Source organism: Crotalus tigris, unplaced genomic scaffold, assembly GCF_016545835.1.
Source record: "Crotalus tigris isolate CLP2741 ecotype Arizona unplaced genomic scaffold, ASM1654583v1 scf7180000017641.3106099, whole genome shotgun sequence".
Lineage (NCBI taxonomy): Eukaryota > Metazoa > Chordata > Lepidosauria > Squamata > Viperidae > Crotalus > Crotalus tigris.
In genome coordinates, this window is record NW_024096535.1 from 289,438 (window position 1) to 433,616 (window position 144,179).

The 144,179-nt window shown below is 40.1% G+C and overlaps 3 protein-coding genes and 2 long non-coding RNA genes across 7 annotated transcripts; 2 read left to right on the plus strand and 3 right to left on the minus strand.

The window, feature by feature from the left end:
- Positions 1-19,671: 19,671 nt before the first annotated feature.
- Positions 19,672-36,009, plus strand: LOC120304607 (cytohesin 1 interacting protein). Its single transcript, XM_039335393.1, has 8 exons — positions 19,672-19,910; positions 25,172-25,221; positions 26,306-26,360; positions 28,592-28,679; positions 28,790-28,883; positions 30,010-30,079; positions 32,468-32,534; positions 33,912-36,009. The coding sequence occupies exons 1-8, from the start codon at positions 19,740-19,742 to the stop codon at positions 34,373-34,375; spliced, it is 1,059 nt and encodes a 352-aa protein (XP_039191327.1). The 5' UTR covers positions 19,672-19,739; the 3' UTR covers positions 34,376-36,009.
- Positions 34,216-48,557, minus strand: LOC120304608. 3 transcript variants are annotated; one of them, XR_005555771.1, is made up of 6 exons: positions 48,407-48,557; positions 45,796-45,918; positions 44,685-44,791; positions 44,194-44,299; positions 37,084-37,182; positions 35,317-35,992 (listed from the first exon to the last, which is right to left on the minus strand). It is a non-coding gene; the product is annotated as an uncharacterized LOC120304608 (long non-coding RNA). The 3 variants fall into 3 exon arrangements; XR_005555770.1 differs by lacking the exons at positions 35,317-35,992; positions 44,685-44,791 and adding an exon at positions 34,216-34,346; XR_005555769.1 differs by lacking the exon at positions 44,685-44,791.
- Positions 48,558-53,106: 4,549 nt separating this feature from the next.
- On the plus strand, positions 53,107-60,365 carry ERMN (ermin). Its single transcript, XM_039335395.1, has 3 exons — positions 53,107-53,686; positions 54,253-54,333; positions 59,411-60,365. The coding sequence occupies exons 1-3, from the start codon at positions 53,443-53,445 to the stop codon at positions 59,875-59,877; spliced, it is 792 nt and encodes a 263-aa protein (XP_039191329.1). The 5' UTR covers positions 53,107-53,442; the 3' UTR covers positions 59,878-60,365.
- A 2,597-nt stretch (positions 60,366-62,962) lies between these two features.
- LOC120304597 lies at positions 62,963-64,953 on the minus strand. The gene is made up of 2 exons (XR_005555764.1): positions 64,769-64,953; positions 62,963-63,059 (listed from the first exon to the last, which is right to left on the minus strand). It is a non-coding gene; the product is annotated as an uncharacterized LOC120304597 (long non-coding RNA).
- Positions 64,954-67,587: 2,634 nt separating this feature from the next.
- Positions 67,588-117,995, minus strand: GALNT5 (polypeptide N-acetylgalactosaminyltransferase 5). The gene is made up of 10 exons (XM_039335396.1): positions 116,197-117,995; positions 105,176-105,342; positions 103,767-103,886; positions 100,428-100,563; positions 98,981-99,100; positions 96,581-96,698; positions 88,865-89,188; positions 80,555-80,635; positions 78,053-78,214; positions 67,588-73,121 (listed from the first exon to the last, which is right to left on the minus strand). Exons 1-10 carry the CDS (start codon positions 117,591-117,593, stop codon positions 72,981-72,983), a joined length of 2,766 nt encoding a protein of 921 aa, XP_039191330.1. The 5' UTR covers positions 117,594-117,995; the 3' UTR covers positions 67,588-72,980.
- Positions 117,996-144,179: the final 26,184 nt, after the last annotated feature.

A 144,179-nucleotide genomic window follows, 5' to 3' on the forward strand; every position in this document is an offset into this window, starting at 1 on the left:
CTTGGATTCCAAGGGCCTCGAACCAATCAAGTCCAATAAGACTCGTGCGTTCACCCCCAACTACTACCACATCTAGGGGGCCCTCAAAAGCCTTACGCTGCACTTTAAGTGTAGCTTCACCTTTCACACTGACTCTGGACTTCTGGAAGTCAGTGAGGATTAAATTCAATGGCCTGAGTTTGACTCGAAGGCCACTACTGCTGCAAATCCTTTTGAAGGTGTCAACTGAAATGATTGATAGAGCGGACCCTGTGTCCAACTCCATCGATAAGGGAACCCCTTGCAACTTCACGTCAATGCGAAGTTTTTTCTTAAGGGGCTTGTGTGTCCCTGTCCTCAGAATACTCCTGTGCGATGCGCAGAAACCCACCCTGTGTTGGCTGGGGACCCTGATACCTTTCTGAAGCAATTCTTCCCAAGATTGGACCTTCTGGTGACCCAAACAGATGGAGGCAATGTGGCCTTGCCTGCCACATGCCTGGCAAATGGCAGAGCGGAATCTGCAGTCAGCTCGCTTGTGGCCTCCTCCACATCCGAAGCACTGAGGAGCTGCTGGGGTATTGTCTGGACCCCCCTTCGGCCTTCTTTCTGCTGGCTGGTGAAGTCTGTCCACCTCCTCTTCAGGATCCGATTCTGGATCTTCTCGAGCGTCCTCTTGATGGATGGTCACGGTGGCTGGAGGGTTCCTAGTGAGCCGCAAAGCCTTCACAGCACCGCTTGCTGCTTCTTCAGCTGCAACCTCTCTTAAGGCATCTTGAAACGATACTTCTTCTTTTGCAAAAATCTTTTGTTGCAATTCTCTACCTTGTAGGCCACACACAAAACGATCTCGCAGCCTCTCTTCCAGGTCCTTGAACTCACAAGGCCTGGCCGCTTGTCTTAAGGCAGCGATGAAGTCCGCAGCAAATTCACCCGGCCTCTGGTCTCTCTGCTCGAACGCGTGCCTCCAAGCGATGACAGACAATTTAGGCTGGAAATGTTCCTTCAGCATCTTCTTCAAGTCAGCGTACGTTACTGACTCCAGAAGTGCAGGGACCACCAGATTTTCACCAATGTCGAATGCTTCCTGGCCACAGGCACACAGAAGAGTTGCCACTTTTAGGCCATCTTCCCTGATTTGATTCACTCTAAAGTAGTTCTCTACCCTTGCTATGTACAAATTCCATCTCTCTGGGTGGGAGACATCAAAGTCCGTCAAGCGGCCAATTTTCAACATCGTAAACTTTTACTGCCTTCGCAAATTGCCTCCTCTGCAAGCTAGTATTTGGGGAAGGGGTCCTTTTGCTGAGCTCACTTCCAGTGATGCTGTACTGGCAGGCTGAGTCGTGAATGCAGGATGCCATCTTCCCAGTCTTCAGGACTTACTCGGTGAGTTTTATTTGTTTCTCTTGCTTGCAGGGATCCCACCTTCATCTCCAGTTTTATGTATTTGGTTCTCAGGCATTAGACGAAGACACATGATGAACAAGCAATCTCTTTATTGATCTTCTCCTTACAACCAAGCAATAGCTAAAAGGCAGGCAGGCCTTTTATAGAGTCCTGAACCCGGACAATGTCAGCCAATAGGAAGCTGGCTGTTTTTGCACCTTGCACATGAGCACAAGGCTGGCAACAGCCAGTCTGGTCCCGGGCAGCTTTTGGTTTGCCCGGGACCATTTGCAACATTTCTGAGTCTGCTCTCTACTTCAGCAGGCTCAGGACACAACAGCTGCATTAACAGAGGGATAGAATCAAGATCACGCAAAGTATTAATACCACTCTACAATGCCTTGGTAAGGCCACACTTGGAATACCGCATCCAGTTTTGGTCACCACGATGTAAAAAAGATGTTGAGACTCTAGAAAGAGTACAGAGAAGAGCAACAAAGATGATCAGGGGACTGGAGGCTAAAGCATATAAGGAGCGGCTGCTGGAATTAGTTATGTCTAGTTTAAGGAAGAGAAGGACGAGGGGGGACATGATAGCAGTGTTCCAATATCTCAGGGGCTGCCACAAAGAAGAGGGAGTGAAGCTATTCTCCAAACCGCCTGAAGGCAGGACAAGAAGCAATGGGTGGAAACTAATCAAGGAGAGAAGCAACCTAGAACTAAGGAGAAACTTCCTGACAGTTAGAACAATTAACCAGTGGAACAACCTGCCTCCAGAAGCGGTGAATGCTCCAACACTGGAAGTTTTTAAGAAGAAAACTGGACAGCCATTTGTCCGAAATGGTATAAGGTTTCCTGCCTGAGCAGGGGGTTGGACTAGATGACCTCCAAGGTCCCTTCCAACTTTATTATTATTATTATTATTATTATTATTATTATTATTATTATTATTATCATCGCACAGTCAGCCAGATGTTCAGACTGGATTTGGCATTTTGTCTACCTATCGAGTCCTTACCCAGGACCTGGGATAGGCAGATGTGGATGTTTGATGGTATTACAGGTATCGTCGCAGGATGGAAGCAGTTCCTAATAAGGCCGCCTTTTGCAATTGACTAATAGCGAATTTGTCAATGCCAATGGTGTTCAAGTGGTGCTCCAGTTGTTTTGGGATTGCACCCAAGGAGCCTATGACTATTGGTACTACCCTTGCTTGCTTTTGCCACAGTCTTTCTATTTCTATTTGTAGGTCTTTGTATTTTGTTATCTTCTCCAGTTCTTTCTCTTCTATTCTGCTGTCTCCAGGCACTGCCACGTCCACTATCCAGACTTTTTTGTCTTTCTTATCGACAATTGTTAAGTCTGGGGTGTTATGTTGCAGGTGCTTGTCTGTTTGAATTCTGAAGTCCCAGAGCAGTTTAATTTTATCATTTTCTATGACTTTCTCTATTTTATGATCCCACCAGTTTTTGCTTACAGGCAAATGATATTTTTTGCAGATCTTCCAATGCACCATTGTTGCTACTTTGTCATGCCGCTGCTTGTAATCAGTCTGTGCAATCTTCTTGCAACAGCTTACCAAGTGGTCCACTGTTTCTTCAGCTTCTTTGCATAGGCGGCACTTACTGTCTGTTGCTGTCTTCTCAATTTTGACTTTGTATGCATTTGTCCTTAAGGCTTGGTCTTGTGCAGCCAGAATTAGTCCCTCGGTCTCTTTCTTCAATTTTCCTGCTCTTAGCCATTGCCAGGTTTTATTATTATCTGCTTTCCCAGCTATTTTTTTCATGTATTGGCCATGTAGTGCTTTGTCTTCCCATGCCTCTATTCTGTTCTTCATTTGGTCTTTCTTGTAGGCCAGTTTGGTCTCTCCAGTAGTTAGTAAGCCTTCCTGATATACTAATTTCAGTGCATCTTCATCATTGTTCTTCAGATATTCTTCCAAAGCCATTTTTTCTTCTTCAACCATCTGATGTACTTGTAGCATTCCACGCCCACCTATTTGCCTTGGTAGATAAAGTCTATCAATGTCACTGCGTGTATGAAGGGCGTGATTCATTGTCATTATTTTTCTGGTCTGCCTATCCATTGCTTTTAGTTCTGCTTGAGTCCAGTCCACTATTCCAGCTGTGTACCTAATGACTGGGATTGCCCAGGTGTTGATTGCCTTTATGGTATTTCCTCCATTGAGTTTGGATTTAAGATCTTCTTCACTCTCTTGATGTATTCACCTCTAATCTTTTTCTTGACTTCAGTGTGCTTGATGTTGTCAGCTTGAAGGATACCCAAGTATTTGTAGTATCTTCCTCATCCAGACTCTTAATGTTATTTTCGTGGGGCATCTTGATTCCTTCAGTTTTCACTATTTTTCCTTGTTTGATAGTAAGTGTGGCACATTTGTCCAAGCCAAACTCCATTACAATATCTTGGCTATATATACGGACAGTGTTGAGCAGCGATTCTATTTCAGATGATGTTTTTCCATACAGCTTCAGATCATCCATGTAAAGGAGGTGGGATAGTCTAGCAGATGTTTTTGATGTTTGATAGCCATGTCCTGAGTTATTCAGTATTGTTGACAGAGGAAACAGTGCAATAACAAATAGTAATGGTGATAATGAATCTCCTTGAAATATTCCTCTCTTGATATTAACCTCTCCCAGCTTTTCACCATTGATCTGCAACTGTGTCTTCCATTGTGCCATCGATTTTTGCACAAATTTTCTGATGTTTCTACTTACTCCTGTTATTTCTAGGCACTTGATTATCCAATCATGTGGCAGAGAGTCAAATGCCTTTTTGTAGTCAATCCATGCCACATTCAGGTTGGTCTTCCTTCTCTTGCAGTTTTCCAAGATCATTTTGTCTATTAGGAGTTGATCTTTTGTTCCTCTGCTATTGGGGCGGTTTCCTTTCTGCTCAGGTGGAAAGAGATTGTTTTCAACTAGATGCTGTTGTACTGCATCAGCTACCACACCAGTTAGTAATTTGAATGTTGTTGGTAAGCAGGTAATTGGCCTGTAGTTACCTGGTGTTGCCCCTTTTGCTGGATTTTTCATTATTAGGTAGGTTTTCCCAGTTGTTAGCCACTTTTCAATTTCTCCTCCTTGTAGTATATTGTTGAACTGCTTGGCAATGAGTGGGTGTATAACAGTTAGATGTTTCAACCAAAACCCATGCAGTTCATCTTCACCTGGTGCTGACCAATTTTTGATTTTCTTTGCTCTTTTTTCTACCATTTTTGTTGTTATTACTAGTTCTTTCATTTCAACTTCTGTTTTATTTGCATCCACCTCTTTTAACCAAGCCGCATCCTTGTTGTATTTCTTTGGGTTATCCCATATCTGCTTCCAGAACTGCACTGTTTCTTCCTTGTCAGGTACTGACTGATTCCTTGCAGTTTCTCCATTGATGGATTGGTAGAAACGTTTCTGATTGGATTGAAATTGGAGGTTCTGCCTATAGTTTGCAATTCGAGCTTCATATCTACTGATTTTCCTGGCTATAGCTGTTATTTGTTGCTTTATTATTTCCAGTGCTTCCTTGATCTTCCTTGTTTCTAAGTGGTATTTCTTGATTAGGTATTCTTTGGTCTTCTTGTTCTTCAGCTTCTTTTCTTTCATCTGTTCTAGCTTGCTTGCATGTGATCTTAACTTGCTGATCTTATTTTCTAGTCTAACCTTCCATTTTTCTGGTGCACTGTTTGTTTGTTTTTCTTCTTTGTTGATTTTGCATCCCAGGTATTCTGTTATAACTGCAGCTGTGCTGTACATTAGTTGGTTTGTTTCTTGCAGTGAATTGGTGCTTATACTTGATATTGCAGTATTTGCATCTTTTAATGCTTGTGCTAGCTGTTTCTTTGGAACAAGCTTCAATGCAGGCAGCCTTATTCTGTTGTTTTTGTGCTGTTCTAGATGCTCAGTTATTCTTTGTTTCAATTCTTTTATTTCTTTAGTTAGAGGGTTTTGTTCTTCCTGAGGAAGAGGTGCCTGGTTTCCAAATGAGAACAGTTGTATATCTCTACTGGATTCTTTCACTGCCAACTCCCCCTGGTTTGCCTCTACATTCTGAATTACTTCTTGTAAGGCTTTGATTTCTTTGCCCTGGGTAAACCTTTGCAGTTCGTCCAATTCTGTTTCTGTAAATACTTTATTTCGTGTTATAAATCGGCGTTGATCTGCTAGTCTCTGTTCTGTTATTTCTGGTTCTGGATGTTGTTCTTTCCAGAATTCGTGCATTCGTTTTAGATATCCTCGTCTTGTTGGACTTGATCTGTAGTAACAGATCATTATTTCTTTGTTTTCCATCACTGTGTATCTGCGACGGGTAAACACCTTTTCTTCCAGTAGTTCTGCAGCTGCTGGCCCTGGTTGCTCAGCCAACAGTCCTGAGTCCTGTAACCCATTTTTCACCAGATATCCAGGAACTCCAATATCTAGTGCGGACCTTGTTAACCCGGGCGACGTCCGAGCCGGTATGGCATTCTGAAATTTACGTCTCACCATATTTTTTATGGGAGAGACACTCTTTGTCTGACTCCTCTGATGAGACCTGTCCAGTATGGTTGAACCTCTGGCATAGCTCTCATCTTCCTCAGAGTACACAAGCCCCACAACCACGTCAAGGTAGTGCCTCACTGGGGGTTATTATTATTATTATTATTATTATTATTATTATTATTATTATGGATCATCGCACAGTCAGCCAGATGTTCAGACTGGATTTGGCATTTTGTCTACCTATCGAGTCCTTACCCAGGACCTGGGATAGGCAGATGTGGATGTTTGATGGTATTATAGGTATCATCGCAGGATGGAAGCAGTTCCTAATAAGGCCGCCTTTTGCAATTGACTAACAGCGAATTTGTCAATGCCAATGGTGTTCAAGTGGTGCTCCAGTTGTTTTGGGATTGCACCCAAGGAGCCTATGACTATTGGTACTACCCTTGCTTGCTTTTGCCACAGTCTTTCTATTTCTATTTGTAGGTCTTTGTATTTTGTTATCTTCTCCAGTTCTTTCTCTTCTATTCTGCTATCTCCAGGCACTGCCACGTCCACTATCCAGACTTTTTTGTCTTTCTTATCGACAATTGTTAAGTCTGGGGTGTTATGTTGCAGGTGCTTGTCTGTTTGAATTCTGAAGTCCCAGAGCAGTTTAATTTTATCATTTTCTATGACTTTCTCTATTTTATGATCCCACCAGTTTTTGCTTACAGGCAAATGATATTTTTTGCAGATCTTCCAATGCACCATTGTTGCTACTTTGTCATGCCGCTGCTTGTAATCAGTCTGTGCAATCTTCTTGCAACAGCTTACCAAGTGGTCCACTGTTTCTTCAGCTTCTTTGCATAGGCGGCACTTACTGTCTGTTGCTGTCTTCTCAATTTTGACTTTGTATGCATTTGTCCTTAAGGCTTGGTCTTGTGCAGCCAGAATTAGTCCCTCGGTCTCTTTCTTCAATTTTCCTGCTCTTAGCCATTGCCAGGTTTTATTATTATCTGCTTTCCCAGCTATTTTTTTCATGTATTGGCCATGTAGTGCTTTGTCTTCCCATGCCTCTATTCTGTTCTTCATTTGGTCTTTCTTGTAGGCCAGTTTGGTCTCTCCAGTAGTTAGTAAGCCTTCCTGATATACTAATTTCAGTGCATCTTCATCATTGTTCTTCAGATATTCTTCCAAAGCCATTTTTTCTTCTTCAACCATCTGATGTACTTGTAGCATTCCACGCCCACCTATTTGCCTTGGTAGATAAAGTCTATCAATGTCACTGCGTGGATGAAGGGCATGATTCATTGTCATTATTTTTCTGGTCTGCTTATCCATTGCTTTTAGTTCTGCTTAAGTCCAGTCCACTATTCCAGCTGTGTACCTAATGACTGGGATTGCCCAGGTGTTGATTGCCTTTATGGTATTTCCTCCATTGAGTTTGGACTTTAAGATCTTCTTCACTCTCTTGATGTATTCACCTCTAATCTTTTTCTTGACTTCAGTGTGCTTGATGTTGTCAGCTTGAAGGATACCCAAGTATTTGTAGTACTCTTCCTCATCCAGACTCTTAATGTTATTTTTGTGGGGCATCTTGATTCCTTCAGTTTTCACTATTTTTCCTTGTTTGATAGTAAGTGTGGCACATTTGTCCAAGCCAAACTCCATTACAATATCTTGGCTATATATACGGACAGTGTTGAGCAGCGATCTATTTCAGATGATGTTTTTCCATACAGCTTCAGATCATCCATATAAGGAGGTGGGATAGTCTGGCAGATGTTTTTGATGTTTGATAGCCATGTCCTGAGTTATTCAGTATTGTTGACAGAGGAAACAGTGCAATAACAAATAGTAATGGTGATAATGAATCTCCTTGAAATATTCCTCTCTTGATATTAACCTCTCCCAGCCTCTCACCATTGATCTGCAACTGTGTCTTCCATTGTGCCATCGATCTTTGCACAAATTTTCTGATGTTTCTACTGACTCCTGTTATTTCAAGGCACTTGATTATCCAATCATGTGGCAGAGAGTCAAATGCCTTTTTGTAGTCAATCCATGCCACATTCAGGTTGGTCTTCCTTCTCTTGCAGTTTTCCAAGATCATTTTGTCTATTAGGAGTTGATCTTTTGTTCCTCTGCTATTGGGGCGGTTTCCTTTCTGCTCAGGTGGAAAGAGATTGTTTTCAACTAGATGCTGTTGTACTGCATCAGCTACCACACCAGTTAGTAATTTGAAAGTTGTTGGTAAGCAGGTAATTGGCCTGTAGTTACCTGGTGTTGCCCCTTTTGCTGGATTTTTCATTATTAGGTAGGTTTTCCCAGTTGTTAGCCACTTTTCAATTTCTCCCCCTTGTAGTATATTGTTGAATTGCTTGGCAATGAGTGGGTGTATAACAGTTAGATGTTTCAACCAAAACCCATGCAGTTCATCTTCACCTGGTGCTGACCAATTTTTGATTTTCTTTGCTCTTTTTTCTACCATTTTTGTTGTTATTACTAGTTCTTTCATTTCAACTTCTGTTTTATTTGCATCCACCTCTTTTAACCAAGCCGCATCCTTGTTGTATTTCTTTGGTTTATCCCATATCTGCTTCCAGAACTGCACTGTTTCTTCCTTGTCAGGTACTGACTGATTCCTTGCAGTTTCTCCATTGATGGATTGGTAGAAACGTTTCTGATTGGATTGAAATTGGAGGTTCTGCCTATAGTTTGCAATTCGAGCTTCATATCTACTGATTTTCCTGGCTATAGCTGTTATTTGTTGCTTTATTATTTCCAGTGCTTCCTTGATCTTCCTTGTTTCTAAAATAATAATAATAATAATAATAATAATAATAATAATAATAATAATAATAATAATAATTATTATTATTATTATTATTATTATTATTATTATTAACCCTTCTGCCAAAGGGCCATCCAAAGGCTGCTACTTTGAGGGATAGTTTCTAGTTTCAGCCATAAGGAAGGTGGAAGAATTGGATGATATTCTTCCACTTTGAGCAAAATCCTCTCCCCCTGTTGACTTTTCACTGAGTGAGAGACTTCATGGTATTCTTCTTTGATCATGTTCATACTACCTTCGACTCTGTCTAAATTTTGGTTGATCAAGTCACAATATGCTAAAGAAGAAACTAGCCTTCCAAGGCCACATATTGAGTTAAACCAATGCTGCCTTTAGTTTGAAATGGTCTCCTCTATGTCCAGTGGTTGCCTTTTTAACTGACCAGGCCAGGTGTCACAACCAGACTTGCCTCCTGCATGTACAAGCAGAGTTGTAGCCCCTTCCTCAAACAAAAATGTGATTGATTTTCACATATCACATTCTTGTTTGAATGACTGACAGCTAAACTAATAGAAGATACTTATGGTCCATGAAGGTTTTAAGTAATGGAACATGTGCCTTATTAAACAAGATATGATATTCCTCCATGGATAAGCGAATCTAGATGAGTTGGCTGAAGGAATAGCTTTTTTCCCCCTCAATATTCTTTGGCTTGTCACGCTCCCCTCCCCCATCATTAATCACTCACGCTACTGCTGATCCATGCCTACTCTATTTCTTCATGGCCTCCTCCCTCCCCTTCCAACAGCTTATCCTGCAGTGAACTTGCACTTCCTTGTCACTCTGGCGCTGAGTCAGGATGGTTCCAGATGTACGTCAGCTTACTGTCGCTTGTCTGCAGACTTTCACAAGAAAAAAGCCCATGTATTGAGAAACGTATTGAGGCGTTGAGTCACAAGCCACAAAACAGCTAGCCAGGAGAGCTTACCTTTCCTCCAGGGAGTCTATATTAAGCATCAACTTGGCTGCTTACCAACTCACTGAAATCTGGTTATGGAATTTCTGAAGCTGGCTTGTGGATCAGCTTGGGATATGAACTTAGCAAGGCTTCTGGAATTATTGCTCCTTAGAGTTAGAATTCAGGAAGGAAATTAATTTATTTGTTTGACTTATACCATATGACTGCCCATCTCAAATAAAGGATGTTTGGGTGGCCAACAATGTTAAGAGTAAATAAAAACAAATCCATTTCAGGAAAAAAATTAAAGCACCCAGAAAAAAAAAATGCAACAGCTATTAAGCCAACATGCATCAGGGGATGAGACTTGAGCATAGAACTAGGTCTTTAAGGGCTTAGGAAAAGCCAGCAGAGTTGAGGCCAATCTGATCCCCAAAGGGATGATGTTCCAAAGAATGGGTGTCATGGCCCTGCCAACCAACACTTTTTCTTAGCCAATGATACTCGGAGCATGCCCCTCCTACTGAATTGGTTAGGACGGATAGAAATATCTGGGGAGAGATAATCCCATAAGTAACCCAACCTCAAGCCATGAAGGGCTTTAAAGGTGATTAGCACCTTGAATTGCACCTGGAAACATACTGGAAACCAATGAGCACTTTTAGCACCAATGGAAGAGAATATTTAGAACAGTGGTCTTCAAACTTGGCCCTTTTATGACTTGTGGACTTCAACTCCCAGAATTCCTCAGCCAGCGTACCTGGCTGAGGAATTCTGGGAGTTGAAGTCCACAAGTCATAAAAGGGCCAAGTTTGAAGACCCCTGATTTAGAACATAGAACATGGAGTTTAAAGCTCAGGGTTGAACTGTGTCTTCCTTAGTCCTCTCTGAACTTGACAGTTTTCTTGCAGACATTTTTGCAGACATTTTTTTGCATTACCCAACTAGGGCACTGGTGATATTACCTAGTTGGGTAATGAAGCATCTGCAAAAACAAACAAACAATCGACCTCAGAGAGCACCTAGGACCGTATAGTTCTGCTAGCTTTTGATCTACCTAGCAGTGTAGTTGACCTTAAATAGTTAATGCATCACACGTTGGCAGAGAACCACACACTGCATTAGAAATAACTCCAAATGCCCTACTTTGCAGGCTTTCCCTGGTGCATTTTTAAGTCAGAATTGGCCTATGATTTCCTATGGCTTGGTATTCCATTTTTTGTCTTTACGGTTCATTTTTTTTTTACCTTTTCAGAGCCTTGACAGTTTATCTTCTGGTTGTTTGGAACTGGTGTTTTGGTAGTTCTTCCAGAAAACCTCTACAATGGGTGACTAAACTAAAGGTCCAGGGCTGTAATCCACCCATCCCTTGTTCACAACTCCCAGTGCAACTTTAAAAAGACCACTGCAACATCATTTTATGTGACACGGGGGGGGGGGGGGAAATTGTGCAATACATGGGCTGTATTCAGTGAATTGGAAATTTGTATCATATTTAATCTATTTTTTGTAGTTCTGCCATTTTTTTTCCTGCCCCTGCCTACTATTTGAAATGTAATGAAATGCCTACTCTTTAAAACCCAGAAATCCTGCCATTCAAAAACCAAGAATGAGCTTCTACCTGAAAAAAAGGTAGTGCTCCAGTATTATCCTTGCTCCAAGTATCTTTTTTAAATAGTCAGATGAATGCATTATCAGTGTTAATACATCTTTCTAAAGAAAGTTATGGGCTGGCAATGAAGCTGATGGAGGCTCTTTCCTTTTTTTTCCGGCATCTGAAAAGAGAAAATAAGAATGTTTTATAATATTTAAGGGGCAGAAATGGGCACTGGCTGTTTTCTGCAACAAAACAATGGAAAAAAGAAGAGAAGGAAGGGCCAAGAAGAAGAGGAAGCAAATTTAAACCAGTGGGTGCTAATACATGAGTCACTCAAGCAAGAGAAGTGATGATATCCTCCCTGGAGGAACTACCTAGTTTGTATTTTGGAAAACAAAACAAAACCAGGAGGAAGGTGATTTAGTTTTAACCCAGAAAACCAGCTGTGGTTTTCCTCCTCACACTTTGAATTCCATCGCCACAAAAAAAAAAAAAAAAAAAGCAAAATGCAATCAGAATTTAAGAACTGGGTGGGAATCTTTGGCTTGGCTTGGCTCACAGACCACCTGTCCAACCTATTCAAAAAATTGGGGTTTGCCTTGAGCTGGATTTTTTTTTTTGGTCTCAAAGGATGCCTTTAAAGTGAAGCTGGATTGGATTGTGGCAACCCATATTAATCAATGGAAGGGCTTGCTTCCAGAAGTTGTGGGTGCTCCAATACTGGAAATTTTTACTAAGAGATTGGACATTGATTTGTCTGAAATGGCATAGGATCTCCTGCTTGAGCAAGGGGCTGGACTAGAAGACCTCCAGGATCCCGTCCAACTCTGTTATTCTGCTGGTTATCTCTGTCTGTTTCCCACGAAGCTTCTCCATTTTGTCTGCACTGCACAGAATCTGCTTCTCAATGCAGACTGGCTGCCAAAGGATAGCTCACTTTTCTGCCTGTTCTCTCCGTTCCTTGATTTTTTTTTTGCTTTGTTAGGGCTGGCAGCTGGGCTGACTATAACAAGGATTGATCTGCCTGGATATAAGACAGGTCTTTAGCGTGAGCTATAAATAAAATCACAGGATGAAAAGAAAGTAAAAGGGAATGGAATCGCACAAGGGGAGGAAAGGGAAGAAAATGGAACAGAAGGGAGAAATGGATGGAGAGCAAGCAGATGATGAGGGTGATAAGGGAAATAGATACACCAGTGGCACAGAGTTAGCATGCTCTGTTAGATCAAAGCTGGGATGGACACTGCTGTGGAATAATAACAATAAAGAAAGCAAAAAGGTAGTACCAATAGTAACAGGCACCTTGGGTGCAGTTCCAAAACAACGGGAGCATCACTTGAACACAATCAGCACTGACAAATACATTACCATCGGCATTCACCAAATTCACCAATTCATTGAATGGAGTAGTTAATTGCAAAAGCTTTACTAGGAACAGCTTACATCCTGTGATGATATTTGTAACACCATCAAACATCCACATTTGCCTATCTCAGGTCTTTGGAAAGGAGTCGATGGGTAGACAAAAATGCCAAATACGGTCTGAACATCTGGAACACTGGGTGACAAACCACATTAACATAAATGAGTCCAACAATTAAAACATCAGACTATCAAGGGTAACCAGTAAAATACAAAGCTGAACACCATAACTTTGTAAAAACATGAAAGCCAGTATGGCTGTCTCTGCTATTCAGCCTGCCTCATCTCACCAGGAGAGCTCGGGACAATAGAGCCATATGTTGCCTTCAGCTGATATTTGGTTTTTCCTTCCTTTTTTGATTCCATGATAGGAGCAAAGCCAAAAGTAGGGAAACCGCTTTCTCCGTTCTGCTATTTAAGCAATACAGGGGCAGCCTGGGCTGCGGTGGTTGTCTGTGTGGGGACACCTAGACGTTCAAGGCATGTTACAGTTCCCAAAGGCCCAAGCTGAGATCAAAAGTAATTTTAAGATCCGTATGTTTCTGGTGGCAACTGAACAGGGGCCCAGGAGGCAGCTTAGAAGCATAAGAAGAAGAAGGAGGGTTGTGATGAATCAGGTTCTGCCTGAATAAATGTACTCTGAGTCCTCCAGGATGTCAAATAGCCTAATATAAATTTTAAAGATTCAGTGTCATGGTTCTGACAGATAGAGACAAATAAAGCAGAACTTTGAGGCTTGAAAATTCCTGAAAGAACATGTTTATTAGTTACAAGGTATCAGCACGGTCAAGAGTGAAACCAAGCCTGGATATACACGTAACAATTCCCCATTACAAAGTTAAAAATCCCACCCATAAAGCTATGCAAGCTTTTTCCACAACGCCCAGCCTGCAGTCTCGGGAGCAGCCGATGACCTTGGTTCCCACGGGATAAAAGATTATTATGACTAGTGAAGCACCTGGGCAACCCCCTCCTCCCTCTGTTCTATGTGGCAACTCAGAATGAGCAGGAAAATGGTGGTAGCCGTGCTCCGTCACAGCGCTGACATCCAGTTTTTACAGATACTGAAAATTTGCCCAGGAGGCTGGGAGATTCGTTCCTACATCTCTCAAATGATCTTTGCTTCTCAGGGCTGATTGTATCTAATAAGTGGGGGAGGTCCCACCGCAGTTAAAAAGCCGTAACATCTTCCTTATGAAAAAACATGATCCCATGTTTTTAAAATGCTTCTCTAAAAGCTTTCTTATAGAATAAATAATTAAAAAAGAAAGAAAGAATAGTAACAGATGTGCATGGTCATTAGTGCTTGATAGTGCTTTGCAGTTCATATCCCAGGGCTAGGAAACCTGATGGCCTCCAGATGTTTTGGACTACAAGCACCAGGATTCATCATATTGACTGGAACTGCTGGAAGCTGAAGTTCTCAGATCTGACCAACTTCAGCCTTTCTATTCCTGCCTTATCCAATACTAACCCCATGTCCCCAGGGGTAATGGTAATAGGCAGCAATCTATATGGAAGGAAAAAGCAGTAGAGGAGAGACATTTTTGATTGCAGAGAACATATTCAATTCTTTTGGGTTACTTCTAGCCCCTGATGAATCAAAGGCAAGACCTTTTGGATCAGAGAAAATGGAAAAGAAATATAAATACAGATGGAAACTAATCAAGGAGAGAAGCAACCTAGAACTAAGGAGAAATTTCCTGACAGTTAGAACAATTAATCAGTGGAACAACTTGCCTCCAGAAGCGGTGAATGCTCCAACACTGGAGGTTTTTAAGAAGAGACTGGACAGCCATTGGTCCGAAATGGTATAGGGTTTCCTGCCTGAGCATGACCTCCAAGGTTCCTTCCAACTTTATTATTATTATTATTAGTCCTCAGTTTACAACATTTTTTTTAGTGCCCGTTCAAAGTTACAACAGCACTGAAAACAAGTGACTTATTATCATTTTTCACACTCATGACCATTGCAGCATCCCCGTAGTCACATGGTTTACATTCGGATGCTTGAAAAATGGTTCATATTTATGACGGTTACAGTGTCCCAGGGTCATGGGATCACCTTTTTGTAACCTTCTGACAAGTAAAGTCAATGGGGAAGCCAAATTTACTTAGCAACCATGTTATTAGATACAATCAGTCCCAAGAAGCAAAGATCATTTGAGAGACACAGGAACGAATCTCCCGGCCTCCTGGGCAAATTTTCAGTGTTTACAAAAACTGGATCTTTAAAATTCATATTAGGCTATTTGACATCCTGGAGGACTCAGAGTACATTGATTCAGGCAGGACTTGCTTTTTCATCGCAACTCCCCTTTTCCCTCTTCTTCTTAGGCTTGTAAGCTGCCTCCTGGATCCCTGTTCAGTGGTTCACTTAACAAACGTGGGAGGAAAAGTTTTAAAATGGGGCAAAACTCACTTAACAAAATTTTCACTGAGCAACATTAGGTTTGGGCTCAGTTGGGGTCTTATCTTGAAGACTACCTGTAAGTGAGGGCATCTTAGTCAAGACCAGCTCTATCCTACAACCTACAATTTTCTGAAAAGGTGGAACTTTGAGAAGCTGTATCTGTGCATAGTTGAAACTTAGTGGGAAAACCTAAGCACCTGTCAAATATCATGTAGGACCTAAAAAAAAACCATTTGCCTAAAGATGGTTTGTGCAGTTATGTCAGAAGAGCGATTTGAAAGCTGTCTAACCACATTCAGCCTAAGCATACGCACTACAGGAAATGAGAAAGCAAATGAAGCACAATTTTCATGCACAAAGGTAGATACAGGAAATTTTGGGGAACAGGACATTTTAGAAAATACCGCTGCTGATGAAAAAATTATTCAGAAGAAAAGAAGAAATTAAAGCTAGAAGAGTTTTTCAATATTTTGTGGGTCTTTCCCCGTGATGGCTATTGAGGCATCATTTCATGTGGGAAATGCTAATGTCTTCTTCAAAATTGATCTCGCGAGGAATCCCATGTTGCTGATGCTCGAGGGGAAATTATTGACCATTTGAAAACGTGACTGTGGCTGATAACCGCTGGAAGTCATTGACATCTACAGATTTGTATTCCTAGAAATCTCCAGGAATCTCCAGCGATGCCATTAATGGACTTTTCTGCCCATTCTGACGTGCTGAGCTTCTCTGCAGCCTTTCGAAAGTCAGGAAATTGAAATAGAGGAAATTCAAGGTAGACATGACTTGTTTATCAATTTAATATAGCCCGCTATCTCACGAAGGCGACTCTGGCTAGCACACAAAAAAACTGATAAAAACCACATGTAAAAATAACAACATAAAATACATAAAATCACTTTAAAAATTAAATATTATTTAAAAAAAAATAGAGATATAAACCCTGGGTCAGGGGTAGGCAACCCTGGTTCTTTTATGACTCGTGGACTTCAACTCCCAGAATTCCTGAGCCAGCAGTTTAGTAGAGCTAAAGATCCCAAGGGGAAAAAATACACGTCTAATACTTCTTTCCTATCGTGCATCACCCCGGTGATAACATGCATTTTTATATTACTTAGTGAGAACTGTTATTCCTAGCCCAATCCATGTTGGAAGGAGCCTTTGAAATTTACCCTAACTTGTTAAAATAAACACATGTGAGAACATAAAGGTTTGAACGTGGGCAGCAACCACATCAAGTATTTGGAAGTAGCAAAACAAGGGGGGACATGATAGCAGTATTCCAATATCTCAGGGGCTGCCATAAAGAAGAGGAAATTAAGCTATTTTCCAAAGCACCTGAAGGCAGGACAAGAAGCAACGGGTGGAAACTAATCAAGGAGAGAAGCAACCTAGAACTAAGGAGAAACTTCCTGACAGTGAGAACAATTAATCAGTGGAACAGCCTGCCTCCAGAAGCAGTAAATGCTCCAACACTGGAAGTTTTTAAGAAGAGACTGGACGGCCATTTGTCCGAAATGGTGTAGGGTTTCCTGCCTGAGCAGGGGGTTGGACTAGATGACCTCCAAGGTCCCTTCCAATTTTACTACTATTACTAAAAGATTGCTTTATTATGATTCATAGCACCCATCAAGACTTCTAATGAAAGCAATGGTTTAATATGTTTTAAAATGTGTATCTCATTACAAAACAAATGGATAAATATTTCATATAGCTTTACTGCAATCACACGCATTCCAGAAAATAATATTTAAAAACCCTTACCTTAAGCATATATCTAACTGTAACGTTAGCCTATTAAAACCATGCACACACAAAAGAGTGGTTTCCCTATTTGCACTTATCCAATATTGCTAATATGACACTAATTTTGTCTGTGGTTTGTTATCTGGTGCCCCGTTTAGGAAGACCAAGTTTCTGAGTCTGAAGATCATATGAAAAGCTACTGTGAGGACTATTCAATGCAGAATTATGTGAACATGGTTTGATCGTTCTGAATCATTTCCAACAAAATGTGTTTTAATATATTTTGTTTTGTCGACTGATATTTGTTGCTTTTAATTTTGCACAGTCCCGAGTCATATGTTGAACAGCTGCCCATATACTTTGAAGAACTGGGGGAGGGGAGAAAATTACATTAAACCGGTATCTTGAATTGCACCTGGGATCAACTGGCAGCCAACACAGCTCCCATAGTAGTGATGTTGAGTGATAAATGGATGACAAGGGAACAAGTTACCATTATTATGTTACTGACCTATACACCCAAAGAAAAGAATATAATAGAAGAAGCATTGTTATAAGGATTTCAACATACTTTAAAAGTGTTAGAATGTGAACCCCCTGCCCACAGCTGAACTAAAATGTTTTCCATTCATTCCTGAGTCTAGACAAAACAGCACCAGCCTTGTAATCCTCACTGCTAATCACTATCCCACCTCTACTTCTGTTAAGTCACTGAAGCCAACCAACTTCCTTCCAAGATAATGGATGACAAAAGCCTTTTCTACATGACTTGCTAACTGCCAGCAGGCAATCCTTTCATAATTATATGGACCTCAAGACCATGTTTAATATGCTTTCCTGCTATGATGGATTGCAGAATGTCCAGCAAGTCCTGGGACCATGGTTAAAAAAAACAGGGACATGGCAAAAGAGACCCCTGAGTCTACAGGAGGGGGAGAAAGCTCCAGAAGGAGAGTTTTCTTACACCAGGTGTGACCAGGTTCTGCAGACATGATTTTGGCAGGCTTTCAAGATTTTGTAAGTAGCTCTCCTAGAAATAAAGATCTTTCCAGAAACCCAGGTGGTTCTTATTTCTTGAGTCTGTCTGCCTGGCAGGCCTTGATATCTGATGTACTTCAAAAGTGGGGCTTTCTGACTTGTACAAACATGAGCCTGGGATGTGGTTTTGCTACCATGCATTCTCTTCATGTGCTGCTGGAAACTTCCTGTACTTTGTGCTGCAGTTCTTGGGCATATCATGGATTCTTTCTTTATCTCTAATAAGCAGTCCTCTGAAGCACTAGTTCTCCATTCGGACCTACAACCAGTGTTCCAATGTGGAAGGCAACAATAGTGTCAGAGAGGACCAGTGAATTACTGGACTCCTCCCCTCCCATTTCCAAGGGTGGGCTGATGAATTAGTGGACTATTTTTGTTTTACTGCATGCATTCATTCATTCATTCATTCATTCATTCATTCATTCATTCATTCATTCATTCAGCTATCTATCAATCATATATCCAGCTTTTATTATTTTTACAAGTAGTTCAAGGCAGTGAACATATCTAACACACCTTCCTCTTTTTATTTTCCCAACAACAACCCTACCAGTTGGGCCGAGAGAGTGTGATTGCCCCAAGGTCACCCAGCTGGCTTTCATGGCTAAGGCAGGACCACAACTCCTGATCTCCCATATTCTAGCCTTATGCCTTAACCACTAGACCAGACTAGCTCTCGAATGAGTGAAATTGACATGGGTTTGGCCAATTTCCCCTAGTATCCCAACTATTAAATGGTGGTGTTTCCTTTCCCTGCCCAACAGTCTACTAGTTGATGTACCACACAGATAACGTTGAGTACATGGGGAGAATCAATGGAGGGGGGCTCATGCAAAAGGTCTCTCAATGGAAACCACATGTTGTCAAAACCCACCCTTGGAACAGAAAGTTATTGGCACTTGTATTCCCAGCATAGGTGGGAGGAATTTAGAAACAGAGGAATTCACCAATTAGGAGTCTTAGTTACCAAAAACCTGACAGAACAACTAGTTGGCATGACTGTCAAAGCTTAAGAAGTGAAATCTGTACAATCCTAAACTGCTTAAATTCAGTAGGGGAGACCACAAGCTTGCTAGGAGGAAGAGCCCAAAGCTTGATGAAATATACTTTGAAGGTGGCATTGGGCAGAGTTGGAATAAGAGGAAATGCTATTTTAATACTGAGACAACCAAATATGGTAGACTGGGCATGAAATGAAAACATCATGAGTGGATGATGGTAGACCAAATAAGTTGCTGGGGGCATGTTTGTGCTGTGGCTAGGTGCAACCTGGAAAAGTCTGTATAGAGCACTGAAAATAAAACATAATTTCCAACTTTTCATCTCTACCTTGCCAGAGTCAGGGAGGGAGGGAGAGCCCTGTCTCATTCAAAAATGAGTAATAGTCCCCTACTGATATATTTGAAAAATGGTTGCTTTACTTTTAAGTAACAGTTTTAATCTCTCTCTTTTTCTCTCTCCCTCCCTCCCTGCTCCTCATCTCTCTCTGATTTCTGCCATGCTGTTTCAAATAGTGGGTTCCTTAATAAAAAAAAATAAAGTCATTTATAAAATAAATCAAATCATCAGATCTGGAGAGATTGACAGATGGTGTTTTGGACACAGATTATCAAGGGGCAGAAAAATAGCATGTTAAGAGTCCCTTCGATCTGCCATAGCTGAAGGAGGCGGGGGAAGAATAAGCAGATTGTTCAGTCTCATAAGCAAAAAAAAAAAAAAAAACCACTACATGCCCTGAGTAACACTGAGGGATCTGAGAAAACAGATTTATGTAACCTGCACCTAAACCACAAGTCACATGGGTTCCCCTATGGTTTTTTTTTTTTTTTTTTGGTATATTTTGGGCTAGAGTGGTTATGCTTTTAGCCGGCTTCCTCACTCGTGCAATACTCTTCAGTGCTGAATGAGTTCAGCTTGAATGCAAGATGTCCTTGAAAAGGCTGATTCAACAGAGCGGCAATGCCAACTGTGTGGGCTACTGTCTCAGCTCAAATTACAGCCCATCTTTGGAGCCATTCGCCTTTCCACCTTTGGACAACCAGAGAAGACAAGGGTCCCTAGACCCAACTGGGACATTGTCCAAGGACTGCAAACAGGTATTGCTTACTTCAGAACTTTGCAGGATATTGTTTGTGTTGACTATAAAAGACATATTTCTTTCTTTCTTTTTTTTTTTTTGGCTAACCAGAAATACAAATGTAGAAGATGGGTATTGGCAACTCAGAAGACTCAAGGCTAAACTAGTTTTGTACCAGGAGCGTTGCTTGAATTACAGAAATTTAGTAGGAATTTAGATGGTGATTTTTTTTTGTCTTCTCCTTTTTTTCTTGTTACTCGGTGTATATACACACACATATAATTGGTTTTATATCGATATACATGTGTACGTATTTATGAACCCTTTCTTCTTTCCTCCCTCTTCTGGAATATATTTTTATTTCACGTGCCTAAATAATTCATAGGAATTTCAGCACTATGAAAGTTGCTGGAGTGCAGGGTGCCCTTTGCTCTTCTTTGTCAGACAGAAAATGCTTTGGGCAGTCTCTAGGTAGTGGAATGGTGTTGATAAAGGGATTGTAATCCCAACTGATTTTAATGCAATCCAAAGATGCATCTTGTTCCCATAACATTAGCCTCCTGGGTCAACTTGACTAAAGTCAATTCTTGGAATCGCAGTCCTGACACAACTGAAGGGTGCCAGCATAGAGAAGGCGCTTTAAAACTGCCGGTCACGGTTCTGTGCTTAAGATCAGGCCAATAGTCCAAGCCACCTTTGACATAAAATCCTGTTGCTTTTTCTTAACTGTCTATTTGTGCCAAATGGGGATTCTGCTGCATTTAACAATATGTTGAGAAGATCATATGGTGGTAGTTAAACCAGGAGCATCTCTTACTCTCTATTTTAGGGAGATGAGTTTTGTTCTCACAGATGAACTCAATAGAAGTTATTTCTGAATAACCACACATTATTAATTCTGTTTTTGACAAAAAAAATCCCTACAATCTCTAATTAGTCACTTGGGCTTTGTTAATTTATTTATTGTATTACTTGAGACAGTGTAAGGGAGGGGGCTTAAAAACTCAAAATGTTGGGTGCGATTGTCCAATCAAAATTCTACCTCCTTTTTAACGTGCATGGGACACACTTCATACAGATAAAAGGGGTGGGGCTTTTATTGACCAGTCTCACCTGCCATTTTGGAATCATTAACTTCTTGAAGATGCCCCTGCAGAGTTTGAATCTGTGTGACAATAATTTCTTTACCTGAGAGAATATCTGAGATCATCTTGTTTCCTAACCATCAGTCATTATACTCAAATGCCCAAAGTGGCCCCAGAAAAACATTGAGGAAAAAAAGGGCAGAAAACAACACATTTTTAGAGATCATTTTAAAGAGAACAAAAACTTAGCTGTTAGTTAATATAAAGACAACTCCTGAGAAACCACTGTCTTTCTGTGATTGCCTTAGACCAGGGCTTTTCAACCTTTTCACCCATTGTACCACTTTTAGGATATGGCAGTATCCAAGTATCACCAGTCGCCTAGCAAGGTGTCAAAAACTTGATGACCAAAAAAAAAAAAAGGAAAAAAGTGATAAAGTACAGGTAGTCCTCGACTTACAACAGTTTGCTTAGTGACTGTTGGAAGTTACAATTGCACTGAAAAAAGTGCCCCCCAAGGCACAGCCGAACAAGACACCTGCCTGCCCGCCCAGCGGCGCTCTCATTCCCCTCCCCCACTACCATTTTTCTAGGATGGTCGTGTACCACCTGCCACGTGCCAATGTACCACAGGTGGTACCCGTACCACTTGTTGAAAAGCCCTGCCTTAGACAAGTCCTATTTTGTAGCTGTCAACTCCCCCCAACTTAGAATAATAGAATTAACATCATAATTAAAAAAAACAAGAAGCCCTCTGAAACTCCTCTCTCAAATATATCCCCATCTACATATGCAAGCTAGCCCATCTATTTTACAGCTCTCCCTAATGTTAAGGGCAGCCTTTCACCACCAAAATATTTACCATCTCTGCAGCAGATTTCACTCAATGTGCAACACAAGATATAAGCCCTCAAGAAACCAGTTCTGATTCCATTAACTGTGGAAACCTCAAAGACTTGACACGGCTAAACAAGCTACTTACTACAGATGAGAAAGAAGTCACGCACACTTGCAAGAAGATCTCTATACAGGGGGTCACAGGAATGAAGGTCTCTATGTCATTCCCCAAGGTTTAAATCCTAGGGCTTTTCCTCAGCATCTTTTTGAGTCAATGGTCTTGAGGGTTGGAGATATTTGTTCCATGTTTCTGTCTAGCCTCAGAATTATTGGTCCTCATCTTTCCAGATTTGGTCCTTCTACCTTGTTATATAGCACTGGGTATCCTGGTAATTTTGGTGTTGGAGTGATGTTCCATCAACTGGAAATAAATTTCTTTTCCACAGGTGGTTTCATAAAGGAGCATTGCACATAATGTTCATTTATATCCCATTAATTGTTCATTATCACAGCAGGTGGCACACATTACCTGGGCTAAGAAACTAAATAGGGATAGAGCTAGTTAGTTCATATATAGAAAATCTCAGGAAATCCCTTTTTAAAAATAAACAAATAAATAAATGAATCTCTGAAGAAAGCAATAGAAAATTATAGTTGTATCATTATCAGGAAAACTACAGAGATGTGTAAATGAGCTACCGAGAATATATTTTAATATTAGGTTCAGAGCTCAGTAAATAGTGTCGTATGACTAAATTTAACTCAAGGCAACAATATTAAGTGCTTTTAACTATTTTTATATTTTCCCTAGTTTATGTGCCATCCAGAGATCATTGGAGTTGGGTGGCCAATATATTTAAACAAACAAACAAACAAATAATAAAAGGGTCCAACTCATAAAGTGTCCTGCTTCATTGGGGCTTCTGCTTTTCCAGTGAAGAAGGCCCACAGCATGCTCTCAATTTATGAGCATCAGGTGTATGACTAAAGATGCTTGAACCAAGTCCTCCTATAGTCTTTTAAGTAGCGCCGAATTTATCAGAATTAGTAAATTCCAGTTAAAAATTCTGTACAACTAGAATGGGCCCTAATAATAGAATCAAAATCTAAAAAAAAATATAGTCTCAGGTTGTTGTTGCTGCTGCTGCTGTTCTTTTCTGCTGTTGTTCTTTTTGCATAATTCCTTGATATTCTTGAATGAGGAATCTATGGCATTTTGTTCAGGAAGATAGGAGAGGCTGCCTTCTAAAAGTTTAGGTAGAATAAATAAACTGGAATTTGCATATTGTCACAAAAGGGGATATTCAAAATCAAATAGAATTAAAAAGGCGCATATATATTTGAACAATTGGCAAATTAGCATGTGGTATGTGAATGTTACCAAAAACAAATTTATGGCAAAATAAAGGATTTCCCTCACCCATTCGAAATCACTATGATAAGAACTTAATAGATCTGATGAGAACTTTAGAGGACTTTATGGAGAAGAAGCTGTCCATGATAACTGAATGAGATGCCCACATTGAGAAGAAAGGTATCTCTTATTCAGGGAGGCTTTTTGACAGCCAAAGATGGACCTGTCAGTAGCTACTAGACATAATAACTAGTCAGATGAATATATTTCTAAAATAATAATAATAATAATAATAATAGTAACAACAACAACAATAATAATAAAGTTGCAAGGGATCTTGGAGCTCATCTAGTCCAACCCCCTGCTCAGGCAGGAAACCCTATACCATTTCGGACAAATGGCTGTCCAGTCTCTTCTTAAAAACTTCCAGTGTTGGAGCATTCACCGCTTCTGGAGGCAAGTTGTTCCACTGGCTAATTGTTCTATATCTGTCAGGAAGTTTCTCCTTAGTTCTAGGTTGCTTCTCTCCTTGATTAGTTTCCATCCCTTGTTTCTCCTGCCTTTAGGCGCTTTGGAGAATAGCTTGACTCCCTCTTCTTTGTGGCAGCCCCTGAGATATTGGAACACTGCTATCATGTCCCCCTTTGTCCTTCTCTTCAATAAACTAGACATACCCAATTCCAGCAGCCTTTCCTTATATGTTCCCTAATTATCTTTGTTGCTCTTCTCTGTACTCTTTCTAGAGTCTCAACATCTTTTTTACATCGTGACCAAAACTGGATGCAGTATTCCAAGTGCGGCCTTACCAAGGCATTGTAAAGTGGTATTAATACTTTGCGTGATCTTGATTCTATCCCTCTGTTAATGTAGCCTAGCACTGTGTTGGCTTTTTTGGCAGCTGCAGCACACTGCTGGCTCATATTTAAGTGATTGTCCACTAGGACTCCAAGATCCCTCTCACAGTTATTACTATTGAGCAGGATACCCCCTATACTATACCTGTATATTTCTATGAGACCTGGGTTAAAAACAGTAACTGTGAGAGGGACCTTGGAGTCCTAGTGGATGATCACTTGACCATGAGCCAGCAGTGTGCAGCAGCAGCCAAAAAAGCTAATACAATCCTGGGTTGTATAAACAGAGGCATAGAATCAAGATCACGTGATGTATTAGTACCGCTTTATAAAACCCTAGTAAGATCACACCTGGAATACTGCAGCCAATTTTGGTCACCGTATCACAAAAAAGATGTTGAGAGTTGGAAAAAATTCAGAGAAGAGCAACTAAGATGAGACTAAAACATATGAAGAATGGCTGCAGGACTTGAGTTTGGCTAGTCTAAAGAAAAGAAGAAATAGGGGTGACATGATAGCAGTATTCCAGTATCTGAGGGGCTGCCACAAGGAAGAGGGGGTCACGTTGTTCACCAGAGCACCAGAGGGAAGGACAAGAAACAATGGTTGGAAACTGAACAAAAAGAGAAGCAACCTAGAATTAAGGAGAAACTTCCTGACAGTGAGGACACTTAACCAGTGGAACAGCTTGCCTCCAGAAATCATGGGCACTCCATCACTGGAGATTTTTAAGAAGAGGCTAAACAATCACTTATCTGAGATGGTATAGATTCTCCTGTTTAAGCGGGGGGCTTGACTAGAAAATCTCCAAGATCCCCTTCCAGCTCTATTCTATTCTACTAGTAGATGAAGATGGAAGATAGCTATTGTGGTTATGATCTGTATGTGGCTTTCTACTCTGAACAAATTGGTTATGAACAAAATTGGGGTCAATCAAAACAAGATTTCTAACAGTTATTATGGCTGTCTTCTCCTGATGAAGTATTTGGAAAAGCAATTTTCTTGTTTATTTCATTATTAAGGATTTCTATTGGGCTGCATGTAATATTTTCATCATGCTAGTGATTTTATTTGATAGAAAAAAAAGACATGTCTGTGTGTTTATGTGATGAACTAATTTCCTGGTTTCTATTTCTATTTCTATTTCCAGCTTGCTTTAAATAGAACGAGTTCCATAGGCAGAACTTTTGGCCCACACAGGTAATAAATATATTACTTTGCTCTTTTCTTTTATTTGTTTGTTTGTTATCTTCCAGCCTGTAAAGCAACAAATGTGTAGGAAGATAGAGGAACATAATGAATGGTGAAGATGTAAGCATGAGATTACTGCAGTGAAATACGTGGGCTGTACAGAGGTGAAAAGATTAAATAATTCATAAATGCAATCTCTCTGTGAAACCAGTAACAATATGGTTATTATGCCACATTGTGGCAAAATTAGAGAGGTTAAGTAGGTATGTATATTAGATTAAAAAAAATATCTTGAAAGATATTGCATGCAATATCATTTCCACAGTAAACAAACCGCTGATTGATCTGGTAGCAAATGCACAATGAAGCGACCCACCATTTTATGTTCTGTTAACTTCACCATCTGATTTATCCAACCAAATCAGAAAGCCAAGTGTGTAACCCACATGGATTGATGCAGAAAATAAATATGCTGAATAGACATATTTTAACTGTGTGCCAGTTATCCCCAAAATTATGCCAGGGAGATAAATATAAACATGAATTGTGAGCCGGAGGAGATGTGAGATAACAGCAAAACTGTTACCCACCTTGCTCTACCTTGATTTCTCAGCTATGTCCGTTGTTAATTTTTTTCACATGTTGAAATGATCTAGCATTCCCCTCTGCCTTTTCTGTCTCCTTATCATGACTGAAGCCCATTTTGAATACAGTAGAATCTCTCAAGTCTATTTTTTTTTACAATTTTTGAGTTCCGGCTTGGAGATCCTTGCCTTGCATTGCATTTTCTCTAATTTGTGTCAATGATTTATTTCATTTATTTCACCGTTATTCTAGAGCCACCTTCTCCAATGTGGTCTCTGGGTATTTTAGGATTTTGTCCTACTTAAAAACTGCTGGACGACACAAAGCTGGAGAACTGTTTGATTTCCTCAGTGTAGGAGGTTTCCGTATTACTTTTGTTATCACTAAAGTTGAAGATTATTTCACAAGAAAAGCCCGTTCATAAGTTAATCGTTCATAATCGCTACTGGTAGTAATGTTAGATGGCATAGCTTAACAAGTTCTTCCTACATTATTTTTTTTTATACAGAAAGACATTTAAAATCTTCAAGGAAGACAATGAAACATTTGGATTTGAAATCCAGGTAAGGCTTTATATGTGGGATAGCAAATAGTAATTCTAGATAAAAGACTGACTTCAACAAAGGCATCCATTGATACTGGCTCATTCCACAATGTCAGCAGGGCTTGAACGTTTCCTCTTGAATTTGTACAGTGCTCTGCATCAAGCATTCTGGGGCATTGTGGAAAATTGAAGTACAGTGGCTCCCTACTGTACTATCCTTGGAGCACTGCTTCTATTGAGTGTGGCACGAATGACACCGAAGACCCATCAGAGTCATTTTGCTTGAGGAACTTACAATTACATACTGGCTGCTGAAGGAAGAGACTTCAAATCTAGCCTCCTTTATGAAGCTGATGGAGCAATTTTGGGCCACTTGCTTTTTTTGTTGTTGTTTACTATATCTTATGTTGCAAGTCTTTAAGAAGAAACCATAACATTGAAGAGGCATATCCATGAAATCACAAGAGTTAACTCACCATGAAAGAAGCTGTCCTTTCTTAGAAGGGGAACAGTGATATGTGGTCATCTTAATTCTTTGAAGGAAACATTCAAAGGGATTATGTGGCACACACAGGCTGAAAATACAAACAAAAAAAGAGGGAATGCTGATCTTCTTCTTAAACATCTTAGCTATTCCTACGTGGAGAATATGTGTATGGGTGTGAATGTGTGTATTTTTTTCCTTACCACTGAAACATATGCAAAGTTCACTTCATAGAATTGTTGACCATACATTTTCACACAATTCTGTAGAATTAAAGAGGAGGACCACAGTGGTGTCCTCAGCTAGTGGTGCTGGTGCCCAAATGACAACAACTGTATGATTTCTGATTCAAGTCATGGCATATTGACATCACATGTGTCATGCTTTGTCACCCTGCCTACCACCCAGTTGCCTGTGGAAGGCAATTACGGGGCGATGGTCTTTCAGCTTAGAGACCATTGCCCAATAATCGCCAAGACAGAATGAAAGGGGATTATGTGTTCTTCACAGGGCCAGCCCTACCAGGGGTCAAAATGAGTCATTTACCCTCTGTATCAAATCCCAGGATGTTTCTACACTGTGCTATGGAGAGAGTTGTGTGTCGGGTAATTGGAACTGCTTCTTTAAGTTAGCTTATTCCCTTCAGATGCAGGGAAAGAAGAAACATTCAACTGCCCGTCCAATCAGATTTTGTACAGTATGTGGAACAGTAGGGGATGCTACCTTGTCCTCTGTCACAAGCAGCAAAATGTTTGGACCTGGGTCCTGGTCCTTGCTCCCTCTCTTTCAGGGGTGTCCGTGAAGGGCCTGGGGTCAAACAACTCAAGAGAACAGCCACCAATCTGTGCAGTGCACCTTTTTAAAAGTGGGATTTCTGTTGCCCTGTTGATTTTTCAACACCCCCCTATCCCTTTTTCTTCCCTTTACATTATGGCATGTCTAAAAGTTGAATCTCACACTGGGGAATAGTGCAGGGGATCTTCTGTGGCGCAAGGGCTAAGCTTCCTCCTAATCATATTGCTGCAGTCATATGCAATGCAAGAACAGGACAGCCCAGTTGTTGGGTGGGCAGACCTATTTTTTTCCTCTGATTGTTCTTGTTATTTTTCTTTAAAGGATAAAAAGAGGAAATGTTTATTTTTGCACTTGACAAGTGAAGCTTTCCATGGGCGTAGGCAGTTTGGTAGAGATTTAAGGCACCATGTTAGAAGCTCAGGATCGCTGCTTACACACTGCCAAGAAGAAACACACCACCCAAAAAATGAAGAGACTAAGACATCATTTTATAGATGTTATCAATGGAAATTTAAATAATTTAAATTGAAATAAAATACACCAGCCCTCAGTGAGAAAATAGGGGTTGGTAGGAGCCATCAGCTTGCTGAGTCTTCTAATTGTTGCCCAATGTCCAACTATGATGAGTAACTTCAAGGGCTTGGACTGGACAATCCTATCAATGGAGGACATTTTCTAGCAGCCTTAATTCACATGACATGCTTATCCCTGATTGATTTACTCCCCTTCCTCTGTTGGATTTGTGTGATAAACCAGTCAACTGACCATCATCCAGGCTACAATGTAGTTGGCTTCTCAATAAGTCATGTGAATCCATCCAAAATAACAGGCTATTCTTTGAAAAAGGGGACAGATAGCCGCCCTAATGGTAGCTAGGAATTGAGGCCAAAACCTGCAAGGTAGAGTTTCTCTTCTAACAATAATTCTTTTGTTTCATTCTTTACTTTAATTCTTTAATTCTTCCATTTTAGTGCCAAAGTAATCGTTTCATGGAAATTTGCACTTATATTTGCAACGTGAAAAAAGGAAGCCCAGCATTTCTTACTGGACTCCAACATGGTAACTTGTCTTAGCATTCCTATGGTTTAAGGGATCACATATCTGAGGATGTAGAAAGATTGATGAACATCAAAATACACTTAACATATTTCATTTTGTAATTGTCCCAGGTTACATCTTGATCAACATCAATGGAGTGAGCACCGAAGGGCTAAGTCACAAAGAACAGGTGGACATGATTAAATCATCTAGGAATCTTTTAAGGTAACCAAGAAATCTTGGGTGGCTGTCTGAACTTATTTTTGTAATAATAATGATAATGATAATAATAATAATAATAATAATAATAATGATGATGATGATGACGATGATGTTGGAAGGGACCTTGGAGGTCATCTAGTCCAACCCCCTGCTCAGCCAGGAAACAGACAAATGGCTGTCCAGTCTCTTCTAAAAACTTCCAGTATTGGTGCATTCACAGCTTCTGGAGGCAGGTTATTCCACTGATTAATTGTTCTGTCAGAAAATTTCTCCTTAGTTTTAGGTTGGAGAAATTTTCTGACAGTTAGAACAATTAATCAGAGTGGAACAACCTGCCTCCAGGTTGTTATGTATTTGTTATTGATTGTGGTGATCATTGCATTAATTTTTCACATGCTAAGGAAGGGATATGGCTGCTCTCCTTAGATTGGAAAGCCACTACAAATGGGAACAAACACATCTTTGTACTATACCACGGTGGAGAGATGGCCAGGATGACTTTCTGATGGATGAATGAGATATATTGTGACAAATGGATGAGGATTGAATGATAGCACTCTGCCACTTAAAGTTACAGTTTTCCCAAAATTCAGAAATAGTGGACAGTCCAGCTGCTTATTCTTTTCTTGAGATACAACTAGAGATGGACCATCTTTCTCATTGTTTTTTTTTCCCTTTGACTATTTGGAGGCCTGTTTAAGTGGCATTCTTTTGCAACTACTTTAATTTCTTAAGTACTGGCACTTATTTCTTTTAACTATTAGTCAAAAGAACTAAAAGTTTAACTTTTAGTTAAACTATCTCCCAGTTCAGATAGAGGGGAGCTCTAACTCTCTCCCCTCCCCACTGGTATCATTCTTAGAAGGCCTCTGAAGGCCTTTGTGGCTGGCTATGAGGGAAAAATCTTTTCTTGGCCCCCTAAATGATATTTCTTTCTATAAGCTATCTTTCTGAAATGGACTGATCTGAAACAACTCTTGCTTGCATTCTTAGGGTTGTATTGTCATAAAATTATATAAAAATGATGATGATGATGGTGGTGGTGGTGGTGGGAGTGGTGATGATGATGATATTAGTAATGCAATTATTGATTGGACACTGATGATGATATCAGTAATTGAATTTATAGGTTAGATACTGTGAATGAAGCCCTGATTATGAAAAGAATGGAACTGGAAACCAAGTTGCATTGCATGAAGGTACGATTTCTATGTAAAATGGAAAGCAAGTACGTGTATTGGCTTCAATCAGATTCTAAGATGAAGGGAACCCCTTGGACTGCCCAGTGAGGCAAAGCTGGATCCCAGCAAAAGCAGCCCCATTGAATCAGGACTATTGTGAAACTTTGTGAGCAATTCAGAGAAAGAGTCTACAAACAAAATACATATCCAGGTTAATTCCTCCATAAATGAAAACACTTGATGTCAAAGTCAATTCCTTCACTTATCTACTTGGTGTTTTTGCCAGGATTTCTCTCCCTGCTTTATAGCTACAGATATAAGCTTAACCTATTAACAAGTAATGAATTTATAGGCACATACCTATTTATTATTATTTGTTTAAAGTGCAATATTCACTGAAGCTAGCTCAAAAAATCTGTGGTCTGTTTCTATAAAATCGGACATGCTTCTTGCCAAAGGAGAACCATTTTGAGCTGGGCAACTTTCTCAGAGTTTGCACTCCGATACTGTACATGGAGGATTCAAATGTGCTATGATAATTAAGATAATGTGACCAAGACCAGGAAGACCCAGATTCAAATCCACCATCCACTATGAAAACTCACTGAGCGAAGTTGAACGCCTCATTCTCTTTCAACCCAATCTACCATACAGGGCTTTTGTTATGGAAAAGAAAACAGAAGAAGAAAGTATAAGCTACTGCCTTTTTCTCCCGTAAAAAAAATAAATAAATCAGGCTATAAATCCAATAAATAACAAAGTGAAACAAGGTTGTCCACTTCTGCTCTATTCCTAGCCCTCAAAGTTCAAGAAAAAGTTAGGGGAACAAAGGGCCCAAAATAGAGAAGTCAAAGTGATCCATTTTTATCTGCACCATATTACTGGAAGTCCAAGTCAGCTCTTTTGTATTTCTTTTGATCCTCTCCACTTACTGTGATGCTTTGGCTCACTGAAATAGAGAGGCCAGGTATCAATTTTATCCAAGCCACAAAGGTTCCACAACTGAACTGTTCCAACATTTGTAAGAAAAGCCCAATCTATGGAAGCAGCATATGGGATCTGCTTCTACCTTTGCTATCCCTCTATTGGGATAACCAGTTTGAATGAGATGCCACACCCACCTGACCATCAGTAGTTCCCCAATGCAGATTTAAACCTTGCAATTAACTGCATCCTAAGATATTTCTGGACTGTGCTACAACGGTTTGCTTACCTGCTGATGGCTTTCCTACTCCAAGTTGTGATCTTTAATAGGACCAAAGAGGCAAATTAGTGTTTAACCAAAATCTTTCCAATTTTTTGGGAGGGCAGCAACCGGCCCACTACTCAAAGGGCAGCTGTGGCCCTGAGTCTCCAAGAAACTGCACATCTAAATAATGCTTGAAATGCAGCCTCTACTGTGACTTTCTCAATACAAGTAGTCCCCCACTTATAACCATTCATTTAATGACCATTCAAATTTACAGTGGCACTGAAAAAAGGGACTTATAACCAGTTTTTACATATATGACCATTGCAACCTTCCCACAGTTACGTGATCAAACTTTGGGTGTTTGGCAACCGGCGTGTATTTAGCTTCTCAGGGTTTGGGGACTGTCATTTGCAACCGTCCTAGAGATTTTCTGACAAGCAAAGTCAATGGGGAAAGCCGGATTCGCTTAATAATGGCACAATTCACTTAACAACTTCAGGGATTTGCTTAACATCCGTGGCAAAAAAGATCGTAAATTGGGACATGACTCACCTAACATCTGCTTGGCAACAGAAATTCTGGACTCAACTGTGGTTATCAGCCGAGGACTACCTGAACATTGAGTCATTTACTGATATGATAGAAAACTATTAGGTTCCATTGAAGTAATTTAGAACTGGAGTTACACAAAAGAAAAATTCATATACAGGTAGTCCTCGAGTTACAATTGAACCCAAAATTTATGTTGCTAAGTGAAACATTTGTTAAGTGAGTTTTGCCCCGTTTTACGGCTTTTCTTGCCACAGTTGTTAAGTTAATCATTGCCTTTGTTAAGTCAGTAACATGGTTGTTAAGTGAATCTGGCTTCACAAAAGCTGATCACAGGACCCCAGGACATGGCAACCATCATAAATATGAATCAGTCACTAAGCATCTGAATTTTGATCAGGTGACCCTGGGGATGCTGCAACGGTTGTTAAGTGTGAAAAACAGTCATAAGTCACTTTTTCCAGGGCTGTTGTAACTTTGAACGGACACTAAATGAACTGTTTGTAAGTTGAGGATTATCTGTATTATTGTATCCAGTCCTGAGATATCCTCAGGAGAGATTTTTCACAATGAGAAATAACTGAAGCCTGGAGTCGCTGCCTGATAAAGACTGTGTTACATTACAGTAGTTTCCAAATGACAATGTGCCATTTCCCCTTTGACAGAAAACTCTGCAAGATAAGTTGACCGAGCTCCAGGCCCTGTGCTTACGAGAAAAGCACCTTGCTCGCGGTAAGTCTGACTATCCTGTTGCAGAAGTGAGAAGCAGTAACACCCAATTTCTGCATGGACATGATGCAAACTAGGTTAATAGTTGTAAAGTTGCTTAGTTTCAGTTTTGTTTGAAGGAAGTTCTGAAGAAGAACAAGAGCTTCTTTTATAAAACGTACATTTATGGTAGTCTTTGTGGTGGGTGTGCCACATCGAGAAAGTTGTAAAATTAGATATTAAAGTGATTATTTTTTTTAAATCTTGCCATTCTGATGGTTATTGACAGTTATCAATTGCTTAGTTTTATTATAGTTCCTTGTCATTTCCCCACTAAACCTTTGTGTAGGCTAATATAAAGATACATCACATGCATTAAATAAACCAGCGCTAATTTTTCGATCTGACTCTCATCACTTTTTCTGGCTGATTTGGAAAAAAATCTCTATTTTTCATGTCAGGGTGCATGGAGTGCTCTAGAGGCTTAAAAATCATGCTGCAGAAGACTTTTTTAAAATATTTTTTTTATTTCATTCAAAAGATTAAAATAATAAATCCAAAGGAGAAAAAAAATTAACAAAGACAAACCAAAACTAATTTTAGTTTGTCTTCGTTAATTTTTCCCCCTGTGGACTCTGCTGAGTTCTGATTGACACTTAGGGCTTCCAATAGGTGTGTGATTTATTTATTTGTTTGTTTATTAAATTTATATGCTGCCTCTACAAGGTGACCCTGGACTTTTTTTATTTGTTTAGCTTGGTCAAGCTCATGGAAGGGGATAGTGGCAGAAAAAAGGTTGGAATCTGGACTTTTTAAACTATAGTTTACAATCCAGAGACTGAAGATAATCTAAACTACAATTCCCAGTATTCTTCACCATTGACTTTGCTGGCTCTGTATCATAGCAATTTATTGTCTCTTCTAAAGTTAACCAAGTAGGGTTTAGCCCAATGTTTCTCAACCTTGGCCATTAAAAGATGTGTGAACTTCAACTCCCAGAATTCCCCAGTCAGCATAGCTGGGAGTTGAAGTCCACACATCTTCAAGTGGTCAGGGTTGAGAAACACTGATTTAGGCCAAAATGACACCAATGAGAAGAGGCCTTAACAGGGCTGAGTGATACTAGGAAAACTTTACCAGTAGTTACCAAGGAAACAGCCTTAAAGGTTGCTGGGGATTGTAACTCAGCAACATGGGGAGGCTTTCAGGTCACCCTCTTGTCTGTTCAACATTCACACTCCTATAGAAGAAGTCTCACAGAACTCTGGAAACTAACCTTTTGCTGCACATGTAAAGGCTTCCAGTATCTTCACAGTAATCAAATGGTACTTTTGGTATTCTTCTGGTACAAAGAAACATTTCTGAGAATATAATACTTGTTTTCTTCCATTTGCTCTTTAGGAGAAGTGTGCTCACTACCAGATTCTGCAGGATTAGAAGGACCTAATATATTTGGTGATCATGCTGGATTAGAGTCTCCATTGGGCTGTAAGCCCCGATTTTCCAGTGAAAGCAGCTGCTTAAGCCATCTTAGCTCAATGACCCTGGATAGTGAGGACAGTTTTTACCAATCCAGTGTTTTCGAAGACCCCGCTAAGGAGGTTTTTAGCCGACAATCAAGCACGGAAGACGACTGCTTTCTTCCAACTGGTAGTAATCAAGTGAAGAAGACGTCACTGAGAAGGCATCGGAGTATCAGTGTGACTAGCAATATCTGTAGATCTCCTTCAAAGAATGGAGATAACGTCTCAAAGATCTTTGGGACTCTCCCACGGAAAAGCAGAAAGGGAAGTATTCAAAAGAAGCTGCTGACTTTCATTCCTGGCCTTCACCGAGCTGTGGAAGAGGATGAAAGTCGGGTCTGACAATGGAACAAGTTGAGAATGACATAGTTCACAGAAACCTTGGATGGTAATTTGCATTTTTGAAATCAAACCAGGCCTGCATTTCATATTCTCAATCAGTAAAACAATGGAAGTAAAATAAATAGTTTGGATTGATAGTTTTGAGGGTTTTTTCTGATATAGCTTCTAGACAATTGGATTGATAACATACATTTGGGTGTTATTTGTGGATTTTTGGCGGGAAGCAGGAAAGATGGTGACTAGAGTTGTTGCCTAGTAACACTACAATATAGGCCTGAAACAATGAGAAAGCAGCAATTTGTAGGAACTAAGACTTCATGTACACCTATAAGTGTTCAATTGCTAGCAAGACAATTTAAAAATATATATTTTTTAATAACAATATATATTGTCTTGGTTCTCCAACATCTGACTCACACCTTGTAAATCTAGTTGATGTCACTAGTTTGTGTCACTCTAATGTTTGAGGTAAGCAAATGGTCTTTGCCCAAGGACCCATACTGGTAAAAAAATACCCAGTCTCTCACATCAAAGGTGGCATTCTAACTACTGTCTAGCATGTGAGGGCAACATTAGGAAAAAGGATTTATGGGAAGCTGGAGAAGTACCAGGACCTATACGGAGGAGCTAGAGAGGATGTGGAAAGTAGAGGCCAAAGTGATCCCAGTAGTGACATGAGCACTGGGGGCTTTGACTCCTAAGCAGGGGGGGGGGGAGAGAGATTCCAACTAATACCAGGAACGGCGTCAATATCCAGAAGAGGGCAGTGCTAGGAACAGCCAAGATCCCTCAAACTCCCAGGCCCCGGGCAGGATCCAAGATTGAGAAAGACACAGACCACCCATAGGGGTAAAAAGGATTTTTTTTAAAAAAAATATTGTGATCAACTGATATATTTGAAATTATGATCACATGGAAGAAGTACCAGAAATCTGAGTATGTTCAGAGAAATGCAATGACTTTTATAATTGGAATAGTTTGGAAGAATATAAACACCACAAAGCCAATTGCAATAAGGATGAGCATTAAAACAGCTTGACAAGCTACTATACTCATCTAGCTATAGTCCACACAGTGCTGGGATTCAGCTGGTTCGCACCACTTCAGCAGAACCAGTAGCTAATTTTTTTGTTGCTCAGGCCCAGAATGGACTTCTGGAAGCAGCATCCACACAGAGAACCGGTTGTTCACATATTTGAATCCTACCACTGAGTCCACACCTTACTTCTTGTGGAGGAACTGAAGCTGGCGTAGGCCCAAAGGAAATGTTGTTAGCATACTGAATTACAATAATAGCTACTGCTTTTAGATTTTTATATACTGATATTTCCTGTTCTGTGAACTCCCCGGCTTATTACAGACGAACTCAGCATTGAAAGAGGAAGTGCTTTAGTACAAAGATTCTACCTCTTCTTCTTCTTTTTCTCTTTGTAAATATAGTCTGAATAATAACTAAACCCATGGGTTAGAATATCGGTCTTTTAAGCATTCAAACTTTGTATTTATTGGCCACTGCTTTGTGTTTGAGTTAGTTGAGAACTGTGTTGCCTTAATATGGATGCTGAAATTCCAGTGAACTCTTGAAAAATGGAAACACTGGAGATTTGTCATTGAAGGCTGGAAAAAAAAAAAAAGAACAGGTCAAGTGGACTGAAAAATAAAATGTCAAATATCAATAGCCAACTTAAAAAATAAAATAAAATAAAATAGGTAACATTTGGATTTGTATTGCTTAAAGGTGTTTGTATAGTTCCATCTTTGAGGTAAAATGGTTGAACTGGCAAACTTCCTGAGAGTCCAGTGTTTGGAGAGTGGATGTTTTGGAATAATTTTTTCTTTCCAGGCAAAATGTTCCCTTTCATAAATCAACAAAATAAACACTGCTATGCTAATACCACTTAGAAAATTTCTTATGGTTCTTATTTCCTTACTCGTCATGGAAGGTCCTGTTAGGGGACTGATTCTGAACGGACATACAGTTTGCATTTCCAACACAGTATCTGAAGCAAACTTTAATTTAACGAAGCATGCTTCTCAACTGATATAAATGCAAACAAGTCAATCAGCTAAAGTAATTCTTTATCACAATCTCCAGAGGAACCTTGTGGGGCAGTTGCAGCCAGTATATTATTACCTTGAGAGCAGCTGAGACTTTCACTTCCAGTGAAAATGCTTCACACTTGAATTTTTCTGCAGTACAGCCTGAAGCTGCTTGATTCCTGTGCGTAAAATGTCTAGAAATGAAGCCAGCTTATGAAACCCCTTTCTGGATTTTGGATTTCAGTACCTTTCTCTACTTTGATCACAGTCCTGGCCCTTTATTCTCTTTGGCCAGTGGCTACTTAGTCCTCTAATGAATGGATCTTACTGGGTTTTTTTACCCCTCCCATCCTGGCTGTGAAACAAGCTATAATCACTTTCCTTTCTTTGAGCAGGAAAGAAAGAAAAAAAGAAAGAAAGAGAGAGGGAGGGAGGGAGGGAGGAAAGAAGGAAGGAAGGAAGGAAGGAAGGAAGGAAGGAAGGAAGGAAGGAAGGAAGGAAGGAAGGAAGGAAAAGAAAGGGAGGGAGGGAGACCACCATATCCTTCTTCCATTCACTTGCGCTAGAAGGGGAAATTCATGTGTGTGTGTGTGTGTGTGTGTGTGCGCGTGCGCACGCATGCACATGTATTTTAAAGGGAAGAAAAAATGGTTCGTAGGTTGAAGTACCTTTAGAAAGGGACAGCTAGGAGCCCAGGACAACGTGATCAGACAGGACAGGGAACCCCGGAAGGAAACATACCTGACACCCTGCAAGTAGCCAGTTGTCTGTAATGAAATGAAAAATAGCAAGCAAATTGGACAGTAAGAAAACACTAAGGTGTTATTGGAAATAAAAATGATATTAAAGACACTACTTTTCCATATTTTAAAACATTAGGTCTGGAGGAGTGTGTGTTTGTGTGTGTGTGTTTGGGGGGGGGGGAGAGTTAAATGTTGAAATCAAGTAGGACAGGTACTATGGTAGGTGAGCCCTTTAGCATCTAGATCCTGAATTGGAGATACCTCCCCAACAGCATTTAAAAATAAAGCTAGCTAAAACTAATATAATAATATAAGCATCTGAGATAACCATGGTCATAAATAGTACATCAGTAGCAGCATAAATAGCCCCAGAGTATGATCAGAACCAATCAGTTATCCCAAAGGTGCTTTTTCAAGAGGCAACTGGACTTTTTTGTTTTTCTTTGAAGACATTTCACTTCTCATCCAAAAAACTTATTCAGCTCTGACTGGATGGTGGGGAATGGAAGGATTTATATTCCTTGCAGACAGCTGGTCATTTGCATTCTTTTAGAGAGTCATTGAGGCCACTTGGAGGTTTATCTATGTGAGGGTGAAGATTTGTTCTCCGAGCTTGTGGGCTGGTTTCTGAACCTTTCATTACCAGGCTAGGTAACATCTTTAGTAGAGTTTAGGGGAGTTTATCTGTATCATCAGGGACACCTAAGTTGTGCAAATGGGTTTGGAGCCTTCTTGGAACTGCAGAAAGAACTGTGCTGTAGACAGGAGATAGATGATGTCATATCCCTCCCCCTCTGTTGAGAGAGGGCTGTGCAATTTTGATATAATGGCTTCTTTGGCCCCTCTTTCAAACTAGCGGCCCTGTCTGTTCAAAATGTGGACTTTGCTGCCTTCAGAAGAATGGCCTTTGTCTTTTAAATGCAGATGGCACTCTTGTCCTGATGGGTTTGTTCTCCTATGTTGTGCCATGAGAACAAACCCATCAGGACAAGATTCAGCAGTGTATCTGCATTTAAAAGACAAAGGCCATAGGTGACACTGAGGACATAGATATCCATGATCTGGATGACTGAGAATCTCCACAGACATTTAGGCCAATCAGTTACTGAGGTAATTTTTTTTTTTAAAGCATTCAACTTTTATTGGTGGATGTGGGTGGGAAACCTCATAAGAGGCCTTCTACATGTACTGATGCCAAGACCATGATTGAAAATGTTACTTCTAGATTATTCTTTACCAAACACATTCCAGGTTTGAGTTAGACACTGACATATGAAAAGGAGACAGAATTACTGGCAATGAAGAGCAGAGAAACCTAATATGCAAATACCTGAGGGAATTAAAGACATTTTATTTGTGCTTAAATAAGAGGGAAACCTCCACAAGAAGCAAATTTTAGTGATGGTTCGTGTTAGAGTGTGTGAAGAAGAGGTGGGAAACTTGTCAAGAAGAGGACAAGAGAGTGTTGGGGAGCAGTCCCACCGTATCTCTTCTTGCTTCTTTGTGACAACATTAGGGTGTGCAGAGCTTCTGGGATTTGCAATATTTTTGTCGTGCGGTTGACATGTGAAACAGTTCTCAAGCACAATCCACCCTCGCAACATGAATCTGAAGCTGATCTGCAGGCCCTGCTTGTTTACAATGCTAACATTACTTAGGTGGGTAATTTGCCTGTTTCTCTGCATAGCAGGAGAGAGAGGAAGTGGTTTTCTCTGGTGTTGCTATACACCAGCCATTGCCACAGTAACTTTGGCTTTGCAGTTTTCACGCTGATGACGTGAAAACTTTAAACTGCCAGAAGTTCTTTCTGAAAAAAAGTCCCTGAATAAATAAAGACCCATGCTACTTGTATGGCTTCCAGCCTGACAGAAATACAGGTTGAAAAAGAAGAGCAGCATGACCACCCTTTCCCTGAAAATTTACCCCTCCCTCCCAATTATTTAAGCATTAGGTATCCTGATTTATTTTCTCTGAGCAATGTGGAAAAAAAAGAAAGGTGAGACTTCCTAGCCTGATGGCCTAACAAGCAATTATATGCATGTTATATATTTAGCTAACTCATAAGGTCTGTTATAAAAACGGTTAACTGGTTGTTGAATTATAGACTGTTTGTCTGTATAACTTTAAGCCTTTGTTTTAGGTGGGAATGAGTACTTTAAACTGATTGGCCGCCGCCTAGTGGCGGTCCATATAAATATGAGTCAAGCAGCTGCTAGAGCAGTGGTTCTCAACCTTTTTAATGCCGCGACCCCCAACCGGTCGTAAGTCGAGGACTACTCAACCGGTCGTAAGTCGAGGACTACTCAACTGGTGCAGCCCCATTTGCAGAATGGGACTTTTGGCGGGCTCAGCAGGGCAGAGACAGGCTGGACAATTCCTATTGGCTTTTGAAAGCCAATAGAATTAGACCCTATTCAAGAGAGTCTATTCTATTGGCTTTCCAAAGCCAATAGAATAAAAGGGAGTAGCACAGCTAAGGAAAAGGGGGGAAAAATGGCAGACTGCGTTGCTTGGCGACCCCCGTGAAATGGTCATTCGACCCAAATGGGGTCCCGACCCACAGGTTGAGAACTGCTGTGCTAGAGTTTGCTTCTGTGAGAACTAAATAAAGAGCTATTATTTCAACTCCGTGTCTTCAATGCCTCGCTGTTCCCACTACACTACAATGCAACTGAACAATTTCATTCCCTTTTAAGTGGCAGTTCCAGTCTTTGTTTAGGAGGCAATGGTAGTTGCTCTTTTGTGGGGTTCTGCAAAGTCCCTTCCCCCCTGCTGTTTATTATCTACATGAAGCCACTACAGAGGTCATCTGTTGGTTTGAGGCATAATATCTTCACCAATATTAATAGCTATCAGGCCAGAGTGGAGCTGTCATCAAAATCCTGGCCTAGTTTAGTGTGGGTGACGGACCCCTTGTATGGTGTTTTGGTCTATTAAACCAAAGTTGTTGGACTTTTTTTTTCCTTTTTAAATGTTTTGTCCTATCCTGTAGGTTGCCCAAAGTCTCAAGGAGGATGGTAAAAAATCCCTAAATACATATTCAAGAGCCAAGATAGCGCAGTGATTAGAATGTAGTTTTGCAGGCAAACTCTGCTTACAGCCAGGAGCTTGATCCTGACAGGCTAAAGATTGACTCAGCCTTCCATCCTTCTGAGGTCGGTAAAATGAGGACCCAGATTGTTGGGGGCAATAGGCTGACTCTGTAAACCACTCAGAGAGTACTGTAAAGCATTGTGAAGCGATATATAAGTCTAAGTGCTATTGCTATTCCAGAGTTTACCTCCTAAACGCACTTTTTTTCATACTTCATGTAGGAAGAGCCATCCATCGTTGCTGAGCGATGGATTGAGAGCTATGGAGCAGTATATAAGTCTAAGTGCTATTGCTATTCTATTTTAGCAAATATTTTGTTATTTCATACTCCTATTTGTAAACAGATTCTACAATATCTTTGCCTTTTTCTTTAGCTTCATTTGCCTCTGTTAGATCCTTTCTATGGTTATTTTGAAAAGAGATATGCAAAATATATAAAGCAATGTGAGACATTACAAAGTTGGCTTAGCTTCAAACCTCTTCTGATTTGGAGAATTTATTGCAAAAAAGCACCAAATTGCCCCATCCTCCAATTATATATTTTTTATTTATTTATATTTCCTATTTTTAAATTGCCCATCTCCCTCAGATATGGTTTGGGAGCAAATTTGACATGACCTGGAGAAAAATTGAACATTCTGGAGTTCTCTAGAACATTCCATTCCTGGATTGATGAATTTTGCACATTCCTTTTCTTAAATATGCCTACTTAATGATCCAGTAATTTCTCTGATCTTCTTAAAAACAGTACCCATTTCTTTTTTTTATTCATAGACGTTATTGATTAATACTCTTGACTGAGATCCTTTTTCTTAGTTTCCTTGCTTGAAAAAATAAATAAATCTGAGTTTAATTACTGACTGTACATCTTAGTTGTTTTTTTTTCTTTTGGCATAGGTTTTGTCCTCCATGTTTCTCTGACTATCATATTAACTTATTCTGAAAGCCTCTTGAATCTGTTTTCTTTGGAATTTTAAAAGCATAATTCTTCTACTTTAGTTTTCACAATGCCTTTGATCTGTAATCTGGCATTGATCCTACATTATGACTGTATATTCTCAATGGCACACAATTGTCATCAATTTTCTTTCTTTAAAGTCTGACTTTTTCACAATGTGCACCTGGCACTATCTTGGCTAAGTAGTGATTCAGCGCTGCAGTTTTGGTGGGTTTATTTTAATACAGAAGAAAGAAAAAGACAAAAGACAAAACTTCAGAAATTAAAACAAAAAAGAAATAGAAAGCAGCAGCTTCTAGTTTCCTTTGCAGCAAATATAAGCATGATTACAAAGTTATCTCTTACCCTACGGCTATAAAAACAGCTTGCTTTATCTATTTTTTCCCCTAATCATCCATCCACAAGTTATAAGTGCATTGTTTTTGTTTCATGCAAAGAGTAAGAGGTTTCCAGTCAGCCATAAATGTAGATATTATCTTTTCTCTAATCAAGGGAGTCAGTTTAGCCATCTGCAAATTCTTCACCAAGCATTCTTCTGTGGTTGGTAAGGTCAAATCTTTCCACTTTTGAGCATCTAGTAATCTTCCTGCACTTGTCAAAAATATAAAAGATGGCTTTTTTTCTAACTATCTGTCTATTAATCTCAAAAGAAAAGTCTTTGGTTTCAATTCTACATTAATCTTTAAAATATTCTGGAATAGTGTATTAATCTGTATACATTTTTCTACTTTTTAATATATCCACCGTACATGATAAAATATCCTTTCTTGTTGTTAGATGACAGTGTTTCAAGCACTGGACCTGGAACATGCTTAATCTACTCAATCTTTCAGGATTGGCAAATTCTTTCTTAGATAACCAGGCTCTATGCTGGTTTTAATTACATTTGATTTCTCTTTTTAGCTATATTGACAAAGTAATTCCTGCCTGAGTTCGCTACCTCTATCTCAACAAATAATTATTTTTAAAAATAGAAATATTGAATACAGATGTTTAGGATTTCGTATTTCTCCTTATGTTTACACATATACTAATGCTTACTCCAAAATTTTTTGTTTTTAAAAATATTTGCTGTTGTGTAGTTTCTATTTTTGTTTGGTTTTTTTTAATTTCAGTTTTTTGCTTTTCCATGTTTTGCTCATCTTTTTTAAAAAAACAAATGAAAAAGCAAATAAAGAACATAGGAATTGTACATTTAATGTTTTTGAAAAGTAAATTCTGAATTTAGGACCACATGTATATATCGAAAAAAAAAACCATTTTAATTTCATTTAATACAAAGTTCACAGAAAAAAAAGGGAAAGAACAAAGTAAATGATATTTGGCTTGATCTGTCAGTCTATTCCTGTCCAGAATAGATGTTTTGCATCAAACTGAGTTAATGTTGGCAAGGAAATTAGATTTCATTCTTCTCACATCATAGCATGACTTGTAAATCAAGATATTCAGAGCTTTCTGACGTGCTCAATAACACAAACAGGAAGTGGCTGCTGGAGTGATAAGGGAGGGCTGTCTCACTTGAAATCAAGTTTAACCACAATATGAGGGTTATCTATAAATGCCCTCAGGACAGAGGTAAATATTTGGATATCCTCACTGACCCATGTTAAATTTTATGATATGCATCTTCGCACATATTGGGAGACATTCATTCCACTTAAGCTTTGTTGAATGGGATTTTTAGTCTTTTGTGGTGCTAAAGAAAGATGCAAAAATTGGGCTAACAAGAGAACCTTCTTCACAACTGAGTGTGTATTGTAAGCAGCAGTGCCTCTTTGATACCATCCTCAGCTTTCTTAAAAACACTTGGCCCTTTCCACCCCCTTGTCCCGAATAATTTTTATTAGGAGATTTATTTCTCAATAGACACAAAAAGGATTTCAATAAATCTGGAAAAAACAATGGACTTTTATTCCTAAGAGTTTTCAGATTGGTTGCTCCATTGTTTCTTTGCACCTATAAGCTATTTTGTCCACAGGGGCAAATGGGGTCACACAGATAAGGTCTTCCCATACTGCCCTATGTCCGTTTCTCACTTGATCTAATTGTTAGTCAGAGGAAAATGTGTTTAAGAAGCAAAAGAGAATTCTGTGCATGTTGTATATCTCTTCGAGGTAGAAGTGAGGTTCTTGTATCCTCATGTATTTTCTAATACAGGAGTCCCCAACCCCCAATCTGTTGGCCAACAACCGGTCCACACAAACAAGGAAAGCCCCACCCACAGGATGCAGGCAGGACACAAAACCATGCCCCTTCTGGTCCGCGGAAAAATCTCTCTCCACGGAACCGGTCCCTGGTGCCCAAAAGGTTCGGGACCTCTGTTCTAATAAATCTCTTTTTACTTAAAAATGCTGCGAATATCCATTAGCAATTCTTGATAGCTAAGCTCACATTTTTCCTCCAGGACAGCTTGATCCCGAGTAGTTCACTTTTGCAATGGGATCAAATTACTATGTACTTTTCAGGCTCTGCTTACATTCAGGAGCATTTCGCCTAACAAGGCTTCTGCTGAATTCAAATGTCCAATGCGTCCCGAATCGTGCAATGGTGGCGGGGGGGGGAGTAGATGGTTTCATGTGCAAACCTGCCGCTTGCACAAATGGAGCTTTGCGCACTTGCCACCACTTGCGCAGCCCAGTTCACAATGAGCCATGGACCGGACCATCCGTGGACCAAGGGTTGGGACCCCTGCAATAAGGGCTTTCAGTGTTACGTAATGTATGAGCACAATTGGGACCGGAATTTCCAATGCTAAGCAAGGCAATAATTCACTGAGCTTCACTTGATTTTTTTTAACATTTTTGCCATTGTTGTTGAGTAAATCATGTGGTTGTTAAGTGAATTTGGCTTTCCCCATCGACTGCTTGTCAGAAATTGGTTGGGAAGGATGCAAAAAGACCGGTTTTAAGTCACTTTTCTCAGTGCAACAGTAACTTTGACTGTTCACTAAATGAATGGTTGAAGTCAAAGACTATCTGCGTTACCTAAGTTAATGCTGATGGTTTTTCCCTCATAGAGGATGTTGCAATAAGGTTCTCGAGCGCTTTGCTAGACATGTGGTCTGTTTGCAGTGAGGATATGGGAAGTAGTCTGCAATGAGAAAAACAGTGATTGAATGAACGCAAGAGGACGTAAGAGGAAATTATTAAATTCTGTGGCCCTTTGGACTTAGGCCTGCCAGATGTTGACTTGGGTGAGCTTAGGAAGAAACAAAGAAATGGATGAAGCGGGCAATAGGAGGGCTGCCTCTGCCACTGACATCCTTTGTCTGTTCAAAGGCCAGATAAAGTGGGAAGTTAGGGGTCAATAACAACAGCAGTGGAAGATGGGAACTGTTGAAAGAAGAACTTAGTGCTTGTCTCCTGTTGGAAATACCGCCCTCCCTGATTTATGACTAACAAAATTGAACAAAACCAGTTAGTATTTTAAGAGTAGGGCCAAAGCATTTGAGTCATATCATTTGAGGGATGTTTACCTAAAATTGGAACAGGTGGGTCAGGTCACGTTCATGATATGGAGGAAACGGCTGGCAAAATCTTCAGGTGTGTTCTGCATTATAGTAGGAAAGAGTTTCTCTACTGCCTTCATGGAAATAAATCAGATTTTTAATGTATTTGTTCAGATAAAATTCCTTCATTGAAATCATTCCTCATCATGAAACTTTGGGACAAATGGCTGACGTTTTAATTAAGTGGAATTTTTGATTAGATGAAATCTGTTATGCTGGCCTGCAGGTGGCAATAATAAGCCCTGGGCCTGCCTTGTTCCATTGAAAAGTTCACGCACAAGATTGTTGCACTTTTAGGCAATTGCTAAGTGATTCTGAGAGATGATTCAGTTTTAGTCCTAAGAAGTCAGAGAGATGGGGAAACACCTATCCTCATCCTGATTTGGTTTTATAAATTGGCCTGGGATTCTTTGTTAAAGAGTAACTTAATTTATTTGTATTGGATGGTGACAATTTACTGTGACTTGGAGCTGGCTTGGGCTTTGAAGACCAAGCAGGAATTACTGCTGGTACAAAAGGCAGCTATCCAGGTACTTGCAGGACACTCCCAATATTGTCATGTGACAACATTGTTGTTACGGGAGATGCACTGACTGTCTTTTTGTTTCCCAGGGTAAATGTGGTTCAGGGCTTGGAAACCATCTCCGATGCTTAGACACCATCCAAATGCTGAAGCTATGATGAGAACGTGTATAGAGACAGGCATTCTTGGGGGCTGCTCCTGTCAGCTGCCACCTTATGCTTGCTTGTGCTTTGCTGCAATGCAATACATACTGCCATGAACTGGGAGGGAGGGGGAACGGTGGGGGGGAAAATGCTTGGGGAAACGAAACTAAGTGCTGTATCCCCTCGAGATGCTGCTTCAAGGTTACTCAGCTGGAAGGAGGAGGGAGCTGCATACCAAACTAGGCTTGGACTGACTTATGAAAATATCTTGCCTCAACCTGATGGGTTACACGCGGGTGGGCAATGAGAGACAGCAAAGAGAGGGAAAAGTTGAACTTAGGGATTTTGGCACATAGTTCTCAGTTCTGGCTTTGCATTACTGCAATACACTTGACTTCTAATAAAACCATACCTTTCTCAGCTGATGGAGCCAAGGGTCATTTCTATTTAGAGGTTTAAGTTGTGGCAGGTCTGACAGCTCCCCTCCTTTGAAGTAGCAGGAATGGTTTCCTCTCATCCAGAAGTCCCAATTTTTCTAGAAAGCATTTAGAGATCAATACAGGAATTTAAGCTGCATCACCACAGTTCTTGTTTCCGTCTTGCAATGTATCTGATGGCATTATTTTCTTCTGACTTTATTGCTTTGAGGCTCTGGAATGGCACAACCATTACAAACCAACAAACTATTCTGCAATAACTAAGTGTATAAAATTAGTTCTTTATCTGCTTTTCTTATTAAAGCGTTGGCTGCTTCGGTACTTTAGTCATTCTTCCCTATACTCTGGAGCATTGGCTCTTTTTATATTTATCATTTAGGATCACATTCTGTAGCATCCTCCTCCATCCTCCTTTGGATAAGGTATTGACTTTCCCCTCTCCTAATTAACTAATTAAGATAAACACACTTCTGAAATAGCTACTATCACAATTATGAATTCACATTATTGGGGGCATCACTATTTTTCCCCATTGTTCACTGAAATAGATTTATACCAGCTTGCGTATCTGGGCTATAAAAATACTGCATGGACAACTAAACCACTAGAGAGGAGCAAAGTGACAGTGAAGACTCTTTACTGCCATCTGCTGGTCATCAGAGGTTTTGCAAACCAAACATGATTCACACACATACATGCACAAGCAGAAATCCTGGTTGATAACTATTATCAAAGCCATTTTTGTCTATCTGGAGCTCATTGGAGAAGAAAGATAGCACGGTAGATGAGTAAAATGAAATGATTCTACTTGTTGGGCCATTTGTTAAACAGGCAAATAACCTCTTTCATAGATTTCACTCTTCACAAGATTCATTCTTCCATTATATTCATAAGGTTTCACTCTTTGAGAAAGAAACAAGACTGAAAGTAATTATGCACTGAGAAAATGAGAGAAAATCAAAGGGGAACGACAAGTGAACAGCAGTTTAAACTTCTTTGTATAAAGAAATATACAAAAGCATATGAAATCTAATTTTATTTGTTTGCTGCCCATCTCACTATCAAATGACTCTGGACAGCTATTATCCTACATCATTAACTTCCTTGCTATACATTTCAGTGGTTGCACTGATATTTAATTTGCCTTAATTTGCCATGATGCCAAACATTTTTTTGTAACATTATTGATCATAAAACATCTCCCAGGATCTAATATCTGGAAAGCGATGTGATTTGAGGCAAAAAAAAAAAAAAAAAAAAACGCCTTGGATTGATAGGCTGAAGTTTTGCTGAGGTTCAATTTCTAAGACTGAAAAGGAACATGTTCACAGAAAAAAATGCTTAATTTGTACATTTCTAATTGATAACCATATTTATTAGATAGCTATCTCACAAAGCACCACAAAGCACACTCAACAACCTCCAGGCCAACACAACACAAATGCACATTAATAAAAAACACAGTGAAATCATTGCAAAAATAGAACATGAAACATTTATACAAGCTAAAAACTGTCCCCAAATTTACTTCAAAACCTAAATGAAAGAAGTGCTTCTTGATACCCTTCCTAAAATCAGAGAGAAGGGGACCAGTTACAATGAACTGCACTTCAGGAGCAACACAGTTGTGAATGCAAACCACAATCCTTTGGCTCCACCGCTGACCGGAGAGAACTCTTTGACACACCTGTGTTTTCTTTGTTGTAGGAAGCAGATACGTGAGGAATAAGTGGTGCTGAAAAAGCAGGATCTGACTGAGTAAAACATCACTGAAGGCAATATATACACAAACATTAATTTTAAGTGGAGATGCATCCTTCTAGCACGCGGCACACTGGTTACCACATGATAAGCCATTTGCTGAACTGCATGATTAATTGGTAGACAAGCTGAACAGGGTATTTATGTACATTTCCATATGGCATGCAGCAATTAATCAATGACATGCCACAGGATTTGGAGAATGGATCACAGCCTAGTTCCCTTCAGTCTGCCACCCCCCCCCCCAAAAAAACCCTACCTCCTTCCAAGCAGCATATCAATGAGATACAAATTGGCACAGAAAAGAAAAGGGAGGATATTCTGAATAATAATCATAAAAAAACCCTTTTGGGTTCCAGCTGGTTTTAATTATCTTCAGTATCGAAGAGATTATTTCCAGTTGTTCTATGATGTTACATGCACAATTATTAATGATAAAACAGCCAAAGGCCTTTGTATACTAAAAAATATCTCCAAGTTAGAGATGGGATGCATTCCGTTTGACTGAAATAGGAACAGGTGAGGAAAAACAGTTTCCTTCAAGTTCTTTAATCTATAGCAGGGGCCTTCAAACTTGGCTGTTTTTATGACTTGTGGACTTCAACTCCCAGAATTCCTCAGCCAGGCACACTGGCTGAGGAATTCTGGGAGTTGAAGTCCACAAGTTATAAAAGGGCCAAGTTTGAAGACCCCTGATCTATAGGTTGTCTTCCCAAATGCTTCTCTCTGAAGGTACTCTGAAGAGACACCAAATCCATAAGGTTGGTAGATAAAACAACAACCCTCTGTTCATTTTGTCATCTAGATTTTCACAAGCAAGCTGACCTTTATCCTGAGGTTAGGTTTTCTTGATGTGCTGGAAAACAGGATTTTTTTTTCTTCTTCTTCTGTTTGATCTCTGGATAAAAAAGGCAACTGTAGGAATCAGCTGCTATTGATAGGCATCTATTTGAATGTGGCCTGTGAATGGTTGCAAAGATGTTTTGATCAATCATTAACATTCAATAATTTGCCTGTTTGTCTTATTAATCAGTGATGAAAGCTGGGTCTTAATGGATGATCCCAGATTGGCAGGAACATCAGAATATTCAACGTAGTTATGCTTTGTGGATTTGCGTCAGATGTATGTTCTGCTTGCTTAGAAGTCAATTAAGGCAATCATTTGAGTCAAACTTGCCTCCAAGTGACTCCATGGACATGTCCTTATAATTTTCTTGGCAACAGTATGGAAGTTGGTTGACAGTGCTTTCTTCCTACTTGGTGGTGACTTCTTGGACTAGTCTACACAGCCCTGGGATTTCCCATCAAGTCTAACTCTGTTTAGCTTCTTGATATCAGCTAACACAGTGTTTCTCAACCTTGACAATTTTAAGGCATGTGGACTTCAATTCTCAGAATTCCACAGCCAGCAATGCTGGCTGTGGAATTCTGGGAGTTGAAGTCCACATGCCTTAAAATTGTCAAGGTTGAGAAACACTGAGCTAACATAAGCTAAGTGCTGCCATCTGCTGCATCACTGAAAATGTGCATTGTTTTCACCAGCAGGTGCTGCTGCTAATAGCAGAACTATCTAGAAACCAGACTGTCAGAGAAGGACATTTAATGGCTAACAGATTATTTCCTTAGCTTCCAGCTGGATAATACCATTTTAATTTCAGAACAAAAGACCAAAAGAGCAGTGTTGCTGCAACACAGTCCTAGAAAACCTGGAAATGCTCGCTTTTTAAAATTAAAATATTAATTATTCCTTAATTTCTTATCTCTCTCTATTTGCAGCTCAGATAAATATGCTGGTTCTTTCTTAATGTGCTTCTACAAGGATAGGTTTTTGCTATTCCAGAGTTTGCCTCCTAAAAGCACTTCTTTTCATACTTCATGTAGGAGAAGCCTTCCATCGTTTTGCTGAGTGGTAGACTGAGGGCTGGCTACAAGCAGAGGCCTGATCTGCAGTCTCAAGAAGCGTCTTTGATAATGTCCTAAGTCTGGATCCAATGGGACTTAGTCAGATATTTAATATACTATATAATACTCCAGGAAAAAAATACCGTATATGCCGGCGTATAAGACGACTTCCAGAAGCGCTAAACTCGGCGCCAAAGACGGGGGTTGTCTTATACGCCGAATCGTCTTATACGCCGAGTCGTCTTATACGCCGGAAATACTGATAGTTTCCTGCGTATAAGACGACGTTCTAGGAATGCGGCTCAGCGACAAAGACGGGGTCGTCTTATACGCCAGGTCGCCTAATACGCCGGCATATACGGTAGTATGATGGTAAAAGTAAATGCCCTCTGGGTTGAACTAAGTTTTTGGTAATATCATACAGTTTTCTTAGAAACTAAGAGGCCTTGAATTTTAGTCTTGTCTTGCTCATTGATTTTTAGCAAATCATTCAATTTAAAAATATATAGCAAACTACTTCTGGAAAACTGCATAAATTTGTCCCCCTGGTCAACAGGAGTCAAGGTAGACTTAATGGGCCATTACTTATACTTAAAACTAATTCACTCTAATGTCTAGAGTACGGGTGTAAAACTTGCTGTGTCACGTGACATGTTGTGACGTATCACAATTTTTTTCGCATTTCTGGAGCTGGGGTGGGTGCAGCCTCCACATGATGCGACCGGCCCACGGGATGGTAGTTTGACTCCTGGTCTAGAGAAAATTACCCACTTCCCCTGCATTTATGTATACACTGATTTCCCTGCTAGCAAGTCTTGTACCTGTTTCAGCACCAAAGAAAGAACATGTCCCAAATGGCTTGAAGACAGAGAGAACTGTGCCCTTAGGCAGAGTAAGGCAATAATTTCAAGCAGTAGATGCTGAAGACTCCCAACTGATCCTCCTGAACATTGTTGTTCTGATCTGTCCATCATATCCATATTTACCCATTTGCTTAATTGCACACAGCCCAGAGTCACTCTGTGAGTGAGATGGGTGGTCTTCCAAGTTGATATATAAACAAGTATCTACCTTGTCCCACGACTCTAAGCTAACCTGTTATCTCAAATCCAGAGGAGGATACCATCCCATCATCCAGGTTGAAAGAAGATTCAATTGCTGTCCAGTTCTGTACAGTGGCTGAAAAAGAAGCACTATCTAGTCTAGGGGTAGGCAACCTTGGCTCTTTTATGACTCATGGACTTCAACTCCTAGAATTCCTGAGCCAGCATGGCTGGCTCAAGCATTATGGGAGTGGAAGTCCAGGAGTCATAAAAGATCTGAGGTTGCCTACCCCCGATCTAATATTTCACCTGAAATAGCAAAATAACTAGAAAACAATTAGGATCCAATAAGAAGAGTCTTAGGCTTCAGGTACAAAGGATGCCAGATGTAGAAAATGTCCTCTTTCTTGGAAGTTGGATTTATTGGGACCAATAACAGACAAGTATAGTTGGCAACCAAAATCTTATATTTGGTCATCACCATTTGAATCTGATGCAATAGTGTCCGATGTAATAGCTTGAGCTTAGTATGTTGTATAAACCCAGTGGAGGTATTGATAAATCATGGCTCGCTATGTGTAAATCCCAACTGTGGTTTTACTTAGCAAATCATGACCAATAAACACAACATGAAAACCTTGTCACAGATTGCAAGCTGAGCATGGATATGTAAAGAGGAAGGCAATGCCACATGTAAGACTTTCAGGCAATGCCATTTCCTTACAACAGACAAAAAGATCTCCTGCATGAAAGTTGTTGGGCGCAAGGTCTATCACATTTTATTTGCACACACAGCTAAAGCATTCATTAACTACCTCCACTTTGTTTCTCAGTGATGACTGACCATCAGAGATCAGATATTCAGTTATTAGAAGAATCTCAGTGACCACTTAAAGCTTCTGGGCTTTTCTTCCATTTCCCAGTGTTGGAACTGAGCCCATCAGGTTGACTGTGGAAAAGGGGGGAAAAATATAACACATACATCTTCAATGGGGATATCATTCAACTTAAATTGTTTTTTTTCTACAGAAGTAGATCAATGTTTCCCTTTGCTGAATTTTATAAAATATGTACTTCTAACATTCCATACTGTCACTAAAGCTCATGAACTAGATGGCAGAAATGAGAATATTCCACTTTTGATGGGAAGCAAGAAAAAAGAAAAAAAAAAGGTAAAGGCTGCTCTTCTGATGGACTGGGGCAAGATGACAATGTTGGATGCTCACATCCTTGACAGATTGCTAGTGGGAATTTTTGCATCTGGACAGGACAAGCGAGGCGTGCAGTTGTAATGCCTTAGAAATACATAATAATATCCACCAGAAAAGTGTCTTGTAGCATATCATTGGAGTTTATCTGGAGAACTGCCATACACATACACCTTGCAAATGTTACCGGTTGTTGTATAAGATACCTATGCCAAATAGTCTTTAGAACAGTGGTTCTCAACCTGTGGGTCAGGACCCCATTTGGGGGTCGAACGACCATTTCATGGGAGTTGCCAAACAACGCAGTCCGCCATTTTTTTCCCCTTTTCCTTAGCTGTGCTACTCCCTTTTATTCTATTGGCTTTTGAAAGCCAATAGAATAGACTCTCTTGAATAGAGTCTAATTCTATTGGCTTTCAAAAGCCAATAGGAATTGTCCAGGCTGTCTCTGCCCTGCTGAGCCCGCCAAAAGTCCCATTCTACAAACGGTGCTGCACCAGTTGAGTAGTCCGCGACTTACGACCGGTTGAGTCGTCCTCGACTTACAACTGGTTGGGGGTCACAGCATTAAAAAGGTTGAGAACCACTGCTTTAGAATCTGGATGAGGAAAGGTAGAGTGTTAAGAGTCTGATCTGAGGTTTTGTGGTGCAGCAATGCTGTAAATCAATCTCTGATATTAACTACTAGGTCCTGGGATGGAGGAAAGACACTTGAGTGGCATCCTTGATCTGTAATGACAGAAATGTTCAGACAACTCACTGAAACATTTAAGAGTATAGAGAAATAGAACTGAAGACAGATCTTCAAGATCTACTTGACAGTTGCGTCGCTAAATGGTAAACTCCATTTTGCTACCTTGACTCAACAATCCTAGAAATGTCTCCTTTACATCATCAATAACAAAATTTTACGTTGTGGCTACTTTTTTCAATACATTGATTTTTAAAAAGCATTATTACCTTATGTAAGACTTTATTTTAATTTAATTTTTAAAATGCCAGGTTAAAAATGGGGGAGAGGGCAGGAGAGAAAAGTATACTGTACCCAGAATAATACGTCTTGAAAACAAAAAGTGATGCAGTCACAAGCAAGATTATCCAGTGCCCACTTTTATTCTTTCACAAATGTCAAATGAATTCTTTGTCTGATCCAGGAGGATATCAAGGTTTAACCAGAACATTTAACCTATTGGGGAATGTTAATCTGTTTATACTTCAGTACTGTGCCTTAAGGTGGTCACTTGGTGTAGATTAAAAGGTTGGGACAATCACACTCTTGTTTTAAGGCGAATGGACAAAGAAGCTTTATAGTGGATGGACAAAATCTCTGCTTATTTCAGTGGGGCTGATATGCGGAAAGCTCAGCTTTGCATGCCAGCACAAAAAGCTCTGTTGCTTGTAGATTGTTTGTTTATGTAAATTGAAAATAGTGCATTTATTATGCAACAGAAAGGCTAAGTGACAGGAGAGCTACTGATTGGCTGGCTTCTTGTGAGAGCTCGGACAAATCCAGATCACATCTATTCTCTATTTTGGTTGCGACAACGTGAAGGGAAGGGAAGCTTGTTGATACTTCAACCATTCTTTATTCAGCACACAAACACACCTACACAGAACAATTGGCTTGAATATTGCAATAATTATAGGATTTTTTTTAATTGCCACTGGATACAGATCTGCTAGGAAGCATCTGGACACGACTTTAATCATGACAGAAGATATCCAAGCTCCGGCCAATATGTCTGAATTTAATCGGAACATGTCTTCTGAAAAACCTCAGCTCCAGGTTATTGATATTATTGATCAGCTAGCTAATTCTTCTGAGATACTTCCATGTGAAATTACAGCGATCAATCCCAGCTCTTCCTTTGTAGAAGAAAATCAAGAAGGTGCCAAACATTTGGCAGAGTCTTTGGTACACCAAATTTCAGATGCTGCAAAAGAACTTCAAGGTAAAATTATATTGGCAAAATTGTTCTTTCTAGTAGCTTTAGAAAAAAAAATGATAATGAATTTGCGTTTTGTTTTAATTTTTCAAATTAAATTATTTTTTTTAAAAAAGAATGTTTCATTTTTTTAAGAATGAAAAATAGTAACCCAAGGTGGCAAAGGCCATGCAATAATAATAATAATAATAAAAATAAATCTGGGCTTTTAAAAATGATGTAAACAACATTCTAAAATACATTCCATTATTTTAGATAAGGTCTCAGTAAAACTAACTACTTTTAATTCTAAGTTATTTCAAATTCAAGAAATGTAATCATGTGTACCACATGTTCTTTTGAAAGCAGCCTGATTTAAAAGAGTTGTATTTTGGCTGAATTTTGCCGTTAAAATTAATTTTAATTGACTTTACTTACAAGACCTCAGTCTTAAAAAAAACAGTTTAATTGTAATTTCAGTTCCCTTAGAATTCCAGCTGAACTGTATAATGAAGGAATTAATAACTGGAAGTTATAATCACTAACCTCTGTTTTTAGGGAAATATCACTTTTATACTTTATATCTTTTCAAGGAAAGCCAGAAGGAAAAAATGAAGAAAAAAATTGCCTCATTTGCCAGGAGTCAACAGTCTGTGAAGAAGAATCCAGAGATGGTGAGAAGTATACTTAGTTTTTGGAATTAAGAAACATCATGGATATTGTGAATTGCAGCATGATCTAACCTGATTTAAAGACAGTGGGTTCAAGTTTATTTTAATAGGTTACTTAACATGTTTACCCTGCCTCAGATTTAAATTAATTACAGCTATGCTCCATTGAAGTATGAAGATTTCACCTTAAGCCAAATTTTGCTATCTAACAGCATCTCTCAAGCCAATACTATTTCAAGGACTCTTTGCAATGGCCATGCTCGGCTGGAGATATGGGGTTAGTAATTCAACACAACTGAATGGATCCAGGTTGAGAAAGACTTCTTACAGGAATAGACTAATAGTGTACATTTTTGTTTTCTCCTGGGCTGGAGGCTAGACCTAAACTTAGTGGAAATAGCTGTGATAGATATGTGAGAATGGGGGAATCAAAACAGTCATGAGAACGGTTAAACCTTGTCTGTTGTTGCAGTTTTGGTTAAGATGATCTACTAAAGCCATGATTAAACTTGGATGGGAATATTTCTCCAGCCCCTACATGGGAATCTTTATTGTGGGGATTAAGCAGTCTCTGTGATGGGAAAATGCTTATAAGGAGAATGTTGGAGAAGAGATAGTTAGCCTTTGGGTGATTGACCTCTTGTGTTTTGAAACACATGCCCATTGCTTTCCTGAAATTAAGGAATGTATAGTTTGGTTCATTTACATAGAAATGAACATACTGAAGGAAACAGGAGAGATTCATTTATTTTATCAATTTCTATCCTGCCCCAAATGAACCAATAAATGTTGGTTGGAAAATTCTAGCTAGCTTGTATCAGCTGACTTATATTGAGCTGATTCACTATAAGCATGAATGACAAGAAGCCATATATCTAGTCCACATTTAAGTCTGGCAATTTTTTTGGATTAGAGACATATTTGTAATTTTTAAAACATATTATAAGTACTTTCATAAAATGGATGTTATGGAAAAAGGGCTTGCTTATTCACAAAATGGCTGCCATGATCATTCATAAAACAACACCCAGGACCCCCAAATTCTCTTTTCTTCCCAGTTTATCTTTGGTATGGCTTCCTTTCAAGCAAATGGGTATGAGGGTTTTTTTAAAACAATTTTCTAAGAATGCCTGAAAGACATGTTCCTTACCAGAAATTTGTAGTATTACAAGATAATCTTATAGAAGCAGATGTTTTATTTTGCATATTGCCACCATGTTTCCTACTGATATTTGGTAAGAAACAAACAAATAATGTGTATTAAACTCATGGATGAGCAAAGAGGAAAAAGTCATCCTCACTATATTTGTGCAATCCCTAGATTCTAGATCTGTTCTATCTGAATTGTTACCTCAATATATAGTCAATGATGTTCTAATCAAGAGGCCAATTACCACCCATTATCCCTACCCCACCACCTAAGGACCAGAAAAGCAAAACCTGCTTAAGAGTCAAGGCTATCCTATTTCTTGAAGGCAGGGAGGGCCATTGTTCCATAAGGCAGGCAGCACAACTAAGAAGGCCTGACTTCTAAGTCCCACGTGATATTTCCTAATAAAAGGGACCTAGAGAATGCCAATCCTGCAGATTTTGGTGGGGAAACCATAATGACCAGCTACAGATGCGCTCATGAGTATTTTGGTCCCATATCATATAGGGCTTTATAAGGGTCAGCAAGCACTTTGAATTGCATCTGAAAGCCAACTGGGAGCCAGTACAGCTCACAGAGTTGAATGAAGGCTAATCCCATGTAGAGCACATAGCAATAATCCAGCTGAGAGATGACTAAGGCATGAGATATCATGTGTTGGGCCTCTTGATCTGGCAACAGGAACAATTGGCACACAAGATGAATTGTTACAAATGTCTTCTAAACTAAGGCTGCCACCTGTTTTTCAACTATAAACAATGAGCCTAGATTTTTCACCAGCTCTGATTGGAAGAGTGTTATTGCATTCAGAGATAGAACATTGGTGAAGCTCCCACACTGCAGAAGCCATGGCTTGTTTAATTTGCTAAATAAAGCACACTCACTGTCTTACCAAAAGAGGCTAACCCAAATTCAACACTTTCTGAGTTAGCATTATGGATGAACCCAATGCCTATCTTGAGAGCTCTGCAGATTGGTACATTTTCCCCATTTATGTCATTCATCTCTATGCATTTTTATGTAGGCATAAAGTAAGGGTCAAGCCCCTTAGAGGAAGGCACAATCAAGGAAGTAAGAATCATACAGACTTTGACAATACATGTTAATGCAAGAATTATGAGCTGAGTATAAAATCTTGGCAATTGTGATAGGACTCTCCAGCTCTCAAGGATTTATGTGAGATCCTGAAGGTGGAATCTCTTTGAAAAGCCAATTCTTTTCTTCCTGCGTTTTCTGTAACCTGGACTGAGATTCCATTTATTAGATAAGCCACTAACAAACTCTGCCATCTATTGATTGTTTATGTCTAGAGGTAATCCTGGTTTATTTTCAGGCTTTTCACAATCTTTCCATTAAGGAAAGTGAGGATTACCACATCAAACACATAGCTGAAACTAGCAGGATACTGGCATTAAGTATCTTTACTGTTCTGTTTATCCCAAAATGATTACACTTCTTTCTAAACATAGATTTCCTCAAATTTATCAGGTGTATGGTACATCCTGGCATAAAGATGATCTCCAACTGAATGAAAAGACTTTTAATGCCACTTCTTCCCCATGGGCTTTAATGCACGAGGCTTGTGCAACTCCCATTTTACAAATCAGGTTGAGTTAGATTTGCTCAGTGAAGGCTTGTGCTTCCACAGTTCAAGTGGCTTTAAATGATTGGAATGATTTGCCAAGCTTAGTGATGTGAAATGTGAATCATAGGCACTAATGCAGTGTCTGATTTCACAGCCTTCACACTGCATTAGTGCCCAGGATTCACATTTCACATCACTAAGCTTGGCAAATCATTCCAATCATTTAGAGCCACTTTAACTGCGTGTCAAAAACCATAGTCATCCAGTGACACAAAGGGGCACAAGTAGATGCAAATTTCTGTCTCTCTTGCAGTGCTGACATTCATAGACTGAACTTTTATGAAGTGACTTTGAATGAACACCCCCAGAAAAGACTTCAATGTATTTATCTTCAAAATTATATTTTTGTGGGAATCACACCTAGATGTTAGTGTTTGCTGGCTTGGTAATCAGGGAATAAAACACAAAATCTTTTTCTGGTTCCTGAGAAAATCTCCTATTGATTCCTTTCCTCATCACTTATAAAGAATCAAACAAAAAATAATGAGAAAGTGGAGATAAAAGGGTTAGATAACTATGCATGGATTACTATATTGTCAGAACAAGAAGATATAGATATTTATGTAACATTTCACATTGACTGACCAATTATATGTACAAGCTACAAAACCCCCCAAAATTATGAGGCCCACTTTTGAAGACACACATATGCACTATTAAAGATTTTCTATGTTGCTTGATAAATTAGTCAGGGAGGCTGAGAAAATGAGATTGATTTATGTTACTGATAAGGTACCTATTATAGTAGATGTCCTTAATTGCTTCTGAGAAATCATTGTCCATATCATGGCCCACTTGGTTTTTTAGGCAAGTTTGTTAATATTTCTTTGGTGTTAATATTTCTTTGGTGACAATGGTGGCTGCCAGTTTTCTCTAGAATATACACACAGATAAAACCAAAAGTGTAGTGTTGGAAATTAGCTGTTATTTTAGAGATCCATGTTTACAACTATTGAGTATGTCATTCCAACTTGGGAGACCTTCAGAAGTATTAGATTTCAGTACTCATCATCCAGATGATGAGTACAGATCCAACTTGGGAGACCTTCAGAAGTATTAGATTTCAGTACTCATCATCTCCACTGACATGAGTACATGTGTTACAATGTAACTATTTGAAAATAATAAGAGGAAGATTTAGAAAACTGCTGCCAGGGTGATAATGTAAGGCAGACAGAGGCAGATTAACACAACACATTAAAGCAGTGTTTCTCAACCTTGACAATTTTAAGGCATGTGGACTTCAACTCCTAGAATTCCACAGCCAGCATTGCTGGGTGTGGAATTCTGGGAGTTGAAGTCCACATGCCTTAAAATTGTCAAGGTTGAGAAACACTGCATTAAAGCAAAGGTTGAAAAAAGCTTGTCAAAATGTGTCCAAAGAGCAAGGCAAACAGTTTGAGAAAGAAGTCTATCTCTAATTCAGAGGTATCATCATGAAGGAATGAAAGGAATCCCTGAATGGGATGTTAGATATGAACTCTTAATATAGAACCCATAGACCAAGGGTGTCAAACTGCCGGCCCGCAGGCCAGATGCATCACATAGAAGCTGTGCCCGCTCCATTGCCGGCAATGGCAAAACAGTCCCGATACGTTGCACGATGTCACATGACGTCGTGAGTTTGACGTGTCTGCCATAGACAATGACTAATCAAAAAAACCACAAAACTTTAGTGGACGTGCTAGGCATAAAACTAATCAAGAATGAGATTGACTCCAACAGACATGGGAAACATAAGGCTACTTTTTCCAGCAATTCAGTAGTACAGTCAGTACAGCCATTTTTGGTGTGATGATTAAGGTGCTGGAACAAGAATGGAGAAACTATGTTCTAATTCAGCCTTAGGCATGAAAGCTGGTTTGTGTGTAGGGGGTGATTTTGGGCCAATCATTCTTTCTCAGACCAAGAAAGAAGACATGCTGCCTAGATCAAAGATCCCCAACCTTTTGGGCACCAGGGACCGGTTCCATGGAGAGAGCCTTTGCTTGTTTGTGCGAACCGGTTGCTGGCATGCTGCAGCCTGGTATTGGTCCACGGACTGAGGGCTGGGGACCTCTGGCCTAGATAAACCACATGAACTTGTCCAAGCATTTGCCAGAAGTCAAAGCTGACTGAAAGTTAAAAAAAAAAGCTACACCAAAAGTTAATAATATGAATAAGTGATGATCCTGAAGTCCCTTACTAAGAGGGCATCTTAGTTAACTTATGCGTTGAGACAGACAAGCTTGCACTGTCGGCTTGTTAGCATACTGCTATATTGTGAATGTTGTTATTTGTTACAGGGCTCCATGAGAAAATTGCCACTTTAAATACTAAAGAATTTCAGGGGGAAGAAAGTGTCCCATCCAAGCTTCCGGATGAAAATATTGATAGCCCTACAGAAACAGAGGAGGAACAAGGAAAGATACAGCTGAACGAGACCAGTGAGCCAATTGAAGAAGAAACGCTGTTAGAAGACAATGAGAGCATAACAGAAGAAGATTGGGAAGGTCCAGTTGATGAATCTCAACAGGAAAACAGTGTGGCTTCTCATAAAAAAGGGCAAGAAAACAATAATATCCAATGCCTTCCTACCAGTCCCAGCTGTGCCTCCCAGACTGAGGAATATGATGACCAACCAGGTGCCTTGAAAAAAAATGATATCTCTCGGCACAGTTATTCTCGTTACAACACAATATCTTATCGGAAGATCCGGAAGGGAAACACTAAACAGAGAATTGATGAATTTGAGTCCATGATGCATTCATAAACTGAGGCAGAGAACCAAATAGGCTTGCTAGGATTCTTCTCTTCCATATATCTCCACTCCAGATGTTTCTCCATCTACAATATCATGTTATTGTAAAGTCTTTGGTGGCTTCGATCCAACTAAATATAGTAGTCCTGACTAATGGTGTAACAAGAGGCTCCCTTGCCACTTGGGAGTTAGCCGCATTGACTGCATGAAGGTTTATTTCTAAATGAATATATACATAAGGACAAGCTGCATGATTGCAATCTTATACCGTATACACTTAACTGGAAGAAGTCCTACTCAATGTAATGTAACTTACTATGGCAAGTACATACCTACATATCTTGCAACAAGCTTGTGATCTGACTTGTGGCCTGCTGATTTCAGTGGACTTAGGTGCAACTGATTGTAGCTGGATTGGGGCAACGAAATTTCATTTTAATGTATGCCGATTAGTGTACATTCAAAGTGACAATAAAGTTATTCTATTCTATTCTATTCTATTCTATTCTATTCTATTCTATTCTATTCTATTCTATTCTTGATTGGTTATAGACTTAAACAGTGTAACTACTTCTATTTTAAAATGACAGTTTTAGGGTTTAAGTCAGTAGTATGATCAATTTACCCTAATTTGATTTTAAAGATGCATTTCAAACAAAATGTTTCTGTCTATTTTTGGTATATCATGATTCTTTCTTCTGTTTTAACAAGGGGTTTTTTTGCCAGTTTTTCTATAGTGCTATCCTATCACATCAGTATTTCATGTCAGTCTTAATAAATTACATATACTGACTAATTCAGTCCAGTAGCATCTTTCTAAGAGAGCAATCCAGTTAATTCTTATTTGGCAGCCAGAATATAGAAAAACAGGCTGCTTTGAAAATATGACTCATCGGGGTTCTATCAACTCCAGTCCTACCGGAATACACATGTACCATCAAGTACAATGGTTCTTAGCTCAGTGTAAGCATTCCAGGAAATGGGCATATTCATGTCCACATTTGGTAATCAAATCTTTATTATGATCATAGACCAGCATATGAAGGGTAGAATACAAACAGTTAATGATTTTAAAAACTGAAAAAAATATATAAATTTATGTATATATGTGTGTGAATGTTTTAATTATGTGATATATATATATATATATACATATATATATATATATATATATATATATATATATATATATATATATATATATATATATATATACACACATATACACACACACATATGTATAATAAGAGCAAACAAACACGAACACCAGGAAAAATATAAAACTAGAAATATTTATTCTAATGCCAAGCTTTCATCGGCCAACGCCGACATCATCAGGGCTTAAAACAAGTCAATGGGAGTCTCCTTTATAGTGCTAGTCAATTTGTGCACACGGCTCCTGGACCTCATCATCGGTCCTACTTGATTGGGCTGTGTGTGGATTATGTTCTTGATGTTAATTGATGTTAACGCTCCGTTATTTCTTCTGCTTCCTCCACTCTCCTTGTTTGTACGTATGTTGTTATCTATCTCCTTGCTACAGGCTTGTAAGTTCAGCATATCCCTTCCCCCCCCTTTTTTGGACATTCGTTTCCTCCATGTCTTCCCAGTTATTCCTTCTCGCCCCATTGGGGCATGTGCTGGGTATTCTCCTCTCATCTTCCCCCCCCCCCGCTGTACTTCCCATATGTTCATGGCCACGTCCTATGCATATATCACCTCCTACACTCTCCACCCCCTCTTCCTCGTCTTCGATGTTTGTTACATTCACGTCGCGCCGATCATCACATTGCAGTCTCCATTTCGATCCATTTCCTCCGTCTGATGTGGCTCCTACCTCTTCATGGGGGTGTTGCTGCATTGTGTATATAATATTCAACATTTTGTGGCTTTATAGTGTTCACAGTATCTGAGGTTTTATATATATATATATATATATATATATATATATATATATATATATATATACGTTTTCTGAGGTTTTCGCGGGTATTTGTATGTAGGTCTTTGGTTGTTCGAGTTTTCTCTCGCGTAAAATTGGAAGTGTCTTGGCAACATTTCGACGAAGTCCCATTTGTCATCTTCAGGCTGGTGTTTTCAGCTTCGTGCTTCGAGCACGAAGCTGAAAACACCAGCCTGAAGATGACGAATGGGACTTCGTCGAAATGTCGCCAAGACACTTCCAATTTTACACGAGAGAAAACTCGAACAACCAAAGACCTACATATATATATATACACACATATATTTTGATTATGTCCACATTTGCCATGAAGACACTTTATTGGTTTCAGGTACAGTGTGTTCTACGTAAAAGTATGTAGGATTATGCTGCATTTAAATTTATTAATAGGCACTCTTGTAGGCTATAATGTCAGAAGCCAAATGAAAGAGAGGATAAGGCTTCTGTACTTTTCACAGCTGTAGTGAAAATCAACACAATGCTGTGTTATCTGAAGGTATTTAAGATAACTCCTCCCCCCAAAAAATAAGAATAATCAAAATTAATAATGCAGACAGCCAAAAACTCTGAGCAAAGCCCAAGTTCCTTCCCCTTTTAATATAGGTTTTGACTGCAGCTGAAACTAATCCTGAGGCATTCCTACTTCCTAATAATAACATGCACTTGTCAGAATTCTGTGTGCAGATGTGTGTTGCAAGAAGCCATACCGCAAAGAAAAAAACAAACTTCTCCAGGATCAAAAAATAAATTAATCTTCTCCAAATGAATAACCACACATTGTCTATAAGATACCCTCTTTATAGGATTAGTTGATCCTTCTTGTACATTTATCAGCCATTCTCTTTCACTCTAATGGGGAAAAACCTTGGGAGAATTGGGCAAAAAAATGCCATCTAGGGAACCAATGAGATAAGAGTCAGCAGAGCCTGCAGCTGGATAGCGGGTAGGGCAAGAGGCTCTGTGTTTAAAACATTAATCTCAGTTGGTTCATCTCACAAACAAGGAAATCATCTTTCTCCTGTAATTTGTTTGGTTTGGAATGAAATGCATCTGAAGAAACATTGAAACCTGCTGCACTTTTTCAGGAAATAAATTGTGGAGAAACAGTGTAAATGCATTGAATGATAATGTTTATTAAACCGATGAAGATCATATGCTTTGAAGATATGGATCAAGCAGTGATGCAGATACAGGTGAAAGGGTCTTCAAAAGCTTCAAGTTCTGCAAATCCCTGATAAAATAAAATGGGTGGCCGCTTAAAATCATGAAATCACCTTTGGAGAACTTGGGGCACCTTATATGGTTTCCCCCCAAATACAGATGACCATGAAATGGCTTTCCTAAGATAACCACTCCAAGCAAGTAGATGTGCATAACAGTTATGTCTCTATTTCAACCATTTGAGAAATGAAGGGAAATTGTGAATGCCAGTTTCCATGTCTACCTTCTGAAGGTATTCAACAGACTAATACAGTGTTTCTCAACCTTGACAATTTTAAGGCATGTGGACTTCAACTCCCAGAATTCCACAGCCAGCAATGCTGGCTGTGGAATTCTGGGAGTTGAAGTCCACATGCTTTAAAATTGTCAAGGTTGAGAAACACTGGACTAACGGATCAGAAGCCACCATATGGTTTTAGTTTTTGATTTAGCAAAATAGATGTATCTCAACAGACCATGATTAAAATATCATGATTTAATGTGATCTGTGAACTGATTCCTTAAGATCTGCAGTCATGGGGGGGGGAAGAGGGAGAAGATATTATGTAATTAAAGTTATTTTGTAGAGTTGAATGTAAGACTGTTGGTTGTTTGATAAAGTTTTTAGCAGGATTTGTTACTTTAAGTGACTCTTTTTATAAAATGGTGTGATGAAATTGTGGGAGCCATGCTTCGCTCTCATTTTAGGGCTACCAGATCTAGGCTGCAAAAATCCAGATGATCACTCGATGGCAAAATATAATTACACAGATAATCCTTGCTTACCAATGACTATTTGTTAATCCTAAGCCATATCTTTCTATCTATCTGTGTCTGACTGTCTATCATTTATCAAATTTATTTAATCATTTATTATCAAATTTATTGACTGCCCATCTGGCAGTTCAGGCTTCTGACTCTGAACATAAGCCTGTAACTATGACCAGTCTTCAAAGTTATGGCCGTTGCAGTGACCCTGTAGTTGTGTGATCAAAATTAAGTTTGTTCCCATGTTGGGCTACAACAAATGCAGGAAGACACTTGTGGACAGATCAGGAAATTGTTACAGCAAAGCCAAAATCAGCAAGTATACAGAGATAAATGGTAGTCACATCAAGTCATTCCTCCCCACCTCTTATACATTTCTAATTCAAACATTTAGGCCAATCATTAATAATGAGTGTATAAGGCATTAGCTAATCAATTAAGATTTCTTAGCAAGGACCCCTTATATGCAGTCCCCCCCTCTTATTTATGGTTCGCTGCAATGGCTACTGTAAACAATAACCCCTACGTCTTTAATTTTATTTTCAGGCAACTTTTCCAGCATGCTTATTTACCCAGACAGAGCTACTGCTCATTATAACCTTTTAACTTTTTATCAGTCCTTATGCTAGTTTAGGTATTATTGTAAACAAAATATTCCAACACTTTGCTATTAGGTCTCTGACTATAAGTCAACCAATGTAATGTCTACAAAATAAATATCACAATACTGAACCAGATTGCCAAAATTCTCAATTGCAGTTTCCAGATAACAGCAATAGCAATAGCACTTAAACTTATATACCTCTCTAAGCGGTTTACAAAGTCAGCCTATTGCTCCCATCCATCTGGGTCCTCATTTTAATGACCTTGAAGGCTGAGTCAACCTTGAGCCAGTGAGAATCGAACTGTTGGCAGGGGGCAGAATCAGCCTGCAATACTGCATTCAAATGACTACACCACAACGGCTCTTACCTTATTTGCAGCCTTGTGTATATCATGTTGCAGCCATTCAGTCTCAAGGTGATATAGGTGTGAGTTGCCTTCACTAAGGCTTCACACTCCAGAAAGGGTTGCATTTGAAAGACTGGGCATAGCTGGGCAACAACACTCTTGTTCACAGCTTTCAGCTGCAAAAGACCTGTACAAAAGACCTGTACTGCAACTGTCTGTTCCTGGAATTCCTTTCAACTTGTTTTGTTCTGCCTCCTGACTGCAGGTTTCCTTAGCCATTGGAAGCACAATCAAAGGACAACCGTCTATGCCAACTCATTTTCACAGGAAAAGGTGCTCAGTCAAAGTCCAACTTAAGAAGGGTTCTGTTAGTAGAATGGGCAGCCAACACAAATCTGGACACAATCTTTGGTTCTGTGAATTGTCTAGCTTTCTATTTAAATTATATCTAAATTTGCATTTAGATGCATAAATTGGATCACACACATTTATTCAAATCTGTTTATCAGCATTATGCTTGTTTCTTTTTGGTGTTGTGTACGTGGTCCTCGAAGGGGTCGCATATATTAGCTTCCCATCCAGAATAGAAAGGCATCTACTTCAGACTGTGCATATAGTACATTTAATACTTCATTACATTTGCAGGTCTCACTTATGATGAATAAGCACAGCATCAGGGGCATCCATGAGGAGTGGTCAACATCTACGTGGCAGGGACATCTGGGCAATGGAAGCCCCATTTGTTTTGAACATCCTTTGCACCGTCTGCAAAGTGGGTCTTTGATTGCCTGAGTTTTGACTTTTGTTTTGATACTGCTAAGGGCACCACTGCCCTGCAGTTGCCCCTGCCCAGTGGGGTCTTTATCATTTTTATTAAATTTCTTTTGCACTTGACTTAACTGAACATCAGGGGTAATAAAAATAAACTAGGAAAAGTGAAATGGTGCGGGGATGGAGCTGTTACAATGCCACTAAAGTTTAGAAATGAAATAATGTGTTGGGTTTATTTTTCACGTTTTGGAATTTATTTTTGTTCATCATACAAATCACTTCTTCATTGTTTAAATAAATAAAATGACAGTATTGTACATACTAAACACTAACCTCATTGTACCAAGGCAAGTTGTTTATTCGCCCCATTAGTCTGTATGACCCCAGAGGATATATTTGCAAATAGTAGGCTTCTGTTTATGATCCTTGTCTCCAGACAAATGCTAAGAATTCAGTCAACATTTCATCTTCATTCTGAGCACACATTGATTACTTTGTGTGAAATAAAAATGTGTGTGTGCGTGCACAGATTTATTGAAATTAATATTTGGGAAGAAATAAACTGAATTAAGAATCTACTTTGCTCTCCAAACTTGTGAAGTAAACATCTTTTTATCCCAGCTACATTCACTAGTTTTTATTTTATTTCGTTTTTATTTGTTGCATAATGAAAAAGCTGAACATATATATGCATTGTTACATACAATCCCCCCTCACACACATACACATTGCAACAGCACATAGCAAGATTCTTAAGATCTGAATTTTGTTGCAGAGAATTTCCTTCCAAGAATAGCTTTCAAAATGGTCAAGATTGGTACAAATATCTTTTCCTTCTGAAATCTGGTAAGTTGTTCCCATCATCCACCCCTGTAAACAAATACTTAAGCTGGAGTTATTGGTTTTCCTGGTTACTTTCCATATATTCTAGTGCAAATATTTTAGTCTCAAATAAGCTTATAGACTTCAGCAGCTTTGGTGAGCTTTTGTTTCAATAAATGCCCTCGGTAAAAGTCTCACAATCAAGGCACAATTTGGGGGTGTTTTAAATTTGCTTACAAAAAAAAAAAAACTGCAGTTGAGTTGAAGAAATAAAAAAATCTGGGTGACATCAGCTGTAAGCTGCTTAGTAGCTGCCCCTGTTGATTCCACACACAAAATTGGTAGTGTTACAGAACCAGATCCAGAAGAATGGTCACTTGCTTTATACACAATCAGTGATCATTATTTTAATGTGAGTTTTGTATTCCACTAGAGAAGAAAGCAGAAAGAGACAAGGACTCAAGTGCACAGGTACTGAATAGGTAACACCTGGCTCAACAGCAGTGAGGGATCGTCCTAGTGGACAATCACTTAACTACTGGTATGAGCCAGCCATGTGCTTCAAATAACATACAAAGTATTTTAATGGAATGTTTTGATCTTTCCTGAATTTCATCCTTTGCCCAAACATTTTAGGGAGCCAAACATCGCAAAGGTATACAGCAGTGGTGGCGAACTTATGGCAAGGTGCCAGAGACGGCACTCGGAGCCCTCTCTGTGGGCACACGTGCCATTGCCTACCCTGACCCCCTCTCCAGCAGCCCCCCTGAAGGAGAGTCGCCACCGAGCATGGCCCACATGGAGCAGCGCAGCCAAGGACATGGTAGCCAGGCAGCGTAGACAAGACTCTGCCCTCACACCCCATCATGCAGTTGATGCTGCAGGGTGCGGGCAGAGGGTGTGGCCACCATAGTGCTGCTGGGCTGCCTGGGCGATCTGCAGCAGGCCCTGGAGACGATGAGTGGTCCTGTGGGCAGGCGGGGTGGGGGATGGGGGGCAGAGCAGGGCGGGGCAGGGGGGTGGCAGGGCCAGTTTTTGGGCACTCGGTCTCTAAAAGGTTCGCCATCACTGGTATACAGTATTCAAGAAACCTATTTGACCGTTATCAAACTCTCAGCCATGCAATCATTGATGAGAAAAATATTGCAGTTCAGATGCTGAGCTACATCTGAGAAACAACTAAATATCCATGGTGCTGCAAAATTAAGATGGGGAGGCAGTAAGAATTTATTAAAACACACAAACCATTTTTATATAACAATTTTGGTATTTAATATTATTTTCAAAATTAAAATTTTATGTCAAACATTATCAACAAACAGCACCAAGGAAGGAACATCTTATCTAAATGATATGCGCTCCAGTTTGAAAAAATAATCTTATCTATCTATCTATCTATCTATCTATCTATCTATCTATCTATCTATCCTGCAATAATTTCCGGAGAGTTTAGTGAAACTTATTCCAAAGTAAGTCATAAGGGACTGCACATTAAGGCACGTCTTGTTAGTTCAGATATTTAAATCACGGAATGATTTACAAGGATTTACAAATCCTAGTGATTTTAATAAAATCTACCTAAGCATGAGTAAGAATCAAATCCAATAATGAAATCCAGCAATGATGGGAGGAGCCTGTATACGAATCTGTATCCAAATCATCACAATAATATACTTAAATTCACCAAAGAAAATATTAGTTCTTCTCTGGATGGTAATTCAGCTATAAAAAAGAGCAGCTATTAAACTGAAACAATTTTAACATCAGGAGCATAATATACAACCAGAACAAATTATATTTCATATAAAAATAGTGACAAAGTTCATACATTGATCCCTAACGTTCGTGCTTTTTGCTGTTTCAGACACAGATGTTTCACAAAATACGGAAGTCTGCCTAAAACAGTTTACTGAAGAAGTCACAATTGCTAGGTGCATAAATGTATACATTCAAAGATGAAACAAACAATATATTAGATTAGTGTGTGGCATGAAGCCAACATGGTAACATTTAAGGCTCCCTGAAATAGGTATTAGGGATTCATTTTGAATTCCCAGGATCAGTGAAAAAGGGAACGGTTGCATCAGTATCAACACCTTCATCATCATGAGTAATAAATTTTGATTTAATAGTACGGTCCATATTTTCAATAAATGACCTTTTGATCCGAGACTTGGTAATACATCAAAGTGCAGTAATGCAACATGTTCCCTTATTGCACAAGTAGCTGCTGTTCAGGTATCTAGAGAGCTCTGTAAACTCATTTGCCAGGTCCACATGGATTTTGTTTTTGTTCTTAGGCAAAACCAAGATTGTGCTTTGATAACAAAGAGAAATTAATTGCAGAGAATTTGCAATCGTTCCAGTGAAGCTTTATCTAAATTTAGGTTTATAGGTGAAACTTGAGATTATTCACATTTCAGAGTTGATACCTATCTTGGAGAGATGTTAAAGATGTCCATGTTTGTCACATGTTCTACAGATCAATATGGAAGGACCAGCTTTTCACCTAGGCTTGCTGCTGTTATGATGTATCAATGCTGTACCAAATACAGAAGTTATCCATACAGACAGGATGGACCACTAAATCTTTTTCGGCTGTCAGTCTTTCTATCTTTAATGGACATTTCATTCATAAATGCAAAAATCACCACAAGCACACAGTTCAGTTTCATTGGACTTTACAGAAAGGGAAAAGTGATGGCAGGCTGCATTGGCAATTTATTAACATTATTAAACCAATTTAACATGGCTTCTTTAGATATTTTTAGACGTTCAGTGCCAGGATCTTAAATTACGGTGAACATGAGGTACGGACATGAGACTGATATTTGTTCATCAATCTATTTTGTAAGGGAAAAAATGTAAGAAATATCGAAATTGCATTGTGCAATTTTTTTTTAGAGCTAAGAAATGGATTGGATAAATTCAAACAGTAAAAAAAAGAATAGTCAACTGTATTTGAAACTTTTGTGTAAGAGACCAAAGCAGGCAGAACCAAATCCTAGAGCACAGGTTTTCAAACTTGGCCCTTTTATGACTTGTGGACTTCAACTCCCAGAATTCCTCAGCCAGGCACGCTGGCTGAGGAATCTGGGAGTTAAAGTCCACAAGTCATAAAAGGGCCAAGTTTGAAGACCCCTGTCCTAGAGCACATCTATATCTTGGCTTGATTCTGAAAACAATTACACAAAGAGCTGCAAGACACAGAAGCTAAGGAGGCAAAGTAAATACCAACTCAGAGCTAATGTAAGGATGAGGGGCTTACTTCTCTTTATTTCCAGATATGAACCCAGTAATCAGGGTGAGAGAATGAGGGAAGATTCTTTCTGTCCTCTTCTACACTGCTTCATAGTGACATCCATTGGATTTGGCATCTTTTCCAAAAGTGTGGCATCAACTTTCTAAGCCTGGTTTGTTTTTGGAATGCATTTTTTTGTAATTTTCACCAGTAAGCAAAAAAGATAACATATGGTTGCAAACTGTAGGGAAATAGGCCAACGTAACTGCTTGTTAAAGAATGAAAACAAGAAATCACAATTGATTGTAAAGGAATATTTGTGCCATATTTTTTTTTTTAAAGCTTGCGAATACTAATTGTATCAGATACTCTGCTTTGGAATGAAGGGAATTTCACAGGTGCTCATTCTTATATCCCGGACTTCAAATTTTTATTCGGATATTGAGCCCAGGATATCTGTTTCCTGCAAGAAAAACTGGATACAATATTGCATTTTTTTTCTTATGCTGCTTTGTTCTCCACACTGCACAGAGAATACAGTATTATTTTTAAAGCCTAAATTAAACCATCGCTGAAACGGACATTTCGGAAAATGAAGAGTGAAAATGCATTGGGACTAGTGCGAAATACAATGTGACTGTTACGTACAGCCTCTCTAGTTGGCTAAATGAAGGATAGAATATCAGCACACGAAATGTAATGAAATTAATGTTTTAATGTGATCATGAGATCACAGACAACATCTGTGTAATTTTTTTGATAGTGCCCGCAGGGTAGCAATACTAAATGATATTCAAAGGAAATCAGAAAGACAGTTGGGAATGAAACTGGGATGTCTGCTAGGCAAATCAATATTTTGGCAACTTTGCTTCGCCAAGCATTGTCAGCATTATGTGATATTATATAGAGACCCTCTTGGACACCAAATAATCTTGTAACCAGCTGTAAATATGATGGCTGATGAAAGCTTGGCTGCCTTCTAAGCTTATATTACAAAAACATACAATAATGTTAGCATAATGTTCTGAGACACAAGATGTGGATTTTAAATCTTTTGCTCCAGAGCAATTCACAACCATAAGAATTCTTATGCTGATAAGCAGCAAATTAACTCCAGAGTTACCAGTGTTCACTGCTCTTAAAAAAATATCTTTAGAGTATTATTGTTAAACGTCTTGGTCCTGTCAAATAACAGCCTAATTTAACAGTGGGCACCACTCTCAAGCCACAACCAACTAAGAGGATGTAGGGAAGCAGGACCAGAATTCCTCAGAACCGTCAATTCCTGAGAAACACACATTTTTGATATTGTTTAAATGGAATGTGCTATAATGTCAGGCATCCACCTAATGGGGAAGCCTATATTTTATTTGTATCCATTATTTTTACAAACAACTTAAGGTAGGGAAAACATCCCAACACATCATCTTCATCCTATTTTTCCTACAACAACCTTGTGAGGTGAGTTGGGCAGAGAGTGAGTGACTAGTCAAAAATCACCCAGCTGGCTTTCACAGCTTTGATGGGATTTGAACTCATGGTCTCCCTGCTTTCTAGCTTGGTGCCTTAACCACTAAACCAAATTGGCTCTAGGTCCTTAATTAGGAGTTTCTAGGAGTTTCTTTTCACTAAATACAAATAGCTAGAGATAAAGTGGTTGCAAGCCAGGGCACAGTCCCCTTGTGCTATGCACAAGTACGCAGAATGCATAGAGAAGTATATTTATAGTGTGCAATTATATACTGTATAAATAATTTCATTATACCGTTGGGCAGTGTGACTTCAGATAGTAGGTGGATAATTCAATGGTGTTTCTCCCATCATCAAAAAACGTTAAGTTCACATATTGACATATGAAAAACACAAGTATCTGTCTTTTTAGAAGATAACAAACTATTTCAAGATACTGGGATATGTGTGAAATTTGATTATGCTTTTGGAAAGATTATTTTCTGTTAAGTGCTAAGTATCTGTCTGTTTCAGGGGATTGTGCCGAGAGTGATGGGACCCAATGAGTTCTATTCTTAAGTAACATCTTTTTCGGAGATGTTCACTGAGTTTTACACCAGGAACATCCCAGTCCTACGATCTTGTAGATTGTGAAAAATCTCTAAAATATTAACTTATATTAACTTATATGATGCCAAGTTCCAAAGTGCAAATCCAGCAGTCTTCTGAAAAATGTTTCTATGACCCCAAAGTGTTGCAGGCATGTGGCAATGCTTGAATCTCTCTGTGTTTGGAGGCTATAAGCATCTGGCTCTTCATGCTGTCAGGATCATTACACTTAAATTCAAAATTTGATAGCAAATAGTAAATGCATGACAAATTCTTCCATCCAGGAGTGCCTTATGATAACAATACAAACTGCTGCTGGAGGAATTACCCAATGTGAGTTTACATGGTTTTTTAATTTTTCATGCCTGGTGAAATGAATCACATCATTGACATATATGAAGGTATGCTGTTTCAGATAACACTCTATAAGCTCTACTTCATGAGTTCTATCATTTTGCCCACTCCTCCCGCCAAATACATGCTTGTCATCATACTGAAGGGATCACACCTTTATGTCCACAGTTTTTCTAAAAGAAGGAATGTGAATTCTTGTCACAAGAGGGAAATGTACACAAAATACTCAGCCAGAGTTGTAAGTTATCCCAAAAGAAATTTCAAAGCAAAATAAAGTATTTTAAGGCCTCCAATTCTGTTTTCAACATAGCGTCTTTCTCCTTCCCATCTTGGATGATCTGAAAGGTGTCGAAGTGACCATAATTCTAGGAGAAAGGGTCACTGAAAAAGTTACTTCTGAACTCTACAGTCAAGTGATTTCAGCCTGAGTTTCTAGCGCATTTTCTTGGAAATGACAACAATAAGACTTTTTCTGCTAGACTTGGAAGACATTTTCAACCTTCTGTACGTGCTTTTGGAACAAAGTTTTTTAGATATTTAAGACTACAAGTTCTGCCAAAGAGTTTTCTGAGAAAGAAAGGGGAGAGAGAGGGAGGGAGGGAGGGAGAGAGAGAGAAAGAGAGAGAGAGAAAACACTAATAAACTGAAATATTCATAACAATTTCCATAATAATGTCAAGCATAATATTCTGTTGTTAAGTTTAATTTTTGTCATGGAAAAAGATACTCAAAGTACTTCCTTTTTGTTGAGCTTTTTTTTCCTGCCAGATTTCTGCCCAGCTTCCTTTGAGGTAACAGCCCTGGTTGAAAGGATACCACGTTAACCCAGCTGTGTCTTTCTCCGTCTGTTGATTTCCCCATATGCTGCTTTTAAATTGTGGTTCTGAGAAATATTTCTGGTTTTGAACTTCCCATTTCTAGAGTTGACATTCTGGAACTTATCAGCCTACTAAGCAGCTCCCACATATAGCTTGCTTGGCTTCTGTTTCACTTAGCATAGTAATTTTCAAATTGCCACTTCTGATGGGTATTGCTTGGAAAACAAATGTTAGCCCTCAGAACTTTCTGAGATTGATCTATTTCCAAACATGTAGCCCTTGAAAGGTGCTCTAAAACAATGTGATCCATCTAAAGAGAAGAGAGAAGACGGTGACAGTGGGTTATACACACAAACCTGAAAAGTAAGCCATTGATTTAGTGCTAGAAAAGCTTTGTCAAAGTAAATCCTGCCATGCTTCCCAACACACATCATTTATAAGCAGAACAGGAAGTGTACAACATATCTATCTGTTCTTGGACTAGAGCAGTGGTTCTCAAACTTTCTAATGCCGTGACCCCATAATACAGTTCCCCATGTTGTGGTGACCCCCAAGTGGGTGTGGCCACCAATAAGAGGGAATAGGACAGCTAGGGAAAAGGGAAAAAAATGGCGGACAGCATGGTTTGGCGACCCCCGTGAAATGGTCGTTCGACCCCAAATGGGGTCCCGACCCACAGGTTGAGAACCACTGGACTAGAGTCTCTGTGTGGCATAGCTTGCTAATTCTATGAAAATTCAAAGACAATTCTTCCCATCTAAATGGTAATTGTTATGCAAAGGACGTCATACCATGTGGCCTTTGCAATAATGGGTCATTTAATGGCAGGTGATTCTGCTCTTCAGATTGCAATGTTACTCAGCTGATGAAATAGGGGACACATCACAATGAAAGGGGGTTGGGTGCCTTGTTAATTGTCAAAATCAAATTATAAATTCATGAAAAGTTTTGAATGAGCAAAAATCATATTCTCAGGTACAACTAACTTAGGTGTCTAAGTAGTAACGTAACTATTCTCAACTGAAGAAATAGGCTTCTTTAAGAAATGAATTTGAAGGATCTTTGATAAAAATAGATATTTAAAAGCTGAAAAAGTTAAGGAAATGAAAAAAAACTGCATTGCCACAAATATTAAAGAATCTAGAGATTCATGATGCAAGTAAATGCTGATCTTTGTAATGAAGAGCCTTTCAGCATTCAAAATATAACACTAGCAATAAGAACAAAAAGAAAGCAATTCATTAGCATTTCATTCATTTCTGGCTAAATACATTAAATTTGGGAATGCATGGAAAGAAACCACCCAGAATTGCCCCGTGGTTAAGATGGGTGGCCAATAAACTTTACAAATAAATAAATAAAAACTTTTTAGCATCCCACTTCAGTGTCTCTCCCATCAGATTCATATCTTAGACTTGATGCAAAGTGTTCCTATCTGTGTCAAGTCGCATGTGTGTACATGGATGTAGGCACAATATTGACACTAGAGGTTGTCCTTACTTACAACCATCTGTTTAGTGACTGTTTGAAGCTACAACGGCATTGAAATGACTTGTTTTCACTCTTATGACCATTGTAGCATCCCCGACGGTCACATGATCAAAATTCAGATGCTTGGCAACTGGCATGTATTTACGACAGTTGCAGTATCCCAGGGTCACGGGATCACCATTGGTAACCTTCCCAGCTGGCTTTTGACAAGCAAAATCAATGGGGAGAGCAGATTCATTTAACACTTGCATGATTTGCTTAACAACTGCAGAAATTTATTTAACAACTGTGGCAAAAAAAAGTCGTGAAATGGGGCACAACTCACTTAACAACCATGGAAATGTTGGGCTCAGTTATGGTTGTAAGTTGAAGACTCCCTCTACTATATCCAGAAAGATGGAAGCAGGTACCTTTCAATATCTGGAAACTGCCTAGAATTATCTTTGGCAGGATGGGCGGCATACACATTTGATCAATAAATCCTTCCTCTTTGCCCTTCCGTACAAAGAAAAATGAAGATGAAGTTTCTTATGACTAACCCCCAAAGGATAGGCTGCTCTGCTGATTTTTCTTTATTCTCAATAGAAGCAGCCATAAAAGGGCCTTGTAAGTAACAGCTATTACTTTCGTATAAAAGAAATCTGTATTTTGGTTTCCTATGACGGAGATATCTTTAGGCTGCATTTCTCCCATAAGGTTTATATTCTGTTCCTTTAACATCCAAAATTCTCATAAAAACTAATTTGATCTTTTACCACAACAGATAAAGGTGCGTGCCTCAGTTTGATGTTAATTCAACATTGTATGGATGCAGCAGTATGTATCCAATTGTGTTTAATTAGTTTTTAATGGTTTAGCTAAAGGAAGGAAGGAAGGAAGGAAGGAAGGAAGGAAGGAAGGAAGGAAGGAAGGAAGGAAGGAAGGAAGGAAGGAAGGAAGGAAAACACCCAAACATCTTTGTGATGGCAAGAATCCATCTTCCATATGAAGACAATTAGAAACTGGCAAACTATTTCATAGCTTAAATGGATGAAAAAATTTCTTAAACTTTTAGGAAGCCTTTTCAAGACAATACCTTTTCCTTTTTTAAGGAATTCTATTTGATGGAGGAATAAATAGAAGGCATCTCTACACCAAGACTAGGTACATGATTACTGATGAGATTCTCTAATTGCTGTAATTGACCTTCCCCACAAAACCAAAAGATTCTACTGACATATTCTATCCCCATTCCAATTTTAGATACAGGAAAATCATTCTAATTTATTTTGGCATTTTCTTAGAATTAAGATCAATTTCTAGGTCCTATAACTATGGAGGATAAAAAAAATATTTTTTTCCTTTTCTAAATATGTTCATTAGATCATTTTTCAGATCAGAACAGTTTGCTAAAACTATTTTTGGATCTTAAATGAGCAGTTTATGCTCTATGCCACCTAAGGTAAATATATCTGAAAGGTTGCAACTACAGCTTTGACACATTTGTATCAAAGCAACAGGAAACCGAATGAGATTATTTTTCAATAACTTCAATAAAACAACCTTATAAGTTGATTAATTTTTTCTAGAATTTTTAAAATTTTAATTAAGCCTATATCCAGCTCTGGGAAGCTCGGGGGGGGGGGATGGAGGGGGGGTGGTTTGGGAGGGTTTGGGGTAGGGTTGTTTTATTTTTTGTTGTTGTTTTTTTTGTTTTTTGTAAAACTTTTAAAAAATTTTCAATAAAAAAAAATAAAATAAAACATTGGCTCTTTAAAAGACCTTTTAACACAGCCTAATACAAAATTGGATACATTTACTCCAATTGCAACAACTTATTCATTGCTGTAGTTTTATACTCTTTTTTTCTTATTTGTATTTTTATCCTGCCTTTCCCGTTAATAGCTAAAAGCAGATTACATGAGGTTCATAATCTTTCTCCAACAACACCAATCCTTTGCGGTAGGATGGCCTGAGAAGATGTGATTGGTCTACGGAGTTCCATGATAAAGTGGGGAGGGGCCCCTAGCTCTCCTTGTTCGACTCATCACTTCACATAACCTCTACACATATTGTCATCTTCTCTATAATATAAGGAGCAACTTTTGCACTTCATCTAACCAATGCTGTTTTATCTGATGGGGAGAGTTTCTCCATTTTGTATAGAGACATTTACTTTCAGTATGAGATTTATTTATTTTTTTAAAAAAAACTATCAATGTTGAATCTGGAACATATCCCATGCAATAAACATCTCACAGTGTTTTGTAAGGCTGCTCTTTTGGTGTCCTTTGTCTCAATCCTCATTTTGGATAATACAGACATTACTTAGCGCAGGGGTCTTCAAACTTGGCCCTTTTATGACTTGTGGACTTCAACTCCCAGAATTCCTCAGCCAGCGGGCCTGGCTGAGGAATTCTGGGAGTTGAAGTCCACAAGTCATAAAAGGGCCAAGTTTGAAGACCCCTGACTTAGTGGAGTTTTCTTTCTTTCTGCTTCACTGTTTTCACTACACCTTTGTGGTCATTTGGTTAAAGTAACAGAATAATTTATAGCACATGGCAAGTCCTAGCCAAATTTCGCCGGTCTTAAAAATCCATGCAGGGTTAGTGAAGAAATTACAGGGAACTTGGCAGAGGCGTCCACAGTCCCGCTCCTTTCATCTGAAGGATGAATCATTCAGAATGGTGAAAGCAGTCTTGCTTCACAAAAACTCAAGCTCCGCCCCTTTTGTACATGCCTGCAACATCATAACTTCTGTGGAAAAAAGGTAGGGCTTGTATTACCCACCCACCACCATTACCTATGTTCGGAATTAAAAAAGAAGGAAATGACAAATTGTTTACATATTGTTGACAAGAAAGCTGCACAGCTTTCTTGTCAATTAGCGGGTATTTCAAAATGCACAAGTCTCTCTGATCTGTGTTTGATGTGAGCTACCTATGAGTTATATTGGCATTAGATTAGGATCTAAATCTGATGGTTGCCTATGAGCTTTTAGTGTTTATTAATGTGTGGGTTGTATATTTTTGTTCGGCAATTTTTTTAATGACAATATTCCAGTTTGGATATCCTAAAGAACATGTCCTTGCTGAAATAAATAGGAAGTGATATAATGGAATAGCATTAAACAAAGAGCGTAATCAGCAAAAATGTTTCCATTTTTTTTTTTACTACACTTTTTCACTAAAAAATGAAGCATAGAGAGAAATTCCACGACTGGCAAATAATAAAATTTAGAATTTAAAATATCTGTCAAGTGTAGCTCCAAACCCTTCTGTTTTTTTGACAGTGGTTTCATTCTACAAAATTTGATACTAGCTCGGTGGTCCTTAGATTTTCAGTCAGACTTTCTATTTGCAATACTGGAGTTAAAAGTGTGAGGTTAGCAATAGAGAGACCTATGCCCGAATCCTGACTAAACCATTAAGATCACTACTGGAGGATCCTGAACAAGCACAATCTTCAGCCTAATGTTCAGATCAGGTATGTGGTGAAGAGTTAAGTGCAACAAGAATGGTATACATTGCCCCAGACCACATGGAGGGAGCTGATGATAGATTAAATATTCACTGATGTTACTTCTCTACCTACAAAATGATAGCTAAGAGTAAACCTTGCATAAGTCCTTTCCTTGCTTGAATGACAAATGTCTGCATGTCTATCATTGCCATACAGAGGGAAATGATGTAGCAAGCTCTCTTTGTTTTGAACCGGTTCCACTTTAGCCACAGTGAGAGGGGTTGTTATTTGCTAAACAGCTGCACTTACGAGTTCTGGGTGAAAAGCGACCAGTGATTTATGCAACCATTTCTGGCTATTGTTTCTTTTATCGCAAGGGTGCAGACTCAGGGTCCCTTCGGCATCAGTAAGTGCCACGCAGGAGCCTTCGTGTTGGATTAGCCTCAGCCAAGTGTAGTTGAATTTTTGGTTCTGGACAGAGAAAAGAATTGGAAAAGATAAAAGATTCAATCAGAGTTTTCTGAATTAAAGAGTTGATTCTCTGTGACTATGCCCTGGATTGCTCTAAGATGCTCTACCCAGAGGTTACTCAAATGCTGACCAAAGGTTCACTATAAATAATACAATTCCCTTTCTCAGTTAGACCAGTGCTAAAGCCAGACATAAGACTTATTTTCAAAACTTATGGCCCATTAAATAAAAGGCTGATATTTTTATCGTCCCCTTCCCCCCTCTCTTTCTCTCTCGACATTTACTCATGTTGTTACTTTGAAAATCCATAAAACTATGTTTGGGGTATTAAATGGAAAATGTAGGTCATTCAAACAATAAGTGTACATTTTTTTAAATTCACTTTAACAGGTTCGTTTTTGTTATAAATGGACCTAACACGCTGCTTCATTTGTTCCTTTCCTTTAATAAAGTTATTATTGAAAACGTAAGCAACCGTTAATTCACCTAACACAAAGGAAGTTGCACATTCAGAGCATGTGCAAAATATTACTTGGATATGGAAAGGGGGACAATAAGATTCAAAATACACATATTGCTATCTGAAAAATGATCTAAATCAGTGGTTCTCAACCTTTTTAATGCCGCGACCCCCAACCGGTCATAAGTCGAGGACTACTCAACCGGTCGTAAGTTGAGGACTACTCAACTGGTGCAGCACCGTTTGCAGAATGGGACTTTTGGTGGGCTCAGCAGGGCAGAGACAGCCTGGACAATTCCTATTGGCTTTTGAAAGCCAATAGAATTAGACTCTATTCAAGAGAGTCTATTCTATTGGCTTTCAAAAGCCAATAGAATAAAAGGGAGTAGCACAGCTAAGGAAAAGGGGAAAAAATGGCGGACTGCGTTGTTTGGCGACTCCCATGAAATGGTCGTTCGACCCCAAATGGGGTCCTGACCCACAGGCTGAGAACCACTGATCTAAATCATATTATTTTCTGCATCTGAAATACTATTGCTCTCACCATTTCTGGTCTTTTAATTTTATTAAAGGTTTGCCTATATTGAGACAAATTGGTATGTATTTCCAACGCCCCATCTTAAAAAATAAAAAGTTAGGAAATAATTCATAATCCGTTTTTAAAAATTTCTTGGAGCAAACACATTAAAAAAGGCTTCTTAACCCCCTTCTCCATAACATTGCAACTACTTCCCCCACCCTCAATTTTCTCCATTTTTTTCCTCATGGGTCCTTGTGTCTATTAACCCTGGCAGAGCTAACAGAGCAACAGTTTTGATTTCCGAGTGCAGAAAGCTAGGAAGCATGAGCAAACCTGAAAGAGGGCACAATCCTGCTTTGTCTGGATGCAGATAGTCTTTACTGAACTGCTGACACTAAACTAGGGATTTTTCTTCAGTGATCTGTGTTCACAGCTCTAGCCTACTCCTGAGCATTTCCCAAGGCCTCCCAGCCAGGATCAGGGTGCTCTTCTCTAATTTCACTTCACTCCTATTCCAGGGTGAATCTTCTTAGATTTCCTCTTGGGGCCATCACGAGTGGGGAGCCTGTGCTCAGCTTTCTCCAAGCAGCCTGACTGTGTTTCTTGTAGGAAAAGGGCCAGAGTACTCAAGCAGAGCCCATTCAAAGGGAGCCCCTATCTGAAGAAGGAATTCTGGCCACAATTCAATTTTGGGCATGCAAGCCAGATGAATCGCTACCACATTGTAATCCCCTTCTGTCAGCACCACTGGGTACATCTGGCCAGGAAATCAACTCCACAGGAAGGCTAAGAATATTATAATTGGGACGGGCAATAACAGACTCTTCCAAGTCTAATTGTGATGTACTTCCTCCTCTTATTCTTTATAGCTCAGTGAATTAGGGAATTGTCTGCCTGAATAGCTTCTAAAGGTTACCTACTTCTAAAATACCTCAGCCCCTTTTGCCTATGTAATGGTTCTTGTAGGACTCTTTCACGGTAATCTGCCTTACCCTGTACACCCTGGTTTCTCAACCCTGGCAATTTTAAGAGGTATGGACATCAATTCCCACAATTTCCTAGCCAGCATGTTAGCTGGGGAATTCTGGGAATTGAAGTCCATGCATCTTAAAGTTGCCAAGGTTGAGAAGCACTGCTCTACACCTTCTGTTTGGATAAGCTGACAACTGGATTGTCCAGACAGAACTGGATTCCTTTTGACTGCAGAGTAGTTAAAGGTCCTTTACAACTAAAAATAATACAAGCATCACAGCTGGACAGAGAACTTAAGAGCACATTAAAAATTAAACCATATCCAGTATTTTGAAGACGTTTTAAAAGGGTTCAGCCTCTAAGAATAATGAAAAATAATTCCACTTACCTTGTTATTAATATCACATGTTTCAAGGGTAAGACTAGATCGATTCACAGTGGCGCACTTATCCAATGCTACATTAATAATCTAGAACAAATAAATGATTGAAACATATTCAGAAAAAAATAACTTCAAATTACCAAAAAGGACAACTGTTGACTGAAAATGTTGAAGCAATTAAATTTTATAATGACTATTTAGCATTTGTAATCTGCATCTGATTGTATTTTATTTGTGGAAGAAAAATATTATGCACTGAGTAAGCCAATTTATTACCAGTATAATATATTTGTATGCCTGATTCTCCCAGGGCAGAAAAATTACTACTGAAAGTCTGAAAGGATCTTAAAGTTTTCACTTAGGGATAGGAAGGCAACCGAATCAATGGAAGGTTGCATTCTGCAACTGAACAAAGGTTAAAGACCTAAACTCATTAATCAGATTGTAATATTTTTATTACTGGTTTCCAAGAGAATCTAAAATAGTATATGCACATTACGCAACACATTATGCAATGTGCAAAGAGGAGAAAAGAATAGTAAACAAAAGAAATTAAAGACATGAGAAAAGAGGCAGAACAGAAATTGTATCTAAATCTAATTTACATACCCCTATTCACTGTATGGCTCTGCATCTCTCTATTCTTGCAAACTATCCTTGCTTTCCACATTCCGACATATACTGATTCAAACGTTGACATTCGAGATTGTTACCCGTCTTGGATTGAGCAACTCTTCAAATCCATTCAATTTCATCTTTTATTTCCCTTTCCTTTCATCCCATTCATTCTTTCTTCAGATATTGATTTGTGATTTGATTTGTGATCTGATCCTCATTCATTCCTCCTAAATGAACAAACCACGTCAACCGTACTTCTTCTATGGGTATTCAGTCCACACCAATTCATTCTTGACTCCATCTTTTCTTGTTTTACTATGCACACTTAAGTATCCCAATCCTATTGTATTCAACTTACTTTTATGTTCTTTCTGAGATACTGAACACTGATTACCCGAAATAAGGCAGGCATAAACACACTCCCGTACAGCAACTTTCATTTCTTTTGAAATACTGTCCACTCTATCAGCAATCAGTTCATTTTAAAATTCTCATTCCACTTTTCTATTTCTAGTGAACGTTTTCTGGAGCTGTTCACTCACTTCCTCTAGTTCTTTATAAAATTTATTGAAAACCTGCAATGGCTCACTCCATTTTCCCTGTCAAACATGGCAAAGCTGTGTTTGTCTTTGATATGTTATTTTCTACAAAGCCATACATGTTCCAGACTGTACCTTGCAATCTACCTGACATTCACCTCAAATATTGTGTTTCCAGCCAACAACAAGGCATCATCAGCATCCAATAATACACATTTACGTCTCTAGCCAAGAAACCTCGATGCCAACATAACCATTTGTTACATTTTTACCACAAATACATTAAACAACTATGAAAATGTTTCACATCCTTGTCTTTATTCTATACTCAATGCTGAACAATTCCCCAAGCATTCCATTTGTTTTCTCACAAGCTTTACTTTGATCATAATCAGGTCTTATGACATTATGACATTTAATCTCCAACTCCACACTTATAAAAATGATTCTGCAATTTCTTCTACCTGTAGGTGAAAATGTGAAACTGCAATAAGCAAAAAATGATGCTATCCTGGTCTTCACCATGTAGACTTGAACTTAAGCTCTTACCAGTGTTCAGTCACCTCTACAACTTCCTACCTCTCACTCAAGGCACCTTTTCCTCTGCTTTATTTCCTGCAGCTCCTCATATTATAAAAGTTTTGCTATGCACTATTTGCACAAAAAGCACAATTTGTATCATGCCTCTTTGATTGACTCAAACCCCTTATCTCCAGTTTTAGGTGAACATACAAAAGTACTTTAGTTTCTGTTGATCAAAGTTAATACAATTCCTGAATCTTAGCTGTCCAAACTTAACTTTCCCTACTTCAAATGCTGTTGTTCAGTTTTTCAAAAGGGAGTCTCCAAGAGTTATTTCTATTTGTTGCTATAGCGCATCAGCAACCTAAGCAGGGACAGGTAAAAATCTAATTATCCACAGCTGACCTTTTGCAGTTAATTTGGTTGCCCAACCCATTGAAACAGCAATCTTCTATCTTAAAATTAGTTGGTCTAACCAAGACTAATTTATAGTTTTAAACAAACTCTTCCAGATTAATGAAGTGAGCTGTAATTTGTTATTGTAAAGGTCAAAAAAATAAATATAAATAAGTGGGTAAGCCCTCCTGCTGTTATAAGATCTCAGTTTGCTAATGGATTTGGAAAATGAATGACTGGTTATATATAACATTTTTTTCAGTACTGAGATTTAAGGCTTATCAAGAATCCCTTCTTCCCCCACTTCATAATATTGAATTTTTTGTGATGCTTGAATTAATGGATCATAGAACAGACCCTAACCCGTTCCTTGCCCTTAGAGTAAGGATTTTTAGGAGAGGAAGGACTCCTATACAAATTCATAATTGTGCTGACAAATGGAATCTCAGGAGATGTTCTTATACCAATTACGAGAGTAATTCGGAAATAAACCTCCATTTGGTTATCAATGACAGGCACTTGCAGATACAAAACTTTTATTATACACATTAGAAAACTACAACATTACATTACTTTTTGACATAATCGCCATTCAAATTGAGGCACTTGTCATCACGTCTTACAAGGTTCAAAATTCCTTAGTAGTAGTCACTCAGCTCTAAATCTCGGCTATGGATGTGTGTATGTGAATAACAAAGACACACACACACACACACACACACACACACATTAAAGAGAAAGGTTTTATTTTATGTTAAAGTTATCAGAAGTAGCAATCGTAAAAAAAAAAAAATTAAAACAGCTTTTGGAAAAAGGAAGCCAAACAACTTCCTTCTATCTCCCACAGCTCATAAAAAGTTTTATGGCTCCACTTCGTAGTTCCTGTAAATGCTATTCTAGAGGAACTCATATCACATTTCGTGTTACGATGGCTATTATTTACAGCTGCTAAATTATCTTTGGAGCTGGAGAATGGGTATTAAAAGTTCCTTAAGATGCATCATAACACAGTTTTATAGATGGTCTTGGCTTTAGGACACTACAGAAACAATTCCTATTTTATTCCAGAAAGGAATAAAATGGATTTCTAGTGCACTCTAGTGGTTGTAAATTGAAATTATGAAATCCTTAAGGATTTGAAGTGAACAAGTTCTACAGTTAGGTTGAATGTCTGAAGCATCTGCCTGATATCAACATATCTCATTTAGGTAATAGTTATATAGTAATAACAATAATAAATTATATAGATTTTGGAAGGTAAGAATAAGAAAGCTTTATGTTTACTGAAGGAGAATCAGTATTTGGGGCTTACGAATTTTAAATATTTCCCCATTTTGTTAATTTACAAATATTACTCTAAGGACCTACACCAGTTTCCTATATAATTTTTTTGCCAGTTAATTCTGGGGAAAAAATATAAAACATACTACTTTTTTCTCTTCTACATGCCAATGTACTGCTTGGAATGCATAACTTTCCACTGACAGAACTACTATCCTTTCTTTATAGTTATCTGATTTCAAATCAGAGATGTTGCACTATAATAAATAAATATCCAGGAGTAGTAATAGAAAATCTTGCTAAAAGAAAAAGCAGTGCTTAAGAAAAATGCAGATTTAGAGAAAAATGCAGGAATAGCAATAGCACTTAGACTTATATACTGCTTCACGGTGCTTTACAGCCCTCTCTAAGCGGATAGCATATTGCCCCCCCCCAAAAAAATATCTGGGTTCTCATTTTACCAACCTTGGAAGGATGGAAGGCTGTGTCAAACTTGAGTGGGTCAGGATCGAACTACCAAACCGCTGGCAGCTGGCAGTCAGCAGAAGTAGCCTGCAATACTGCATTCTAACCACTGTGTCAACACAGCTCTTAATTCTGTAGCATCTACTTCCAAGACTTCAAGCTAGATTAGCATAGGGAACCCATCACCAGTAGGTTGTGCTTCCAAAAACTAGAAATGATAAATGCCTGTCTATGTATAACACAGATACACAGATATGTATAGGTCAGGTTCACTCATTAATCTAAGCCATAAAGGAGTTTACTTCTACTGTAGTTTTGTACGTTGTGTAAACACATGTAATAGTATCTTATTGAACATACATACCAATTACACTATTTCCTTTCAATAGAATATGTTACATGCAGCAAAGCAAGAAATATTAACCAAATAAACAACAGACATTAAAAATGTGTACACATGAAATAAGACAAAAAACACAGTTATATCTAGTTTATACGAACATAATTCACTATATCTCTCCATGCCTTGCAAACTATCCGAAGTCTTTTATATACTTGCAAACTATCCTTGTTTCTACCAATTCCACATATTGATTTATATATTCATCAGATTTGTTCTCCTCAGCTACTTCTTTCTAACATCTGATAAATGCTATCCAAATACAATTTTTTTTGTACTTTCCCTTCCTCTCAATACATTGGTTTTTTTTTTATAGAGATTTACTTTGAAATTCAATCCTCATTCACTTTCTCTATATGACCAAACCATTGCAGTATATTTTTTTGTACTGGTCACTCACTTTGATGTTGAATTCACCTTTATTTAATCTTGATACTAGCACTTCCTCTTACCAGAGATTTCTTAACCTATTCCCACTGCATTTTACTTTTTTAAATTTGTCCTGACATACCCAGCGTTCACCGTTTTTATGTCAAAGAGAACAAAAATACCTTCTTAAAAACAGCCATTTTTGCTTCTTTTGAGCCTTACAATATACAACATACCACTCTCTACCCTTTTACTAGCCTTTGTATGTCTTGAAGTTTTGCCACCTGTTTTTTTATTTTTAGTAAATATTCTACAAAGATAGAAAAATTCAAATACATGTTGCATTTCTTCATCATTCATGTATAACTTGCAACTATTCATTCAACTTTCTTTGTCAAACATAATTGCCTGATCTTTGATACATTAATTTTATCCATACTTCATAGCCTTTCTACATCCTGCAATCATTATACATTCATCAAATATCATTCAGATACTCAACCATTATTATGAGGACATGCAAGTACACACATATTTACATCCTCATCCAAAAAACCTCTAATCATTTTGATATGTTTATCCATAAACATAGTAAACAACTGAGAAAATAACACACTTGCTTTCTAGACGGCCTTGTGGAGCTAAGACTGAATGTATTTCAGCATAGATGGCCACCACAAAATTGTACATTGGCTCCCTCCCTCCCGGCCGGCCGGGGCCAGGGCCAAGGCAGCAGGGGCCGTTCCCTCACTGTTTCCAGGATGGCTTCACGGGCCACATGAAACCACTTCATGGGCCACAACCAGTCCCCGGGCCTTGTGTTTGACATGTCTGATGTAGACTAAGCTATGAGCATTAGTCATATCTGTTCCAGAAACAGCATTCTGGGCTAATGGCACAGCGAGTGGTAATCAGTTTGGGCATATTTTGGCCAACATGCTACAAGACTAACCAAAACTTTACTCCAAGCATGCCCATTACATTCTATAAAATCTCTGTCTTTACCATTTACTCCATATCCATTCCAAGTTGTAATCTTTTATTTATTTATTTATTTATTTATTTATTTATTTATTTATGAGACTTATATACCGCTTTAAGTGCAAGCACTCTCTAAGCGGTGTACACCAGTAAGCAATGTATATATATATTTACATTGCCCCCAACAATCTGGGTCCTCATTTTACCTACCTCGGAAGGATGGAAGGCTGAGTCAACCTTGAGCCGGTGAGATTTGAACCGCTGACCTGCTGAACACAGTCAGCTAAAGTGGCCTGCAGTACTGCACTCTAACTGCTGCGCCACCTCGGCGCAGTTATCATAGTTATCACCAGATGGACCCACAATTATTGACCTCCATTGCCTATTCAGGCTTTAGTTAATCTAGGCTTTCATATGATTTTTATTATACTATACTATAGCAGAATGTGTGGATTCAGTTATTTGCTTGGCTATGCAAGATTACTGGTGGGGCAATATTGGAAGAAAGATTCAGTGCCTACTATGGAAGAATGGACACTCAAGATGTCTAACTTAGCAGAAATGGCAAAAATTTCCGCTTATTTAAAGGATTACTCACAAGAAAGATATATTTTGGTTTGGAGAAGATGGATAGATTATATCCAGAATAAATATGAGACTAAAAAGTATTATTTAGCTTATGAGTAAATTTTAGATTATTTTTAATAGTTTAATATGATAGAATTTATATTATTTTTAGTATTATTGTTTAATTATATTATTTTGGTTTTTAATTTGTTAATATTTATTTTGAAAAGGAGTTAAAGTATGTTATGGATTTGATTGTTAGTAGAGTTGGGTAATTTTAGTTAGATTATGATTGCTGATTTGTAACCCTGTAATCAGCTCTGGGAAGTGGGGGTGGGGGGTGAGGGGGGAGGGATTTGGGTTATATACTGTAAAAAAATTCTAAAACTTTTAATAAAAAAAAAATAACTTTGCTTGGCTTGATCTTTCCCCAGAATATCTTCCACCTTGTTGATGTCAACTTCAACCAAGAAAGATTTTTCTCTTTGGCCTGAGAGTTAAATTAACTTTCTCTATCTTTGGGGCAATACACCTTCAAAAACTAGTTGTTGGGAGAACCAGAATATGCTACCCAGTCACTGTTGAAAACGAAAAGCTGGTACAGATGAAGAAAAGTGACTATTTTTTACTATGTAAACAGAATACAAATCGCCATTTTGGTCACAGCTCCAAATATCAGCAGCCTTAATTCATCAGTATTAATTTATCTCAAAATATTCATATGCCAAAGACTATGCAGAGAATTTATGGAGCCCAGGGCAGCTATCCACAGGAGAAGACCATAACCCAATATCACAATCTGAAGAGGCCCTTAATTTGTAGTTGAAAATTGCTTCAGTTCCCCCCCTTATATAATCCCTAATATCCCCCAAATTAGTTTTCACTCAGAACGCTTACAAATCAATTTGCATTCAATTAATTTATTGCTAACATGGAGATACCAGAAATATCCACCACCCATTCACAAATTTGTTTTCAATCAAACTAATTCTCTAGAGCAGTGGTTCTCAACTTTTTCTTCACCATGAACCTCCTTTAAATATCTTTTGTGGCCATGAACCATGGCCCCAGACCACCAAGATTTAACTGAAGATTTAAATAATAGCATTTCTTCAAGCCTTCGCGGACCCATGACAACATCATAGCCCCCTAGGGGTCTGTGGACCCCAGGTTGAGAACCATTGCTCTAGAATCCAGTTGGATTGAGGTGACATATAAATTTCATAAAGAAATAAGATTTCATAATTATATAAATCCTAAATGTCCCACTAAGAAACTTCAGTATTAACTAGTCATCAACATGTTTTCAATAATTTTATTCCTAACACTGATTTCTTTTACCTGAAACCAATAGAATCCCAATTTTTCCAGCTATGTATTTAAAGAAGCAGAACTTCAACAAAAAACAAGAGCAATATCTATGGCCTATCTAGTGCTATTCCCGTGAAAAAATACCATCACCCTTTTGTCTATCCTGTGTATATTACCTGAATGTATCCTGGCAACCATGTGATGTCAAAGAATGACACTAGACCAGGGGTGTCAAGCTGCCGGCCCACAGGCCAGACACATCATGCGGAAGCCGTGCCCACCCCATTGCCGGCAATGGCAAAACTCTCCCAATACGTTGCACAACGTCATGTGACGTCACGAGTTTGACATGTCTGCACTAGACCTTTTACATTCTGCACTCTCTTTGTCATCTGACAATTTTAGTGCCTTCATGGAGACAAGTAATAATAAACTCTGTGAAATGTTTTTCTATGTTTTACTTTAAATAAGCATGTTGACATTAGAAGCTCAAGATACAGTGTATTCATGGATTTGAGAGTTAAAAACCACCCGGTAGTGATGTTCTTTGATTTTTATATTGTGGATTTTACCCTCAGGATAATGATTCAATATACTGCACATATAGAAGTCCATAATGAAGTTTTTAAATGACTATAAATTATTAAAACAAAACTGCATTTAGGGAACAAGGCGACATAATAAATCAACCAATTCACCCACCCATCTCTTTAGAACTTTTCACTTGATGGGAAATTCAACTAACACAACTATTTTGCTTCTACTAACATGAGATTTTTATAGTGCACAAGAAGAAAAGAAATTAAGCTAAAAATCACAATTGACATAAGCACATAGTAAAAACCTGAGTTGGTAAAATGAACGTACCAGCCCATTAGCTTTAACGAGAGGGGCCTCCAAATCAGGATACACGTTTTCTAAATACCACTTGAAGTTCTTGCACTGGAGCTGCTCCCTCAGTTTCTTCTGTTGAGTTAAATCTCCAATGTCCAAATTTTTCTGAATGAGGTGATAACCATGTCCATAGAAAAGATCTTTGTAGTCATCCAGCCAAACTTCTGCCACCCGGGCCAAATTCCGTTCTACTGTAGTGAGACGATCTTTAGGGAAGGAGTAGGGGTTATCATTCCTAAAAATATGACCTACTCGGGAACACGGGATAATCTCAATTTCTCCGCCACACATCCAAACCTGATGAAATAAAATCACGGCAACAATAGATACAATTTCTGGCAATTTCATTCCATAATCTGCAGTGTGTAGATGTCTTAACTTCTGTATATGTCTTACTTTGTTTTATTATGAGAAAATCCATATCTACTAAGTTGAGATCATGTAACGTTATGATTTGCCTCAACCATGTATTTACAGCACAAATAATGGCTTGGAGTTCCAAATTCCTGGATAAGTCGTGGTTTAGAACACCTTCTCTAATTTCTACTACTCAGAATCACTTTCTTGTTAAAACCTTCAGAAGTAAAACAATGGCCATAATGGTTGTTTAATAAATTTAGACCTTACACCACTTATAATGAGCACAAATATTAGTTTGCAAACTCTTTTCAAATCTTTCTTTTGATTCAAGCCAGTGATGAGGCCTCAGTCTATCATTTCTGATTGAGTCTTCAGGCTTAATCTTTGATCATTGTTTTGTAATAAATATTGCATGATTGGTCAGCATTTGGAGCTTTATGTCTTGGTTGAAAGGGAAGCTTAGGATTTTATAATGTAAGTTATATTGAGATAATATATATTGCTTGAGAAACCAGGAATTTAAAATATTAATAGATTATTAGATATAGAATTATAAATAATATATATATATATATATATATATATATATATATATATATATATATATATATATATATATATATATATATATATATATCTACAGTATATACCAGGAAGGAGCGTTGGCTTACCTGAATGCCTTTTCTTAGCATGATGATGAAGAATCCACCAATGGGTTATTTCAGTCCTCCTGCCCAATCAGACCAAGTTGTCAAGTTGTCACGCCTCCTCCTTATCTGGGATCTCCCAGTTTCATCGATGGCGTAGCCAATGACAACAGTTCGATGTGATGACTCTCAAGCAAGTATTAGAAAAAAAACCTACAATAACGAGCGCCCAACCCAGACCTGACTGACTTCTAAAAGGGAGGGCATGGATTCTTCATCATCATGCTGAGAAAAGGCGTTCAGGTAAGGGTGGGAGTCAGTTGGGGCCGGTCCCCCAGATGGTGTGACTACTTGTTGTAAAATATGCCTACCAAAAGCGGCCTCAGCCGACGCAAATTTGTCCAAACGGTAATGTCTAATGAAAGGTGATGGTGAGGACCATGTCGCTGCCCTGCAAATGTCCTCAATGGACGCCTGGGTTGCCCACGCCGCAGTTGTGGCAACACTGTGGGTGGAGTGAGCCGTCACATGAAGAGGAACAGGCAGGGCAAGTGAGACGTATGCACTTGCGATACAGGCCCTGATCCACCTACCTATGGTGGAAGCGGACACCTTTTGACCCATTGAAGAAGGCTGAAAGGACACAAACAGGGCTTCAGATTTACAGAAGGGTGCCGTGTGCTTGATATAACGGCATATCTCCTTACATCAAGGGTGCACCATTGCCGTTCCAATTCATGTGACGGATGAGGACAGAAATCTGGAAGAATGACCTCTTGTTCTCTATGGAATACTGTATTTATTTTTGGAATAAATGAAGGGTCTAGTCGGAGAACCACCCTGTCCTCGTGAAACATGCACAGGTCCTTCCTGACCAACAAGGCAGCCAATTCTGAAATGTGCCTAGCCGAAGTAATTGCAATCAGGAAGGAGACTTTGAGTGACAAGTGTCGTAAGGAACACGTTTTAAGTGGTTCAAAGGGAGGTGAGGTTAGTGCCTGAAGAACCCGAGGTAAGTTCCAAGAAGGATATCTATGAATCACAGGGGGTCTACTATTAGTGACTTCCTTGAGGAAAGACCATATGGTGGGATGCCTTGATAAGGACTCTGAGGAGTCCCACAAGAGTACAGAGGAAAGTGTCGCTAACTGTTTGCGGATAGTGTTGGGCGCCAACCCCTTTTTGATGCCCTCCATCAAATATTCTAGCACCCTGGGAATGGTTACCTGCGACAGACTCACGTGATTCCTGTCGCACCAGAAGCAATTCCATGTATGGTCGTAAATACATTAGCCACCGGTTTCCTGGCCGCCTGGATCATATCAATCACCTTCGCTGAATATGATTCCCTGGTCAGGGTGCGGCGTTCAAGTGCCAGGCGGTCAATTGAAGCCATTGGGGGTCTGGATGCTGAAGATCCCCCTGCGTCAACCATATCCGGTTGTTTGGAATCCTCCACGGGGCTGAGGATGAGAGACTCACCAGGTCTGTGAACCATGGTCTTCTGGGCCAGTGAGGAGCTATAAAGATCACTTCCGCCTGTTCCTCCAGGATCTTCCTGACAACTGCTGGAAGTAGAGGCAGTAGGGGAAAGGTGTACAACAGACCTTGAGGCCACCAGCTGCGCAGGGCATCCGCCCCCTCTGCTCCCCGGGAGGGGAACAGAGAAAAGAATCTGGGCAGCTGGGCATTCCCCGGTGAGGTGAACAGGTCCACGATCAGACAACCAAATCTGTGCGAGATCTCCCTGAAAATATCTGGATGTAACATCCACTCTGAATGATCTACTATCGACCTGCTGAGGAAGTCTGCCTGCCGATTTGCCTCTCCCGAGATATGCTCAGTCCTGAGGGAGAGTAGGTGTTTCTCTGCCCAGGAGCTCAATGCTCGAGCCTCTGTCATGAGGGACTTGGACCGGGTGCCCCCTTGCTGGTTCATGTGAGCTTTTGCAGCCACATTGTCCGTCAGGACCAGCACATGTTGCCCCTTGACTACTGAGTGAAAATGTTTGAGATCCAGTTGGATCACTCTGAGCTCCAACCAATTTATGCTGTGCCTCAGGTCTGTCTGTGACCACTGACCCTGAGTCATCTGGGTTTGGAGGTGTGCACCCCAACTGAAGAGACTTGCGTCCGTGGTCACGCTGATGCGACTAGGCTCTTTGAATAGAGTCCCCCTGTGAATGGCCGATGAAGTCCACCAGCTGAGAGATAAGACATACCTAATGAGGAACGCGCACCAACCGGTTGGATGTACTGGTGTGCTGTCTCTGGTATGGGAGCAGGAACCACTGAAGGTCCCATGTGTGTAACCTGGCCCACAGCACTATTGCTATACATGATATTAACTTCCCCAGGAGTTGAGAAAGTGTGGCCAATGACACAGTCCTGCTTCTGCGCACCCTGAGTGCCATGTCTCTGATGCTCCTGCGCTGCTCTTCTGATAGGTACACGTGACAAACTTCCATGTCTATCACCACACCCAGATGTAACAGGTGGGTAGAGGGAGTCAGTTGGCTCTTTTTGAAATTTATCAAGAACCGTGGTTCTGTAGGGTCCTTATTGTGAGGGCCAAATCTGACTGGGTGGTTGAAACTGACAGGGACTGGACCAGGATGTCGTCCAGATAGCACTGGACCCGAACAGGGACTAATCTTAAATGAGCTGCCAACACTGCCAGGATCTTGGTAAAGACTCTGGGTGCTAAGGAGAGGCCGAATGGTAGAGCCTTGTATTGAAAGTGACGGTTGAGGTAGCAGAATTGCAGATACCTGCAATGGTCCGGGAAGATGGGGATGTGCAGGTATGCCTCCTTTAGATCTATTGAAGTCAATAGATCCCCCCGTCTTATGCTGGATAAGATGGAGTGTAACGACTGCATTTTGAACATCTGGTATTGAAGATGGAGGTTCAGTCCCTTGAGGCCCTCCATTCCCCTGAAGATTTTGGGACCACAAATAGAATGGAGTAATACCCCCATCCCGCCTGATTCAGGGGGACCTCCTCTATAGCCTTGATGGTGAGTAAGTGTTGGATGGCGTCTTCCATGAGCCCTCTTTTTACAAAGTTTCTCTTGGCTGGGCAAGACACAAAATGATCTACTGGCCTGGATTTGAACTCCAGGGACAGGCCCTCTCTTATGGTGCACAGAACCCAGGAGTCTGTGGTCGTGTTTTCCCATTGGAGTATAAAGAGAGTAAATCTGCTGCCAATGGGGGGAGTCCCCTGTGAGTCACTTGGTGCGACGGAAGGAGCGGCCCGCTCTGCCACGAAAGGAATTTTTGTTTTGGGGTTGGTACTGGGTTCTATCCCTATAGCTTGCCCTGTCAAAGGAGTGCTCATTTTTGGGGGTTGGGGGTCGGTATGGTTGTGCCGACTCCGTTGCAGTCCCAGTCCAAAAGGACTGTCTGCGATTGTAAGGGAGGAAACGTCTGTTAGTTCTCCTTGCCAAATGAGAAATAACCTTTTGTTTTTGTTTGTTTTCGATGAGATATGGCATTAGGGCCTCCCCAAACAATCTGCCACCCATGAAGGGGGCAGTGGCCGCACGCCACTTATGTTTTCTCTCAGCCCTCCAGTTTTTGAGCCATAGAAGCCTCCTAGTGACTACGCTGGAAGCCATTGATTGGACTGAGTGCTTGGCTGAATACAAGGAGACATCTGCCATATACTCGGATGTGGCTATTAGCTTGGTTAAATCCTGATGAATTCTGGCCTCTTCCAATGGAATCCTGTCCTGCAACTGATGAAGCCAGGTAATTGAAATCCTGGCAAAAAAGGAAGTGGAAGCTGCCGCCTTTGCAGCCCATGCAGATGCCAAATGGACCTTGCGTAAGGCCATTTCAGATTTTTTATCTTCCGCCTTAAGGGAGTCGGAGACATCTGCCGGGAGACTAGCAGTTGAAAAAAGTGGAGCCAGTGACTCATCTACTTTTGGTATCTCCAATAAATCAGCCAAATTCTTAGCCACGTCCACTATCTTGCGCTCAGCTGTTCCCTGGGTTGGCTGAGCAACCAGTAACTCCCACTGCCCCTGAATATTTTTGAGGAATAAAAGGGGACAGGGAATTTGTAGGTGTTCGTCTACAGGCATGGCAAACAGGGGATTAATATCCTGATCAGAGGAAGGCTGAGAGGTTGGAACCAGTTGTGAGGATAGCTTGCCCACTACATAGACTCTACGCAGCAATGAAGGAAATAGCGAAGCGTTAAAGAGCTCCGCCATGCGCTGAGATTCATGGGTAGGTTCCTCACAATCCGACCAACCATCCCTACCTCCCTCATAATCCGAAACGTTGGAAGAGTCGGATTCAGGAGAATGGGATGGGGAGACCATACCTGACCGATCCAGTGAGGTCGTGCGGAGGTGGTCGGTGAAGACGACCCCGGAATGGGAGATGCCTGCTGTTGACCCGCTGACGCCATGGCTTGGAACACAGCCTGTGATATTCACACTTGGAGTTGGTCGAAGAAGGACTACTCTAGCGGAGGCCGTAACCCCACAGCAGATGATGTGATAGCAGCGGTGGGTGCTGTTGATGGGCCAGGCAAATCAAGGTCCTCTCCAAACAGAGGTGGTCCTCCCTGACCAAAGGTCTGCGTCGAGACCTGCTGATGCACATTCTCAGGTGACCAAGCTCGCGATGTGGATGGTAGGGGTGCTCCCATGTCAGGTGGTATGGAGGTTTTGAAGTGTATGACCTCTTTCAGCAGATAAGCGTTGGGCCTGGGAGAATTGCTTCTCCAGGGCTCTATGTGTACAGTCGGCCTGCTTATCACTTGCCTTGCCAGCCTGCCTGCCGTACTTCAATTTGGCTTTGGCCTTACCTCCAGGCGCCTCAGGTGCTGGCTCAACTTGGACGTGGGTGTTGTCAGTGTCCAAATGTTGTGACTCAGTGTTCAAAGGTTCTGCCATATCAGTCGAGATGCAACCCAGAGGTGACTCTGGGACTGACTCGTTCTGCAAGGGACGTCAGGAGCCTCCTTGAAGAGGGACTGACTTCACGTGGATTAGCGTGAGTCGGCCCACTGGCTAACCTGAACTCACGCTTGGCGCTGAAGCGCTCGTCACCCAGCAATGGACCTGAGATCACGTTGGTGACAAAATCACACGTGTCTCACAATAGTGGTGATGATCAGGAACTTGAAGCAACCACTAGATGCAGAGTGGCAGATATAGGCAATGTGGCGAGCAGGGCCTGAAGGATCGTTGCTTCTGCTGATTCCACACTCTTGTTGATAATAGATTTCCTCAATAGGAATGATAATTTCTGAAACACTTAAGCTCAAGGATAAAGTTAATGAAAATGATGCAAAGGTATATGCAAATCTATGTAATTATACCAGTGAAACTATGTAGAACAATTATATATAACTGCAGCAAGTTGTTTAAACAATCACAAAATGGTGTCCTGGCCTGGGTGTGAATGGGCATTTCCCTGTGGAAATATGCCTTAAAGATGGTGGACGCCTTGAGCTCCATGAGGAAGGAAGGGGGGGGGGGAAGGAGGAGGAGAATTGAGGCTCTTAAGATAGTCAAAGGGTACCCAAAAGGTAAGAAAACAAGTTTCTAGGTTTTTCTGTAATGAAGAGATCGGTTTGGGAAATCGTGCCTAACAGCTGTTAGGTGCGAAACAGCTCACCGCTGTAAAGTGAGGCTTCCTCCTCTTCAGCATCAGCCCGAGGGCAAACAAAAAGGCCAGACAAAATTCCCCCTGTCGCTTGCTCTAATCAATCCACACAGCTGTGCTTCGGCTGAAAAGAAACTTCGGCAAAGCTGTGCTCCGCGGATTCAAAATGGTGGCCACTATAGGAATCCCTGACCGGGCCCGGTCAGAGAAGAAGCCATGAGGCCTCAAAATGGCGGCCACCAGCCAGAAACACGCGCATTTTCTAGGGGAGTGTGAATACTCAATCCCCCCTCACTACGACGAAGGGAAACTCCCCCGCTTCTATCAGGTAAGGTTTTGGAATAGTTCAGCAAACTGCTGAATTCAGGGAAGAGAAACCACCTTCCCAGTCCTGGAGAGGAGTGCTACTCTAGCCCTGAAGGGAAGGGGAAAGGGATTCAGATTTTCAAGAGAAGGTAATAACCTCCACTAATTTTTCCCAATCTCAGAAAGAATCCACCAATGGATTAATAACATCTAGTCTGACCTGCTCCAAACGAACTGAGAGTCAAGTTATCACGTCCTCATGGGTGAAAGACCAAGATGAAACTGGGAGGTTCCAGATAATGAGGAGGTGTGACAACTTGGTCTGATTGGGCAGGAGGACTGAAATAACCCATTGGTGGATTCTTCAGTCATCATGCTGGAGAAAATTCAATTTTCTTGACTTTGGTGCACTGATTTTGTACATAATGGACAGAAATAACAAATGATATTTTATTTACTACATTTGTTTGCTGACTATCTTCCCTAGAGATTTGCATCATCTGCGCAGCCATAATAATATATTTTTGATTCACCAGGCATTGGGGTATTATGGATATCCACTTCCATATATACAAATAATCATATCATAATGGCTTTATACTATTTATTTTAAGACAGTTATTCCTGATCATCCATTGTTAAGAGAATTGGAAACGAATGCATATGCACGATTTAGCTACTGACAAGAGAGCATTAATTTGATAATCAAGTACAAATTATAAACAAATGAAAATATGTTTAACATACCTTGAATGAGATCTCCATATTTTCACCTCCCCAAACATCAAGGCCAGGATCATATGCTCCAAGCTCAAAAAAATACTTCTTATCAATAGAAAATAGCCCACCTGCCATTACAGGACACCTAATAATTGAACCAGACATAACACGTATATTGAGGTTTGGGAGGGCAAATGAAGATTTTGCTATTTTGAAACATGTCCTTTTGCACACAAATGACAATTGTTATTAAATGCAAGTATACTTGAATGTTCACAACACTAGAAATCTAGTTTGGCAATAGTTCAATGTTGCCATTTTAATAGATTTTTACAAAATCTTATAAAATCTCTTGACTTATGTTAGACAATAATTTAAAGCAGAAGCAGAGAACGTGTAGACACCTATTGTCAAGTTACAACTTCCGCGGACCAGAATGGGCAGAGACGTAATTCAGTAATATCTAAAAAATCAAAAGTTCTTTACTCTACTTTAAAGTAACATCTTTAGTTGAATAAACAGGTCATGTTTAACATGTTAGTTTCCATCCAGAAAGAAGAAATTTGCAAATCATAAACTATGTGTCATTCTACCATGTTGAATATTTATTACCGTATTTTCCGGCGTATAAGACGACTTTCTAAGACACAAAAACCTTCTTAAAAGTTGGGGGTCGTCTTATACGCCGAGTCGTCTTATACGCCGGAAAATACGGGTATTCTATTTTATTCCTTTACACATGTGGTTTGGTATATTACTCATCAAGTTTTCTCTCCCCCCCCCCCTCACTCAAAAAGAGTCCTTGATTGGTAGAGTGGCAGTGGGAAGAGCAATTAAACTCTAAGCTGTTTGTTTCAGCAATCCGTCCCCGCGGCTCACCTCTAGCAGGCGTGTGGTTTGCAGCTGCTTTTTGCTAACTTGAAGTCACAGGCTGATAAATGCCTGGGGGTCTCAATCTGTCTCCTCGCTGCTTCGCACTTTCTGAGCTGGAGATCAGGGTGGGAGGGAAGGATTGGAGGGAGAGGGAGGAGGGAAAGGAGGGTGTGTGTGTGTGTGTGTGTGTGTGTGTGCGTGTGCGCGCGCTTCTCCTCGCTGCTTTCTGAGCTGGGAAGGACTGGAGGAAGAGGGAAAGGAGGCCACGCCCACGCGCGCGCACACACACACACACACACACACACACACGCTTTGCATTTTCCGAGTTGGAAATCGGGGTGGGAAGGGAGGATTGGAGGGAGAAAGGAGGCGTGCGTGCGTGCGTGTGTGCTTACTGGAAATCAATAGCCATTTTTACAGTACTGCACAAAAATTACTTTTTCCTTATCTCACTCCTTAATTTTCATTAATGTGCCATGAATAGCCAATGCAGATATGCATGCTTCAGCAGGTGAATCATTTTGTACAGAAATCAGCAAGGTTTAAATAAGTTAAAAATTACAACAAGCAACTACTGAAATATCTGTCAGCGCGTCCTCTTCGGTGCCCAGAAAAGAGCCGACAAACAGGAACGAATGACAAGCGAATGGCCTTTAATCCATACAGCAACAAAGTTAGCACTGGGAGTGAGTTGCTCCCAGTGCTTTACATAGGCTCCCACTTGCTGTTCCCACCCCCCCACCCGGCAAACCAGCATCCAGCCTGTGGTGAATAAAAGCAATTAGCAGAGGCGTCACCCCCCCCCCCGCTTGACGTGCCATTCTCTCCATGGCATTCCAGGAAACAGAGTAAGGCAAGTTCCTCTTTCCCTTGCTGTCTCTCATTGTGCTCCCTGCCCCTAAGTGTCTCTGGCAGTCTGGTGTGCACGCGCACACACACACACACACACTTCTCCTTGCTGCTTTGCACTTTCTGAGCTGGAAATCAGGGTGGGGGGGAAGGATTGGAGGGAGAGGGAAGAGGGAAAGGAGGCGAGTGTGTGTGTGTGTGTGCACACGCACGCTTCTCCTCGCTGCTTTCTGAGCTGGGAAGGATTGGAGGGAAGAGGGAAAGGAGGCATGTGTGTGTGTGCTCCTATCATCATCAGTTCAGTTTGGTTGACAGCTTAGAAAACAAACAGCATGGCAGCTCCCATGGTTTTATTGTCTTATCCTTCCTTTCAGCTTTAGAGTGAATTAGGAAAAGTTTAATCCACTTGCACTGTTTTATGTTTATATGTTTGATGACAGCCTTATGTTTATAAATGACAGTTTTTCTGCTAAGTACCTGCATGTCATAAGCATTTGAATTAAAATTACCATATTGAAATCAAATCTGATGTTTTTTAATTTTTATTTGGAAGAGGGGTAGTCTTATACGGTGAGTATAGCCCAAACTCTATATTTTAACTGGAAAAGTTGGGGGTCGTCTTATACGCCCAGTCGTCTTATACGCCGGAAAATACGGTACTTAAAAAGCAATTCTGTTCACAAAACTTTAACTTCACATACTTACCTAATTATATCAGTTTCCTTAATCTTATTTTTTTTAATTACATCTGAAGGAATTGGTTTCCACCCAAAATTCATTGGCCATGTGAAAACACCACGCTGAAAGCTATCCACGGTCATGTAACTAAACAATGGAGAACATGCAAAGAATTCATTTAAGAGGCAAATGCTGAATCAGAAGTTACAATAAACTGAATGGCATCTTTGAGGTTTGGGGCTAATAACATCAGACTAAAAACAACAGCTTGCAAAATTATGAACTGTTTAACATTGTGAAATGAGCTTTGTGTTTTCTTACTTTATTCTGAATTACATTTTACAACAAACAAGCAAAGTACAGCATAGGTGGCACCAGGCTCAATAGTAGTAACTGTGAGAGGGACCTCGGAGTCCTAGTAGACAATCACTTAAATATGAGCCAGCAGTGTGCTGCAGCTGCCAAAAAGGCCAACACAGTGCTAGGCTGCATTAACAGAGGGATAGAATCAAGATCACGTGAAGTATTAATACCACTCTTTAATGCCTTGGTAAGGCCACACTTGGAATACTGCATCCAGTTTTGGTCACCACGATGTAAAAAAGATGTTGAGACTCTAGAAAGAGTACAGAGAAGAGCAACAAAGATGATTAGGGGACTGGAGGCTAAAACATATAAGGAACGGTTGCTAGAATTGGGTATGTCTAGTTTAACGAAGAGAAGGACAAGGGGGGACATGATAGCAGTATTCCAATATCTCAGGGGCTGCCATAAAGAAGAGGGAATTAAGCTATTTTCCAAAGCACCTGAAGGCAGGACAAGAAGCAACGGGTGGAAACTAATCAAGGAGAGAAGCAACCTAGAACTAAGGAGAAACTTCCTGACAGTGAGAACAATTAATCAGTGGAACAGCTTGCCTCCAGAAGCAGTAATGCTCCAACACTGGAAGTTTTTAAGAAGAGACTGGACAGCCATTTGTCCGAAATGGTGTAGGGTTTCCTGCCTGAGCAGGGGGTTGGACTAGATGACCTCCAAGGTCCTTCCAACTTATATTATTATTATTATTATTATTATTATTATTATTATTATTATTATTATTATTATTATTATTATTATTATTATTATCTTAAGAATAGATGTTCTATCAAGGTAGAACTGTGTTTTGCCCAAATGAGGGTAGTAATCTGTGTTGAGAGTCCCAAGGCTTCTCCTGCTGTCACTCCTGCTTTAAAAGTGTTTTGAAGAAACATGCCTAGAAGAGCCTGTCGGATCATGCCCTTCAAGATAGGAGAGCTAAATATTAAAAGGACAGAGTCAGAGTACATGAGATCACGGAGGTGTGGCCAGTTCAGTTATCAGTGTGTAGGAGGACCTTATTCAGGATATAATCCTGGAAAAAAGCTATGCTGAACTCCCTCTCTGCCCATGGATCAGCCCCATAGTTTCAAGGGAAACATGGAAGAATAAAACTCACCTCATATCTTTGTCACTGATCACTTCAATAACAGGACAAGCAACCTTTTTTCTATGTAAATGAATTCTGTCCAGTAGAGGTTCCAACCACCCCACATTGCATTCTATATGAGAATCTAAGAAGGTCAGGACATCACCTAGAGCAGCAAGTAAATTTGCCATTATAACAAGGAGACAGGCAAAACTTAGAAAGGTTTACAGTATTTATTGGCCTCTTTAAAAAACATTCTGTCTGCTTCCCATTGTGGATAGCTATTTAACATATAATCCATACATAACAAAGAAGTTCATGGGAGACATTATTTAAACAGATTATATCTCTTCATTATTTATTCAAAAACTTCCACCTTGCCACAATATAATATTGTTTTTTTACTGTTCACTTTGTCAAGAACCATAAAAAGATTCCACACAAAAAAGTAACTTGGAAATGCTAATTCTTAACTGTATCTTAATCATACCATATATTCTTTCCAACACACAATTTTTATATACCACTGTGAAAAATGTCCTTTATGGCATTTCACTAATTGATAAGAATGCCTCGGCTGGTCAGCACCATATTCACCTAATTAGAAATTTCTCTAGAGTAGTGAAATTGTGATGTGCTTTAAAGCTTCATTAATATATATGACATATGAGTTGGAAAACATGTTAATAAAAGTTTTTCATTTTATTAACAGAGACTTCCAAACATTGCAGTGGTGTAATAATAAAAAGGTGTATCTATGGAAGGACAAATTTTATTTCATGCAGAACAATCTTGAAGGTGCTTATTAGTTCTATGTGAGCAATAACTGGTCCTATCACCTGCTAATGTCTCCATCGCTGCTGCATATCTGGCAAACTCAAAATGAAGTTGCTATATGCATACTAATATACTAATACTAAGGTCTTTTATAACATAATAGATTCTCTCTTGCCTGGAGGGGATCTCTGCACATAAGCCCCTTATGATCATAAAACATATGTCTAGTGGTTACATGACTTGGGTGTATAGTGGTAGGATTACCACTATACACCCATTTGTTTCATTTGTTTTTAACATGTAAGGGAGGCCGTTGAACACCCAAATGTGAAAATCAATCACTAAGCAATATAGGTATATTATCTAAAGGAAGGAAGATAAAGAGATAAATCAAAAAAATTCTCCTCCTTTTGATGATTTTTGGTATTACCTGTGAAAATATTCACCTCTCTCAGAATTTACTTTCCCTCAGTGAGTTTGCATAATTAAACCTTATTGACTGTGTAATGTAATTACCTCATTTTCTCTGGCTACAATTAACCCAGCCAACTCATTAAAGAAGCATTGCGTTAATTCACATTTCATTTTGATGGTCATCAGCTTTCAAAACTTGGAGACTTTATTAATTTATTTACATTATCCTATCCATGTCATGATTTCCAATAGACCAGGCTTGTGTGGATAAATTATTAAGGATCCTGAAGGGAAATACAGTGATAGAATGTGCAGAAAAAGGACACAAGGATGCCAAATAGAAGTCCCTTTTTACAACTCTATAATCCTTTAATTTGGGGGACACAGATTATTATTTTCATTTAAAAAAAAAAGAAATTTTCAGAAAGTTTTTCTATCACACATCTCAAAGTACTATTTGAGTCCAAAAATCAAAGCAAAAATTATAGTTTCAAACATATCTTCCACAAAATGTCTCAGAGTTGATAACAGTAACATTCAGAAGAAAAACAATTCCAAATATATATTGATACTGAAAATTGGTAAAGTATTAAGAGCCTGTGTTGCAAGAGCTATTAAAGTAGAGGAGATTTTCATACTGGAATATCAGTACAGCTGGCCTCAAGTACAGTTCTTGGCAAAACCTTTATATTAACTTGCTACTAAATTTCTATCTTTAGTGGGCAGAAAGTTTTAATATTTTAAATATATATGTAACACTTTCTGCTAAAAATACCAAGGTGCTGCATAGCAAATAAAACAACATCAAATTCATGAAATACTACATCAGCAGGAAAAGTATTTAAAAATTAAAAACATTACCACTAAAATCTATTAAAAAGGCCAGATTGGAAAGACATTCTGGAGTGCAGGTAAATTAATGCTAATTATACTGTGTAGGTGATTTTAAAAATATCTGCTATTGTACAATAAACTTATTGTACAGTTGTTGGAATAATACTGTTATATCACAGCATATAAACCCAGGCAATGATTTCTATACCGTTTAGGTCTTAATGTCATGTATAAAAACAGCCACTGTCACTAAATCAACAAATTCTTTACAGTGGGGGTACTGGAAATTGTTTTTAGTTTTATCTCTAACATTAATTTGAATTATGATTTGATTTTAATTAAACAATTTAATCATTTTATGGAGTGGTGTTGATAGTCTTAAGTTCTTAGATTCTTATCTTATTCAAAAAGTAGAAAACATATGTAGTTCAAGGTTGAACTGATGAATTCTTGCTGTTCTCTGAGCTTATAGGCAGTCCTTGGTTATTAACAGTAATTAGGGCTGGAATTTCCATTCCTAAAAAATGTAGTTGTAAAATGCAATATCATGTCACTGCACCATTTAACAACAGCATTTCTGGCAGTCCCCAGTTACTGTCATTAAGCTAAGACCGTGCAGGTTGTTAAGTGAGGACCTCAGAGGATTGTAACTCCTATTTCCTGCCAGCTTCCCCATTGAATTTACTTGTGGGAACCCAAGACTACAAATCATGTCAACATGACTGTGAGACACTGGCAACAACTGGGAAGCTGGCCAGTTGTTAAGCATTCAGATCATGATCCTGTGACCAGATCATGATCCTGTGACCATGGGGAATTGTGTCATATGGAATTCTGAGGATCAGTTTATTTTATTTATTTATTTATTTATTTTAGAAAATTTATATAGCCGTGTACTTGCTTGCATTATTAGGCAGCTTACAGTAATAACACAAAATAGAAAAATAAAAGTAAAAAAAACCCCAACAAGTACAATTAACTGAGTTGTAAGTACACCTCGGATGTAATTACAACTTGGTTGTACAACTCGGTTATTGCTCTCAGAAGTCAGAACGGTCGTTAAATGAAGACTACCTATCTTTTATTGTATTTTTTAAAAAATGTAAACTGCTTAGAATAATAAGGAGAGAGGATAAAACAAGCCATGACTTCACACAATGTGTGAATTCAGTTAAGAGTACTGCATGTTAGCATCTGCTCCCAGCTAACCAAAAGCTAGGAACATACTACTTTATTCTAATGAAATTTAAATGAACAAATTTCATTTAAGAAACTAGATTGTTCTAATTATTTCTGTACCTTGTAAGGTAACTGCAATTAATCAATCAATGCCATTCTGCTTACCTTTGGCAATCTCTGCTCCAGCTAGTCTTGCTCGTATTAAGCCATGCCTTTCTTTCAGATGAAGGATACGTACCTTTGGAAACTGTGCCATGTATTTGTCTAATTTGTCCTTCAGGTAAGCTAAATTAGAACAGAGGAGAATCAAGTATGTGGACTACAGATTGTACCTATTTCAAACTTAACTAACAAAATGGGTCATCAGTCCTCAAACATTGCCTCCAATTTATAGAGGATTATTGAAAAATACCAAAAAGTTGTTTTCTACCGACAGTTATTATAGGGGGTAGAAATTGTATATTACTATTACATATTGATCAACTGATTATACGTCACCCTTACTAGGTAGAATTGATCCAGTAAAATGCACACACACAAAATATGTATTTTTCATATCATCTATCCAGAAATAAACAATATTCTTGCAATCTGAAAAAAGTAAACATTCTACCTGCCAAGCAACTTAAGTGTCATTGCTGACCATTTTAAATAATAAAAACCAAAGATCCTCTAATGAAACAAGTACTTGGTTAAAAGCTATCTCCAGATTTGCAGTATTCTTTATGTCCCACTAAAAGGAAGGACTAACATAGCACTTTTGAGATGAGGAGGCCTATGAGGCTGCAGAGAATTACTTTTCCTGAAGAGAAAAAACTGAGTTGCCAACATTTGAAGCAGTCATGAAGATGTACCTGTCACCAATCTGCTGCTTCTGCCTTACAAAATGGCCCATTGTCATTTTCTGGGAAATTATTGTTAAAGGAAAAGAGATTTATCTGCACTATCTACAATTGAACCAAGTACTACCAAATCTTTCTTCCTCCTATAAGGATTTCACAGGTTAAAAATGTTTTTGTCATAACATATTTACGCAACTTCCCTCTCTGTATAGGCCAAAAGCAAATTCTTTCTATCAGGCTTCAGCGGTATACTTAGCTGATCTCTCAAATCTTGCACACAAGCATCCAATGACCCCAAAATATTCTGCATGCTTTTAAGTCAAATGTAATGTATGGTACATTTGTCTCTAAATTGTAAGGGGAGAAAAAATATGATATAATGTAGGAGAAGAGATGACAGAATCTGGAGGCAGAGTGAAAAGAGGGATCAGACTAGAGAAGTCCAACCCCTTCCTAGAGTGCCGTTGGCAGGTGCCAACTGTTAGTTGAGAGATTCCTATGCATAGCAATGAGTAACAATAAATCAGTTTAACTGGACCTTCACTTGTAGACCTGATCTTTTGTGCCTGACATACAGGGATCCACTGAAGCAAAATAAGGCCAGTTTGATATTTCAGGGAAATGTATGGGATGTATTAGAGAACCTCAGTAACTTCTATCATGATGAAAAAATATACTTTTTTCAAACAGTAAATTATCAAATGACATGTTGATCCTGAGATATCAACTTACCTCTTGTGCTAAAATCATCCACCAAAATTACTTCTTTAATCAATTCAAGGGGGGACCGGTTGAGGATACTGTGGACAGAACGCAGGAGAGTAGACCACACTTCATCAACAAAGCACATGATAATGCTAGTGGTGGGAAGGTCATTGTGCACAAGAAGATCTGAACATCTGGAGCAAAAGAGATTAGCATAGCATAATATAACATAAACAGTCAATACAAGCTTACTGGTAGAAGTGAACATCAACCTCTCCAATTGCTCTAAAAATGTATTTTACTGATGTTTTCTTCCTGAAGGCAAGAGAGTTGAGTTCTAAAAAATAAATTTTACTAAAATCAGGGCTTTTTTTTGTCATAGAATGCCCAGACCAGAGTTCTGGAACCTTTTTTGGATGGAACCTTGTAGGGTAGGCAAGGCGGGTTGTATGACATGTGTGACTTCCGGCACCTTTTTTTTTTTTTTTTACTAAAAAAGCCCTGACTAAAATAATACCTGCAAAGACTTCCTCCCCAGCAATTAAACATTGCGGGAAAGAAATTTGAGTGTAAAGTAAGGAAAGCTATTACTTGAGTACCTGATTCCAATACAGCTAACACCATCAGCAATCAGCATTGCTAGGCATCTGCTTAATAGAAATTGAGAAATAGCAGTGGCATAATTCTATAATACATCTTAATGTAGTGGGGAGCATTGTGAATTGTTAGGCCTGCTCAGTTTGTTGTCCATGTACTCACTAGTTAGGGAATTTGAAGGTTCTTACTCTTTTTTATGAAATTTTTTTTGATCTCAACATTAAAGTTAGATTGCTCAAACTTCAAACAGAAACTGTTACATCTATGATCAGACGGAGACAGGTGCATATCTGTCACATCCCCTTCTGCACAGCCAAGCAGATCAGACCAGGTGAAGAGAGTAAGTAAATGAGCATCAGGGAGGGAGAGGATCTGCTCAAGGAGAAAGGCCCCACTTAGAATTCTAAGCTAAAGGCTCTGCCACTGATTCCATGGGCTGACCTTGACTGCAACTGCACAAATACTATTGTAACCAAACGGTGACTGAGTTTCTGATAAAAATATCACAGTGAAAAATCCTGCTATTTACAATTCCCGCTAATGGGCTGGTTTTCACTGAAATTCACAGATTTTATCCCCCAAACTGGGCCAGAAGTGGAATCATCTCAATAAGACATGGTCCTTGGCTTTTAGCACTGGCAAAGTTTTGTGCCTACAGTGTGGCTTTCTGCTAGATACAAATCATAAATTACTGTTGCGTTTTCATGCAACACAAGGTACAATTTACATTATATCAGAAGCAACAGAAGCTGCTGGTGCATAATTCTTTATACATTCTAATTTTTTTTAAAAAACAAGCTTTTTCTGTCCCTTTTTGTAAGAGCATTCTTCAAGTCCTAATTCAGACACTCACAGTATCTCATTCCTGAGTAAAAAAAAAATTCAGATTCTCATTAATTTCTGGATGGGTCCAGACAGATTTGCCTGGCTCTTTTCAGCTGTCAAAAGAACACTGAAATTAGAGGGATTAGGAGAAGGGGAAAGCTTAGTGTACCAAAGAGCAGATGTAGAACTTTTAAAGTTCAACTTAAAATCCAGATTTGTGGCTTGGTTTGAGATACTGTTGTTCAGTCACTAAGTCATATCCGATTCTTTGTGACCCCGTAGATCAGTGGTTCTCAACCTTTTTAATGCCGCGACCCCCACCCGGTCATAAGTCAAGGACTACTCAACTGGTGCAGCACCGTTTGCAGAATGGGACTTTTGGCGGGCTCAGCAGGGCATAGACAGCCTGGACAATTCCTATTGGCTTTTGAAAGCCAATAGAATTAGACTCTATTCAAGAGAGTCTATTCTATTGGCTTTCAAAAGCCAATAGAATAAAAGGGAGTAGCACAGCTAAGGAAAAGGGGAAAAAAATGGCGGACTGTGTTGTTTGGCGACCCCCATGAAATGGTCATTCGACCCCAAATGGGGTCCCGACCCACAGGTTGAGAACCGCTGCCATAGATCCTAACACACCAGTCCCCCCCACCCTACACTGTCTCCCTGAGTCTGCCCAAACTCATGTCCCCTGCATCAATGACACTATTTAACCATCTCATACTCTACCATCCCCGTCTCCTTTTGCCTTCAATCTTTCCCAACATCTTTTCCAATAGGTCCTCTCTTCTCATTTGGTGGCCAAATTAGCCTCGAGATACATATTGCCAGCTACTAAATAGGCTTTTCAGGCACATCCACATTCTATTATCTTAAAATAGTTCTTTCTCTTCCTTCCGTACCCACTTCTGAGATTGAATAGAAGACTTTTTTCAAGAAAGTCATGGAGCTTATTTCCATTAGACAGAGTGCTGAAAAAAATAAGACAAAGAATTCTGCAAATGCCATGAAGTTACTACCCAAAGAAAACAACACGGGAATTAATTCTGTAATAAGGTTAAAAAAAAAAAAAGGAAAAATCCTTGCCAAGAATTTGTGATTGGGGATATATTTTCCAGTTTCTTCCAAAGGTTAACCAAGAAATGGGAAGACTGAAAAGTAAAAACTATAATGAGGCATCATGTTTTCTCGGCATTCTTGCAAGTAACTAAGCATTCTTGCAAGGATGCAGAGTTATTATTTACTTTACAGTATTATTATTTATTTAATAATAACATTATTACTGGCATCCTGCAAAGCCTTGGAATAGCATTCTTCCATATTCCATCCCACATAAAATGTAACATTTTTCTGATCTGGCGTTCTATGAAGAAACATGTGGCTGGAGATAAATATTCTTATACATTTGTCACAATATTCCAAGCTGGACAAAGTCACCCAAAGTATTCGAGTAAATTAAAAGAAGCTAGATTCAGCCATTCAATGCTGTTCTGACCATAAATACCATAGTGAAGATCTACTGGCAGAGAAGTGACCCTATAAAGAACCTCCAACTTAAAGACTTTCTTGAACAAGAGTTAAATTCAACATTTAACTCTATGGTAAGTTTAATTGAGAAATAACCCATAAGTTGTACTAACTGTTGATAGATTTTCTGTTTGTATTAATACAGTCTTGTCGCTGGCAAAGAATAGTCCCTAGTGGATGATAAAAATAAAAGATCCAGGCTGCAGCCTGGATTACTATTAGCCAGTTTCTGGTTTAAAATAGCACCCGCCTCCTGTGATCAAACAGGGTGGCCAAAATAGTCTTCAAATCCCAAGGCACCTACATTATTTTTCCAGAGGAAAATCTTTGTTTAAAAAAAACAACAACAACAAGAAGGGTTGGCAATCACAATGTGTTATAAGGAAACAGAAGTCAAGAGAAATGAAATAATTTATGTAGAGCAAACACTGTGGATTTTATTGTAAAAGGAAGGTAGATGTAAAGCAAATGTAAACTGTGTGTAAACTGGAAGCATTTAACATTGAAACTAATGTTTTCCAACTGCCCAGATATTACAGCTTCCAGAAGTCTCAGCCAACATGGCCCTGGGTTTCCTGGGTGTTGTAATCCCGATTTAACTGGAGTTATAAAAGCCCGAAAAGTAGGTAACTTGCTCAAGTATAAAATGGATAGCACACCCATGATTTTTTATTGAGCCTAAATGCTAACATGCCAGCACCAAAGCTGAACCTTTCCAACGCTGCCATAACAAAGATAAAAATATTTTTGATTGAAAAAAAAGAATCATCAAAACCTGGAGATCTGAACTGGGTCTTACTTGGATTTATTCAGTAACACGCATTGCAACTCCCAAAATTGCAAGCTGGCATGGAAATCAGCTTGGAAAAGGCTGTAGTAAGAAATGCCTCTCTGGGGGAGAGGGCAGAGTGAATCACTGAATCTACCTCTAGATCAGCGATTCTCAACCTGTGGGTCGCAACCCCATTTGGGGTCGAACGACTATTTCACGGGGGTCGCCAAACAACGCAGTCCGCCATTTTTTCCCCCTTTTCCTTAGCTGTGCTACTCTCTTTTATTCTATTGGCTTTTGAAAGCCAATAGGAATTGTCCAGGCTGTCTCTGCCCTGCTGAGCCCGCCAAAAGTCCCATTCTGCAAATGGTGCTTCAAGTTGTCTGCAGCGAAGGCGAGCTGTCTGGAAGTTTCCACCCCTCCCTGCTGAGCAACTACTAAAAATGTAAGTAAAAGAGGGCCAGGGGTGAGAGGTGGGAGGCCGGCGGGCGCAGGGAGGGTTGCTGGCGCTCATGGGGCCCGGCAGGTGCCTTACCTCCCTTGGGCTGGGCCAGCTGGTGGCCCAGCTGGGGTCGGCCTGCTCCATCTCTGCCACTTGCCAACTACACTCGGCCGGCACAGGGGGCGGCACCACGCATGCACGGCACTCCCGGACAGGGAAAATCCTCGACTTACGACTGGTTGGGTAGTCCTCGACTTACGACCAGTTGAGTAGTCCTCGACTTACGACCGGTTGAGTAGTCCTCGACTTACGACCGGTTGGGGGTCACGGCATTAAAAAGGTTGAGAACCACTGCTCTAGATAGTAGTGTTCCACTACTATTAAATCCTATGGTTACTTAAGACTATAGATTGATCACTGGAAGTTCCCTAGCATAAAATTGCAATGTGAGTTTATGGAAGTTATTTTTTTTATTCTTAACAAAATTCTTATACAAGCAAACCTAGTTTAATTCCAGCTGGGAGACAGAAAAAAAACAACAATTTGATTTCCAGTGCACTCTAGGAAATGTGGAAATTGGAAAGATGAGATTTTAGAATGAATTAGTTTTGGTACTCAGAAGATGAAAAAAAGGTAAGCATGTCAGGAAGACAGCAAGAACCTTTTAATTATAAAGCTCTAGCGACAGTGACAAACACCTAAAACATTCTGCATCAGTAAGTATCTGAGTGTCATGTGACACAACGTTCTTACAAAGCATTAGTAAAAAGGCAACCCCATGACACTTTGCTGCCATGTATATCCCAGGTTATGTGAGCAGATCACACACACTTTTTACTAGGTCAGGGGTAGGCAACCTTGGCTCTTTTATGACTTATGGACTTCAACTCCCAGAATTCCTGAGTCAGCATGGCTCAGCTTGGAAACCTCTCCCTTTCCCCTCAGCATGGCTGGTTCAGGAATTCTGGGAGTTGAAGTCCACCAGTCATAAAAGAGCCAAGGTTGCCTACCCCTGTACTAGGTCAAGGTACTTTCAAGAACTTTCATTTTAATATAGTTTTAACATAATGTAAAATAACAATTCACAACTGTCCTTGAAAATGTCCTCTGGAGTCCCTACCAGATGAATGTGGCAGGACTGAAATTTTCAAATTATTTTCCCCTAGGGAAAGGTATACATTGCCCATTATTTTTGGTGTGCGCCAAAGACTTTATTTATTTTAAATTTTTAAAAACATTGCTATAGCTGGTGCTCATTCCAACATATTTTACGGCTGTGAAACTTACAATTATGTTACATAGGCAGTCCTCGATTTATGACCATGCGTAACAATGCTTCAAAGTTATGGCTGCCTCGAACCAAATGATTTACAACCTGTCCTGGCACTTATGACTATCTTATCATCCTCATTCACAATTCGGGAGCTTGGCAACCAGCTCACATTTATGACCCGTTGCAGCATCCTGAAATCGCATGACAATGATTTGCAATTTTCCTAGCTACTTTCCAACAAATGGGGAATTGGCTTAACAATGTGATTCACTTCATTCATTCGTCTGTTCATTCATTCATTCATTCATTCATTCATTCATTCATTCACTGAAACAATTTATTTGCTGCCCATCTAGTATCCAAAGACTCTGAAAAAAGAATAAAATTATCCATTAGAAAAACACAAATAAAAAACAACTGTGGTAAAAATGGTCAGAAAAATTGATGGCTCCCTTTGCAACTGCCCCAATTTACTATGGAAATTCTGCTCTCAATTGTGGTCATAAATCAAGGACTACCTGTATCATATCGCTTTGTTTAATGATTCTGTATTATTATCTATTTATCTCTTGTATTAATTGTGAGATACCTTGGGACTGGAACACATTTATAAATCTCTCAAAAAAGAAAGTCATATTGCAATTCTTGCTATATGACTACCAGACTTATATAAAGCAAAGAGTGCACAAATGGACTAAAAGGACTGCTATTCTAAGGGGGGGGGGTATTTCAGTGTTATTTTTGATGGTGTTAAGGATGTTACAATAAATCATGGGCAACATAGCAATATAGGTTAGATCCACCCCTGATCGCAAAATGCAGAACTAGTAGCTATCAAGTGAAGGGCTGAAGAAACTTCAGAAAGAGAGCCTCACAGGAGTGACAGAAATAGAAGACATGCAGTTGAGAATTTTATTTTATTTTTTAAAACAATTATGCTGCCCATTTCCCTTTTAAGGTAAATAGAAAGCTGATGTTTGGATGACACACACGCTTCGAAGTAATCACGAATAAATTTTATGTATCCTGCAGTCTCTAGAAATACAGTAAAACCCACTACCATCTCTGCAAATCTAGAGCCAGCCTTTTTTGAGTGCTCAGTCTGTCACAAATAAACACGCACGAGGTGGGGTGGGAGTAGACTTGCCTGAAATGTATATACAAGCAAAGGCTGAAGGAAGTAGCAAGTTGCCTCAGACCATTGTTCCCAAGAATGCTTTCAACTTAGAAAATGGGTCCATTTAAAGGGCTCCAGAATGTATAATTGTTTCTTTTTTTTCCTGGCAATTCCATGCATTATTTCCCTCTTCCAATAGCCCAATAAAGTAAAATGCAGCAACGTCAAAGAAAACAAAATCCACTTATATCCAGACAAGACTTTAATGTCCAGGAGTATTACTAACATTCATGATGATGTTCAAGGGTTTTGTTTGCATATACTTAGTAGAATAAATTGATTTGTTTGGAGAGCTGGCGCCCTTTAGAAAAAAAGAAGAAGAAACTACTTGCAAGGCTGTTTTTCTGTCACGTTGTCCAAATAAAAGCTTCTCCTCCTCCCGCACAGCACAGTCAGCGAACACTGAGGTGTTATTGACAGCCTCAAAGCAGCAACGTTTCAATGTGACCCACTAAGCCTATCAAAGAAGTACAGCAGAAAATCTGTAGATCTAGCCGGTGATAAAGATTTCTCTCATTTCATTGAATTTGTCATTTTTACATCATGCTGGTTTAGGGAAAAAAAAATAGAAGAGTCAAAGGTTTTGGTCAGGTCTTCTCTGCATGAACAAAAGGCTGAAGGGAAAGCATTTTTCTCCATTTCTATTTGCAATTCAGCTAAGGGTTTGATGGATGCCTTAAGGGAATCTTTACCCCTTAGGCTAATATATCTTCCAGCAGATCTTGAGAAGGCTAGGGCACGCTATCAAAGAATTCCTCCCACAGAGAATCCGTTCTCCTGATCATTTTTCACCAATGTTTGATAGGGTGGTTGATCCTATCCTCCCAACCTAGATGGAAAACTATTTTTTTTTTTTTTGTTCTGGGTTGTTTTGTTGGGAAAATAGTGGACTGTATCTCAATGGGAGCATGCCTGTTTTACATGACAAGGCTCTTAATTCAATGACTGGCATCTCTTGATTAAACACAGATCAAATAGCAGTTGATGGGAAACATTATTCTCTGCCCTTGGCCATTCTGGGCTTCATAGTCTTTTCAGGTAATCCTGTTGTATTTGAGAGCCTTCACTCTGCTAAGGTGCCCCTGAATGCTGCCCAAATATTGCCATAATGCACCACTATCGTTGGCCAAACCCAAGGGTATCAATAGGACAATGGTGCATTGTATCAATAATTTGATTTACAAAGTGAGTGCCAAGCTACAGTTTCTGCAGGTAATATACCAACATGTATCTATGACAACATCCAAGACAGATCATTTTAAGGCTCTCTGGTGCCTTTATTAATGTGCTTGTGTTTCAAGATGTTAAAGACAGCCTTTGTTGGCCTACCTGCTTTCAAGTTCAGTTAGACTGGCAGACAAAGGGGAAATGGAAAACAGCTTTTAGGCAGAAGAATTTAACTCCTCGAGAATGAAAGGCTATTTACCTTGCTCAGCTGCCATATTTCAAAGGCCTCTGAGAATTTTGCAATGGCTTTAACTGAGGTGTCAGATTTATTTGCCACAATATTTCTGTATTGCCCAAACATTTTGCCACACGGGTTTAAAAAAAGGGAGCATAAGTGCAAATAAAAATGGAGCCCAAGTCCAAAGATTCAGGCCAAAAACCTGATGGTAAAGGTTGGTTTCCATAGCTTTGTAAACACAAGTAAAATGAGGGCTCCCCTCCCCCCACCTCAGAGCCCCAAGTGTTCCATAATGAAGATGCTGTTTGCAAGGAAGAGCATCTCTGAGTGCCCAGCCCCTTAAACTCAAGTAGGGAGATTGATTCTGCAACTCCACAGTTAGTTAAGTCATGTATGCTTTACACAGGTTAAAAGAGCACTGGGTATTTTCTGTCTTAGGTACCAGAAACCGACTATTTAAGACACATAAATGCTGCTTTAAATATATGCAATTCCTAAATCAGTGCACTTCTCTCCATAAGCCGATTATCACGCATGGGTAATACTGTTTTGCATGGCTCTGAAAGCCTGTGTTAAAATGAAATAACGATTGCCACTGATTTGATTCTGTGGCTGAGTTCACACATCACAGGAAGCTATATTATGGCTCTGCTGGTTTTGGGGGCGGCGGTGGTGGTTTATATAGTCTGAACTGAATCATCAAGATTTGTAAACTATAGCTTTTAGCTTAGTACTACTATACAACTGTTTTCCCTACAGCAGAATAAAAACATCTAATTGAACTTTTTTTTTTTACAAAATGTAAAGGTAGAATTATAACTGAAAAAAATGACATTTAAATAAAGAAAAGGATGCTAAATACAGAAGCAAGACGAGGACTGGAGCACTATGTAATGCATTCATGCCTGGGAACACTATTTGGAGAAAACTAATTTATTTATCAGATTTAAATACTGCCTAGCTCATTCATAAAGTGACTCCGGGCAGTTTACAGAAAATGATGGATTTCCTGTAACTGGATGTCTGTGTCTCTTTACTGGTTTAGCACCAGGGGCACTGATGGATACTCTTGAGACTGGTTCAAACTTCCTTTTTCTTTTTGAGGTGATAGCTGCCAAAGCAAAATTCTTCTTGCAGGAAAATTGCTCCTCTAAGGGCCAACTTTAAAATAAGCAGAGAGGAAATCCTTGTGTTCCATATTCAAGGCTACACAAACAGTTTGTATGTCTGTATGTGTGGGTGTGTTTACACAGTTCAGCACATCACTCAGTGTTAACCTTTTTGGTAGCAATGATATTTAATCTGATGGGCCATTTTCCAATTTTCACGTGCATCCTAGTATCAGCATGGATATTCTAGTTGTACAGTTCCACTAACAAGATTCCAGATATAAAAATCCATAGCTACGTTTCAGCAGTGACACACCATTTTAAACACACTCATCCCACAAAATTATGTACACTCACCAGAAAATTAGATAAAGCAAATATACTGCAACTAATTTCTGAACAAACTTTAAAAGAATTGCATTGCACAGTAGTTTCATTTGCCCAGTGCACCTCTATGAAAAATACTAAAATAATTTAAATTGTTCACAGTAGCCTCTAAGTCCTTCAATAATTTGAGATCCTGCTATTTGAGCTTCCAGGTTAACATCTGATGTTCTGTAACTTTTTTCAAATATTGGGGGAGGCCTTTTCTGTATGGTGGCCTCACATTGTTTGAATATTTCCTCTGAAATAGCCTTTGTTGGCTTTGAGGAGAACTTTAAAGGTTAATTCTACTCCACATATTGCTAATTATGCTTACTACTAATTTGCTGATGCAAATTTATGTAATGTATATTCAGTTGTTTAGGTACCTATGACTTTTGTGAATATTGTATATCTAAAATAATATTTCTTTCTGAAGACTACATCTGAACTAGGGGTCTTTTCCCTTTTATTTTAGATTTTTTTTAATGCTGTCTTTATTCTTATAAATAATTCAAGGCTGTGAACATACCTAATACCCCTCCTCTTTCCCCCACAACAACCCTGTGAGGAAAGCTGGCTTGAGAGACAACGAGTGGTTCAAAGTCTTCCAGTGGACAGGAGAGACTAGAACTCAGAGGTTTTGTGGTTTCTAATCTGGTGACTTAATCACTAGAGCAGGGGTAGGCAACCTTGGCTCTTTTATGACTCGGGGACTTCAACTCCCAGAATTCCTGAGCCAGCCATGCTGAGGGGAAAGGGAGTTTCCAAACTGAGCCATGCTGGCTCAGGAATTCTGGGAGTTGAAGTCCCCGAGCCATAAAAGAGCCAAAATTGCCTACCCCTGCACTAGACCAAACTGGCTTTTTTTTTTTGTTTGTTTCATAGATTCCTTTGAGAGTTTCATGAAGCCTACAAACTCTTTTGGTGGAAAACAAGGAGTATTTTCTTTTAATTAATCACAATTATATGTCCACTTTCATGCAAAACAACTTTGGGTGGCATATAACACTGAAATGCATGTTACATATTTAAATGCATACAAATGTATAGCTATAGATGGTATTACAAAGTAAATCAATTATGCTCAATCCAATTATCAAATACTGTATGAAAAAAATAACTGTATAGTATAATATAATAATGTTTTCTGAGGTTTTCGCGGGTGTTTGTATGTAGGTCTTCGGTTATTCGGGTTTTCTCCCGCGTCAAATTGGAAGTGTCTTGGCGACGTTTCGACGAAGTCTCATTCGTCATCTTCAGGCTGGTGTTTTCGGCTTCGTGCTTTGCACATTGCTCCTAGAAGCACGAAGCCGAAAACACCAGCCTGAAGATGACGAATGAGACTTCAGACTTCGTCGAAACATCGCCAAGACACTTCCAATTCGACGCGGGAGAAAACCCAAATAACCAAAGACCTAATATAATAATATTCATATAATATATTCAAATTCATGGACTCCATGAAATCTATCTTCAGGCCCTCAAGAATTCCTGTTCTAGACAAGCATTTGATAAATCAGCAATTGTGTGCTGTGCAGCACAAGTAATCACAGCTTACCCAGCAGGCCTTGTGTCATCAATAGCACGATCAACTGGGATTAAGTCACTGAGGTAGACATTGAAATTCCCTTCATTCCATCTCCTTTTGGCTTCTTCCTCCTTTTCACCTGGGACTTCAGCAGGGCGCCCAAATTGACCCGGCGCTCTGGGGTCTCTTGGGGCCAAGGTCCTATCGATTGTTAACACTTTGTGCAGCCGATTTTTTTCTGCGAAATCCACATTACTCTGATTAGGTTTGAGGAATTGCTCTTCGCCTGTTAAATGGCCTTTGTCAATCTTCCCCAGTGCTCCTCCTCTAGCAAGGATCCCCTCCGTGGTCACGGCTTTAATTAGCCCACCTATTTGGGTTGCATTGGTGGCTTTCCGCTTATTACTGCTTTTCTCACCTGGCAGCTGTACAGACTTTCCCATCGATCTAAATCCTTTGGTGCTGACTTGGAGATGCTGAATTGTTGGAAAAACCATAGGGACCAGCTCCTTGGTTATAAAGACCTGCTGGTTTTCCAAAAGAGCATCCTTTGCTGGGGGTAGTTTTGCATCCTTCCTATTTGGCAGGTTTCCTGGAGCTCTTTTATTCAGAGAGACTTCCTGCTTCTCTGCTGTTGAGGTATTCAGCTTGCCAGCAGGTAAACCCCACCTTCCTGTGACCTCAGGAGCCTCTACCATTCTTAGTAGCCCCCCAGTCCTGTTGGCTTTGGGAAGACCCTGCCATTCCTCAGGCTTGCTTCCGGTGGGGACACCACGTTTTAACCCAGCCAAAGCCCATTTATCTGTGAACTCCATGTGCAATAACTCCTCCGCTCCTCCCGCGGTCCTCTGAGCAGGCGCCTTCTGAGGGGCTCCCTTTGGAAGAGTTGGGTTGGCAGGCGCTCGCCCTTCAGCAACTACTGAGTGGGGCTCCTGGTCCCACCGGGCCAGAGCTGGGGTTGTCTGCCGGGGGTGGCTGGTGGCTGCCGCCCCATTGACTTTCTTTCCCGCGGAATAGGAAGGTTCAGCCGGCGGCAGCCGCCGTTTCAGCGGTAGTATGTCACGCAGGCCGGGTATTTTCCCGGGCGCTGCTTTGGCCGGGGTCGTGCCGGGGGATAAGCGCTGCCTTCTCCCCTCCGCGCTCCGGCCAGCATCTTCGCTGTTCCTAGAAGGCTTCCCGTCTTGTCCCGGCGGAGAGACCTCGGACTCCTCTCGGGACCACCTCCCTAGGCCATCCTCGGAGTTGCGCCAAACTCGCCGTCGCCCCCTTTCCTTCCCGCCCGTCTCCCCTTGCAGCACTTTGGCGCCGCTCTCGCCGAAGGACAACTTGAGGGCTGCCATGTCAAAGATCAACCAAATGACCGAGGCTGCGAAAATCAAAGCCAGGACTCGCCCGCTGCCTCGGCAAACCTTTCGGAATTTATTCATTTCGGAGAAAAGTTTGCCTGGCCTCTGAAAAGCTTTTCTTCCGGCCGCCTCCGGGCCTCCTTACCTACAGAGGCGGCAAGAGGAGCGCCACGCGGAGCCCCCTCGCCCTGGAGCGCGCCCGCATAGCGAGCTAGGAGAAGTCGCCTGTTGCGCCTTGCCTGCGTGGCATATTTATAGCGCGGCATCCACGTCTCCTCGGTGTCGCGTGGCCGGCCTTGCAGCCGCATGTCCTGAGTCAATCAGCCAGCCTGCAAGCAGGGGCCGAGCGGCCGGCGGGTGCAGTTTGCAGCGAGTCTTACGAGTCCCCTTCCTCCTCCTCCTCCTCCTCCTCTCGGCAGCCTGGGAGATTCTCCATTCTATTTGATGAGAAAGAAAGAAACAGGCGGCTGCAGATCAGCTGGAGAAACTGATCCCACCTACCCGCCTCCCCTCCACCCCACCCCAAGCTGGTTTTCTTTCTCTGTAATTCGACACCACCTCGGAGAGAAAACAAAGCGCAAACTTCTCACTGCTTTGGCGTAGGCTCTACTACTATCACCTTCCGAGATCCCAGATCCTTTTGAAAATCGTGCCCAAACGCCAGAAACAAACCTGGTGCGTGCCTATGGTCTGTCTTTTTTGTGTGTATGTGGCTCACGATTCCATCTTTGTACTCGGGAAATTCTCTTCAGAAAACTTTTGTACTATCTTGAATGACTCTTATGTATATTCATTAACCACCCACCTTTTTCTGTTTTTTGGCAAGTCATGGTTTATTTGATCGTGGTTTATTGAATAAATTTGCCGAGTTCAGAGGTTACACTAAGGCACACAAGCTAGGGTTCACCAATCATAGTTTGGTGGATTTAGCTGACATGCTAAGCCAGCAGCAAACCATGTTTCAGGTCAGCATGTTACTGCAGTGGCTGGCAGCAGCGGATCAAAGAGGTGGTTGGGTTTTGAGGGGAAGGGAAGAAAGAGGTCCTCTGAAAGTGCTTGAAAGCAATTTATCTTACTACTTTTTGATATTTGCAGTAGTAGGAACCAATGAGAACGTTTTCAAATTGTGCTCATTTCAGGGAGGATTCAGTAAAAAAAAACATCCTGGCATAAGACTCATGCAATAATAAAATAGGACAGAAATAAAAATAAAAAATTCCCCCATGATGGAGCATTTGTTAAAGCAGTGATTCTCAACCTTTCTAATGCCGTGACCCCATAATACAGTTCCCCAAGTTGTGGTGACCCCCAAGTGGGTGTGGCCACCAATAAGATGGAGTAGGACAGCTAGGACAAAGGGAAAAAAATGGCGGACAGCATGGTTTGGCGACCCCCGTGAAATGGTCATTCAACCCCAAATGGGGTCCCGACCCACAGGTTGAGAATCACTGTGTTAAAGGTAGGTGGATATGAGCCTCCCAGGATAGAGGCCTACAGAGATAATGTCCCACTGAAAAGGCTCCTTTTTCAGTTAGGACAGGTCACCATATTTCCCTGTCAAGCAACAGGAGGAGATTATTAATAATAACAACAACAACAATAATAATGTGGGCCTTCTATGGGTCTTTCAGTTGTGAAGCCATGTTCTTCCTTATGTCTTGAGCTCCAAAAAATTACTGTATATCAGCATGGGATTTGCAGTCTCTGTTGCTAGTCCCAGTCCTACCTCTGTTTTAAATCACTGCAACAAAGCTAACAACTGCTTTTGGAGAGACTCAAAAAATGGGGGGGGGGAGGGGAATGTCTTGGTCATGGATTGACAATGAGATTAACACGGAGCCATGGCAGAAACAGACGAATGCAAATCATAAAAAGCCCTTACAAGGGAGCCAATAGGAAGCCAACATTACTTGGTAGAACTGAATTTAAAGAGAACTGCTTCTTATTTCCTCCTTTGACTTGGACGCTCTGAATGGCGCGCAAACAAGAATGCAACATCTGTTCCAAGTGCATGAAAGCAGATATTTGGTAGTTAGTAAGATATGGCTCAGGAAAGATCTCATTCTTGCATCACAGGTTTAGATAATCTGAAGCTGCAATCCTAAATCTGTTTTTTTCTGGATGGGAAGTAATTTCCATTGAAATCCATGAGACTTATATCTGCGTATAGAAATATGTTGTTGGCCTTAAAAGTTAGTAATTTTTGTGTAGAATAGAAGTTTTCAGATGCTATAAAAAGTGATAAAGGAAGGAAAGTAGAAAATGCATTTTAATAGTTATCTTGTAATTGGAAGAGCATTCTACCCAGCACATTAAATGTTCACATTGAGCTATCCAAGACAATTGTGACAGCTGCAATAGAGTGGATCAGGGTCTACAGGTTGCCTACTTTTGCTGTAAATGACAACAGCCTTTATGGAATGAGCCCGCAGTAACTCTGTTCACACATATTGCTAAGCCCAACACATTTTGGCCTGGCAGTATGTATGAATATAGCCAGCACATGAAAACACATGAAAGATTGCTGTTGTTCCTTTGGTGTGGTACAAAGAAAAAAATTTAAAATTGCCATGCTGTGGTTTCAAACATCTCTGTGATGCCCCATTGAATACTAGCTTCTCACAGCATCAGCCAGCCCACAAATTGCTAAGAATAGTTGAATAACATAAGAATTTTTTAGCAGTTTCTTCTCCCCCTTCACTCCATGAATGAATTATTGAAAATAAGTGAAAGAGTATGCCCCACTTTTAAACTTTTATTGCACATTATGAATCATGAAACATTTCACAGCTGGAAATAGCATGGTCAAATAGCCCTACCATAAACTTTACAATGTGGCTTTACTACTCAGCAAATACAAATGTGTGGTTTCTGTTTGGACAGACCTGTTCAACACAAGACAGCAGCTTTTACACTGTGGATTGATTAATTTATTCCAGAAGGCTAACTTTAAAATAATACCAAGAATCAACCTCACATAGACAAGAAAATTTAACATGTAATAAAAGTTTCCCCTTCTTTTCATTTTCTTTTTGAAAAAAAAATATACAAAACTCAAAAGTGGAGATCATGACATTTTTGATGCTTAGTAAGAAATCAAGCCAGACCTCATATCTACAATAAATATTTAAGATAAGTGTTCCAGGATATTGGCGTTAGAACAGCTGCTTTGCATGCAATACTGTGCAAATTTGACAATGAGGATTATAGCAACAACACATACTTAACTGTAGTTTAAAGGAAATATTAATCCATTTTAAATCTGAAAGCAAATGGCTAACAAAGCTAGGGTTTGATTCCTCTGATTAATGAGCTAATAGTAGTGAGATCTGTAAATCTACATTTGCTACTTTGCTTTCAGCTCTATTAGTTTGTAATCATATAGAACAGATTATCTCCAGGTCAGCCCTGACTCAACATTCTACTGTAACTCTGGTGTTGGTAGAAGGACTGGTTCAATTTTGGTCCAATAGATGGGAAGGAATAGTTGGTAATTAAAGCACAATGAATACTTTGAGTACTTCTACTTGATACATCTATTATTAAAGACCATCACCTTAGGCTCCAAACAAAACCTAAAACTTCCTTCCTTCATATAAAAAATTATGTATATCAGGCAGAAAATTGTGCTATGTGCTGAACTTTTTCAGGTACAAGAGACCAGTCAATTAATCCATTTAGGATTGACAGTTATTACCACTTTACATTGATATATTTTTATTGTTCTTAAATATTTGATTTTCTGTTGTTGATTTTCTTACTATTTATTCCTAATGTGCTAGTTTCTTTGAAGAATTGTTTTAAAGTGATATATAAATGACAGTTAGAACATATACATATGATATGTTATTTCCTGGGAAACAGGTATGTCGTAATAGGGATAATCATGAATAGTTTCCTGCAGTTCTTGATCAAGATTTCATACTATTTATTAATACTTTATTGTACATCTGGAGTTTAAAAGTTTCACCTTTTTTGAAACTATTTTGAAACTATTTTTGGCATATCTGAAGGAACTGTGTTTAGCATGGATTTTTTTTCCTGAATGCTATTTTCTCATTGTTTCAACTACGCTTAATTTCAGATCTGATTCAATCTTCTACCTCAGTTTACTTTTACTAAATGGAAGCAGAATAAGGGTAAACTGTACAGATTTGCCTCTGATTGCCTTGTAATCCCCATTTGCACCTCATTGTTCAAATCCCAAAATGTTGTGTCAGTGTTATTGCTGAACTGTTAAATTTATAAAACATTACATAAGGAATTATGGTAACCCTATATCACTTCCAAACCAAACCTTCTGCCCCAGGCAAAAAGAATTAGGTATGAGATTTTGTGCTTGTTCCTTTAAGAGCTATCAGTAAGTAGTTATCTAACTTCCTGCAGCCCTTGAAGGTGTGCCCTAGAATAATCATTAGGCAAGGAAGCTTTCATAACCTAAATAAAACTGATGTAGCTTTTTTCCCCCCTAGGCCACTAATATGTTACAAATGCTGACTGAGATCTCTGCAGCTAGGTGATGTGATAGGTGATTTTTGAAACTTGTCAAATTAGGGGCAAAACGTCTTCACGAATTCATGAAGTATGCTTTCCTTAATGAACACAAAAATAAAAATGTTAGTGGATTTTTTTCTTTGAAAACCTAGCAGCTAATTCTACCCCCTTTAAAAAAAAAAGGAGATGGATTTTGAAGAATCATAAACTAAATTGGAGAGCATAGCCAGACAAAGAAAACAGTTTAAATAAAATGTATTTGTATAAAAGGTCACCTAGGAAATACAAGCTTTATTGTAAAATTTTCAAGGAAGCTGTATGTATCTGAACAATATAATATAGGACCAAGCAGTATTCCTGTGAACTAGAATAGGACATAGATTATTGCCAGAATAAAATTTAGTAACTTTTAATAAAACAAACATTTTAAATCTGCTTTATAAAAGCTGACTACTTGAAACAATTTCAAACAGACCAAGAGGTTAGGAATTAGTATGTTGGATTCATAGCACCTAGCTGATATTGTATTGGGTAATCTTGAAAAGCATAGTTAAGAAAAAGTAAGTTAAACCTCGTTGGTACTTGGAGAACTGTATATTTACTGGAATTAAAAACCTTTGAGAAGCAGAGGGAAGTTTATTTCCATGGAGTTGTAAAACCAAGCCAAGCCAAAGGCATGTTGATGAAGTCAATCTAGAAATTATATCTGCTTGAAGTTTGCTGTCCCCTTTGTGATCTCTGTTCCGCTTTTATTGCCTCTGTTCCCAGTCATTGTCAGTCACTGTCAGTCACAATAGCAGGACTCCCTTCCAAGACAATGGGTGACATAGCCTAACAGATTACATGCTCCTAAAGGTTCCCCTTGTTTAATGTGAGAATAAGGGTGACTAAAGCCTGTCGCACTCATGAGTTGGAGATAAGGCAGTGACTTTGGGGAAAAGGGGAAAAAGATATTGCTAGGACATGTTTGGGCAGTGATTAGATGTAAGGAAGGGAACTAATTAACCTGATTGTAAAAGCATATTAAAGTGTGGCACAGTTTAAATCTATGATTTAGAACATAATTCCCTAATCATTTTGATTGCAATATGCAATATGCAAAAGAGAAAAATCCTTGCTGGATTGGTCCAAAGGTTATCCATCATCATGCATCATTGTGTTTTCAAGAGTAGCAAAACAGTTGTCTTGAGAAAGCCTATGACCAGGATGTGACAGCAACAGTCTCCTTCAGCATCTGATCTCCAGAGAGATATGTCACTTCTGATACATTGCTTACAAAAGGATTACATGTGACTGTGTATAGGTAGTCCTTATTTAACGGTTACCTCATACTGCAACTATTCACAGTTATGACAGTAATGAAAAAGTAACTTTGTGACCAATCCTCATATTTATTTATTTAGTGTATGGCATAATGTACTCGGACTAGCAATATATACATTACACTTCATTTAGATTAGTAGAATCCTCATATTTATGACTTTCATAGGTCTGTAAAGCAAAGGAAAGCTGAAATAAAATTATAAACACCATCATGATTTAACTTAGCGACTGCTTTACTTAATAACTAAGTTGCCAGTCCTAGTTGGAGTGACTAAACAAGGACTACCTGTGGTCCAGCTTGATGCACCTATAACCACGGCATACAATTATATTTGCTGTGCTTTGAACTCCAGCTTTACATGTCTATACCTACACTATACTTTTCAAAAATAAGAAAAAATATGGATAGAAAAGAGGAAAATATCTTTATAGGGAGAACTAAGAGGGAAATTACAGAAAGCATATCTGTCTCTGTGTGTTTGTGCATGTGTGTGTATTCTAAACCACCCATTTCCCACAGAGGACACACACACACACACACACACACACACACACACACACACACACATATACACGTGCCTTAAAGTCAGTTTTGACTCCTGACAACTGCCTGGACAAGTCCCTGCAGTATTCTTGGCAACTTTTTGAGAAATTTGCCCTTGCCTTCTTCCTCAGCTGAAAGAAAATGACTTGTCTACAGTCACCCAGCTCGCTTTGTGCCTAAGGTATGACTAGAATTCACAGTCTCCTGGTTCCTAGCCTGATATCTTAACCACTGCACCAAACTGGCAGTCATATATGAAATGCCCAGTTGGCTTCAAGGCTATAATTTAATGCCAGTTATTACCTTATATCTGCCCATCCGGTTACTCTAATACAGACATGTCAAACTCGCAACGTCACGTGACATCGCGCAACATATCGGGATGGTTTTGCCTTTGCCGGCTTCCGGATGACGCGTCGGGCCCATGGGCCGGCAGTTTGACACCCCTGCTCTAACAGAATTGGCTTGTTTCAGGTCTCTTCAACTAAGCAAAGTCATCTTGTGGGACCAAGGAAGCAGGCCTTCTATGTCCATTGGAATAGCATCTCACCCAATGGTGGGATTCAAATATGTGAACAACCTGTTCTCTGTGTGGATGCCGCTTCCGGAAGTCCATCTGGGCCTAAAGAAAAAATTAGCCTGTTCTGCCAAGTGGTGCGAACTGGCTGAATCCCACCACTGATCCCATCTGACATCTTTATGGCCCCTGCATGTCCACCTACACACAATCTTTAAAAATCTTTGTTTAAATAAAACAATCCAGCACTAAATGCTGATTAATGTTTAAGAGGGAGAAAAGACACTGAAAAGTGAATAGAAGGAGGAACAAAGAAAGAGATTTGTTGAAGAGAAAAGTAAATTCAAGTACAATTTTACTACTAGTAGGCAAAGAGAGTTGATCAATGCAACTGATTTGTACTCTCATTTTTTTTCAAATAAAAAGCACTGTAGCTAAGAGCTAAAAAATGAGTATATATATATATATATATATATATATATATATATATATATATACACATACATACATACATACATACATACATACATACATACATATAGGTCTTTGGTTATTCGGGTTTTCTCCCGCGTAAAATTGGAAGTGTCTTGGCGACGTTTCGACGAAGTCCCATTCGTCATCTTCAGGCTGGTGTTTTCAGCTTCATGCTTCGTGCTTCGAGAAAACCCGAACATCCAGAGGCCAGAAAAAGGTTTTCTCACAGTGTTATTTTGCCTCACAGAATTTTATGGTGAATCCAAAAATTGTCATCTTCCATTGTGGGCACCAAGTCTGCCTATCACTGCTTGTTCAGGTTTTCTTCTTACAGCTAGTAAGAAGAAAAGTATAATGAGTGTATAACTGGCAATATTAGAAGCCATTTTTTAAAAAACAACTTTAGTCTATTAAGGTATTAGAAGTCAGAAATCCTAGGCATCTCCATTAAGTCACCAAGCTACATATTCTGAATCTCAATCTTCTTCTTTTGCCCCTGATTAAAGTTACAGGAAATACAATGTAAAATGAAATAATGAAACTTCATGTGGAATTCAGCCACTTGGTCTGAGATTTAGAATAGAAATATAATAAAGTAAATAAAATAAGTAAATATGCTTATTATTTTACTTACAGATTTACATTTATACACATATTACTTTTAAGGATAATTCCTTGCAAAGTAACTCTCAAACATGAATTTATTTTTTCACTATACAGATAAATACTGTACGGAGTAAAGAAGCTAAGCCTTTTTTATCTACAGGTAAAAACTCTTCAGAATAGCAAAAAGCAGCCGAGACTTAAATATACTCAAAACTTAATTCAGCTGCTACCATAGGAAGTCCATAGTTTTTTTTTTCTTTCCTAGTGTAGTTTCCCTCTCATGCTACACTTGTTTGAATTATTTAGTAACTGCTTTGATAATAAGCTAGAGAAACAAATCTTCTGGACAAAGGATATACTGATGCATCAATGAATATTAGGTTTGTTTTGAATATTCATGCAAATTTTGTTAAGTATTTCATGCTCACAATTTCATAATGGAATGTTGAATCCAAAGCGTAGACGTGTACGATTCATGTGGAAAATTTGTCACTTTGCAACTTCACTTACCACTTTGCCAACATTTGCCACTTTAATAATGTTTTGTTAGCAATCACATAAGCGGTAATTAGATGTTAACATTCTTGCATGTCTAAAGACTTGTTCCGTGACAAAGAGCAACTAATTACAAGAATAGTTCCATCTTTCCTGGTTTCTGAGGAATCCTTGAAAGGCAAATAAGAACGGTTCATTTTTTGGTACACAGCCCTCAGCCTGAATATTTATACAGATTTTAAAATTCTAGTCTTGAAACCAATTTGGACTATCTCATCTAAAGATATACTGATGGAAAGCTATTTGGAAATATCTCTAGAGACAGATGGAGGGTGATATCAGCCCAATGGACAAATCTCCATATTCTTTCATTAAGTAAGTTAGAAAATTATTACTTTTGTCATTTCAACCATTTTCTGTCATTCTATTTCTGCTGCACTTAAGTAAAAAAAAAAACTCCAGACAGCCATCCTAAAACAGTTCATTAATGAATAAGCACCAACAAAATGTAATAAGGATTTGTTCCACATATATAAAAATATTGTAGGATTGCTTCTCCTGGTAGTTTCTTTCTTATTGGCAACAAAAAGGTACATACAGTAGATAGTGTTGAGTCCGTGGCGGGAAAACAGACACGAGAAGCAGCTGGAGTTCTCAGTTTCATTTATTCAGCGTTCAGCTTACAGGAAGATGGCTTCAGCCTCGCCCAAACGCCTCGCAGCCTCTTATATAGGCAACTCCCGGGTAAATGGGTTACTTTTCCCGCGCCAGCACCCGCGCATGCGCACGGCGCTGGCGACAGCCTGTCTGGTCCCGGGCAGCTTTGCACCTGCCCGGGACTGCCTGCAAACGCCCGAGCCGTTTGCAAAGGCTCGGGACATAACACCCCTTTCCCCCGGGCTAAAACTACTACCAACATACAACATTTATTTTATACGACATTTTGCTCCCCAATGTTCCCACTGTTTACTGGCTTTTGCTTTGCCAGCAATGTTATGTAGTCTTCTAGGTACTTGGGAGATTTCTTTGCTCTCTGTGACCTTCTTAGCTCTGGATTACTGGCATAATTCCCCTGACTGGAGGGAGGCGTGAGCCTGTTCTCTCTATTGTGCCCTGGTGTCTTCCAAGGACTGTGCCCCGATGCCTGGCCTGCTTGCTTGCCCACCGGGCTCGTCAGGCCAGGGCTTCTGTTACTTTGTGACCTGGTTGACCTACCTAGCTGTAGACCCTCAGGCCCCTTGAAGTGATAGCCGCTGCTGGGCGTCTCTGTAGAACCTCCTAGGTCAGTCCAAGACCTGTCAGGAGGCTGTCCATTCCCTGAACCCCATTCTGTGTTCGGGCTCGTGTGGGTTTCTGTACTTTCCCAAAACTCAGGTGTTCCCTGATTTGTGCTAGGGTTGTTGTAGTCGGGACTTGGTTCCTCGACTAACTCTGTGTATGTTTGACCCCCTGTAGGATTTGGGGTAAGGTCAGGCCAACCTTGGGAATTGTGTGCCAGTTCTCTTGCGGGGAATGATTTGTTGGGATGCCCCCGGGTATCCTCCGTTGCTGGAGTGCTGTGTGATGTGTGTGGAAAGTGAGTATGCCCCCGGGTGACTCCCTGGCTGGAGTAGGCGTGAGTGCCTGTTGTGTGGGTAAGCTCCATGACTTTCTTTTCGGAGCAATTGCAGAACCTTGGGACGAGCCGTTTGTGGTTCCCTCAGTGGAGATGGGCAGTAGCTCTTGCCCTTCCCTTTGCTCCAAAGGGTCCCCCTCCCCCCTGGAAAAGACCCAGGAGTCTCAGCAGAAAAGTCTCGCCTAGAGCGAAGTTGGTCGATGTGCCGACGCAGGACACGACCGTTGTCCAGGGCAACCTCGTAGGAGAGAGGACCTGTGATCCTGGACACAGAAGCGGGGACCCATGTATGATCAGGCCCGTAATTGCGAGCCCAAACCGGGGCACCCACAAGTAGTTGTCTAGGTGCCCTAGGATGTGAAGTAGATGAAGGCAGTCTGTCCGGATGCAACCGGTCAAGTCTAGTAGTAAGTTGGCGCCCCCAACGAAGTTCAGCTGGACTTCTCCCTGTAGAAGTGGACGGTGTGGTGCGATAAGAAAGGAGAAAGTCAGCCAACCTGTGATGCCAGTCCCCGTAGGTGAGTCTCTTCAAGGCGTCCTTTGCGATGCGCACCATGCGTTCAGCCATACCGTTGGTGGACGGGTGAAAAGGCGCAGACGTGGCATGACGAATCAGGTTTGCCTGTAAGAAAGCTTGGAATTCGGAGGAGGTGAATTGAGGGCCGTTGTCGGACACAATGACATCTGGCAGCCCGTGTGCAGCAAAAATCCCCCTCAGTACCTGAATAGTCTTTGCAGTGGTGGTGGATGAGACAGGCACAACCTCAAGCCATTTTGAATGGCTGTCAACAAGGACCAAGAAGAACTGGCCCTGAAAGGGCCCAGCGTAGTCAATGTGCACCCTAGACCATGGGGACTGTGTTTCCTCCCATCTATGCACAGGAGCTTGGGGCATCTCTGGGCGAGATCGTTGGCACAGGTGGCATGCGTGTACCTTAGCCTCAATATCTTTATCTAAACCAGGCCACCACAAGTGGCTTCGTGCAAGAGCCTTCATACGAACAATGCCAGGATGACCCTCGTGGAGGGATTCTAAGACCCTAGTCCTCATTGAGGTGGGAATGACAACTCTGTTTCCCCAAAGCAGACAACCCTGAGAAAGGGACAGTTCGTTCCTTTTGGACCAGAAACTCTGAAACTCAGGACTAGGGCAGTGCTCAGGCCACCCGGACAGGACCCAGGAGCGGACACGTGAAAGTGTGTGATCTGTACCTGTTTCAGCGGTAACATCCCTGGCACTAAGAGGGAGCTCGGGCAAGGCTTGGATTGATAGAATGTTGACAGCTGGCGCGGGGTCAGCTTCTACTACTGGCAGAGGCAATCTACTGAGGCCATCAGCATGGCCCATTTCTTTCCCAGGCTTGTGGAGTAATGAAAAATCATATGCAGACAAGAAAATAGACCACCTAAGCATTCTAGGGGAAATGATGTGGGGAGTCTGCTTACGTGTGGTAAACAGTCCCAGCAGAGGCTTATGGTCAGTGAAGACCGTGAAATGCCTGCCATATAGAAAATCGTGGAATTTTTTAATTCCAGCAACAACAGCCAGAGCCTCCCTGTCTATCTGAGCGTAGTTGCGCTCGGCAGAAGACAGTGTTCTGGAGTAGTATGCAATAGGAACCTGAGTTCCATCAGACCTGAGGTGACTCAGGACAGCTCCAACCCCGTAGGGGGACGCATCACAAGCGATGCACACAGGGAGAGACTCGTTGAAATGTGCAAGAACACTGTTAGAAGTGAGCAAGGCCTTGACTTCTTTAAAGCAAGCCTCATGCGCTTGTGACCACAGCCACACAGCCTGTTTGTCTAGTAGCCTGTGAAGAGGCTCAGCTACACTAGCTTTATGTGGAAGAAAAGAATTGTAGAAATTCAGGAGGCCTAGGAAGGCCTGAAGTTCGGCCTTAGACTTTGGCCTGGGTGCATCTAAAATAGCAGTTAGTTTGGATTCAGCAGGATGAATCCCAGCAGCATCAATTTTGAATCCCAGAAATTCAGTAGAAGGCACCCCAATCTGGCATTTGTCTTTTCTGAGCTTGAGGCCTGATTTCCTGAATCTTAACAGGACAGCCCTAAGCCTTTCAGCTAGAATGTGTGTGGAGTCTCCTGCAATCAAGACATCGTCAAAGTAGGGGCAGACCCCTGGTATACCTCGTAGTGTGTTTTCCATTACGCTTTGGAAAATCCCAGGAGCGACATTTACTCCAAACTGTAGCCTTTTTACTTTAAAGGCTCCCCTGTGGGTCACAATGGTCTGAGCTATGGCAGCATCATCATCAACAGGCAGCTGTTGATATGCTTGAGCTAGGTCAAGCTTTGCAAAAACACGCCCCCCCTTGAGAGAGGCCAGGATGTGACTGACCACAGGAACAGGATAGGCATGTTGCTGCAATGCCTTATTGAGTGTGCATTTGTAATCAGCACAAATGCGAATGTCCCCATTTGCCTTTAGAGGCGTGACAATGGGGGTCTCCCACGGGCTGGAATCAACAGGTTCTAGGATTCCCTGTTGGATTAGTTTGTCTAGTTCAGTGTCAATCTTACTTTTTAAAGCAAAAGGGACCCTTCTTGCTTTAATCCTAATGGGAGTGACAGTGGGGTCTAGCTTTAAGGACACAGGTGGTCCTTTGAATGTGCCCAGCTGGGGGCTGAAAACATCTGCAAATTCTTTGCAGACTTCCTGTAGGTCGAGTGTTTGTAAGCTGTTGAGTCCTGTGACGTGTATCCCCAGGGCCTCAAACCAATCGAGTCCTATGAGACTCGTTCGTTCACCCCCTACTACTAATAAGTCTAGTGGACCTTCAAAACTCTTGTATTGCACGTTAAGGGTGGCCTCCCCCTTAACACACACTCTTGAGTTCTGAAAATCTGTTAATACAATATCAGAAGGCCTTAACTTGGCCTTAGACCCACTTCTGGAACAAATCTTCCTAAATGTATGCAATGAAATGATGGACAGGGCAGACCCTGTGTCTAGTTCCATAGATAATGGAACCCCTTGTAGCTTCACGTTGAGTGACAGCTTTTTCTTCATGGGCTTGTGTGTGCCTGTTCTACAGATGCTTCTTCGCGAAGCGCAAAAACCTACCCTATTCTGGCTGGGGAATCTGGTACCCTTCAGGCGTTCTTCTTGGGGTTGTGCCTTTCGTCGGCCCAGGCACACAGCTGCAATGTGCCCTTGTTTACCGCATGCCCGGCAGGTAGCGGAGCGGAACTTGCAGTCGGTTCTCCTGTGGCGACCTCCACAGCCGATGCACTTGAGCGGAGCCGAAGAGCTTCCCTTCTGGTTCTCTTCCTTCGCGGGGTGTAGACGGTCGACTTCCTCGTCCGGATCCTCCTCGGAGTTTCGTCGGACGTCTTCCTGGTGCACGGACGCACCCTCTGCACTGTTTCTGATCGGCCGCATGTTTTTGACGGCGCCGCCTGCTGCTTCTTCTGCGGTGACTTCCCTTAAGGCGTCTTGGAAGGATAATTCTTCCTTTGCGAAAAGTCTCTGTTGTAGCTCGCGATGCCTTAACCCGCACACGAATCGGTCCCTCAGTCGTTCCTCGAGGTCCTTGAACTCGCAGGGCTTGGCGGCCTTCCGTAACGCGGCGATGTATTCCTTGGCTGACTCACCGGACCGTTGATCCCTTTGTTCGAAGGTGTGGCGCCATGAGATAACGGACACCTTGGGGTGGAAGTGCTCTTTCAGCAGCTTCTTCAGGTCTGCGTAGCTTACAGACTCTACTGGGATAGGTGCTGCAAGGTTTTCTGCGATTTCGAAGGCGTCTTGGCCGCAAACGCAAAGCAGGGTGGCCGCCTTCAAGCTATCTTCCCTCACTTGGTTTGCCTTGAAGTAGTTCTCCATTCTGGATACGTAGGACTCCCACCGCTCTGGATGTGAGACGTCGAATTCCGAAAGCCTTCCGATTTTCGCCATCTTCGGATCTTCAGGAGACGGGTCTATCAGCCAGCCTACCCCCGAATGCGCACCGGATTGGCGGGCAGCTGCCGAGTCGACGCCGTTCCTCTTTCGCCGCTCAGGACTCCTTGGGTAAGCTTACACTTCTTCCTTTCCAGGTAGTGCAAGGCATCCCATCCTCGTCGCCAGTGTTGAGTCCGTGGCGGGAAAACAGACACGAGAAGCAGCTGGAGTTCTCAGTTTCTTTTATTCAGCGTTCAGCTTACAGGAAGATGGCTTCAGCCTCGCCCAAACGCCTCGCAGCCTCTTATATAGGCAACTCCCGGGTAAATGGGTTACTTTTCCCGCGCCAGCACCCGCGCATGCGCACGGCGCTGGCGACAGCCTGTCTGGTCCCGGGCAGCTTTGCACCTGCCCGGGACTGCCTGCAAACGCCCGAGCCGTTTGCAAAGGCTCGGGACATAACAGATAGTATTCACTTTCAGGGAGAAAATATTATTAAATATCACATCAAAGAAATAGGATCTGCTTGGAAGAAGATATTGATAACTAAATTATCAATTAAATTAGCCATGAAATTTTATTTCAGCTTTGGTGACAAGACAGTAGCCTCTGTTGCATCTCTCCAAAGCCAGTAGAACTGTTGAATTATTATAAGACTAGGATCCCCAAACCCCAGTCTGTGAACCAGCACCAGTCATAGCAGAAACTGGTCCGTGCAAACAAGCGAAGCCCCATCCAGTCTCCAAAAAAAACTCTCTCCATGGAACTGATCCTGGTGCCCAAAACGTTGGGGGTCTTTGTTATAAGGCACATTACATGCCTATAATTTCTGCATTTAGCATGGTGCCCATCTGAGGCCATTGCCTCATTCTGTCTAATTATAGGACCAGTCTTGCAAAATTCCACTAGAGAACTAGCTCTTCAATCAATGCTTATCATTTAAAAAAATCATTTTTCTATTGTTGCAGAAAAAAATACAGCTGTAAAGCTAAAGTGCAAAAGTAACGGTCAAATAATGTGTTCATTATAAGAGATGGAAAAAGTCATAAAGTACTGTTCAAGCTTTCTCTTTAAGCTGGGTTTTAAGCTAAAAAGGAGAGCAGAAGAGAGAAAGGAAATTCATCCTGATAATTGTGATGTTTGCATTTTGTAAGATAGGGTGGAGGAAGTGCTGTGTGTGTGTGTGTGTGTGTGTGTGTGTGTGTGTACATATTCATATGAAATACCAGAGGTTATTGGGAGGAACAAATAATATACAATAGATGTCCTTCCTTTGAAAATATAAATGCCACTAGCACTAACAGGAACACATGGATTCCTTGCAACACAGGTAACTCTAGCTTAACAACCGGTTGCTTAGCAACTGGTCAAAGTTACAATGGACTTCCCCAGAGCTACTTAAAACCTGGTTCTGGAGTTCCAATAGCCACCTCCCCAGCAATCACATGATCACATTTTGGTGCTTGGCAACCAACTCACATTTATGGCCATCTGCTTTATCCAATGGTCCTGTGATACCAATTTTTGACTTTTTTGCCAGTTCCTGGCATCTGCTTCCAGTTTCCAGCAAAAATCGCCCATTGAATAAAACAGTTTCGCTTAACAAACTCCGTGTCTGCTTAATGACCACTGCATCCGTTTAACAACCACTGCAAAAAAAGTCTGTACAATCAGGCACAATCATGTGGCAACCCCCTTAATGACCACCATGACTTACAACTGTAATTCAAGGTTCAGTTACGGACATAAGTCAAGGACTACTTGGAGAATTGTTGCTCTCTGTTCTTCTTGGTGTCATTCCTCTTACACTGTTTTGTTGCAGAGAATTCCTCTTTTGGGATCCCAAGGAAGGCTTCTTTGCAAAAGAGGCGTCATGAGGCAATGCTTTCAGGAAGAATATAATTTTCCTGGCTCTGTCAACTGGCCTAGGCCCCGATGGGGCGTTCCATATTGGACTAGGAAGAAGATTCCACCTCGACTCATAGTATTCTGGTTTTTAAATTTCTTTAATCTCTCCTTATTTGATAGTTAATGTTTTAATATTTTGAATTTTGGAGAGTTTTTTTATGTTTGTAAGCTGTCCAGAGTCATTGACAGTGAGATGGGCAGCATATAAATTTAATAAATAAAATTTACTTAAAGCAAAAAATAATTATACAATCAATTATAAGTTTAATAATTAAAAATTAGCTAAAGCAAAATAATTATCTGGGGAGGGAAAGAATACATTTGCTGAATATATTCACAAATACTCAAAATGAGAACATCAGGTCTTCTGCAGATTTACAAAAGGATGATGTTTGGCTAATATATGTCCTCTAAAGACAATGTGTTTTAAATAAACAATGATAAAAACTGATAATGCTTTTTAAATTACAAATTATGCATAACATGTTTGTGAAATTAATTAGGGGTTTCATTATAAGGAAAGTAAAACAACTAGTTAGGAAAAAAAAGCAACATTCAGGAATGTGAGGTATTTTCTATGCTTGCTAAATATAATCTGTCTCATAAAATGATTCTTTGTTGAATTACTGCTGCATATAATTCATGTATCATATTAACATTCCCATTAATTACTATTAGAGTGGAAAAGCCCTGAAAATCTGGTACACATACAAACAAATGCTGAAGCAGATGGTTGAAATTAACGAAACATGATCTGCTGCTGAACTTGTTACCTAATTATATTGTTACATCAAAACAGTTAAACCAAATATGTGAAGTTGTCAGTAGTGAGCTGGGGATTTGTAAAATCTACAAAATAATGCAACAAGTGAGTGGCAGTCATCGCTCGGAAGTCCTTGAGTCCTCATGGGATTCCTGCCCCGGAGGTTGTTGGGTGTGAGTCCCTCCTATTGAAGTTGGGTTCACGGGTTCAGTTGGGCTTGTTGCTGACGTACCTACCTCCCAGCTGCGTTGCAACAGCCCTGCCTGCGTTGCTGGAGTCAGTAGCCGGGTTGGCGGTGGAGTTCCCCAGACTTATAGTACTGGGGGACTTTAACCTACCATCACTCGGCGATCACTCAGAGGCGGCACAGGAGTTCATGGCTTCCATGGCAACCATGGACCTGACCCAGGTAATTCAGGATCCGACCCATAGGGGTGGTCACACACTCGACCTTGTGTTTCTCTCGGGGCAATGGAGACATGATCTGGAATTAAGGGGAATAGAGATCTCGCCCTTGTCATGGACAGATCATTTCCTATTGAGGCTGGACTTCAGAGCATCACTCCCCCATCGCAGGGAGAGGGAACCGACTAGGTGGTTCCGCCCCAGGCGCCTAATGGACCCAGATCGGTTCCAGGAGGAGCTTGGGGAAATACCTGACTCCCTTGTCCACAACTCGTCCGGGTCCCTGGTTGCGGCCTGGAATGAGGCGGCGTCCGGGGCCCTGGATCGAATTGCGCCTTTGCGACCTCTCTGTGGTGGTGGTCCCCGGAGGGCGCCTTGGTTTACTGAGGAGCTCCGGGAGATGAAGCGCCACAAGAGACGTCTAGAGCGACGTTGGAGGGCCAGTAACTCTGAATCTGACCGATCACTATTAAGAGCCTATCTTAGGACTTATTTAGTGGCGATAAGGGCGGCAAAGCGTGTTCACTTTTCCGCACTTATTGCGTCCGCAGAATCTCGCCCAGCCGCCTTGTTTAGGGTGACCCGCTCCCTTCTTAAAGTGGAGGAGGCGGAGGAACCCTTGCAGGGGAGAGCTGAGGAGTTTGTTCAGTTTCTTTCGGACAAAATCGCTCAGATTCAGAGGGACCTGGACTCTGACTGGGCAGTGCCAGCCGAGTTGCCAGGGGCTGGTCTTAGTCATATTATCTGGAGCGAGTTTGAGCCTGTGACCCCTGATGAAGTGGACAAGGCCGTGAGGGCAATGAATGCCGCCACCTGTTTATTGGACCCGTGCCCCTCCTGGCTGGTTTCGGCCAGTAGGGAGGTGACACGAGGCTGGCTCCAGGCGATAATTAATGCTTCCTTGATGGAGGGGTCTTTCCCGCAACCCTTAAAGGAAGCGGTGGTGAGGCCCCTCCTCAAGAAGCCTTCCCTGGACCCAGCTGTTTTGAAGAACTTTCGTCCCGTCTCCAACCTCCCCTTTGTGGGGAAGGTTGTAGAGAAGGTGGTGGCATCTCAACTCTTGCGATCCTTGGATGAAACCAATTACCTGGACCCTTTTCAATCTGGTTTCAGGCCCGGCTACAGCACTGAGACCGCTTTGGTCGCACTGACCGATGACCTCTGGCGAGCCCGGGATAGGGGTCATTCCTCTATCCTGGTGCTTCTTGACCTCTCAGCGGCTTTCGATACCATCGACCATGGTATCCTTCTGCGTCGTCTCGGAGAGGTGGGGGTGGGTGGCACTGTATTGCGGTGGTTCTCCTCCTACCTCTCTGACAGGTCGCAGTCGGTGTTGGCGGGCGGACAGAGATCGACCCCTAGGCGCCTCGATTATGGGGTGCCTCAGGGCTCGGTCCTGTCCCCCCTCCTTTTCAACATCTACATGAAACCGCGGGGTGAGATCATTCGGCGACACGGGGTGAGGTATCATCAGTATGCAGATGATACCCAATTATATATCTCCACCCCGTGCCCTTTCAGTGAAGCGGTCGACGTGATGTGCCGGTGCCTGGAAGATGTGAGGGTCTGGATGGGGGTGAACAGGCTTAGACTCAACCCTGACAAGACCGAGTGGCTCTGGGTCCTGCCTCCCAAAGGCCAACTGGATGGTCCATCTTTAGTCCTGGGGGGGGCAAATTTACCTCCCTCAGTGCAGGCACGCAACTTGGGTGTCCTCCTAGACTCACAGCTAAATCTGGAACAACATCTATCAGCTGTGGCCAGGGGGACCTTTGCACAGGTTCGCCTAGTGCACCAGTTGCGGCCTTATTTGGACCGGGAGGCTTTACTCACAGTCACTCATGCCCTTGTCATCTCAAGACTGGATTACTGCAATGCGCTCTACATGGGGCTACCCTTGAAGAGCGTTCGGAGGCTGCAGTTGGTTCAGAACGCAGCCGCGAGAGCGATTGTGGGCGCGCCAAGGTACACCCACGTGTCACCTATCCTCCGCGAGCTGCACTGGCTTCCTGTGGGTCTCCGGACGCAATTCAAGGTGTTGGTTATCACCTTCAAAGCCCTTCATGGCATAGGGCCAGGTTACTTACAGGACCGCATTCTGCCGCACAGCTCCCAGAGACCGGTGAGGTCCCATAGATTGGGCCTCCTTCAGGTCCCGTCGGCCAGACAATGTCGGCTGGCGGGCCCTCGGGGAAGGGCCTTTTCCGTGGTGGCTCCGACCTGGTGGAACCAACTTCCCCCCGAGGTTCGAACTACTCCCACCCTGCCGGCCTTTAAGAAGGCTGTTAAAACCCTCCTGTTCCGGCAGGCCTGGGGCTGATGTCCCCGGGGGGCCGGGATATGACCGGACTCGCAGTATGATCGCAGTATGATTGTATTATTTTATTATTTTATTGTTTTTTGACTGTTTTTTAACTTTGTACGCCGCCCTAAGTCCTTCGGGATTGGGCGGCATATAAATATTAAAAATAAATAAATAAATAAATAAATAAACAATACAGTGGAATGATTTAAATGTTTTGTTTTATATGGTAGGCTTACCTTTACCCATTGACTGGATTAATGGTTTAAAAATCAGACCTGGTAGGTTGAGAGTAAAATTTATGAAGTGTGTTTCCTTTAACTATAATCTTATATGCATATCATTACACTAATGATAGAGTAGAAATAATATTGACTTTTATTACTGCCTGCATTCTTGGTAAGTGAGAATACGAAATAATAAGGAAGAAGATCCCGTGGGAAGTATCCTACACTAATGATGGCAAACCTTTTAGACATCGAGTGCCCAAAACTGCTCCGCCCCCTGCCCCGCCCACTCTACTCTGCCCCCTGACCAGCCTACTCTGCCCCGCCACCTGCCCCACCTACTCTTCCCCCCCACCCCCCGAATGGCCACCTACTGCCTCCATGCCCCACCGCGGCAGATTGTCCAGGCAGCCCTGCAGCACCATGGCAGCCATGCAGCAGATAATGTGCGGAGCGTGGGGGCGGAGTCTTGTACCTGCTGCCCAGCTGCCATGTCCTTGGCTGCACTGCTCCACATGGGCCATGACTGGGGGAGACTCTCCTCTGGGGGGGCTGTTGGTGAAGAGGGGGCTGTGTGGGGGAGGCGGGGCTGGGGCGACAGCGTGCGTGCCCACAGAGAGGCCACAAGAGTGCCGCCTTTTGCATGCGTGCTATAGGTTCGCCACCACTGTCCTAGACAATATCAGAGGACTTCAGCTTTCTGAGAGAGCTGTTAAATTGAGTTGTATATACTATTAATTTGTTCACTCATTAATTTTGCCATCAGCTTTTCTTTGCTTTTATTTAAGTATTTAAAGACAGCAAGCTGCAGAGGTCCATAATCTTTCTAGCACTGGAGCCCTGGCAGCGCAGTGGTTAGAATGCAGGATTGCAGGCAAACTCTGCTCACAGCCTGCAGTTTGATTCTAACAGGGCTCAAGGTTGATTCAGCCTTCCATCCTTCCGAGGTTGGAAAAATGAGGACCCAGATTGTTGATGGCAATATGCCGACATTATAAACAGCTTATAGAGGGCTGTAAAGCACACTATGGAGCGGTATATAAATCTAAGTGCTATTGCTATTGGATATAATTCTAGAAGTCATTATCCGATATTAGACTTCTGCTTTTGGGATTGACTGGGGCTACCATATCTGAAGTGCAGAAATCTGGATGACTACTTGCTATCAACCCCCAAATACAGAAAGTCCAATTTTTGCTACCTCTTAGTGGTCATCTGGATTTTTATACATAGATACAGTATGGTAGTCCTGGGGTTGCACCTTTGGAAAATGATTCAGTGAATTTCTGTCCTTTTTCAACTCAGGATCTTAATTGGATGCCGATTCTTATGTGAAAGAAAGTATAAAATGATCAGAAAGATGACACAGGAGGGCGACTGATGCCATATTTGCATGCACATGCTTCAGCCTTTCTGGCCAGATTGTATGTTCTGATGGATCCCTAAGTGAAGAGAAGCATGGGAGGGAATTATCCTCAACACCTTTCTGGAAAATTGAAGGTATATTGCTTATTTATTTTACTACTGTTCTTGAATTCTATTGCATGAACCTTTCATCTTCTATTTTTAGTTCTAGATTTTATCAAAAGATTTCTTTTTGGCTTTTTGTGTGCCATCCTAGGACACTGTATGCAAAAAATGACATTATAAATGTAACATGTATATATGGGCATATATACACTGTCATGCTCTCTCCCGTATATATCCATAAATCCAAATGTTTATCTATAACAGGATTCCCTATACTATTAACATTCCCCCAGATATACTGCCTGCAGTTTATACTTTCATTTAGCAAATGCTTGAAAGAATCAAGAAATTGCACAGATTGATTGTTTGAAGAGCCTCCTCAATATAGTTATAGTTATATAGATTTCATAAGGACAGCCACTCACCGAATGAGTGAAATATGCTGCATAATTTGAAAGTACTTATTTCATATCTCAGTCACTATTTTTCACTGGGAACTGTTTCATCAAATCTACTAAGATGCCTTATTCTGACCAAAGGTAATGTTGACTCTGTGGTAAATTACATATCCCTCTTCTCCCATACAATATATCCTGAGGTACCAATAGAATAATCTGAGGAGTATTCTCATTAGAGCCTCTTGTTAGGCTAAGAGACATTGATGTTGCCATCCAGAAAACAATGAAGATATTGGGAGGATCACATAATGAGAAAAACAATAAGCCCTTTAATAATAAAGAAAGACCAGAAGTATTAGATTGGAGCCAAGTAATATTAAAAAAAAAAAACAATTGCATCATAGAGTCATTCTTGCTTGTCGTGAATATATTCAATTTTCTGGCTCCTAGGTCCAACAGATATTGAAAGTTGTGAATCAACATGCCAAATGTATTTGATGGAATTAACGGAGTATAAAGAGTACAGGTTATTATAATTCTACCATATCCTTTAAAATTATTGTCTGTCTCTGTCATTTATTAGTCACTTCCATGTCAGACTCTCTAACCTGTGATCTTAAGGGAATTGTGTTATACTATTGTGTTGTGTTGCCTGTTTAGCAGCATATATTCAGGTGGGCTAACTATTCAGCACTCTTTCAGGTGGGCTAACTATTGGAAACTTCCCAATGGTTATTTTCAAAATAAAAAAATTACCTGGAAAGCCATAGAATTTCTTTCACTGAAGTTATTTAAATAACACTTGGTGGTCTTGACTGGTCTTGACCTCAGTTGTGATCATAAACCAAGGACTACCTGTAAAAACAAAGTTTTGTGATTTTTTTTTTTTAGTTGCTTGTTCGCTACTCCCAAAAGAAAAATCTCTGGTTTCAGTTGTATTAATGCATGTATTTGTATCCAAAATATTTTGGCTTTTTTTCCTTTTTTCACCAAACATGATAAAATGTCGTTCCATTTTGTTCACATTTCCAGCAAAGATTCAAAATATCTTTATACATTCTAGAACAATTTTTCTGTTGACTTATATCAATGATACATCATTTTGTAAAAATTGTCTTTAAGGCTAGAACATAATGTACATTTCAATTAATTCATTCACGTGTGTATAATATAGCCAAATTTTTGCTCATTTTATCATACATTCTTTTATTTCTTTTTCTACTGTCTCATATTTCAATAAACATTTATACATTTTAGCAATAATTAGTACATCATTAGTAGAGCATTTTATTTCAAATTCAGTTGTATTTGTTCAAAACCATAAAATATTTTATTCACTTTAAACCTTTCTGTTAAATGTAAATAAAAAAAATTGATAAGAATATCCTCAAATTTTCTCTTGATTTCACTTTATAAGTCCCATGGGAAAATTTTTGTATATCTTGATCAGTTAACCATTTACTTATTATTTCTCATCTATAAAATGCTGAAAAGGCCTACACATTTCATAAGGAAGACAGAAAGAGAATTTAGTTGCCCTGTGAAAAGTCAGTTATTTTCTTATGCTTTTGTGAATGCAATCTTAAAAGATACTGTGGATTTAGTTTCAGTGGTTTTAAAATTTGTAATATTTAATATTTCTCCTTACAAGTTTATTTACTTATGTATTCAATTTATGTATTCAGTTTATTCTGCAAAGTGACTCTGGGCGATGTACAATTAAAATCACAAATGTAAAAATATTAAAACATTAAATACAGAGATAAGTAGGAAGAGGCAAGATCAATGTGGTGGCAGCATCTTTTGTTAATCCATCAGCCATTGCCAATATTGAGTGCTCCCATTAGGACCCCAGGCTAACTAGCAGAGACAGGTTTTAATACCCACCCAGAAAGCCAGAAGGAAAGGGATAGATAGGCCTTACTTCAGGCAATAAGATATTCCAAGGAGTGGGGGCTTATGAGCTATAAACTAAGTTTATGTTGGTTTGATACATTCTTTTTAAGCTGTTTGAACAATAAGGTCATACAATTTCTGAAATAAATATATGTACTACATACCCCCAAAGGCCAATGAAAAACCTTGTGATACATGAATACTATACAATATAGTATAGCGATAAATGGGTGTTGCAAAAAGACCTTGGCTTGGATCCAGGCAAGATAATCATACCTTAATCCTCTTGAAGTAAATGGGAATCATGATTCATTTAAGTGTGACCGAATTTTCAAATGCCTTCGATTTCATGCAAACTACACGGCTTTAAAACCAATTTTCTATATATTTAAGTATCTGCATGAAACATTTGTAGATTCACTCACCCAATATTCTTGCTGAGAAACGTATTTGGCAGAACGTGAGGCTGAAGTGTTGCAAACAGAACTAAGAACCAGTTACAAAACAGAAATGACTATTCATGTGAGATACTTAACAGTTACATGAATTGCAGAAATATGGGAAACTTTGCACATCTATTCATTCTGGATTTTTTCCCCCCTTCCTTGTCTTTGCTTTGACAAATGCATTGACATTGTTTGGTTTGAACTTTACAAATGACATCAAACAAATGTCAATGAAGAGAATAATGATCAACCCATAAGAACTCCACAAGAAAACACAGAAAAACATAGATGGATTTTTCTATGTCTCACGTGGGTTGCACTGCATTGTTTACACACACACATAGAGGAGACACAAGACACAAGGATTGGGCAAAAGGTCCTTGTATGTTCCAGAGCTGAGACTGGGCAGCATTGAAGGAAGATGTGAAACTTGAACATGGGAATCTATCTTATACCACATCAAGCCATTAATTCATTTAACTCAGAGTAATCTTCATCAGGCATGTGCAGGTTTTTTTTTTTTTTCCAGAAAAGGGGCCACATTTGGTTTGCAGTCCAAAAGAAGTGGCTGGGAAAGTGAGAAATTAAATGGATGAAATTTGTAATTAAATTTAAAAAAAAATGAATTAAGTAGATGGTTGTTTATTTTTTCTTTATATATAAATAATCATCTACTATATAACTATATATATTCAAAATTTGTGGCTGGCAAAGAATTAGTGGGAGACTAGTATAGCTATTTCAGGCTCATTTGCCCTTATCAGCTAGTCACACCCTTCAGGGATTTGAACCTGGGCAGCTTGCATGTTAGGCAGCTGTATTACCCTTTTGAGCCACAGGTTCCCCCACAAAATTTGAATTTATAGTGTTCATAGTATGTGACGTCTGCCTGCAAAACATGTTCCTAGATTGGAGCGAAAAAGATCTGTATCCTATCAATGTGCCATGGCTTCTTCCATTGCATGACAGAAATACACCTCGGAGATGGACATTAAAAATAAATGAATGAATGAATGAATGAATGAATGAACAAATTCTTTCCAGGAAAATTGTGGTTTCAGTATCCAAGAAACACGGTGAACTGATCCAGTTGATACAACTTGTTTATGTAAGGACACGGATGGTTTCCTGACTGTTCCTGTACTAGTATTTGGGAGGAAGAAGAGAGGTTGTGGAATCCCTCCCTCCTGTACAGAAGCTCTATTTGCAAGCTCATTTTAGCAGCCAAGCTGATCTTGATTGCTACAGTCAGGTTCACAGTGCTAACAGAAAACTGCCCTGCATGATTTCCCCTGCTTATAGCAGTGTGCATGTAACAGCATCCCACAAGTGAATCTGATAATACTGTAATTTGACAACACATACTTCACAGCATATGGAGACCACAACTGCCAAAATGATTGTCTTGAAATTGAATGGCATGCATGTCTGCATATTTTTGAGTGAAAGTTATCGTTGACCGAGGGATATCATTTGAACCAATGGAGATGAAATTTTCGGCGAGTCAGCTGTGGTCTAATTATTTTGCTGTCCTATTTCGTCGGCAACATGAGCAAAATGAATAACTAGGATGTACACTATAGCAGAAACCACATATGAGTTGTTATTTACAGGAAAGATCTAACCATCATCCCTGCTAGAAAATAATCATTATCATTAAAACTCTCACCCACTGAGATACCTTGATAGCACTTTATAGACTTTATTTATTTATTTAGCATATGGCATGCATAGTTCATTCTGTCCAGTGCCTGTGTGCCTATCCTTGGTGCACTGCAGGGGGGCGAACTAACTTATACCAGCTGAATAGTGGCGCTTGGATTGCTGGCTCTTCCAGGCTCCTCCGCCAGTCTTGCCTTGCCTTGCCTCACCAAGTCCAGTGTCAGCTTCCGGTCTCTCTGCACACAGAAATGCAGCTAGGTTTTTCCCACCAAAGTGGTACCCATTTATCTACTCGCAGTATTGCCATGCTTTCGAACTGCTGGATGGGCAAGAGCTAGGGATCGAGTGACAGGAGCTCACTCCGTCTCACAGAACCAGGCTCAAACTGCTGGAGTGCAGACTATTTCTGGCTGGCATCGTTAAGACACTGTGCCACCACATCCTCTTGCTTTATAGACTGATACTGTGCACTAAGTTGCTCTGACAGTGAGATCAGGGAAGTGATACAATGCAGCCATAAGAATAACATCATGATGATGATGTTATCATGTTCTGGCTGGTGTCAGCTTTGATGGTGTCCAGCCACTATGTTCTTTCTAAAGAAGGGGTGGGCCATTAATTTTTCCAAGGGGCCACATGAGAAACTGGAACTCTTGTGGAGGGAGGCCCTGCCCACCCCATCATTGCCCGCCTTCACGACCCTGCCCCCAGTGCTGCTGCTGCCATTCCCACAGGCTGTACAAGGACAGCTGAAAGGCCAGTTGTGGCTCGCAGATTGTAAAATGCCCAGATCTGATAGAAAAACAAAGCATTCCCGATAGGTAAAGTGCTTCTTATACTGAGAATGTTACGGACAACATTGGAAAATTACAGGAGAAACAAAGCTTAAAAACTATTTATAAGCCAATGAGAAAAACCCAAGAAATGCTTTTATCATCTAAGGATGTCAGAAGTCCGCTTTTATCAGTGGGAGTTACCTTGCAGTTGCAGACAGATATATATTGGAACTACAAAAGATAATATTAATACTTGGCTAAAAGTCCATGAAATATATTGCTGACTAGACAATTTGAAAAATCAGCGATAGCTGAACACATATTGCTATATAATGAGCATCAGATAAAAACCCACAAGTATTAGCAATCATATCAAGGCATTATCACCCAGGGAAGCTATTGAGGTATAAATATCTCAATAAATTTAATGAGAAGGAAGAGA

Excerpts from the sequence above, each read along its gene's own strand:
- LOC120304607 (XM_039335393.1), top strand. The coding sequence starts at position 19,740 with ATGTCCTTGAAAAGGCTGATTCAACAGAGCGGCAATGCCAACTGTGTG. Across the intron at positions 26,361-28,591 it reads CATTTGGATTTGAAATCCAG|TGCCAAAGTAATCGTTTCAT; the intron begins GTAAGGCTTTAT and ends CTTCCATTTTAG. Across the intron at positions 30,080-32,467 it reads CCAAGTTGCATTGCATGAAG|AAAACTCTGCAAGATAAGTT; the intron begins GTACGATTTCTA and ends CCCCTTTGACAG.
- ERMN (XM_039335395.1), top strand. The coding sequence starts at position 53,443 with ATGACAGAAGATATCCAAGCTCCGGCCAATATGTCTGAATTTAATCGG. Across the intron at positions 53,687-54,252 it reads TGCTGCAAAAGAACTTCAAG|GAAAGCCAGAAGGAAAAAAT; the intron begins GTAAAATTATAT and ends TATCTTTTCAAG. Across the intron at positions 54,334-59,410 it reads TGAAGAAGAATCCAGAGATG|GGCTCCATGAGAAAATTGCC; the intron begins GTGAGAAGTATA and ends TATTTGTTACAG.
- GALNT5 (XM_039335396.1), bottom strand. The coding sequence starts at position 117,593 with ATGAATAAATTCCGAAAGGTTTGCCGAGGCAGCGGGCGAGTCCTGGCT. Across the intron at positions 105,343-116,196 it reads GATGACACAAGGCCTGCTGG|ATGTTCAGATCTTCTTGTGC; the intron begins GTAAGCTGTGAT and ends CTTTTGCTCCAG. Across the intron at positions 80,636-88,864 it reads TCGTTAAAGCTAATGGGCTG|ATTATTAATGTAGCATTGGA; the intron begins GTACGTTCATTT and ends TATTTGTTCTAG.